Source organism: Triturus cristatus, chromosome 6, assembly GCF_964204655.1.
Source record: "Triturus cristatus chromosome 6, aTriCri1.1, whole genome shotgun sequence".
Classification (NCBI taxonomy): Eukaryota; Metazoa; Chordata; class Amphibia; order Caudata; family Salamandridae; genus Triturus; species Triturus cristatus.
Window position 1 is genome coordinate 1,919,100,488 of NC_140589.1, and position 144,179 is coordinate 1,919,244,666.

At 48.5% G+C, this 144,179-nt stretch overlaps 1 protein-coding gene and 1 long non-coding RNA gene across 14 annotated transcripts; one reads left to right on the forward strand and one right to left on the reverse strand.

Moving 5' to 3' along the window:
• Window positions 1-13,396: 13,396 nt before the first annotated feature.
• On the reverse strand, window positions 13,397-72,085 carry LOC146822464 (uncharacterized). Of its 13 annotated transcripts, XM_085613581.1 has the most exons (5): window positions 44,364-44,533; window positions 18,999-19,054; window positions 18,074-18,284; window positions 16,920-16,973; window positions 13,397-16,383 (listed from the first exon to the last, which is right to left on the reverse strand). In XM_085613581.1, the coding sequence occupies exon 5, from the start codon at window positions 15,317-15,319 to the stop codon at window positions 14,126-14,128; it is 1,194 nt and encodes a 397-aa protein (XP_085469707.1). In that variant the 5' UTR covers window positions 15,320-16,383; window positions 16,920-16,973; window positions 18,074-18,284; window positions 18,999-19,054; window positions 44,364-44,533; the 3' UTR covers window positions 13,397-14,125. The 13 variants fall into 13 exon arrangements, with proteins under 13 accessions (XP_085469707.1, XP_085469706.1, XP_085469700.1 ...); XM_085613580.1 differs by lacking the exons at window positions 18,074-18,284; window positions 44,364-44,533 and adding an exon at window positions 72,071-72,085 and having other exon boundaries at window positions 18,999-19,058; XM_085613574.1 differs by lacking the exon at window positions 18,074-18,284 and having other exon boundaries at window positions 44,368-44,538.
• Window positions 66,039-67,135, forward strand: LOC146822465 (uncharacterized). The gene is made up of 4 exons (XR_014962836.1): window positions 66,039-66,081; window positions 66,476-66,536; window positions 66,631-66,713; window positions 66,805-67,135. It is a non-coding gene; the product is annotated as an uncharacterized LOC146822465 (long non-coding RNA).
• Window positions 72,086-144,179: the final 72,094 nt, after the last annotated feature.

Genomic DNA, 144,179 nt, shown 5'->3' on the forward strand with positions numbered 1-144,179 from the left:
ATCAGCCAGGATGACGTCAAGGACAAGACGATTTTGAAGCACAACAATCCGCATAGCAGACTGCTCTTCTGTTAAATTGCCTAAAGCGGAAATAGTTTCATTCACTACTGCTTCAAGGGTTCTAGTTAATCTACGTATCAGCTTACTATTAGTAACAGTACCTATATAGGGAAAGATGCCTTTATTAAAATCTACATACTTGTCCCATGCCGTCTCAGTATAATCGACAATTGGGAGATCTCTCCGCTCTCTGTTGCGTACTAAATGAATATTTCTATAATAATCAGGAGGAGCTAGGAAAACAGGTGGCAAAAGAAATGCAATGTAGCAGGTACCATCCCAATCTAGAGGTAGACGCATATATGCAGTCTGACCACATATAAAGTAGGAGTGGCGAGAAGCTCTAAATGAAGATTTGCCTTGATCACTGAATTCTACTATAGTAGTGCATTTACTATGGCCCATAGGTATGGAACCAACTTTTCTTACACACAATTCACCCTTCGCTGGGAATACTGACATGGTGGGTAAAACTAGTTCAACTTCGGATTCGACATTTAGAATCATGAGATTAGGTGTAAAATTACCTAATCCATATACTTCATTTTCTAGATCAGTTCCTGTTCCTTTGGGGCGACCCTCCTTGTCAGGGTAACAGACTTTGAATAAAACTAGGTTCAGATTTCCCCATACCCAATGGTCTTGATAAACTGCTGTGTCTGAGTCTATGGAATTGATTAAACTAAACCATGCTCCACAGGAGCCATTATGTGTGAACGGATGTGGAAAGAAAGGCAGGACTCCTTCATAATTCTGATAGGGAGGGAGCCGGCCACACACCCAACAATTAGTAGCATTACTAGTCTGATGGGAATGATGTAACATACTAATGAAAGTGTTATTGCGCAGCGCAAGTCTATAGGACAATTCATGCGGGGGTAGGTCACTAAAAGAATGTTCAGCAGTAACATTGTAAACATTTCTGGCAATAGGGTAATATATGTGCAACAATATACTTGCAGTAATTATTAAAAGACTTAAGAAAAACAAAATTAATAATGTCACTATGCAATGACTACGCAGTGATTTACAATACGCCTGTCGTTTCAACATTTTTCGCGATTTTCCATGATTCAGGTCTAAGGGATACATGTCGGAGACAGATTCAACCGCTTCACCTTGGAGAGGACTTAAACAATCAAATCGTCCGACGGTCTAGGCCTGAGTTTTAGTTTATAAAGTTCCTGACTGTTGGCCTCAGCCAAAGGTAGTTTTGAGTCAATGGGTGAAGACACACGAGGTGGGCTATTTACATCTGCAGGAAGTCCATGAAATTTCTTGATATGACTTGAATGAATCCAACCTTTTCTGCCCTCGATCTTCACGGCTGTTCTTGTGGTCAGCAGGACCAACTTGGGTGACTTCCACCTGGGCTCCAGCTGAGTCTTTCGGTCAAAATTCCTCACAAGAACGAGGTCTCCCGGAACTACGTCATGGGGTTTCACCTCAGTGTTGTCGGGAAAGGCTGCAGCTACCTGTGAACGACAAGATTGTAGTGCAGACATCAAGGAAGCCAAGTAATCTGTCAGCATATTACAGTCAATATCAGTTATTTTGCGTGGTATAGGCGTCCCCCACATATTTGGTGGTCTGCCGAAGATCACCTCATACGGGGATAGCCCTGTTCGGGAGTGTGCTACCATTCTCATGTAAAAGAGTGCAACTGGTAACGCTACTACCCAGTCGACACCTTTCTCTCTGCATATTTTGGACAATCTGATTTTCAGTATCTGATTATGTCTTTCTACGAGACCTGCTGCCTCGGGGTGTCGGACACAGTGGAATTTCCACTGATATCCTAACAGAAGTGAAACATGTTTCATTAATTCGGATGAGAACGGCTGGCCGTTATCTGAGTGAACAACACGTGGTAAACCGTATCGTGGGAAGAATTCTCGAACCAACTGTTTGGCAGTAGTCGGGGCAGTGTAATCTGAAACCGGGTATGCCTCCGTCCAACGGGAAAGAGCACAAACAACTACGAGAACATATTTGAATCCTCGACATCGTTCCATCTGGATATAATCCATCTGGAGTACTTCAAAAGGGTGATTAGGAGGATGAAATCCACCTTGTTCTACGGGAACGCTTTTTCCTGGGTTGAACTGGCAACAGATCATACAGGTACGAACTTTTTGTTTGGCTGCTGCTCGCAAATGTTTATTGAACCAAATGTGTTGAATGCTGTCTAGCATAGCTTTTTCTCCTAGATGTGCTGGACTATGTATAGTGTTTACTATAACTTGGACCATTGAATCAGGAAGGAACCACACAGACTTTTCCTTCATCATCCATCCTTGGTCCGTTTGGATCCCTCCTAATTCAGTCCATTTCTTTATTTCGTCTGGTGTAGCATGTGTCTGTATGTCAATTACGTCAAGAGTAGGATCTTTAACTGTCATACAATGTGTCGGCATCGGGACTATTGTCTTTGTCATGTCGGAGGTTTGAGTTTGAGCAGTCTGTTTAGCTGTTCTGTCGGCTAGATCATTGCCTTGAGAAATGATATCTGTAACCTTCGTATGAGCCTTACATTTCATAATTGATATTGCAGTGGGTAGATGTATTGCATCTAATAAGGCATGAATGAGGGGTCCGTGCTGAATGTGGGCACCGTGGGAAGTTAAATAACCTCTCTCTCGCCACAGCACGCCGAAGTCATGTACAACTCCGAATGCATAACGTGAATCAGTGTATATGTTGACTTTTTTATTTGTGGCTTGAATGCAGGCTTGTGTCAGAGCGATAAGCTCTGCGGCTTGAGCTGACAAGGTATTTATGCGATCAGTTTCAATTATTTCAGTGTCTGTTGTGACTGCGTAAGCAGCCACTAACTCTCCTGTATTTGTTCTCATACATGAACCATCTACATACAATGTCAGGTCTGGGTCTGACAATGGAACATCGGTTAAGTCTTGTCTAGGTTTCGTCGTTATTGTAATAACTTCAATACAGTCATGGGCTAGTGGGTCTGTTCCGATTACAGGTAAAAGTGTGGCAGGATTCAATGTGTTACAACGTCTGATTTCTATATGTGGCTGAAACAATGTTAGTTCGTACCCAGTGAGTCGCGCAATAGTCAAGTGTTGTGTTTGTGTTCTATTTACAAGAACCTCTACTGCATGTGGTACTTGAACTGTCAATGGATGTCCTAACACTATGGCGTCGCTCTGTCTTATTGCTAAAGCTGTCGCTGCTACTGATTTTAGGCATGCAGGCAAAGCCTGAGCTACGGGATCTAATGTACTAGAAAAATAAGCACATGGTTTGTGTGCTCCTGCTTGTTCCTGTGTGAGTACTGACAAGGCAGTACCTTCGCGTTCTGTAACAAAGAGTGTAAACTGTTTTCTGTAACATGGCGTTGCTAAAACAGGTGCTTGACATAAAGCTTTCTTTAGGCTTTCAAAAGCTTGTGTATGTTCCTGAGTCCAAGGGAGAACAGTCGATGTGGCTGCCTCCTGTGTTGTCAACTGAATGAGTGGTTTTGCTAAAAATGCATACTGAGGGATCCACTGCCTACAATATGAAGTGAGGCCTATGAAAGCCCGTACCTCCTTTTGTGTCTTGGGTATTGGCATGTTATCTATTAACTGAATGCGGTCGGGTGTAAGCTGCCTTCCCTCCTTGGACAGCGAGTGTCCAAGATAAATAACTCGCTGGACACAGAATTGCAGCTTAGAAGGGGACACCTTGTGCCCTTTTTCGGCTAGAAATTGTAAAACTGTCAGTGATGCTTTCTCACATTCGGGTTCGCTTCTCGCGGTGATCAGTAGATCATCGACATATTGAAGCAGAGCAGTGTTAACTGGCATGTGGATACTGTCGAGTTCTCGTTTCAGTGCTTGGCTATAGATGCTGGGGCTTTCTGTAAATCCTTGAGGTGCGCGTGAGAATTTAAAGCTACGCCCATTTAAACTAAATCCGAACAAATATTGGCTTTCCGGATCTATTGGGACGCTGAAAAAGGCATTCTTGAGATCAATTACAGTAAAGATTGTTGCTTCGGAATCAATAGCTGTCAGTAATGGCGAGATATCTGGGACCACAGGAAATTGCGGCACAATGCATTTGTTTAATTCGCGCAGATCAATAACCAATCGATATACTGGCGGGGCCTTTGGATCTGTTCGTTTAAGAATCGGAATTATCGGTGAATTACATACATTGGAGTCTGTTTCCACAACCACTCCTTGGGCAATGAGCTCGTCAATGATTTGTAGTAAAGCCACTAGAGCATCTGGTGGTAACTTGTATTGTCGCATTCGTGGTAGTACCACTCCTGCCTTTAGTGTAACTCGATATGGTGTAATATTCATGCAACCAACATCAGTAGGGCCTTGTGCCCATAGATGTACAGGTAAAGTCTGCAGTCGGGGATCCATGTCTCTAGACACATAGTGACCTTTAAAATCACGTAAAAACAATCTTACTCCTTCCGGAGAACAACATATTATAGCTCCTAGAGCTTTCAGTGTTTTTATTCCTAACAAGTTTTCTGGACATGATTTAGTAAGCAATAAATCTGTAGTTCGGGTCAAGGGTCCTATCGTAAGTGGAAGAGGCTGTGATACTTCATTAACAATAGGTTTTCCTGAAAAACCAAGGGAAATATTCTGTGAGCCTGAGAGGGGTGCCCCTGGAACTTCACTACGTTTTATGGTTGTTCGACTTGCCCCTGTATCGAGTAAAAATTTTCTGTCTTGGCCTAATAGTTCACTATGTACATAAGGTCCTTCTTGGTCTACAGGAATCTCGATAAGGGGTAAGTCAACTTCCCTCTCTAGGCTAGTTCATGCGTATCGTTGATAATCAGGATAGTCGTACTGTGCGGTCTGGTACAGTTGTCGTGTCGTGGTTTGTGTGGCAGCAGCAGGCAGCGCTGGTGCAGCTGGCACAAACTGTATAGACTGTTGTGAAGCTGGCATGGACTGTGCATGCTGCGGAGCTCCTTGTTCATTCTGATCCTGTCTAGGTGGCCGTGGTCTTTCTTTTGTATTACCTATGGCGATATTATGTTTCAAAACTGGACAATCGTGTACATAATGACCTGGCTTTTTACAATAGTTGCATGTCCCTTTTACAGGTCCTGTTGAATCACTCGAATGTGTCGTACCCTTTTTATGTCCTTCAGCTGGAACTGTCTGGGAAACTAGCATTTTCATTTTCGTGTCTTTCATGCATCTGTGTTCATGTTCTTGTTCCTCTCTAATTCTATTGTGATGGTACTGTAACATTTGTAACATTTGTGATGGAGTGTTACCTTGCCAGGTACTCTCGAATTTTAATACTCTATTCTTTACTTGGGGCAGGGCATTTTCTACTAATTTTGTTACAAACAGATGCAGGTATGATTCGCTACTTGCTTTTATGCCACTATTTATACCAAAACATTTTTCAAAACGGGCATAGTAATCACTAGTGTCTTCATCTTGCTTCTGCTTACAGGCTGAAATTGTACCCCAATCTTCCTTTTTCGTAGTTAATAAACGTGGCAGTACCTGTACTAATAAACCTGGTAGCGCTTTAGTTTTATCCCCAAGTCCTGCTCCTGCAGTACGGGCCTTTTCTTCCGCTTCTAATACTGACCATTCTATCTTTTGGTCTCCTACCTCCCACTCTTTTTCCCTGAGTTTCTCATAAATGCCAGCAGGCATCAATACCTTTAATATTGTCATAATGTCGGGATAGGTATACTCTCCCATGAGTAACATGTCTTTAATTTCTCGGTGAAAACCCGCTGGATCTTTGTCATGACTGGGTACCACTTTCTTCATTTCTAACAATTCTATTTTCGATATGGGCGTATATACAAATACGCGTTTAAACTCATTGTCCTCGCCTTTTATTGGGTGCACTTCTCGTAAGGGATTCTGTCTATCCATGTAATACGTGGTTCTTTCCTTGATGGGCAATGAGACACGTTCTGAACATACAAAAAGAATATACTGCTTTCTTGATTCTAGAATTTCTTTAATTAATTTAGTACCTGAACCTCTCCATCTATTCATGAGCAATTCAGTCAATATGTCAGGTAAGGGACCAGGGTCCGAATGCTGACTCTGATATAGTTTAAGGAGTTGTTGAATCATATAAATCCCAGCTAACCGCTGTTCATCTGGGGTGAGATTCAAAAATGTGCGTGCTACTGTATCATCACTATATTTTCCGGGACTGTCCACCCAATGGACAGCTGACCTAGCTAAATCTTGTTCATCCATAGAATCGAGAAAATGATAACCCCTTCGTTCTCGGAGTAATTTGTCGCCGGCTTGGAACGAATGCTCGTTAGACCTTATATTAATTATAGGTATTTGGAAATTCCTGTTATTATCTGGACATATCGGACGTGTCGGGTCAATAAGACATCTATTACTATTACAAGATCTTCCTCTACCTACATAGGCTATGGTGTCTGACTGTCCTGCGGGCAGTCCTGACCCTTCCTCCTCGCTTTGTTCGAACTGGTCTACCGCTAATCTTTCTTCGTGTAGGCGTTCTATTTCTTTACGGATCTTTCGGCACATGGCTATTATACAATTTTGCTTATCATGTCTACCTTCTGATATATTCTGGCTCCATCTGGTAAGAATTTGCATTGCTTCCGGGTCTACCCCCGGTCGGTCTTGATTTCTGATCACACAATTTATGAGGAAACGTAACAGTTCCCCCTGTATCTCCACTTTCTGGTATTCCATAGCTCTGTTAATACATTCTGAATCTCGCCCTGTTTGGACAAAATGATATATTTTATCTAGATGCGCAGTCATTCCTGGTAACTTCCCTAAATACACTGCGGCTCGTCTGATACGCAATGATGCCAGGGTCATTTCGTCCTCTTTGCCGGGCACAGGGTCATATCTACAATCTACCAGAAGTTCCTTAAGCGTACGGGCATTTATGAGTTTGGGGGTACGTGAATGTGCTGACTCTTGAAAGGTAAGTTTATTTATTCTGGGTGGCGTAGAAAAAATATTGGGAGCACCTCCCGTAGCCCCATCTGGGGTGTCGGGTGTGAAAGGATTCGTTGAACGCGACACAGCAACTATAGGTGTGGACACAGCTATAGAAGTAGCTGTAGGAACAGATGCAGAAACAGATGTGCTTGCCGGAACTTGTGACACGATCTGTTGCTGTAGGGATACGGGTACTGGATCTTGGCGTTGAACCCCCCTGGTATGCGGTCTATGTGGGGCGGAATTAGCATATTCGGGGGCTGCGTCATCTAAATACGAGGAAAGAAAAACATCTTCTGCGGTTCTAGGATGCCCCTTAGGATGTACCTTTATTGGGAATAATGGGGGTGGCAAGTCTTTCGGTATTTCTGGAGTAGCCTTAGGTAATCCTTCGGCCAGAAGGGGATACATACCATTCATAAGGGCATTTCTTTGTCTGTCTACTTGTTCTGATTTCACTCGGATACCTTCTTCAATTAATAAATTTTCTCGAACTTTATTTGAACTCTCTTTATTCTTTTCTTCCTGTCGGAGTGCTTTTTCTGTACGTCTATGAGATTCTTTACGCCATAACTCAACGGCGTCTTTCTGTGACTGTCTGACTTTCCTTTTCCATAACTCTTCCTCTACTTTCATGATGCACTCTGCATCCCAGGTTCCCGCTGTGGGCCACCTCTGACTTTCTGGTAATTCCTTGGTGTAGTCTACCCATAAATCAAGAAATAATATAGCGTCTAAGCCATGTTTATGATACATGAAGTACCCTGGAGTGTCCCTAGGAGGAATAGGAACAGCTTCTTCGAGTACCCCTTTTCTTGTAGTGATCTGTCTTAGTTTCGAAAAGAGCGGCATATTGAGAACTGATCTGATACTTGATTTTGAACAAACTTAATACAGTAAACACGATAATGAACAGTCATTCACACCACAATATGCAGAACGTACTTAAAACATTTAACATTTAACATTTACCTGAGCAATCAATAATGATGACGGTCTAAGGAAAACTTAAACACAAAAACATAATACTCGACTTTAACTGATTTATTCTGAATTTATATACTTGATATACTAGATATACTGCTAAACAGTACAGATACACTGCTGAAACAGTGCAGACCGGATTTGTGTACCCAAACCCGTCTTGACCGGCACAACCTATGTGCACGTCAGAAATGCCTCCCCAGTAATGGTACTCACCGGGTAGCTTCGAAAACGGAAGGCCTCGGAAACTGAACTGAACTTGAACCGGACTGGACTCGACTCGACTCGTCGGAAACTGGACTCGACTTCGGACTTCGGGAACTGGTGGGCCTCTGTATACCTCGGATCTTGCTCTCTCAGCTAGGCTCTGGTCGGGATACTTCGCACTTCTCACCGCCTCGTCTGGGTGTTGATCGCAGCCTCAGTCGCCCCCGCTTGACCGGAGGGAGATACAGGAAATCCTGCTGGTACGCGTTATTGTCCGTCCAGCTGTGGCAGGAGACCGGGCCTGCAACTCACCGCCGGCGCGTGAGATGAGAAAGTGTCCCTGTTCGGGCGCCATTCATGTGGTAAATAATTTAATTACCGGGACTTAATTTGATACAGAAACATAATAAAATAGCTCAGTAAATAAGAGGCAGAATCCGTGGTATTAGAGGTTCGGAATGGGCTTTATTCCAATGGTCGATTATAATCGGTTGCTCCAAGTTCCATCACCACGGAGGTTCAGGAAGTGAAGTACATACATTATTGACAAGAAATGACTTTTATAGAACATACATTACAATGAAGCGAATGCGGTAGGCGTAACAATTGATAAGGAAAATGACGATTCACATGCGTAACCGAAAATGGGCGTAATAAGGAGTAAAAAGGAACATAATTGGTTATGATGTCATATATAGGTGGATCTATAAGATAATACTTGGCATAGATGCGCGCGCAGCAGCATGACGTGTGATTGACGTGCAACTAGGGGGTGAAGGGGACTTGACATTTAGCTCTACATGTGGAGACAAAAAGTCTGGGGGGTCAAGTCAACCTAATCCCAAATCATATCTAACATCCTATGTTTAAAGAACTATGTTATCCACAAAAGAAGGACTCTCGGACAGAATCTATTCTATACTGCCTGTGCGTGCGTGTACAAGCGTCTAAGTGTCTATATGAGATGCAAGGGGCAGAAACCTTCCATGGTAACAGGGCTATGAATTACTTGCATAAAGACAGAGAAGCCGAGCCTTTGCTCGGTAGCTGGAAGAATGTTTACTTAAACTACTAGACAGGAATGCATCGGCTGAGGAGCGAAGCAGATAACTCGAAGGTGAAATACAGTTCTTGGCAGAGAATAGGCTGATGTCAGGCTTCGTGAGCCGCGCAGAGAATGAGACAAAGTTCATGGTCACAGATGCAGGCTCAGACTGGAGTTTTTCAGAGGCAGAAGGCAAAAAGAGTTTGATGACAGAATCAGGGCCTACTTGCCTGGACTGTAAAATGGCATAAGTGAACCATATAAAGCCGGTGGCCTTTCATACTTAGGAATGAAATATCCGACCTATTCATGGCGGATCTGACAGAGGACATGTTGACGGTGGACGCACATGTGTTTGCGTCTTCATAACTGGAACTGGAGGGAACATACATGTACTTGTGATTCATACATGAAACCGTTGGGGTCCAAGATAGGGGACATAACTGATCAGAAAAATCCATATTTCCACATTATGGTGAGCACTAGATTTGAAAATTTCAAAATATTTATTTTAATTAAATACGTTAAAATGCATGTTCCATTTCTGATGATCCTTGAGAGTATAACTCATTAATAAAAAAATCATTTAGATCACCACTGTGTCCCTCAACCCATTAGGAGGCTGTTAGCACCGGGACACTCTTGGGAGTAGCCACACGCTTTATAAATACCAGATAACATAACATAACATTAGTAACCCATAGAGCACAAGTCCCACACTTACAGGAATTCTCAGTGGGTTGTGCAGGGCTGCATTTACCCGGACTTCCCTACTCAGTGATGGTGTGCTTAACTAAGTCCTTCAACCTGTGGGTTAGGAATCTAAACCCTGTAGACATGGCCACTAGGCCCCACAATTTGCAACAAGCCCTTTACTCCTGGATGGTTTGAGGGTCATATTATGCATAACTTGTGATCCCCCCACTCCCATAAGGTTGCAAATACCCTTGTTTCACAGTTTTCTTCTGTACGGGAAAAGGATCAGACTAGACACAAATTGTGCCCCCCCCCATGGGGGCAATCTCCCTGCTCTGCCCATTATTTCAGTATTGGGTGATGATCAGACTACACACAGCTTGTGAGCCCTGCACTCCAAGGTTGATTTCTCTTCTTCTGCCCTTACTTCCTATTCGGCGTGAGGATAAGACTACACACATAATTTTTCCCTTTTAGTGACTATACTATTTATTTTTCCCTGTTCTCCTGGATGGGGTGAGGATCAGACTAGATACAACATGTACTCCCACTTAAGGTGGCAATACCCATGTTGTGCCATTTACTCCTATATGAGCTGAGGGTCAGACTGGAAACAACGTGTGCCCCTCATAAGCTGGCAAAACAGCTGTTGTGACATTTACTCCTATACAGGATGAGGCTCAGACTAGACACACCATGTGCTGCCCAATAGTGGACGGGCTTCAGAATGGAACTATCATCCCAGAAGTCACCCTGGCTTTCAGTGACAAACAGTTGGAGACAGGCTCCGGGCGTGGTGCAGAGAAGTGGCCTTCAGCCTCGCCCTGTTATCATACCCGGGCAAAACTGTGATAGAGAATAGCTAAACACACAGAGAAGGTATGCTGTGCGGTCCATCTTAAGAAACTCCATATACAGGCTTTCTAGTTACTGCTTCTGCTAAGTTTGAGCATAGAGCTTGGAAATAGATTTGCTGCAAATTAACATAAATGGAAAACTAACAAAGAACTACATAACTACAGCATTGTGACTTGGAGGCCTATTATTTCTCAATATAGCCCTTGTTTGTGATTGTGTTACAGTACCCACATTATCATCCGCATTGGAACCGATGGGAGCCTGGAATGTCTGGTCAAAGAAGCTCATGTACATACAAAGGGGCGTGACAGCCTGTTCACAAAGCGCAACACAACTTGTTTATGTAAAATGCTTGTACACAGCACAGGGAAAGTGATTCAGATAACAGTGCGAGTGTTGTATGACAGGAGTGGGCAGAGTTAGTTGTTGAGACCTGAATGTCTGCAAGGTAGCATCTTTAGCTCTTTCAACCGTTTGAGAGAGGGTGGGAGTCTCAAAATCTGGGGGCAAACCTACCAACAGCTCCCCGCATGGTTTTTACTTTTTGCATGTATATTTTGTGCAGATTCCACCTAAGATAGTAATCTTTTCAGCTAGGTGGTCTGCTTCCAGGAATCAGCCTGCTTTGTTTTTCTCATACTCCAGTCAGCAAAGGAAAATGGGTCTTCCAATAAAATGTCCTTAGCTCACGTTTGGTAATGTGGCTTGAGCAGTAAGGCCACGATCGAAGGTAGAGCAAAACAGTGGAAGTCACGAATTTCATTACAGTGTAGTAAAAAGAGACCAAGATTCAAATCAAGTTTAGATAAACAAGACTGTTTGATAATGAGCAAAACTAAAGGCAGGTCTGTGATTTAAGGATTGGAAAAAACAGATGATCCACTGAATCAGTTCTGAATCCGTATACAAAATAGTAGCTGTCCTCGATAGCCATGCTCGAGGGGACACTAGTAAGTCTAGTCTCCAGGGATGATTAACACTGGAATCTGATGCAATGTTTTGGGCTGAATCACTCTCAGAAGGTGATGAGCTGCACAGAAGTGGTTTGGATTGCGAAATGCCCACAAAGTAGAGTTGGGCCAGCAAGTCGAAACTGAATCTAAGGCCATCAAAATGTGTGAAACTTCAGGCAGTTCCAATATATGGAGATGGTTGAAGGTTGATGATGCGAGCCAAAGCACAGAACATGGTGTGAGAACAAGCAGCGTACTGGAGCTCACGCTGACGATTTGAACATGAAGCTCACAGTCAAGGTGTATCACAGCAGCTTCAAAGATCAATCAGTGATTAGAACCCATATCTTAGTTATCCAAGTGGAAAGGTAGAATACCAATACAGGCCGATCAAGGTGCAGGAATCTCAGGTTTTGGGCTCTCTGTGCTTACATTGTATTCGTACAAGAGGCTAAAATTCGTTTATCGTTTAAAATGCGCACAAAGGATAAGAGTACCGCAGAATATGTTAACAGCAACGTTTCTTTAGCGCCTACATGATGGTAAACACAAGAAAATCAAGTAAAAGAAGGAGAAAGGAAAATAGGGTTAAGGACATGGATGAAATGAATGAACCTAACAATCAATCAATCAAGTTATTTGTTAAGTGCAGCTACTCACCCGGAAGAGTCTCAAGGCGCTGGGGGCAGGGCTGGGGTGGGGGACGGGGGCGTGGCTCCTTAGCAGTCGCGGAGTATCATCGAGGGCCAGGAGGTTCAGAGGTTTACTATGGCCCATCAGGGTACGTGGAGTGCCGGACGATTATGGTGATTCGTGGAAGAGCCAGGTCTTGAGCTCCTTCAGGAACTTGGAAAGAAATGGCGTCTGGCGGAGGTGGAGAGAGAGGGTGTTCCATGTCTTGGCTGCAAGGAAGGAGAAGGAACGACCTCCCGTTCTGGTCTTCTTGATGCATGGTACCGTGGCAAGGGAAAGCTGGGCTGAGCGGAGGATCTTTGGGGTGTGTGGAACAAGAGGCGGTGGTTGATGTAGGTGGGGCCGGTGTTGTGGAGGGCTTTATGGGCATGGGTGAGAAGCTTGAAGGGGATTCTCTTCTCGACGGGGAGCCAGTGTAGTACCCGCAGGTGTTGGGTGATGTGGCAGTGGCACTGTACTATCAAATAGATGTGACAGGAGTCCCTCAATAATGTATTAAGTACAGAAATATGACTTCAAGTTATATGTTGCCGCTCCTCAGTCAAACAAAGGCCTGGGACAAGCGCTCTGGTGTTCTAGCAGGATCTTCCAATTTTCTCCAATAGCAGTCCAAGTACCTGCATCCACTTCAGATTTACCACTCCTGTCAAGTTGAATACCTTGGCGGCTATTTGCAACAGTAACTTACACCCATGAGTAATTTACACATACAAGATTACTTATACACTTTTGAGTAACTGTGCTGCTTTTGGCTATTCACCATTTACAGGTGTAAAGTTATTCAAAAGTTTAGATTTGTATAACTCCACTCTTTGAAACGAGGTACAGCCAAATTTACGAATGTAAGTTACTACCACCAAAAAGGAGCAGTAATAAGTCCAGCAACACACATGGCCAACCAATCATACTGCAACATCCTCTCATAAAATATAATGGAGGGAAGGAAATAATATCATAGTAATTTATTTCACAGTTTTAAAGATACAGATAAATTCAATAGAATATTAAAACAGTATATATGTTTACAATAATTATTTTATGGTAAAATATGTTAATAACCTATAATATATATGTTAATAACCAAATAATTGCAACTAATTTGTTTCAATTTCAATTAATTCTGTACTTAACGTTTTGTAAGTTTGAGTTCATGTACATAGTACATATATGCAAATATTTTCCTTTTTTTTAATCATATTTTTATTTATTTTTCATTTAGGATAGTTAGTTGATCTCCACGACCACTCCAGTTGCCAGTGACAGTCCTACTTCCAACACGGACCTGGAAAGCAGCAGATTTTCACCATTATTGATAGCCTCATGGAATGTGGCAGGCTTGACAAGAAAATGACTTAAAATATTAAACAAATAATTATTAAGTAATTAGACTAATTAAAGCATGTCCATCTCTCAGTGGGCGCTTTTCTCAGTAGACAGTTAGTAAGGCCATCAATGGATGGACGTCTTTGAGGCTGCTTCATGGGAAGGTTTTGCGATGCTGAAACCTCCTCCCCAGGGTTGACAGTGAGCTCCTTTTATTCTCCCACGTTGTTACACCCATGTAGAGACGTTACATTTACAACTGAAGTTTCTGTCACATTGAGAACAAAGAAAGAATTGTTTTTTTGCATGGAGAGCACTGATAAGCTCTTTCCCCAGTGTGAGCTCTCTCGTGCTTAATGAGGTTTCATTTCTGACTGAAGTTTCTGTTCGCATTCAGAGCGCTGATATGGTTTATGTCCAGTATGGATGCTTTCATGTTTAATTAAACTGGATCTGACACTGAATCTTTTATGGCATTCATTGCATTGATGAGGTTTTTCCCCTGTGTGAGTTCTCTCATGATAAGTGAGACTTTTTTTAAGATAATAGCAGTTCTGGCATTCAGAACACTGATACGGTTTGAGCCCAGTATGCTTTTTCTCATGTCGATTGAAACTGCTTTTGTCACTGAAACCTTTTTGGCATTCAGAGCACTGATAAGGTTTATTCCCAGTGTGGGTTCTTTCATGCAGAGTAAGGTTAGCTTTCTGCCTGAAGCTTTTCCAGCATTCAGAGCACCGGTGCGGTTTATTCCCAGTGTGGGTTCTTTCATGCAGAGTAAGGGTAGATTTCTGACTGAAGTTTTTACAGCATTCAGAGCACTGATAAGGTTTCTGCCCAGTGTGAGTTCTCTCATGTTGAATGAGATGGTATTTTTCACTAAAGCTTTTCTGGCATTCAGAACACTGATAAGGTTTTTGACAAGTGTGGATTTTCGTGTGTCGAGTGAGACCGCCCCAACTCCTGAAGCTTTTCTGACACTCAGAGCACTGATATGGTTTTTGTCCAGTGTGGATTCTATTGTGTCGAGTGAGACTGCCCTCAAAACTGAAGCTTTTTTGGCACTCGGAGCACTGATATGGTTTTTCACCAGTGTGGATTCTCACATGTCGAATGAGAGAGGATTTGTGACTGAAACCTTTCTGGCATTCAGGGCACTGATGAGGGTGTTGTCCAGTGTGAGTTCCCTCATGTTGAATGAGGCGGTATTTCTGACTGAAGCTTTTCCAGCATTCAGAGCACTGATAAGGTTTTTGACCAGTATGAGTTCTCTCATGTTGAATGAGTTGGTCTTTCCGAATAAAGCTTTTTTGGCACTCAGAGCACTGATATGGTTTTTCTCCAGTGTGGATTTTCACGTGCTTTATGAGAGAAGATTTGTTACTGAGACCTTTCTGGCACTCAGGGCACTGATAAGGTTTTTGTCCAGTGTGAGTTCTCTCGTATTTAGGGAGGTGGGATTGATAACTAAATCTGTTCTCACATTCATTGCTCTTATTTGAAATGTATGCATCTCCATCTTGTGTTTGTTCCTGGATACATGCCATCTTAGGACTAAATCGGATTCCAGAGTCTGTACTTGTTGATATTACACTCAGCGTTAACTTCTAAAATAAACTGAAGAAGCTCTTCTTAACATTTTTATTGAACTAATTATAGCTTTTATCTGGAGATCAATTTCCTACTTTTAAAGGCAGCCTAGCTAACTTGTCTTATAAACTTTGACTGTGGAGCCCCCTTTAATTATTAAGATGTATATCATTGATTTATTTTCTCCAAATTATACCCGGGGGATTTTGTGACTCCAGTTTCTCACATTTGATTTTGGATTTTTTTTAAACCCTGATAAGGTCTTTGGGGTTTAGTGTTTGCCTGTTAAGTATATTTGTTCACAGAAATAATGACAGGTGAATAGGCATTACAGGGTGGTTTATGCATTATCAATAGCAAAGCACTTTGAAACCACTCAGATCAACCCAACAGACAGAGTTGGGGGGGAATCTTTTTATATGGGAAATGATAATACAGTGTCTTTGCGGTAATGACATCTGAGATAGAGCATTTCTTTTAAACAATGTTTTCTCTCCTCTGAATCACAGGCGATGGAGACAAAAGCTTTCTCTTTTAAACAGAGGTCATTAGTCTTTCTGATAATTCTGTCACATCACATGTACTCATCTGTTAGGAAGGAGTTTGGGTCTCCAAGGCATTTCTCATAAAACCATCAGACAGAATTTACAACAGTGTTTATTCTCAAGTGCACTGCGTGGGCATCAATTGTTGCCAATGTTCTTTGTTCTACCAATCTTGAAATGTTTGCATTAAGTGAAAATGTTCTGACAATTAGTAGATGCAGACTTTCAATTTGCACTTGCGTTTCATTTATATTTCAGAGGCTACTCAATATCAGTAATGGACTCTTGGTAAACATCCTTTACAGATTTTGACAACTTTCACATTAGGCAGGTTCTTCCGCTCCAAGTTCCTCAACATTCATGCCACTTAGAATGTGTTTCTCCCCTAGAGCTCCAGAATGTTTTAACTTTCCTTGAAATAATTGTTTCTGTTGCGTAAATTAAAATCTTCTTTTTTCTGTTGATGTGTCAGTGACCTGTAGAAATAGAGTTAGAGATTGTAAATGAACATGAATAAAAAATACTTATGACCTTATACTTTGCTGAAAGAAACATTTACAGAAACAAGAGAGGTGATCGTTTTGAGTTGAATTTCTGATAGTGGTAAAACAGCTCTTGGACACTCTGTAGATCGGGAGCTTGGGACTACTGGGACTTGAGATCGCAAGAGTAAAAGAAGTGAATATTTAAAAAGGAAACACAAGTTACACATATATTATGACTCAGATTCTCAGCAGCAAACGCCATTAATTTACACTTTTTGTGTCAATGGCTGGCATCAAAGTGAGATATTTGTAATAATTTTGATCAATTATCAGATGCGATTTACTCCCCTCCCCACTTAGAGTGTTCATCTATTCCTTTTTCCAGTGATTTAGAGAGGGACATTTTATTGAATAAAGGAATTGGCCTGCTTGTAATCACTGCTTTAAATGCCACTGTAGGGTTAGGCCGTGTCCAGGTAGCTCAGTGGAATTCACCATTTCAAATTGTGGGAAAGATAAGGACTTACTTGAGGGAAAGAAACTCATCACACTCCTTCAACAGGACCCGAGCACTGCTACACCTGAAAAAGGAGAAGAAAGCATCACAACAGCAAAGGAAACCAAACAGGGACAAGAAAAGACAAACACAAAACAACACAGGATAGAGAAAAAAAAAGACTATCTTCAACTTTCACCACAGGGACCCAGCACGACCCCTGAATGGCAAACAAGACAGATAAGGGCAGATTGAGAGGACGTGACGAATAGGGATGGTGGAAGTCAGATCCAGAGAGCAAGGACACAGACGGAGCAGTCCGAGGGAGAAGACAAATGAGGAAACAGTCAAGGAACTGCTGGGCAACTCGGGCGGCAAGTCCTCAAGGACCAGTGCGTCCCAACCTAGGTAGAGACCGGACCTGCACTAGGCCGCACCACATTCACATACCCAGTGAAATGTGTCTCCAACTGGTGGATGCCAGGGTACCCAGCTGGTCGGACACATTAGTGGGAATGCAAAAATAGAATGGGGGGGTTAGCAGCAACATTGGGAGGCTGGACACAACTACAACACCCTGCATGGCGAGGTGCATTGCCAGAGAACACTTAGTATTCGTAAAAGCCCTAAAGTAAGAGGAAGAAAGAAGAAAGCTCTGCACAATTTTTAGGTCTCGGCCTGGCGAAAGCAGCGCATGCACAGGCCTTTTGGAATCAATAGGATTCCAGCATGCACGCGGGGAGACAAATGAGACAAAAGATGTGCAAGCGGGGATTGGATGCTTTACTGGCGGCGTGATACACTGGGGACTTTTTTTTTTGCTGCCAGTAAAGGCAGTCCCCGCGTGCACATCTTCTGTCCGTCCCATGACGGGCCGCGCTAGTTATGAAATGGCTAGTGTCCAAATGCAAACATCACGGATATAAGTTGTCCACCATTGAACGCCACGCAAAATTTCATATTTCACATTTTTAACTCCTTTATCTTGAAAGTAATGAATCGTGGCTTTAATGATGAGTGCCGATTTTCAACGAAGCGGGTCTGTTGTAAAGAAAAACTTGCATTATTTGTCATTTTCGTGGGTAAAAAGTTCTCTATCTTAAAAAATTTTCGCGTGGTAATTTTAGGAAATATACAGCAGATGACAGTGTTGGTCAATACATAATCCATTAAACCTATTATTACTTTGAGATAAAATCTCTGCAGTGTTTCTCGCATGAACTTTCCGTTCTGTTTTCAAATCAGTTTTGCATTTAATTAATCTTTATAACCTCGTGTTGGTAAAAAAAACATAGCTCATAGCTGAAATAGATGGCATGGATGTTGCTGGCAGCGAGGGTGACACTTCATTTCTGCGTTAGTGGAATGGGGGTCCTTTTGCATTATAAAGAAGAAACTAGAAAGAAACAGGCAAACCATTATTTTGTGAATGTTTAAGTACCACAATGCAAAATAACACTTTAAAAACAAGTATGATGTAGCCTCTAAGATTTGTGAACATGTTAGGTTTACCAAGGGCTTTGAAGCCTTGTCTGGTTGCTTGAGTGCTATATGTTTGCACTGTGAGGCCTGCCATTGGCATAACATTCTCTATACGGTATGTATAACATAAGATAATGTCTCAAATCAACTAATGCAATAAATATAATTGCTGATATAAACACAGAAAGAACATGTAGAGGCCATTACACCTTCTAACAAGCATTTGCAATGCAATAGGTTTCGCATTTACGCGAGTTTGAGCTATTGACAGTGCAAATAACAATGCCTTTTATTTATTTTTCGTTTTTAAAACATAAATAAAAGGCATTTTCATTTAAAATACCAATACCTTAAACTCGCGTAACTGCAAGACTTATTGCATTGCAAACGCTTGTTTAAACTGGAGTTGATTAGCTTGACCCTGGCAAAAACTAGCTTTTGTAAGAAAACACGCTCAAAGCAGCTAGCAAGCAATCAAAGAAGAGGAATAAATAAAAGTCACGTATTGTTTTATTTTATTTAAGAAGCTGAAGAGATACAAAAAAAAACAGACACAGAGAGAGAGTCAGAGCGAGAGACTAGAGAGGTAATAAGAGAAAAGGAAATAGAGGGTAATGGAAAACCTTACCAAACAGTTATTTTGTTTGTTCCCCCGGGGATGGCAGCCGCACCACCTGGTCCATCCTACCTTGAAAGCAAATAAAGAGACGCTTCAACCAAGAGCTTATTTGCATCAAACCCGAATCCCACTTCTTCCCATCTTCCTAACAACCATCATTAACTTACAAAGCAAAAAGAACTTTATTCTCTGGTAACTATTGTAAAGCACCTTTGGTCTATGAATAAATAGATTTTTTTAAACCTTTTTATTGTACTCGTATATACGATGAAACCCACAACATACATCTTCCTGTAAATCAAAACCTTGCGCTACAATGAACACACTATGAACCCTTGTTGAACAAGGTCCGAACGAACACACAGCGCACCCACAGGCTGAACAAGGTCTATGTGAACATACAGCGCACCCACAGGCTAAACAAGGTCCGAACGAACACACAGCGCACCCACAGGCTCAACAAGGTCTGTGTGAACATACAGCGCACCCACAGGCTGAACACGGTCTGAATGAACACACAGCTCACTCACAGGCAGAACAAGGTCTGTTTGAACATACAGTGCACCCACAGGCTGAACAAGGTCTGAAAGAACAGCCTGAGCACCTTCAGGATGAACCATGTCTGAGTGAACCAACAGTGGAGGCACAGGCTGAACAAGGTCTGAGTGAACATACAGCACACCCACGGGCTAAAAAAGGTCTGGGTGCGCATACAGCGCACCTACAAGATGAACAAGGTCTGAGTTAACACACAGCACAGCTGCAGCTTAGATAGCAGACCCTAAAAGCCCAGCCCACTTCTTCATAGCCCCATCTTTCCATTTAGGGCCTATGAAACATGCAAATGAACACAATCTGGTTGACAAACAGCATGTTAAAGTCCTCGTACATAATTCAGTCAAACCTCCATAAAGCAATCAACCACTCTTAGAGCTACACATACCATGCTCTCTGAACAGCAGCGATTCAAGTTCAAGCTGATGCAGCGTGAAACGAAGGCTGAGAAATGGCAGCAACGAGGCATCAATGGAAATCCAATCTCAGTTCTTAAGGTGAATTAGGAGTGGAAGGGAGGCAACCACCCCAAAGGAAACTGAAGACAGTTTGAGGAGCCAGGGGACACGTCATCAACAACATGTCAGTCAAATGGCTGGTTAGTGAAGTTGGAGTCAGCAAGTCAGATGAAGGACATTCAAATGGCAGGACCCGAAAGCACTGCACTGCGATGGGAACTTTGCGGTCCATTAGCAAGTGAAAAGGACGCAGATTAGATGACGATGTGCAATTAGTGACCAATGCCCCGGAAGGGCAAGGAGTGAAGCAATGCCTTGTACGATGGGTGGTGATCACCCATTCCATGGCCAGAAACAGTGAATGGAGGGCAGCACGGCTTCCCAGCACAGGGCCGGGCAGGTACATGAGCGGAAAGGGAAGATGAACAAGTGCACACTAGTCACGCCAATATGGATGAATGCATATGCCATTATTACAGCACAAACCCAGCCAGAAGGCAACGGAGCACTGTGCATGGTCAAAGACCAGCATAAAGGGAATGAGTAATAGGAGGGGTAACTGGTTTCTGGACGGTTAATGCACTTGTGATATAGGGTTCTTTAAAGAGCTGCATCTTGACCTCTTTCACAAATATGAGCAGCTTTGAAGGATACAGGGATGTTGTTCAAATGTGTATTTCTCACCTCTCATCCTTTGGAGCCCCTGATGAAGAGGCAAAGATGAACCTGTCAAAACCAATGGAGATTAAATTCTCATTTGAAGGAGTGAAGTTTGTTTGGAGGGTGGTGTCATTGATGTGGCAACTGCGTGCTGGGGTTCCCCTCCTAAAAGGGGATGAGAGCCTGATGGGGTAGATTAGAGCACTGTAGGGCAGTTATGTGGGATTGGAGATCAGTGGGCTCCTGGCATTCTGACAGGTGAGGTCAGCGAGTGCATTGCTTCTGTGCAGCGGCAGCATCGATGGGATTACACCCCATGGAGTGACTAACAGGAAGTGTTCAGTGATCCTCCAGCAGGGAAGGGCCTATTCTGTCTGTAAGTTCTCTTGACAGGTGAGCATGTAATAGCTGGCAGGATCCATGGAACTGTGTGGAGGAGGTGATGGGGGTTGAGGGGGAGGGGTGCATGGTTGAGGGGGTAGGAGCAAACACTGGTTTCATATGGACTGAAGGATGTACAAAAAGAGCAACATTTCAAGGAAGTATTACAGTACAGTAATTTATGCAGAGTCAGTTCTTTTGCTTTTTTCGGCAAGGTATCTGGTATTAGGTACCAAGTAGTGTCAAAGAGTTTATAATTTTCCCTACGAAAGGGGACATCTGAAATGGGTTCTACACCTTACATGAACCCAACACGAAACCACCTTCGCACACAGACCAACATCCTGGGGGTGGGCGGAGGGGGAAGACATGTGAGGTGAGGAGGAAGGGCTCCAGCCATAAAACACAACACAAATATACAAGGAAGAGCTGGTAGGTATTCTGGCCACTGGCATTCGGTGCCCAGTAATGTGTACCAGTCTACTTTAGTTAGTAGTGTCATGGACTGGTTCTGGGGACAGTAGTCGCCTACAACAAGCACCTACCGCTCCACGGCTAAAAGAAAAGGTCTCAATCTACTTCTGACCTTTTTCACCACACATAAATATTGGTGGGGAGGCGCTTAAAATAAGCTGAATAAAGCTAGCAAATGCTGTAAAAAAAGTCAGAAAACCCCTAACACGGTGGGCAATTCACTGGTGTGTGCAGACACCACCACTAGACATTACATCTAATCCTGGCTTTACCACTTTACCGAAATATGCTGGAAATAAACACCAAATGTTAAGTCTCTGCAGGGCCTCCATACAGGTCATTATCCTGGGATTGTGGTTCCTCGGCCTCTCCATCACATTCTCTGCCACCCCACGTGTGGTTTACTGCACTAGGAAACTACAACCAGGAGACTGTTTAACCCTGGCCTACCAATGTGTCTAATAGTGCGCTTGGGGAATCGCTGATTACATTTATGGCTCTACTCCGATTTATGTCCAAGATCGTGGGTATTTACAATCATCCAAGGGTTGTAAGTAAAACTGTGCTTCTAAAAATGGGCTTAGACTGTGGTGACGGGCAGCTGTGTTCCAGGTGCAGTTGGGTGAGTGGTGAATACATCTTATTCTTCACCTACTGATGACACCACATAGACATGGTCTCTGAGGAGGGTGGGTACACAGTGTCCAATCTCATGGGCTATTCCATGGAATGTATCATGGTCAAGTAATAACTTTTGGAACAAGTAGTTCTGTGTTCCTTGAATGGGTAACTTACCAAACTGTTTAGTACAGGGCAAATCCTACCTTTTCTGTGCCTCTGTCCCCAGATCGGACAATGTGTGCACCTCGATAGAGGCTGGATGGAAGAAATAAACAGCAAAGGCACATTTCCATCATATGCCCTCAGCATGGATTTAATTCACTCATTCAGGGCTGTTTCACTGCAGGTCTCCGCACTCCATATTAGCATCTCTAAAGGCAACGGTATCCTTGAGGCTGCACTGTGCGGGATCCCTCATGCCTGGCAGCTCCCGCCTCCCAGCGCCAAACAAGCAGGACTTTTGTAGCTGAGATGTGTGCACCCTGCCAGGCTGTTGCAGTTGTACTGGCATCGGAGAGCTGCACTAGACGAGTGTAGGCAATGGGTCAGCCCACCCAAAGGCGGGGCAAACCTGAAGGTTCCTGGAGACAAAGAGTAATTCTTTTTGAGACTACTGTAAGGGTGTTACCAGTACTTCTGGAATTAATTCTTTTAATGTAGACCTATAAAACAGGTTTACACTAGGTACAGTGATTGTTATTACTAGTACTAACAAGCATTGAAAATGCAATAGGTTTTGCCTTTGATTAAGTTAAAGCCATTTGCTTTGCTAAAGGTATTGTATAGCAAAGCAAATGGCTTTAAAGAAAGGCAAAACCTATTGCATTTTCAATGCTTGTTTCAAACTGTGGCCCGGTGAGAAATGTGGCTATTGGCCAAAACAAAACACATCTGAGGATGCCCTGCGAACAACATATTAACCATCACATTTGATCCACGTGTCTTGCTGTATCAAGCACCTTTATTGTCATATCAGCAATAACAGATGGCTCTATGTTATATCATCAACAGTGCAGACCTTGCGCGTATGGGTATGCTCGGAAATGCTCTTAATATCCAAGTCATTAGAACGCCCTCCCCTTCTCTTTCTCCCAAGCACCGCACTCAAAACACAAAGGACTATGGACAGGTTATATGGCTATGACTGCAAATTTCTCCCTGCTTAAGTGTCGATTCCGATCCTGTAAAACCCAGGTACGAATCGTCAGACGGTGCGTTTTCTCTGTCCGACTCGTACCCGGGCAATACACCTTACAAACCAGCAAGAACGATTCGTCCGGAAATACCATTTCCGTACGAATCGTACGAAAGCCGTGCGGTGAAAAAATAACATACAATTCCGATCCTGAACAGCGCGTACGCGACGTCCGCACGGAGTCAGGCAGCATTTTACGGACCAGCAAGTACGATTCGTACCCACAGCAGTCGGCACGGCTATATTTTTACGAGTGCCAAAAAGTGCCAGAAAAGCCAAGTACGCCGCGATGCAGGAGGAAATGGGGGCCTCCTACGCCACGTACAGGCCATCACCCACATCGTACATGTCATCATGTATGGTGAGTATCCCACAATTGCAAATGTACGCACCGTACTCCCACCCACCCCCCGTATGTACGCACCGTACCCCCACCCACCCCCCGTATGTATGCACCATACCCCAGGCGGACCCAAATACTTGTGTATGTACGGTGCGTCCCCCATGTGACCCCCCCACCCGCGTATGTATGGTGCGTCCCCCATGCGACCCCCCCACCCGCGAATGTATGGTGCGTACCACATGCGACCCCCCCACCCGCGTATGTACGGTGCGTACCCCATGCGAACCCCCACCCGCGTATGTACGCACCGTACATACGTGGGTGGGGGGGTCGCATGGGGTACACACCGTACATACGCGGGTGGGGGGGTCGCATGGGGTACGCACCGTACATACGCGAGGATTGGGGTCCGTCTGGGGTACAGTGCGTACATACGGGGTGTGGGTGGGGGTACAGTGCGTACATACGGGGGTGGGTGGGGGTACGGTGCGTACATACGCGGGTGGGGTGGGGGCTGGGGGGGCCGTCAGACTCGTACCCCAGGCACAGGTGTACTCGGGGTAGGGCTCGTACAGAGTTCGCTCCGTACGGAGCCTTTTCCATACGCTAGTGTGTTCGGACGCATGGTCTGGATCGTACTTGCACGCTCGGACTTCAGTTTTACGATTTGCATGTAAAACTGTCCGGGGACGTCTCAGAGACTTTTCCAGAGGCGATTCGTATGGAAAAATGTCCGGTGACGTCTCGGCCACTTTTCCCGAGACGATTCGCATGTACTTTTTCCCGTACGAATCGTACTTCATGGGTCGGACGTGACTTGTACGATTCGTACTTAAAAAAATACGGATACGAGTCGTACGGGAAATGAAGTTCCAGGATCGGAATCGACACCTTAACGTGTACAAAAAGGCGGGATTTACCTAAACTGCACGGGGGCACCGCTGTGGCAGACCCACGTCTAGAGAAAGGTGGGCTGTGCAATGGGGTTCCCGGACACCGATGCCTCTCTCGCATAGAAGGGCAGCCCAAGTCCCAATCAATGTTCACGCACAAACCTTCCTCGGGTAGGCGCCTAGACACCTGATAGGCGCTGTAAAACTTCCCATCTAGCAGCCTCGGGAACTTACCATCAGGTCGAAACTCAAACTCAAGGAACTCGTGACCAAACTTTCCCTTATGGCCCACGTAATATCGCAGGTAGAAGTCGCTCCCCATAGCCAACACTCTCAGATTAGCAAGTGAAGCAGCCCCGCCGGCAAAGCACGCACGGGCAGCAAAGGGCGCAGTATACTGACGTCAGAGCGTCTATCATCAACACATAAAGAAGGCCAACAAGCCTTAGAAAAATGTTTGAAAATTAGCAAACGGACAGAGTGACCACGATAGGATAGAAAAAAATTCTTGACACATTTTTTTCGTGAAATCAGTAAATGTGTTTTTTAAAACAGTAACGTGACCGCATCATGGTGTAATATGCGCATGCATCTAAACATTTAAATTTATGAGGCTAAATGAGTATGCAAACACTCGTCAGCCATGTTGGGAGTAGGTGAACAAACTTGAAGAAGTGAGATTTTGTAATATGGTGTTGACGTGTTTTTTCTACGACGGATTTCCAACATGGCTACTGGTGGAACCCTGCGGTCTAGTTTTCAAGACGTCCCGTACTTGCAGCCACCAATGCCTTGTCAAATCTCAAGGTAGCAGCTGGTAGGCTGCACTATACATGGCTTAAACATCGCTGACCTTGCTGGTTTCTGTCAGTCATAACGACTTGTTCCCAGGGGAGAACCTCTGTTAACGACAGGGCTTCACGTCCGTCACGCGTACAACCTAGGAACGTCGGAGTATTTTCCAGGGACTTCAACAACAACTCTCTTTTAGAGCATCCCAGTTGGACTGGCACGCATGACTGGTTTCTTATCTTTATGGGGCCATGTGTTTGGCCCCATAAAGATAAAAAAACCTTTTACGCCAGCAGTAAGTCGGGGCAGCCAGTCCAACTGGGACGGCTCTAAAAGAGAAAATGTGTACGTCACGAGACGCTCTTTTCCAATGGCTGGCCACCGTTTAGCATAAACGGTGACGCCAGCCAATGGAAAGGAGGGGCGGGGCTTAAAGCCCACTAGCGAAATCTAACCGAAAACATTAAATCTCGCCAGCGAGACTGCGCATGTCTGCGCAGCCTACGCTAGCAGAGACCTAAAAATTTAACATTTGATAGCACAGTAAACATTTACACACTCGAACTTTTTGTAAAGTTTGCGACAGCTGATCTTATTCTCTGAACAGCCATCCTATGTTATGTTATGTTAATGGGGTCTTGACTGATTTTAAGATGTTTTACCCTAATCTAAATTATGGTAAAATAAAGTTTTGTATCGAAAGGTTTTATTTTTATGGCTAACTTTTAGCTGAATTAAGTTTTTTGTTCCTGGGTTCGTGATAAAATGCAGTGACTCAGCCTTAAAGGGACATCTCGGCCTGTGACTGGCAAATAGGTCAAAAGTCAGCTGATCTTAAAGCCATAGATAAGGGCCAAGATTGGAGAAAGCCTGGCCACCATATGATGTTGGGATACACAGAGGACATGAAAGAAGTTGATTTTTAGATCTTAGATTTCTGTCAGGGTGGTGGAGAACGAGTCTGTCCAGTAGGTATTTTGGGCCTATGCCTGACAAAGATTTGTAGGTAAGGCAGAGCAATTTGAACAAATCTCTCTTTTTTAATGGGGAACCAATGAAGGGCTCCGAGTGTGGGGGTTGATGGTGTCCGTGGAGGTAATTTGTTGACCAATTCGGGCAGCAGTGTTTTGAACCACCTGTATTTTTGATAAAAGGGATTCATTTGATGCTAGAATTAGGGCATTGCCATAATCCAGGCGACTGATGATTAACGACTAATGATTAATGCCTCGGTGAGAGTCCAGGAGCCTAAAGGAAGCCACCTAAAGATTCTCCTAAGAGGGTGCAATATGCCAAAGCAAGTGCCGCAGGTGGAGGCAATCTGGTCTTTCATAGATAGCTTATCATCTAAGAGTATACCCAGGTTCCTGTCTGTTCCACTGGGCGATGGGGCAGAGCCAAGCTGAGACGTGCACGAGTTGTTCGTTCAGTGAAACTCAGCTCTGCCAAACGGGAGAATTTCTGCATTGTCCCCATTTAATTGGAGACATTAGACGGATATCCTTATGGCGATTTTCCTCATGCAGGCGACAAATTGCTGTTTGACGTTCTTATTGTCCTGCCCAAACAAGATGACCAGCTGGGTGTCGTATGCATCAGAAAGTATTTCCAACCTGACTTGACTAACTGGGTCAGGAGGGTTGCATAAATGTTAAAAAGCATAGGGCTCAAAGAGGATCCCTCGGGGACCCCCTCGTCCAGGAGATTGGTTTTGGAATGCTAAGTGCCCATGAAAATGTTTGGACCCTATCTTTGAGGAAATCTTTGAACCATTCGAGGGCAGTGCCCTATATACCTATCTGGTAGATATGTTGAATCAAGAAGGAGTTTGAGATGGTTTGAAATGCCACCATCATGTCAAGCAGGACCAGCATGGTGGGATTTCCGGTGCCCACAATAACCTGATTGTATCTACTACTGTTAGTAGGGCAGTTTCGGTGCTGTGGGAAGGTCCGAAACTCGACTAGGAGGCATCCAGCAAACAACGATTCTCCATGTAGGAGGAGAGCTGTGTGTCGAAGAAGGACTCCAGAACTTTGCCCAACACAGGGAGAGAGATATGGGTCATTAGATAGCTGGATCCATGGGATCTCGATTGGATTTTTGGGAATAGGTGTGACGTGCTGCTTTCCATAATCATGGAAGGGTGGCCAGGGTCAGAGACTGGTTACACAGTGATGTAATAGCAGGCGCAAGAAGAGTAGATAAGGTGGGAGTTTAATGAGGAGGACAGAGATAGGAAGGGGAGCCGGATTTGACTTTAGCTAAGAGTCGAGCATCTGAGATTGGGAGATAGGCTCGAACCTTTTAAATACCACTGAATTAATATTTAGTGTAGCATATTTTATACTGTTATAATTCTTTGATTAAACTATTGGCTTCCTTATACAAAGGGCTGTCTCACACAGAAGGGAACATCATAGCAGTGTAAATATACAAGTCACTATTCCCTAGTGCACCAACCAGGATTCAAATTAGCAACCCTCCAGTTTGGCACAAAGACATCAGAAATGATAACATTGACCAACTGACCATTTCACACAGAATAGTTTAACTTGCATTTACTCTTCATTTCAGCTGTTTATATTATATTAAAATTCCTCCCACTCGGACCTCATTGACACGACCCTCATCCTCGTCCGCTCAAAGTTCCGCGGCAGTATATTATGAATTTACAAACTAAGGCTAAAATAAATAAATGTAAATATCAGAGGCCAATTATTTTAGCTTAAGGCAAAAACATAGACTGGTTGGGTCCTGTTTGTTCACCCTATCCCCCACCTTGGCTAAGGCCCCTGTGCCTTGAGAGACGGAGCTGTAAGCGAATATGGTATCCTGATTATATTTTGGCCTCGGCACACACAAGATCTTGCGTGCACACTACATGTGTAGGCCCAAAATTGACAAGGAGGCCCAGAGCCTGGCTCTGGATACAGAAGTGTGGCGGGATGGAGTCACGACTTCCTTTCAGAAAGGCTACGTGGCCTTTTCAGCAGAAGATTGCTAAGTGGTCTTTATTGAGCTCTCCCGTGGTTAATGGTGGGGAATCCGGAGTGTCTGCAGAGACAAACGCTAGTGAAAGAGAAGTTTCTGGGAAGAGCTAGATTTGTTGTTTTCCTTTGGGTGGCCCGTCTAGGATTATTGTTTTTTTCCTGCAGTTATTTATATCACCATCCCCATGAGGTTCTAATCAGACACGAGCAGCCTCAGCTCTGGGGATGAACACATTGTATTATTGTAAGAGGCTTTTAATCAGCTTCCAAAAGGTTATCTTTTCTTTCTAGAACAAGCATTTGCAATGCAATAGGTCTCGCATTTATAAGAGTTTGAGCTATTGGCATTGTAAAATTACAATGCCTTTTATTTATGTTTTGGTTTTAAAACAAATAAAAGGCATTGTCATTTACAATGTCAGTAGTATAAACTCGCATAAAAGCAGTGTGTGGAGTGCAGCAGTGTGCGGCGTGCAGCAGTGTGCGGCGTGCAGCAGTGTGCGGCGTGCAGCAGTGTGCGGCGTGCAGCAGTGTGTGGCGTGCAGCAGTGTGTGGCGTGCAGCAGTGTGTGGCGTGCAGCAGTGTTTCGTGTAGCATTGTGCGGCGTGCAGCAGCGTGTGGTGTGCAGCAGTGTGTTGTGTGCAGCAGTGTGCGGCGTGCAGCAGTGTGCGGCGTGCAGCAGTGTGTGGCGTGCAGCAGTGTGCGGCGTGCAGCAGTGTGTGGCGTGCAGCAGTGGGTGGCGTGCAGCAGTGGGTGGCGTGCAGCGGCATGCAGCAGTGTGTGGCATGCAGCAGTGTGTGGCGTGCAGCAGTGTGTGGCGTGTAGCAGTGTGCGGCGTGCAGCAGTGTGCGGCGTGCAGCAGTGTGCGGCATGCAGCAGTGTGAGGCGTGCAGCATTGTAAGGCGTGCAGCAGCGTGTGGCGTGCAGCAGTGTGTGGCGTGCAGCAGTGTGAGGTGTGCAGCAGTGTGAGGCGTGCAGCAGTTTCGTGCAGCAGTGTGCGGCGTGCAGCAGTGTGCGGCATGCAGCAGTGTGTAATGCAGCAGTGTGCGCAGCAGTGTGTGGCGTGCGGTAGTGTGCGGTGTGCAGCAGTGTGTGGCGTGCAGCAGTGTGTGGGGTGCAGCAGTGTGTGGCGTGGTTTGTAAACAACAAGAAAAGCGGACATCAAAGGAAGGGTGGGAGGGAATGAGCATATGGGGTGTGAGTTATAACGAAAGTTAATTGTTGTAAGAGGGGATGCAGGAAGTGAGGCCGAGTGCGCGCTGGCGAAAGCAGTCTGCAGCTTTCAAGTCCGATGACAGATGCCAGCTTCGCGCTTGAATGCCTCACATGCACTGGCCATAAATCGCATTCCTAAGGTCTTGTGCCCCTTACTAAAGCTCTCTGAATGCGTGAGGCGGCGCACGCGCAGGAAGTAACTGGTGGCAAATGGAATGCACGTGGTTGTGCACGTGACCGCCACCCGATCCGCCTGGGAAGCCTTTGGGAGCCTTTTCTGAAGCCCCTACATAAGTCTCGCTGAGCGATCGCTTGCGCGATAGCCAGGCGAGACCTAAAAAGGCATCAATTCTGCCTCTAGAATCCTATGAATCTTGCCTTCAGCCCATCACTCATGCATCACGTCACGCAGACATCAAGAAAGCAGTCTATACCCCGACTCCAGGTCTATTACACATTACTCATCCTTACTCGCGACATGACCCCATGTTGTGGACCTGCCCTGATGGAACCGCACGCTCTTCTCCGAGAAGATAATCTCCACTCATGAGTTGTGCCCAGGCCTCATTGCACTGTTTTTTCAGATGCTTAGATCGCTAGTTTGGAACAATCTCCACACTCAGATAAGAGCTACCCAGTGATATGCCAAATTAAAGTTAGCACTGAAAGGTCTCTCAACTGAACTCTGAAGTTCTGTCACCTGACCTTCCCAACTCTCTAGCCACCTCCGGCGTGGCCACAGTGGCTATAAACTGTAAACCCGTCCTTTTATAAAGATGTGTTTTCTTCTTAGTTTTAGTATTTAAAGGTGTCACCCCAGTATGCTATGCAGGTCTCACCCCAGTATGCCATGCCTAACCTGGAGATGCCCGGCCTAAGGGTCCATTGCTAGTTTAAAGAAAGGGCAACAGATGGCATTTCAGCCCAGTGTCCTGGTGATCTGAATGGTGTCTGAGTTGAGCCCATTTACCCAAACTCCGGCCGTAGACTGGCTATACTGCAGCGTCGTAAATGATCTCAAACTCTCTGACATACCAAGGGCACCAAAGTCTCTCGACCAAGAAAGGCTATTTTAGAGAGCCATCAGCCGCCTTCATGTCTGGGTTTACCTGATGCAACACTGCAAACACTGTCCGTAGGTTAATAGCTGTGGATCTACGCAGGATCAATCCCGACTGTACTAGGGGGGACTATTCTCTCTAGTGGCAGGGAGAGCCGAGTCGCATCACCTCAGGCAGGGATTTATTATCACAGTTAAGCAGTGACTGACGGCTATAAGAGGTACACTCAGGCGGGTCTTCCCAAGCTTGGGGAGCACTGATCTGATTGCTTCACATGTAGACGGTAACAACACACTGCCATTCAATGCCCCGGCATAAACCTCCAGAAGATGTGGGGTCGGTATATGTTTTAAAACTCTACATCAAACATTCAGATCCCAGTCCCTTTCCTCCTGCGATGACTTATGATGTGATGTGATATGAGAGCCAATTTACGTAGCGGTGCGCAGCTTCTCCAGGAAAGAAGTGTCCTGGCGCTTGTATGACAACATAAGTAGCAAATTTACACCCTCTGGACACAAATGCGGAGGCCTGGATGTTATTTAAAAACAGAAGGTTTTGAGCTGTTTCCTGAAAGAACTCAAGTTTTCTTGGGCGCACAAGTCAGTTGGGAGGGCATTCCGGGTCTCTGCCGTCACTACAGGCAGAGAGCAGCCACCTATTCTGGTATTCCTGAACTTAGGGAATGCATGGCGGGATCTCCCGGCTCGGGCCACATAATACCAGGCAAAAAGCATATAAAGATGCAGGCCCCAATTGTAGAGAGTCTATGACATAAAGTGCTTCAAATTGACATCATTTCAGGACAGGAAGCCAGTCCAATTTAACCAGTTTGTTGGAGATCAATGTTGATTTCTTTAAGCTCAGGACCAGCCTAGCTGCTGTATTTTGCAGCGGCTGCAACCTACATAGGAGATATTTAGATATGCCTACGTATAAAGAGATGCAGGAATCCATTCTCAATAGGATCAGGGCCAGAGCCAGGTCCTCTAGATGAAGCAGGGATGAATGGAAGTCTTCTTCCAATAACTTTCAGCAGTCGGAAGCCTGAAGAGCAAGTGGGTTTAATCTTCTCTTTAAAGGGCAGATGAGAGTCCATCCAAACTCTCAGGTTGCTCACCAGGTGGAATGGGGTTGGTGGAGCTCCCAACGTCAGTGGGCAGCACTCTTGTGCCCCTGAGACTCCAGTCCCAAATACCACTATTTCAGTTTTTTCACTGTTGAGCACCAGAGTTTGAGCTCGTCCAATCTGCGACTTCCTGGGGGTAGCACCTGAAGTTACTGGCTATCTAACCTGTATTTCCTTCTAATCTAATGATTTGTGTATCATCGAGCAGAGATGATATTGAAAGACTCAATCAGGTTGGACAAGTGGGCCATGTAAAGACTGAAAAGATAGTGGCTCAAAACCCGCCCTGGAGAGGGGGCTCCTGTAGTGATCGTCTTGAAGTTAGCTAATGCCACCGCTTGGGAAAGATTTTCAAAAAGGATAAGAATCAAGCAAGCACTTCCCCCCCAATCTCTGTAGTGAAGTGGAGTGGGAGATGGTGACAGATCTCATAAAATCAGAGGCCCCACCTCCACCGCCCCACATATAATGTCTCTAATATCCTGCTGGGCTTTAGCCGGCCCTGTCTCTGTAGCGAGACCATCTTGGAGCCCTGGTTGGTCTTTGTGCAGAAGTTAGACTCAAGGGATTTGGTTAGATGCTTGTTCACTGTGGTCTCAGTTAGTTTGGTGAACATCAGGAGCAGAGAGACAGGCCCATCCTTAGAGTTAGAACAAGAGTTAGAGCAGGGAAACCAACTCTCTAGACAACCGTCAAGCAAAAGAGGTACAGCACAGAAGGCGCGTTGATGGACAACACACAAGAATCGCTTCCAGCGCATTAATGAACAAAGATAATAGTTGAAGTGCTTCCTGCGCATTACAAAATAAAGCTCAGAAAAGTGCTCCCAAAGTCAGCAGTACAAGTATCAGAACAGGTGCGAGTACTTACGGGTGCAGGCGCGTAGCTGCCAAGGTATGTGTGACATTTTCATAATTTGAGTGCAATTATGAGTGACATTTCAACGACTATGAGTGACACTTTGTCATGAAGAAAATCAAGCAGTGAAGACGAAGGAAACATAAGTAACAGAAATTGCACCCACTTGAGCAACGAGAAATGCTAAGAAGATCTTAAAACTGCCGCTCGGCACCGGAAATGAAAGAGCACTAACAAACACGACAGATAGCGAGCCCTGCCCCAAACAGGCCACTTGCTACTATTAGGAAGTCTCATCTTCTACGCTCGCAACAACAATAGAGTTTTTTTTTTAAACGTTAACTAAAAGCACAGAAAGACACTGCTAAGAACAGGGCAGCGCTGCAGCCAGCCAGCCAGCACTTGACTGTACGGGGCTCCTTTAACAACACACAACATTCTGAATGACGTAATATTCCACATGTTAAACAAAATAGAAAATAAAAGATAATGTTTAATTTTCTTCTAGTTCTTCTATGCAGAATGGTGGATGTGATGAAAACAATATTCAGCAAAGAAAAAGGTCAAGGGTTCATACTGTAAAAAATCTATTTCCTACTGATTATTTAAATTGCACTTGTCTTTCATTTTAAGGTGTGCGCGCTGTTATTTTATATAGAGTTTAAAATGAACTCTGCCTGCACCTTATACTTTGACACTGCACACACCAATGCTGAGCAGACATTACGGCAAGGGCGGGCTGAGCCAGGGGCCAGGGCACAGCTGTAACAATCTTCAAGCTGGGGCCAGACTGGGAGATCACAGGGATGCAGACTGAGGAAGGTCTTCTCTTAGGCTTGGACGACAGCGTTCAGATACATTGGTTTCACTTTTGAAAAAAACATCTTGTGCCAACTCCCCAGCCCAGGAGCACGGCCACCTACAGGCCCCAAGACCACAAAGCATCGGTTGCTCCGAGCCACGTTCTCTGGGCGTGGCACTGACAGCCACGTCAGCACACCGCAGAACATGCCACAGCCTTAGATTACAAATATGCCTGATGATGAATTACCCCCTGCAAAGGGCGATATTAAAGGGCATCAAATGTGTCTTCTAAATGAGAATTGGGTTGTCACTAGTGCAAACGATTTTCGATGCAGGTGCCTTGCCGCTGCCCCAGCCCCACAGTCAGTGCGGCACCAGCTGCAGCTTGAGTACACTCAGCCCATCATGGTCAGACTGTCACAGTGGACCTACAGGCACTGAGGCCTCATGTTTAGCTGCTGCAACTTTACTTTGCTCATTAAAACAGATGTACTAAAAATAATTGGAGAAGGATTGAAAATGTGCTAGTGACACGGACACTTACTAGTACTTTGAAGCAAGCAATGCTATCTGTGGAAAGGGCCAGCTCGCCTCAACGACGTGCCCCACATAGGCTCCTGGCAGCGTCCGCAGTGCATGACTCGATCACTCGCTCCGTCTGCGTCATTCACATGGCTCTGTTAGTCTGTAGTGCAGCAGCAGTCCGGCCGCGGTCCGGGTCTGGTCGCGGCAGGTCCTCACATCATTAGGCCACACGGCCCGCAACGCGGGGTGCGAAGCAGCTAACGTCACTGTCTCTCGTCCGCTCACACCACGTGCGGTCCATTCATTGGTTAAACTCATCACTGAGTCAAGTTGTGACGTCAGTGAATGCTGCGGCAGGTGAGAATGTTACTACATTGTTTTTGCATTGAACTGCCTAAGAAGACACGAGCTGAGTCAACCCCCAAGCCTGCTTGCAAGCAGCACGGAGCCAGCCAGATTTCGATCAGTGGTGATAAAAGCTCTCCGGCTTCACAGCTGATGAGGCGCTAGGTGATATTATACGTGCCTTTGCATTTCAGTGCGGTGATGTGGATCACCACACTGACATGCGTTAATCTAACGCCTGATGCGCGGTACTTGGCAGGACCGCAGGTGAAGGGGATTTGCAGTTACGCTCACTTAACGTGTTTGGTAGATTGAGATGTGGCAGCATGCGGGTTGAGCACCACAGCCGAGAGGTATCCTTCAATACAGAGCGTCTGCTCTGAAGTTACAAGACAAGGAGCTTTTCCTTTCCTCCCAAACATGAAACAAGGCTTCCTGGTGCCGCCATCTGAACGGAGACGAAGCAGCGTCGGGTTCACTAACTCGGGTCTAAATACCAAAAGACTCAGAAGTCCAACCCGACCTTCTGTGTGCTGGCGTTCATCAGGAAGAAGCAAAGACTAGACCGCTCGCTGTACAGTGAGCGGACATGCTTCCTTCCAGCAAATGGCCGAAAAGAGACAAACGGCCATATTAGTAGCTCCCACACATAATCAAACCATTCACCCTTTCGCTACAAACCAGAGGATGCTAAACAGGGCGATATTGGTTTTGAGACCCAAAACCATGACAGGAACTATGGGACTTTTCACTCTCCATTGCAGAGCCAGGCAGGACCAGGCTGCACAGCCTGCTATCCCTTCGGCAACATGGAAGAGACGGCAGTACAGCGAGGTGCATGTATGCAGATATCTCATCCACTCCCTTGAAAGGCCTGGTATGGACCAGGATGCATAGCTTGTTCTTTCCTTCTTGCATGGCCTCGTATGGACAACAATGTGAGTCAGGGCCTGGTGTGGTCCAGCATTTGAGATGGGGCCTAGACATGCCTCACCTCCTACCCTCAGAGGAAAGGTTTCCTCCTCAGCACAGGACAGGCCTTATATCCTATGCACCCCCATGGACAGGCCTCACCACTTCTGCACCCCCCTAGACAGGCCTCACCGCCGCTGCACTCTCCCTGCATAGGCCTCACCTCCTCTGCGCCCCCCCCTGCACAGGTCTCACCTTCTCTGCACCCCCCTGCACAGGCCTCACCACCTCTGCACTCTCCCTGCAGAGGCCTCACCTCCTCTGCGCCCCCCCCTGCACAGGTCTCACCTTCTCTGCACCCCCCTGCACAGGCCTCACCACCTCTGCACTCTCCCTGTATAGGCCTCACCTCCTCTGCGCCCCCCCCTGCACAGGTCTCACTTTCTCTGCACCCCCTTGCACATGCCTCACCACCTCTGCACTCTCCCTGCATAGGCCTCACCTCCTCTGCGCCCCCCCCCCTGCACAGGTCTCACCTTCTCTGCACCCCCTGCACAGGCCTCACCACCTCTGCACTCTCCCTGTATAGGCCTCACCTCCTCTGCGCCCCCCCCCCCTGCACAGGTCTCACCTTCTCTGCACCCCCCTGCACAGGCCTCATCTCCTCTGCAACCCCCCCTGCACAGGCCTCATCTCCTCTGCAACCCCCCCTGCACAGGCCTCACCTCCTCTGTACCCCTGGGCAGGCCTCACCTCCTCTGCACCCCCTGGATAGGCCTCACCTCCTCTGCACTCCCTGGAGAGGCCTCACCTCCTCTGCACTCCCTGGAGAGGCCTCACCTCCTCTGCACCCCTCTGGGCAGGTCTCACCTTCAATGCACCCCACCAAATCAGGCCTCAACTCCTCTGCACCGACTGGACAAGCCTCACCTCTTCTGTTCCCCCTGGACAGTCATCGCTTCCTCTGCACCCCTAGGACAGGACAGGCCTCACCTCTTCTGCACACCCTGGATAGGGCTCACCTCTTTTGCATCCCCTGTGGTCAGGACAGGCCTAAACTCCTCTGTACCCCTTGGACTGGCTTACCCTCCTATGCAACAAACTGGAGAGGCCCCACTTCCTCTGCACACCCTGGACAGACCTTACCGCTTCAGCACTGCTCTAGACAGCCTCACCTCCTCTGCACCCACTGGACAGGCCTCACTTCCTCTGCACACCCCGTGGACAGACTTCACCTTCCCTGCACTCCCCTGGGCAGGCCTCAACTCCTCTGCTTTCCCCCGGACAGGCTTTACCTCCTCTGCACCCCCAGAACAGGCTTCACTTCCTCTGCAACCCTCAGCACTGAACAGGCTTCACCTCCTCTGCACCCCATGGACAGGCTTCACCTCCTCTGCACACCCCAGTACAGAACAGGCCTCACCTCCTCTGTACTCCTCTGGACAAGCCTCACTTCCTCTGCATCACTCTGAGGATGCCTCACTTCCTCTTCACCCCCTGGACAGGCTTCATGCCTCCTCAGCATTCTCTGGACAGGCCTCACCTCCTCTGCCCCCCCTGGACAGGTCTTACCTCCGCTGCACCGCATGGACAGGCCTCACCTCCTCTTCACCACCCTGCACAGACCTAATTTCCTCTGCGATACACAGGCCTCACCTCCACTGCACCCCTTAGACAAGCCTCGCATCTTCTGCTCCCACTGGACAGGCCTCACATCCTCTGCATTCCCTGGACAGGCCTCACCTCCTATGCACCCTCTGGACAGGCCTCCCCTCCTCTGCACACTCTGGACAGGCCACACCTCATCTGCACCCCCTCGACAGGCCTCACCTCCGCTGCACCGCATGGACAGGTCTCAACTCCGCTGCACCGCATTAACAGGCCTCACTTCTTCTGCACCCCCCTGCGCAGGCCTCACCTCCTCTGCACCCCCACTGCGCAGGCCTCATTTCTTCTGCGATGCACAGGCCTCACCTCGTCCGCACCCCCCTGGACAGGTCTCACCTTCAATGCACCCCACCAAAACAGGCCTCACCTCCTATGCACCCCCTGGACAGGCCTCCCCTTCTCAGCACACCCTGGACAGGCCTCACCTCCTTTGCACCCCTTCTGGTCAGGACAGGTCTCACCTTCAATGCACCCCACCAAAACATGCCTCACCTCCTCTGCACCCCGCCCGTACAGGCTTCACCTCCTCTGCACCACTATGAACAGGCCTCACTTCATCTGCACACCCTGGACAGGCCTCACCTCCTTGGCACCCCCTCTGGTCAGGACAGACCTCAACTCCTCTGCACCCCTGGACAGGCTTAACGTCCTATATACCTATACACACACCCTAGACAGGCCTCACTTCCTCTGCACCCCCCCACACCAGACCCAGACTGGCCTTGCCTCCTTTGCACATTTTGGACAGGCCTTACCTCGTCTGCACTGCTCTAGACAGCCTCACCTCCTCTGCATCCCTTGGACAGGCCTCACCTCCTCTCCAACCCGCCTGGACAGACTTAACATCCTATACACCCTCATGGACAGGCCTCAAATCCTCTGCACCCCCCCCCCCCTCAACAGCACGTGACAGGCCTCACCTTCTCTGTACAGCCCTGGACAGGCCTCACCTCCTCTGCACTGCTCTAGGCAGACTCAGCTCCTCTGCACCCACTGGACAGGCCTCACCTCCTCTCTAACACCCCTGGACAGGCCTCACCTCCTCTGAACCCCCCTGGACAGGCTTTACATTCTCTGCACTCCCCTGGGCAGACCTCACTACCTCAGCTTTCCCCTGGATCGGCCTTACCTCCTCTGCACCCAAAAAACAGGCTTCACCTCCTCTGTACCCCTCAGCACTGAACAGGCTTCACCTCCTCTGCACCCCATGGCCAAGCCTCACCTCCTCTGCACCTCATGGCCAGGCCTCACCTCCTCTGTACTCCTCTGGACAAGCCTCACCTCCTCTACACCACTATGAGGATGTCTCACTTCCTCTTCACCCCCTGGACAGGCTGCATGCCTCCTCTGCACCCCCTGGACAGGCCTCACCTCCTCTGCACCCCTTGGACAGGCCTCACCTCCACTGCACCGCATGGACATGCCTCACCTCCGCTGCACTGCATGGACTGGCTTCATGCCTCCTCTGCACCCCCTGGACAGGCCTCACCTTCTCTGCACACCCCCTACAAGCCTCACCTTCTCTGCACTGCATATGGACAGGCCTCACTCCCTCTGCCCCTCCCTTGACAGGCCTCACCTCCTCTGCACCCCCGGGACAGGCCTCACCTCCTCTGTACCCCACCTGGACAGGCCTCACCTCCTCTGTACCCCCTGGAAAGGCCCCACCTCCTCTGCACCCCACCTGGGCAGGCATCACCTCCTCTCCACCCCCTGGACAGGCCTTACCTCCTCTGCAACCCCTCTGTAAAGGCCTCGCCTCCTCTGTTGCACTTTGGACAGGCCTTGCGTCCTCTGCACCCCTCTGGAAAGGCCTTACCTCCTCTGCACAGCCCTGGACAGACCTCACCTAATCTGCACCCCCAGCACAGGACAGACATCGACTCCTCTACACTGCCATGGACAGGCCTCCCCTCATCTGCATCCCCAGGCACAGGGCAGGCCTCACCTCCTATGGACCACCCTGGACAGGCCTCAACTCCCCGCACCCTCCAGAATTTGCCTCACCTCCTCTGCAACCCCCAGAACAGAACAGGCTTCACCTCCTCTGTACTCCCCTGGACAAGCCTCCCTTCCTCTCCATCACTCGGAGGATGCCTCACTTCCTCTTCACCACCTGGACAGGCTTCATGCCTCCTCAGCAACGTATGGACAGGCCTCAACTCCTCTGCACCCCCTGGACAGGCCTCACCTCCTCTCCTCCCCCTGCACAGACTTCACTTCCTCTGCGATGCACAGGCCTCACCTCCACTGCACCCCCTAGACAAGCCTCGCATCTTCTGCTCCCACTGGACAGGCCTCACTTCCTCTGCAACCCCCGGACAGGCCTCACTTCTTCTGCGATGCACAGGTCTCACCTCCTCTGCACTCTCTGGACAAGCCTCACCTCCTCTGCACACTCTGGACAGGCCTCACCTCCTCTGCACCCCCTCGACAGGCCTCACCTCCGCCGCACCGCATGGACAGGCCTCAACTCCGCTGCACACTCTGGACAGGTCTCACCAACTCTGCTCCCCCTCGACAGGCCTCACCTCCGCCGCACCGCATGGACAGGCCTAAACTCTGCTGCACCGCATGGACAGGCCTCACTTCTTCTGCAGCCCCCTGCACAGACCTCACCTCCTCTGCACCCCCACTGCACAGGCCTCATTTCTTCTGTGATGCACAGGTCTCACCTCCTCTGCACCCCCCTGGACAGGTCTCACCTTCAATGCACCCCACCGAAACAGGCCTCACCTCCTCTAGACCCCACGGACAGGCTTCACCTCCTCGGCACAACTATGGACAGGCCTCACCTCCTTTGCACCACCTATGGTCAGGACAGGCCTCAACTCCTCTGCACCCCTGGAGAGGCGTAACCTCCCCCTAGACAGGCCTCACTTCCTCAGCACCCCCCCTCCCAGAAGCCCCAGACAGGCCATGCCTCCTCTGCACATTCTGGACAGGCCTTACCTCGTCTGCGCTGCTCTAGACAGCCTCACCTCCTCTGCATCCCTTGGACAGGCCTCACCTCCTCTCCAACCCGCCTGGACAGACTTAACATCCTATACACCCTCATGGACAGGCCTCAAATCCTCTGCACCCCCCCCCCCTCAACAGCACGTGACAGGCCTCACCTCCTCTGTACAGCCCTGGACAGGCCTCACCTCCTCTGCACTGCTCTAGACAGACTCACCTCCTCTGCATCTCTTGGACAGGCCTCATCTCCTCTCCACCCCGCCTGGATAGGCTTAACCTCATATACACCCCCATGGACAGGCCTCACATCCTCTGCACCCCCCACCCCCCAGCACATGACAGGCCGCAGCTTCTCTGTACCCCACCTGGTCAGGCATCACCTCCTCTGTACCCCCTGGACAGGCCCCACCTTCAATGCACCCCACCAAAACAGGTCTCGCCTCCTCTGCACCCCCTGGACAGGCCACACCTCCTATACACCCCCATGGACAGGCCTCACCTCCTCTGCACCCTCCAGCACGTGACAGGCCTCACCTCCTCTGTACAGCCCTGGACAGGCCTCACCTCCTCTGAACTGCTCTAGGCAGATCCAGCTCCTCTGCACCCACTGGACAGGCCTCACCTCCTCTCTAACCCCCCTGGACAGGCCTCACCTCCTCTGAACCGCCCTGGACAGGCTTTACATTCTCTGCACTCCCCTGGGCAGGCCTCACTACCTCAGCTTTCCCCCAGACAGGTCTTACCTCCTCTGCACCCCCCAAAACAGGCTTCACCTCCTCTGCACCCCATGTACAGGCCTCACCTCCTATGCACTCTCCTGAGCAGGCCTCACCACCTCAGCTTTCCCCCAGACAGGTCTTACCTCCTCTGCACCCCCCAAAACAGGCTTCACCTCCTCTGCACCCCATGGACAGGCCTCACCTCCTCTGCACCCCCCCAGGACAGAACAGGCTTCACCTCCTCTGTACTCCTCTGGGCAAGCCTCACCTCCTCTGCACCACTCTGAGGATGTCTCACTTCCTCTTCACCCCCTGGACAAGCTGCATGCCTCCTCTGCACCCCCTGGACAGGCCTCACCTCCTCTGCACCCCCTGGACAACTGTCACCTCTGCTGCACCCAAAAGAACAGGCTTCACCTCCTCTGTACCCCTCAGCACTGAACAGGCTTCACCTCCTCTGCACCCCATGGACAGGCCTCATCTCCGCTGCACTGCATGGACTGGCTTCATGTCTCCGCTGCACCCCCTGGACAGGCCTCACCTCTCTTGCACCCACCTGGACAGGCCTCACCTCTCTTGCACCTCCCTGGACAGGCCTCACCTCATCTGCATCCCCTGGACAGGCCTTACCTCCTCTGCACCCCCCCTGGACAGGCTTTACCTCTCTTGCACCCCCTGGACAGGTCTCACCTCTCTTGCACCCCCCCTAGACAGGCCTCACCTCCCTTGCACCCCCCTGGACAGGCCTCACCTCTCTTGCACCCCCCTGGACAGGCCTTACCTCTCTTGCACCCCCCCTGGACAGGCCTCACCTCCGTTGCACCCACCTGGACAGGCCTCACCTCCTCGGCACCCCCCTGGACAGGCCTCACCTCCCTTGCACCCCCCTGGACAGGCATCACCTCTCTTGCACCCCCCCCCTGGACAGGCCTCAACTCCGCTGCACCGCTTGGACAGGCCTTGCCTCCTCTGCACCCCCTGGACAGGCCTCCCCTCTTCTGCACCCCCCTGGACAGGCCTCACCTCCCTTGCACCCCCCTGGACAGGCATCACCTCTCTTGCACCCCCCCTGGACAGGCCTCAACTCCGCTGCACCGCTTGGACAGGCCTTGCCTCCTCTGCACCCCCTGGACAGGCCTCCCCTCTTCTGCACACACCTGGACAGGCCTCACCTCTCTTGCACCCCCCTGGAAAAGGCCTCACCTCTCTTGCACTCCCCTGGACAGGCCTCACCTCCGCTGCACCGCATGGACAGGCCTCACCTCCTCTGCACCCACCTGGAGAGGCCTCACCTCTCTTGCACCCCTCTGGACAGGCCTCACCTCCCTCGCACCCCCATGGCCAGGTCTCACCTTCTCTGCACCCACCGGACAGGTCTCACCTCTCTTGCACCCCTCTGGACAGGCCTCACCTCCCTTGCACCCCCCCTGGACAGGCCTCACCTCCCTTGCACCACCTATGGTCAGGACAGGCCTCAACTCCTCTGCACCCCTGGAGAGGCGTAACCTCCCCCTAGACAGGCCTCACTTCCTCAGCACCCCCCCTCCCAGAAGCCCCAGACAGGCCATGCCTCCTCTGCACATTCTGGACAGGCCTTACCTCGTCTGCGCTGCTCTAGACAGCCTCACCTCCTCTGCATCCCTTGGACAGGCCTCACCTCCTCTCCAACCCGCCTGGACAGACTTAACATCCTATACACCCTCATGGACAGGCCTCAAATCCTCTGCACCCCCCCCCCTCAACAGCACGTGACAGGCCTCACCTCCTCTGTACAGCCCTGGACAGGCCTCACCTCCTCTGCACTGCTCTAGACAGACTCACCTCCTCTGCATCTCTTGGACAGGCCTCATCTCCTCTCCACCCCGCCTGGATAGGCTTAACCTCATATACACCCCCATGGACAGGCCTCACATCCTCTGCACCCCCCACCCCCCAGCACATGACAGGCCGCAGCTTCTCTGTACCCCACCTGGTCAGGCATCACCTCCTCTGTACCCCCTGGACAGGCCCCACCTTCAATGCACCCCACCAAAACAGGTCTCGCCTCCTCTGCACCCCCTGGACAGGCCACACCTCCTATACACCCCCATGGACAGGCCTCACCTCCTCTGCACCCTCCAGCACGTGACAGGCCTCACCTCCTCTGTACAGCCCTGGACAGGCCTCACCTCCTCTGAACTGCTCTAGGCAGATCCAGCTCCTCTGCACCCACTGGACAGGCCTCACCTCCTCTCTAACCCCCCTGGACAGGCCTCACCTCCTCTGAACCGCCCTGGACAGGCTTTACATTCTCTGCACTCCCCTGGGCAGGCCTCACTACCTCAGCTTTCCCCCAGACAGGTCTTACCTCCTCTGCACCCCCCAAAACAGGCTTCACCTCCTCTGCACCCCATGTACAGGCCTCACCTCCTATGCACTCTCCTGAGCAGGCCTCACCACCTCAGCTTTCCCCCAGACAGGTCTTACCTCCTCTGCACCCCCCAAAACAGGCTTCACCTCCTCTGCACCCCATGGACAGGCCTCACCTCCTCTGCACCCCCCCAAGGACAGAACAGGCTTCACCTCCTCTGTACTCCTCTGGGCAAGCCTCACCTCCTCTGCACCACTCTGAGGATGTCTCACTTCCTCTTCACCCCCTGGACAAGCTGCATGCCTCCTCTGCACCCCCTGGACAGGCCTCACCTCCTCTGCACCCCCTGGACAACCGTCACCTCTGCTGCACCCAAAAGAACAGGCTTCACCTCCTCTGTACCCCTCAGCACTGAACAGGCTTCACCTCCTCTGCACCCCATGGACAGGCCTCATCTCCGCTGCACTGCATGGACTGGCTTCATGTCTCCGCTGCACCCCTGGACAGGCCTCACCTCTCTTGCACCCACCTGGACAGGCCTCACCTCTCTTGCACCTCCCTGGACAGGCCTCACCTCATCTGCATCCCCTGGACAGGCCTTACCTCCTCTGCACCCCCCCTGGACAGGCTTTACCTCTCTTGCACCCCCTGGACAGGTCTTACCTCTCTTGCACCCCCCCTAGACAGGCCTCACCTCCCTTGCACCCCCCTGGACAGGCCTCACCTCTCTTGCACCCCCCTGGACAGGCCTTACCTCTCTTGCACCCCCCCTGGACAGGCCTCACCTCCGTTGCACCCACCTGGACAGGCCTCACCTCCTCGGCACCCCCCTGGACAGGCCTCACCTCCCTTGCACCCCCCTGGACAGGCATCACCTCTCTTGCACCCCCCCCCCTGGACAGGCCTCAACTCCGCTGCACCGCTTGGACAGGCCTTGCCTCCTCTGCACCCCCTGGACAGGCCTCCCCTCTTCTGCACCCCCCTGGACAGGCCTCACCTCCCTTGCACCCCCCTGGACAGGCATCACCTCTCTTGCACCCCCCCTGGACAGGCCTCAACTCTGCTGCACCGCTTGGACAGGCCTTGCCTCCTCTGCACCCCCTGGACAGGCCTCCCCTCTTCTGCACACACCTGGACAGGCCTCACCTCTCTTGCACCCCCCTGGAAAAGGCCTCACCTCTCTTGCACTCCCCTGGACAGGCCTCACCTCCGCTGCACCGCATGGACAGGCCTCACCTCCTCTGCACCCACCTGGAGAGGCCTCACCTCTCTTGCACCCCTCTGGACAGGCCTCACCTCCCTCGCACCCCCATGGCCAGGTCTCACCTTCTCTGCACCCACCGGACAGGTCTCACCTCTCTTGCACCCCTCTGGACAGGCCTCACCTCCCTTGCACCCCCCCTGGACAGGCCTCACCTCCCTTGCACCCCCCCCCCCCCTTGGTCAGGTCTCACCTCCCTTGCACCCACCTGGACAGGCCTCACCTCCTCTGCACCCCCTGGACAGGCCTCTCCAGCGTGCTGCAGTGACGTCTCACCGGAGCTCTCGGTGAAGGAGTTTCATGGACAGAGGCGCCCTGAGTTCATCACACTCCATCCAGCGCTTCTGACTCCGCACTGAGCCTCGGGGCGCTACGCACATGCCTGGAAGAGAGACACTGCTCCCCTGGACCTGCGCCGGATGCAGGACAGTGGCTCGGACCCTAGAGCGCTTTAATACCACACAACAGATACTAGGCGCTACACACGAGAGACGTCTCTTCTCCTTGTACATAATTTATGGTAATACACGAGGCGCCTTGACCCCCCCCCTCTCCCCCGTACCCCCCCCCCCCCCCCTGCCTCGTTTACACTTTGTAAAGATCCTCAAATACCTTCCCTGGTGAACACGTGTCCCACCTTATGGGGGCCCCTCTTCTGCTCCTTGTGGGAGGGGGTTGGGGGGGGGTTGTAGCAAGCAGGGCCGGACTGGCCTTTGATCCCAGCTCCAGGAGGGTGACTGCAGCAGGGGTGGGAGGGGGAGAGAGGGGTGGACGGATGGACCTCTTACTAATGGCAGCCATGTCAGGAGTTCAAGAGCGCCAGAGATGAACTTTCGGTCACTAAAGAGGGAAATGTCTGTGAGGTTCGGGAACTGTCAAATGTATATAACACTGGTTAACAATGGCGGCCATGGTCTTGGAAAGGATACCTATAGCTCGGAAGTGGCTGGGAGAAAAACAGCTGTTAGGGAGCGGTGTAACTCGTTGTGTAATATTTCGAGCCTTCAGATGGGGTTTCTGCAGGTCTGTAAGCAACGGAACTGGCTCCGACAAACCTAAGAACCAACGTTGAACCTCAGGCAAACCCCCATGGGGATTGGACTAGTGGTGGCAGCGGGGCAGAATATGTTGATAATTGTAAAGCTTTCCTGTATTGCGATCCGTATCATCTATAATACGATGATTCATATGTCACTTGAACTGTATGGTATGTAATGTAATGTATGTAATGAATTATGCTGGACGATATGAACCTCCTGGTGTGAATACATTCCCTGGCTGAATGAATTATTTTTAAACCACATAGTGGCATTTGCATCCCATGCACTTCTTATGTCAAAGGCCCAAATATCGCAAGGTTTCAACCCTATCCAGGCCCACCCCTCCATATAACATTGGGGTTTGGCAATGTTTCCCACCAAAGACACCCCTACTTCAGACCTGGACCAGAGAGTGTCTTGTGGCATATGGGCCCTGTTCCAGTCTAATTTAAGCCACACCAAGATACCCCTCCATTGACTATGCGGAATATTCATCAAGGTTCTTGGAGTCCCCAGTTTAGTGCCCCCATGAATGTCACTGGGCATTGCCCTAACAGGAAGCAGACAGTTCACTTTAAGACAGTTGAGCGGGCATTGGGGAGGAAAGGTTGTTACCAGAGGATGTCCCAGTTTGGTCTGGAGCTGGTTTGTGGGAAGGTGGCAGCTGGCTTCCATTCTCCTCACTTCTGCTTCTTTTATCAGAGTGTTTGCACACTTTTAGCCTTTGCACTTAGCGATGTGGTAAGTTGATGGCTTGCAGGTTGGGCCGGATTACCATTTTTCAGTATAGGGGGGGGGGGTCAACCACTTTCCAAGATTCAGGAAGAATATTCGCCTACAAAGAGGCCACACGGTCAGCCCAATAAGCAGAGCCTGCATCATGAACAGGTGGTTGCTCTGCTCCTAGTCTACCACCCAGTAGCTAACCATACATTTATTATCCAATTGAGTTGTAAAAGCTTTCATATCTTGTCATGTTATCATTCAAGAGTAAACTCCACCTTTGAGTTACTTACCAAGAGCTGAGACGCGCTGAACGCACTCCTCGTTTGTAGCCTTATGTCCATAGGGTTCCCTTGGTCACTAGTTCAGTCCGGTTAGACCAAGTGTCTTAAGATCCCTGTTTGGATCTGAAAACATAAACTAATAATCAGTGTTATACACCCTATATAAATCCCAGGAATTCACCATTGATTGAGAGAGACATTTCTCCCGGAGCGCAGATCCAGATGGCGTGGCACCAGTTTTCACCTAACTGAAGAAGAAGCGTGCACCGAGACTCCGCCAAGACTAAGGCTGCAATGAATCGCACCAGAGCAATGTTTGTTCCTGAACAAACACCATGGGGCACATTACTGTAGGAAGTTGGAATCTGACTGCATGGTTGCCCCCACTTTTTTCCCTGGTGTTTTGATGGTTTTTGAATTAGTTTGTCTGGGATCCTGCTATCCAGGGTCCCAGCCGAGCTGCTTCCTCTTTAAATTGATTGCATGTACTTTAGGTACACTCCAGATTGGTTACTGGGTTACCCTTGTGAGTCCCTAGTATATGGTACCTTAGGTACCAAGGGCATAGGTACCCCAGAGGCCTACCAGGGGCTGAAGCATGTATTATGCCACCCCAAAGTTGCTCCAAAGTTCTCCAAACTTCTAAAACGACTTCCTGAAGTTCCTCAGAGGGTCCTAAAGTGTCCAAAACTTACTCCAGTGGTCTGGAAGCTCCAAGATTTTCCTTGAAAGTTTGGAACTTCAGTTCCCACAATCCTCTTAGACAAAACCCTTACAAATCCTCTTGTACCACTCCAGGCTGGGGATTCTTGGTGGTGATGGTCCAAGTGATCTCTGTTAACCTGTAGCTTACAGGGAGTCCATCCTTTAGTCCTTTTGAAGTAAGTTAGGGCCACAGGGCTTTAGTTCCAGATTGTGCAGCAGGCGCAGTTTTAGGTGTGCAGGGCCTGGTTGGTGCAAATCAAACTTCTCAGCATGGCCGTATACTTATTCAGTGTTCTCTGGCGTCACACAGGAGGGCACTCCAATCCAGTGAGGAGCAGGGAAGCACCCCAGAGCATGACCATTTCCTCTAAAGTGTGGCACAGTAGTCTCCCAGAAAGCCCTGTTTGTACAAAATTCTAAATGGCTGAAGTCTCAGCAGAGAGGCAAGAGCTGGCTAAACCAACCTCCAGGACGGCTCATCTTAATGGTGTCCCTCCCCCTGGCCTCTGTGCATTTCTTTCTTAAGCCCGCCACCTGGGTGGGTTCAATCCGTAGGTGTCTCCTCCTTCTTTTGAAGATCATGGTTTATGAACCCCTCCCCCTTGCCCTGTCATTCTCGTGCAGCAGAACCCTCTCCTCCCAGAATGGCTCTTTCCCCCCAGGGGCTACTTATCACCTCATCAGAGCAGCCTGGCTGACCCACTTAACTCTGGCCAATCAAGACAGATCTCTGGAAGGCTGAATTTTGGCTTACAACTTCTTGTCGGTACATCTCAGGATAAATTCAACAATAGCACATTGTGGGATCTATCAATACCATTCCACTAAGTCCTTGAATTATATTTTTGGTGTTTTCTGGTGGGAGTTAATTAATGACCTCCTGCCGTGTTAACCTCTGTGGCAGGGGATGAGCACTGGGGAAAGTGAACTGGGCAATTTATCCAGCACCAGGGCTTATAAAACATATTTTATAGGGACCCTGCCTAGATCTGCTGGACCCCCCACCCCTGGAACACCTGGAGGAGACTTTGGGGGTTCTTAAAATGTAACAATGTCGCATGTCCTCACTCCACAGTACTCTTAGCACAAAAGTCAATTTTGGCAAGCACTTTACTACAACGAGGGGAGTGAATTGTACCATTTCACTTTCCCCAGGGCATATACAACCAATTTTATAAGGGTTCTCCTTATAAGTACATGGCCCCCACCCTTGGGACACCTAGGGGTGACCCAGGGGGTACCTAATATGCCAAAATATTGTAGTTTATTACTTTGTTAGTGCCCCGAACACCAAAGTCGAGTTGGGGCACAATTACCTTTTTTAAAGTGATCCTGCAACCCAGGGCTGCTTTCAAACTGACCCCAGGCCTCAGCAGTGCACACTTGCAAGTGCTGAAAGGCTGCTGGCCTCTAAACTGCCCGGCCCTATTACATACTAGGGACTTAAAAGTAGTTTTAATCCTCCTGCCCTATTATGTACCAAGGCCTTATAAGGAAGGTCATACCAATCATTGGGGTACCCTTACCCATAGTGTACCCTAGTGTAGGTAGGTACATGTAGGAAAGTAGGATATGCTTCACATGGGTACCCCCACTTTTTGCTGGTGTTTCACTGTTTTTCGACCTTAGTCTGGCTGTGGCCCTGCTAATCAGGACCACAGCCTAGCTGCTTCCTCTCTGAAATGGTTTCCATGTACATTAGGTACATCTCTAATTGGATTCTGGAGTGCCTTATAAGCCCCTAGTATATGGTATACTATGTACCTAGGGCATAGGTACCTCAGAGGCCTACCAGGGGCTGAAGCATGTATTATGCCACCCCTGGGAAGCACTCCAAAATGACGACCACAGGTCTGCTACTGTAGCCTGGGTAAGGTGGTGCTTGCACACCTTACTGAGGTATAGGCTACCTATATCACTATCATCGCACACACATATAAAACCTATAAGCCACTCCTATGGCAGGCCTTAACAATCCTTAAGGCAGAGTGCTTGGTTTTTATGTGAGAGGGTGCCCCTGCATGAGCAGAGCCCCTCTGCAGCATTCGGAGTACCTCCTCTGATGCTGTACGTGGTGCAGCCTGACCATATACTCGGTAAATGCTAACTTTGGACTGGCTGCATGGAAACATGTTGTGTTTGGTGTCAAACACTTTGGAATACTACCCCCCGCCAGTTCTGGCAGCGGGGGTAGCATTCCACCCTTCTAGAGGGAGAGACATGTTCACACTGGTCTACCCGGTAAAGACTTTCTACAGCCCTGGCATCACAAAATGGATGCCACAGACACGGGTCTGGCCTCCTGCTGCTGACCGAAACTCCAGCAGGGGAGGCCTCGACAATAGGTTTCCTGTCCCAGACAGGCTGATGTGTATTGGGGCTGGGCGAGAGCACTTTCTGATGCTTTGAAGTCCTGCACTGGGGGCACACTTGGTGTCCCTGTACATAGTCCAGTTCAAATCGGTTGCAGGGGCTACCTACCCTTGCTCTGGTGCAAAACTGGACAATGGAAATGGGTGTAACCACCCCTATTTCCAGACCCACCCATAGGTGGGTCCTTAGAGTATGTCCAACCCCCAAACTTTGTATAAGTATGGTAACCCGGTCCTTGAGACTTTGGATTACCCTGGACAAAACTCTGCAACATATATCCTGGACCTTCGACTTTCTATTTCAACTAGAAGACTGAAGAAATCTCCTTTGGGGTCAAGGAGTGACTCCCCTGCTTGGCAGGCACCAAAGAAGCAACTGTCCGGTCTGCATCGCTGAGGCTCCCGCCGGACACCGAAGTCTTTGCATCACCAGAGGTGGATTTCCAGACTTCTCCGAGACTACCCTGAGTCCACAGCAAAGCTGAGGCCCGTGGCTATCGCGGGTGACGTGGAACCATGACCCCTGGACATGCTGATCCATCATATTCCTGGTCTCCCTCGAAGTTGTGCTTTGGGCTCCGAGTAGCCCCAGCCTTGAGCACCTTCTGCACTGAAGATCTCTGGCCTCCACTCCAAGAGTGATCCGTGGGCCAGTTTCCAGTGTGACCGCTTGAGGCTCCTTCGCGATCACTAGCCCGTTGGCTAGTGGGTCCCCACGAAGGCGTCTCCTCTTCTGATTGGGCTTTCCTGGTTGCTCCAGACGTGCCCCAACTTACCCTCACTGGGTGAGTCCCCCAGACCTTGCTGGTCTGCACCGACGTCCGTTCTCTGTTTCCAAGTGACTTGTCGTTGCCAAGGCTTGTTGGGTCCAAACTGGTTGCTAACACCGCAGCACTCGACAAACTTCATGGAACACCTCGAATCCAGCTCCTGATCATCGTCGACGCCTCCTGGACCTCGTGGCTGAAGAGTCAAGACACCGGTCAACTCACCTGAAGTACCCGACATCCGTGTGCATTGGACTATCGCGCCCCTGGTCACTGGTAAGTGACCCAGACTCTGTCCCCTCTGCTTTCAGGTTCTTTCCATCCTCAAACCAGGCTTGGATCTCTTCAGACACTTCTCTTCATGGCAGCAGCACCTCCTGGGCAGCTTCCATTGAAAACGACGCCGCGACTCGACACCATTCGACACCTATGCACCCGGCTTCCCGGGTGAGGTAACTCGAGTACTCCGGTGCTCCTGTGGGTGTTGGCGCTAGACACCTCTAAGTCCAAAGGGGTTTGCTTGCAGTCGTCCTCTAAGTGTCCTTAAACTCTTAATTTCCAAACGCGACTTTCCCCATAGACGATAACGGCGATTCGCGGCTGTGTTCTCACACTGCACGCGTCCCCCGTGGGTCCCCTGTGTCACTGCCTTGGGTGGTTCCTTGTGGTCTAAGCACTTCTACAGGCTCTAGGCCTTGTGTCTAGTTCAGTCGTGGTTCTTATACCACTTTATTGGTATATGGTTTGGTACGCCCCTAGGGCCCAAACGTGTATTTGTGGTTTTACTGTTGATAACAGACTTGAAACTTATGTACTTCGACCTCTAGCCTCATAAAGAGACTAGTGGGGTGTGTTTAGAAATAAATACATATATTTTATATATATATACCTGGTGTGGTACTCTTTCATTTGGTCATTCAAGAGATTATAAACTGGTAAAACAAGCTGCTTTACATTCCTTCGAGACTTAGCCTGAAGGCTGCACTCCATAGCTACCACTAGGATAGCTTTCAATAAAGGTTGTCTTTAACCTATCACCATAAGGGGTTGCTTGGACTGATACAAGGTGCCCACTATAACTAGTGGACAGCATATATCAGGCCAACTTCTCACATTGGTGTGCAGAGTGTGGGATTCCAGCTTGCTATTGTTTTACCGGATAATCTCAATTGAATTGATCAACTGAAAACCACTAAAGGTACCTTAGGTTCATATAATATCAAGTTTAGTATACAGTAAGTTCTACTGAACTTAGAGTTGTGTGTTAAGGGATAGCACACCCTTTCTACAACTCAAGAGAGTTTAGTAGGCCACACTAGTGTAGGTAGTGCAATACACCACACCACACTAGTAATGTCTAACCAGCCAGGAACCAGTGGGTCCCTACCAGGAACCAGTGAGCTCCTTCCCTATAAATATGAGGATCACTCCTTTGCTCAGCTTAGGGCCTTAAATTCCATTAGGAAGCTGAAGACAGGCAAAAGCCCAACCACCCAGCATCTCATAAATATACTCAAGCTGGAGGATCTCTCAGGGCCTAGTGGGCCTGAAGGGGTAGGCAGAGTGGGTGGGGCAGCAGTTGAGGGTGGACCTAGGGGTGGAAACTCCACTGACCCTACCTCTAATGCTGACCAGACTGGTGACAATGACCAGACTCTGGAGAACCCAGCTCCCCTGGATGAGGATGACAACAATGCTCCCCTCTTTGTCCCTCCAGGAAGAGTTGAAAACAGGGTTAGAAGGAATAGATCTCTCTCAAGGGAGTCTGTCCAGTCTATCTCATATGTAGGGACCTCTGTCTCTTCCCTCAGAGGGAATGGAAACCTCCCAGGAGAGGAGAGAAAGACTGCTGAAGTATGAGCAAGACAAGTTCAACCTCAGAAAGCAGCAGATGGCCCTAGATAGGGAGGCCCTAGAGCTCTACAGAGCTAGTAAAAAAGAGGGACTAGAGTCCCTTGGTGGCAGCAATTTCCCTAGAGATAGGGAGAGGTCTTATGACCATAGAAACCTAAGTAATATTGTCCCTTCCTACCAGAGTGGGGATGGCATCCACAAATGGATAACTGCCTTGGAGAGGGCCTTTAAAGTACAGAAGGTCCCTCAAGGTCAGTGGGCAGCAATCTTATGGCTCTCCTTTACAGACAAAGGTAGAGACAAGCTCCTCACTATAACTAGTGGACAGCATATATCAGGCCAACTTCTCCCAGTATATTCTAAGTGTGCTTTCACCATAACACTGTCACTGGGCCTGGTTAGAGGCCACAGTCAGAGGCAGTTACCAAGAGTGCCAGTCAGCAAAAAAAGAGGGTTCCCAGGGCACAAAGATGACTTTGCAACAGTTTGAGCACAGAGCTTGGAAATAGATCTAGGGTGGTGGGATGATAGAACTTGCTAACCATAATAGAAATGTTCCTGTTGTTTTCCCTGACCATATCATGCCCTACTACATTTATTTCTGCATTCTGTGTGGTTGAGTGAGTTATTCAGTTACAAAAGAGAAACTTTGCTAGCATCACTCGACTACACTTTCTCACCCACACTAATGGGCATACTGATCTGTCTAGCCGATGAGTTATATGTTAGAAACCCCCCTCTGCTGTGCATTAAAAGGTTATTTCCAATCACCTCTGCGTTCCATGACCTCAACAAGGAGCTCTATCTTCAGCCTCGTTCTATATGGTCACAGAACTCCATAGTGACTTGCAATACAATAAGAATGTATGGCAGAGGGTACTTTATGGTTTATATAGCATATACGTAGCACAAAATCAGCCTGGGTGGTAATAGGGTGATTTACATAACGAGGAGTGATAGGAACTTGGTTGTTCCTGCTTACAGAGTGCCACCATGTTCTTTACATACAGAGGAGAACCAGGATTGGCTCTTCCCATTTGTAAAGGGCACTGCCCCCCAGCTTAGTTACAAAGAGAGGGTTGACGTGAGGCTGCTGTTCATTATGCACCGGTCAAACCACTGCTGGGCATGCCGAGGGTTGGGGGCAGGGTTAGGCTGTTGGAGCTTGCATCTTGGCACGAGGCAGGGAACTACAGACTGGGATACCTGTATACAGATACTGCACTATGGCCATTTGTGGATCTGGCGGATGAAGAAGGGGTCCCACCTGGACTTTTTAAAAATCATGCTTCTTGGACAACCACATTGGGGTGCCATTGTGGTAACATCTCAAAGGAACCTCAGACACACTTAATTATGCAATATATACATGTAATGGGCATGGGCGGCACCTTATGAAATGGCTTGTGGAATCGATTTGTGAACACTCTGTAACCGATCTGGGGCCCTACGGAACTGGTGGACTTGACCTATCAATACACACATAAAGAATGGACCATGATGCTGGAAAGCCCAAAACAGATCCCCAGGGTGGCATCGCAGATGAAGGAACGGCTGCTGTGCCAGTTGAGACGTCCAGCAGAGGAAATAGAGATGGGGGACAGCAAAACAGGCTTGTCTGCTCCGGAGCCTGGGACAGTAAAATGCCGGCCAAGGTCGACGGGTGCTGGGCCACGGGCCCTGGGCGTTGCTGATGTTGGGAGACTGGGGGCTGCACAGGTTGAGAGAGGCTGCTGGACTGTATTGTTTGGGGCCCGTGGCCTGGGCGTCCCACTGCGTCTTGAATTAAGAAGGCTGAGAACCTGGACGGCCCGCCACCAGTGTCGCAGATGAGGATCGGAGGCCTGAGACCTACAGAGGAGGCGCGAGGGCACAAAGACGGCTGAACCAAATAACAGCTGAGGCGCTGTCCTCCTTTTCCCCACTAGCAGTGGGAGCCTACGCCCTGTGCAGGCCCGGAACGACTCTGAGGCCAGCTGCCTGCAGCCTGTGACTTCTACGCTTCACCCGAGTCCGGACCGGGAGCGCTTGAGGTCTGGGCTGGATGCGGACTACGTTGCCAGAGGGCATGGGCCTGAAGCTAGGGCGCTACCCCAGACCCCTGAACAAGGGAGATAGAAGGACTGGCCGGCTTGATTGGCCTCTACGAGGCTGTCTGTGGCTGTGAGCTGGGGTGGAGCGGCATGCCCTGGAGGACCGGACGTCGGCCTGTGGGGTGGCGGCTCACCCTACTGAAGCTATTTGAAGCGGGAGGCCTTAGCCAGACGAGGACCTGAGGGCTGCGGTTGTCGTCTGAGGCCTGAGGGCAACATGGCGGCAGCAACTGCTAGAAGGTGAGACGTGCCCCCGCAGCTGGTGGCGAGGAACTGCGCCCTGTCTGGGCCTGAAATAATTGCGGGGATAGCTGCTTATAGCCCGAGCTCTTTACAACCTTCTTGGACCGGAGTGAGTGCACTGGGGCCCAAACGTGATGCCAACTACATAGCTTGTGTGGTGCGGAGGGAGTGGACCTGAGACTGGAGCGCACCTCCAGACCGGAGGAGACGGGACTATCCGTTCCTACTGGTCCCTGCAGCAAAGCCTGAGGTGGTGCACTGAGGCGTGTCGGAGCGCCCTGGAGGGCGGCCTGTGGGACATTGGCCCACCTTACCCTAGCTGATTGCAGCATAAGCCTTGTGCTGCTTTGAAATATCAAGCCCAGACGGGAGGTCGTGGCTGAAGAGGTACCCTGAGTGGCTTGGGGGTGCACAACCTTGAGACCTGTAAGCTGGAGACATGGGACCCCGCATCTCCGCAATCTACTGGATTTCTGCGGAAGGAGGCGAGAACTGTAGACCCCCCATGGAACTGTAGACCCACCGCGACCACTGAGATCCATGAGATGAGAACTATCGGTCCTAGTGAGTTGTAAAGCTCTCTGGATGTAGACAACTGAGGGAAGGTTTAGGAAAGTAGGATCTGCTTCTTATGGTTACACCCACTTTTTTATTCATGTGATACTGTTTTTGACTAGTCTGACTGGGATCCTGCTAATCCGAACCCCAGTCTATCTGCTTTCTTCGTAAACTGTTATGTCATGTACTTAGGTACACTCCAGATTGGATACTGGGGTACCCTTGTCAGTCCCTAGTATATTATACCCATCTAGCAAGGGCAAGGTACCCCAGAGGCCTCCCATGGGGTGAAGCATGTATTATGCCACTCATTTGAGGCCGTGTAAAATGGGACTACAGGCCTGCCATTGCAGCCTGTGTAAGATGGTGCATGCACCACTTACTTTAGATATAGGTTTACTATATCTAAGGGTCACTACACTTAAACCTATAAGTCACTTCATAGCAGACCTTGACAATCCTGAAGGCAGGGTGCTTGGTTCTAAGTGAGAGGATGCCACTGCATGAGCAGGACACCACTGCAGCCTACGGAGTCTATTCTCCCGGGTTGTTAGTGCTGCAGCCATTTACGACATATAGAGTGGCATTATGCAGTGACCGCATGATGACCAATTCTATAACGGCTGAAAGTAACCCTATCGTGTTTGGTATCAAAAACTGTCCTCAGAAACGAGCTTTGTGAGGTCCCTGGTGTTCCCAGTACCAGCCTTCTAGTCCCGGGAAGCCCAAAATGGTTGCTGCCAACCAGAGACACATTTCTGCCCTCCTATGGACCCCGAAGGTTCCTGCACACAGGAAGTGGGTTTTCAAGTCCCTCGATGGTCCGTGCTCCCCTCTCACCAAGTTTGAGGTCAGAATCCCTTGTGAGGGCTGCAGTACCCACACCCCTGTGTACCTCGTTCATTTGCAAGTACAAATGCTTGTTGGCGTTTCCTGAACAAGTGCACTTGGCTCCAAGTAGCCCCAACCCCTAGCACCATTTCCGACAAAGAATCTGGCCTCCTCTCACCGAGTGCTCCACGGGCTGTTGTTTTGTGAAACTTCTCGAGGTCCCCTTGCGACTCCTGTGCCTTTGGCCTGTGAGTCAATTTTGTTTTCCTGGGCTTCCCTGGTCGCTCCAGGCCTGCCCTGTCTCCCCTGTGTTTGGTGAGTCTCCTGCACCTTGCTGGTCCAAGCCGTAACCTTCTTCGACCTTCTGCGTGGGTTGCCGTTGCCAAGGCTTGTTGGTGCTCCAGCCAGACACCACCCCTCAGTACTCAACATCCTTCATTGGACAGTTTGCATCGGTCTCCTGGTCATCCTCGAGGTCTTCTGGTCTCGGTGGCTGCAGAGTCAAGATCCCCCTCAACGCACCTGAAGCCTTTGTCTACCGAGCCCATGGTCACTCCTGAGTGACCCAGACTCTGTCCCTCTCCTTTCAGCTACTCTTCAACAAGAATCCACCTTTGGATTCCGATGGACACTTGTCTTCCTTCCAGCAGCGACTCTTCTTCAAAGTCCTCCATTGAGTTTGACGGCGGTTTCCGACGTCACTTCAGACCTATGCACCCGGGTTCCCTGGGGTAGGTAACTCTGGTACTACGGTATCCACGGGTGGGGTGACTCTCCAAGCTCCTAAGTTCCACGGGTCTGAGAAGGCCGCCTCTGTAGAATCCCTACCCCACCTTCCTTTTCATCCCGCAGATCAAAGATGATGGAACAATGATACATGAAGACAGGGAGAGAAAGGGTTAACATCTTTCACTGCCTCTTGCGTGAAGGGAGGAAGTCCGCCGAGCGATGACAGCAGAAAATGGGACAACGGAGAGGCGGGACTAATGCAGTATGAGGAGAATGCAGAAGAGGAGGCGCATCGTCAAGTACGGGAGGAGCAAGGAGAATCGTCCCAGAGCAAGGAAGAGAGCAGCATGGAGAAAGAGTTTGCAGCGGAAGAATATTATCACAGGAAGAAGACCTCGGACGCTGACCCCAACGTCGACCAGGACACGGGAGAATGAGCGGAGACCTGGACGGAGGAGTGGTGAACGCCCCCGGAGGACACCTGCGAGCCGCCGCAACTCAGGAGAGTTTCGGTTTTCGCGGTATGTGAAGCGGGAGGGGGAAGGGAGTAAAGGGTGGGTAGTGGGGAGTGTAACACGGCACCGGGCATTGTAAACTTCATACACGTGTGTGTTTCTGCACTGCTTATGCCCACACCCTGCACACAGGCCCTTCCTTTGAGGACATCCTTCTGGATTGATATCCTCCCCCACAAGTTACAACGATAGTCTCCTGACATAAAGGAGACAGGGAGCAGGCGTTTTTCTTAAACCATCACTGGTAGCTTGTTATTGCGTCTGTAAGAACTCACCAACTTGAAAATATCACCTAATAGAAATTGTCCCTTGTCCTACACGATGGGTGTGCCCCACTAAAGATGTTGAAGGGTTCTTTGCTGTAGGAGAGTAGGATCTGCACTTATGTTGCCCCCACTTTTTTTCTGATGTATACACTGGTTTCTGGCTATAGTCTGGCTGGGTCCCTGCTAATCAGGGCCCCAGTCTCTCTATTCTCTCTTAACAACTTGGTGTGCATATTAGATGCACTAGTGATTGGATTCTGTGGTACCTTATGAGCCCTGAGTATATGGTACCTTAGGTACCTAGGGCATTGGTACTTCACAGGCCTACCAGTGGCTGCAGCATGTATTATGCCACCCCTGGGAAGAATTCTCAATCTGACACCACAGGCCTGCTACTGCAGCCTGTGTGAGGTAGTGTTAGCACTCCTCACTGAGGCATAGGTTCCTATATCTCACCATACACACACATATAAACCTATCAGCCACCCCTATTGCAGGCCCTATCAATCCTGAGGGCAGGGTGCTTGGTTTACTATGTGAGGGGGTGCTTCCGCATGAGTAGGACCCCTCTGCAGCTGGCAGATTCTATTCTCTCTGGCTGACTGTGGATGCGGTTAAACCATATACTCTTAAGTGCATTATAACCTCGCGGTAAATGCTAACTTTGGAATGACTGCATCAAAACATGTCGTGTTTGGTGTCAAACAACTTGGAATCATACCCCCACACCAGTAACTGGTGTGGGAGTATGATCCAACTCTTCTAGAGGGGATGACATGTACCCACTGTACTTAAACGGTAGAAATCTGAAAGAGCCTTGGCATTACAAAATGGATGCCACCAGCACAGACACTGGGCTGCCCTCCTGCTGCTGACTGAAACTCGCAGTGGAGGAGGCCCAACGAAAGGCATCCTGTCACAGGGAGGTGTCACCACCTCCCAGACAGGATTTAGTGTATTGGAGCTGGGTGGGTGCACACTTAGAGTGCTTTGAAGTCCTGCACTGGGGGAGCAGTAGGCTCCTCTGTGCATATGCCAGCTCAAACCAGTTCTGGGGCTACCTGCCCCTGCTCTGGCGTGCAACTGGACAAAGGGAAGTGGGTGTAACCAACCCCTACCCCGACCCTCCTAGAGGAGTGGTCATAGAGCTAGTCCCTCCCCTATCTTCACTATAAGATACCAAGCCTTGCCATTGCAAAGCAGATTACCCTGGACGACGCTCTACAAAGAAGAATCCTGGCCCTTCGACGTTCCACTACCTTTGGAAGACAGAAGAATCTCCCTTGGAGTCAAGGAGTGACTCCCTTGCTTGGCAGGCACCAAAAACCTTAAACAACGGTTGCAAACTTTCCCGCTCCCGCCGGAGTTCGAAGTCCCTGCTGCCCCAGAAGTGGATTTCCTGACTTCTCGAAGGCCATTGTGAGTCCCCAGTGAAGCTGTGGTGAGTGGACCCCACGAGTGACGAGGAACAGCAATACCCGGGAACTGTGCACTATTGTCGAGTGCAAACCCTAAACAATGGTCTACGAACTTGTGCATTGGACCATCTATGGCCCAAGCCTCCAGCAGGTGTTGCACCAAAAATCAGCGGCCTACCCCGTCCCGATTGATCGTGGGCTCCTGTGAAGCATTTCCTGAGGCGGCGTCTTTGCGGTCACTTGCCCATTGGCTAGTGGGTCCCAAGAGACTTTCTCATCAACTAAAAGGGCTCTCCTGGTTGCTCCAGGCCTACCCTCACTCACCCTTGCTGGGTGAGTCCATCAGACCTTGCTGGTCTGCACCATCGACTTTCTTCAGTCTACACAAGACTTGCAGCCAAGGCTTGTTGGCTCCAATCCGTTTGCCGACACTTTCATCAGCTGCAGACGTTGTGGGACACTCCGAATCCAGCTGCTGGTCATCGTCGATCCCTCCTGGACCTCGTGAGCGAGGAGTCAAAACAACATCGATGGCCTGAATCGACGCAACATCTGTGGTCATCCATCTTGCTGGCCACCGGTCACTGGCAAGTGACCTTGGACACTGTCCCTTCAATTTTCAGGTCTTCTACATCTTCAATCCACCTTCGGATTCCACCGGACACTTCTTCAGTCGTCGCAAGCAGCAAGTCTTCTTTGGTCTCCATTGAAAACAGCGACTCGACCCGACACCAAAAGACACCTATGCACCCGGCTTCCCTGGGTGAAGTAACTCGTGCACTCCAGTGCTCAAGTGTGTGTTGGCCCTCGAAGTACTTACCTTGTAAGTGGCTTGCTTGTAGACTTCTTCGAAGTACCCTAGAACTTTAAAAATCAAACCGTGACTTGCTCCATTGTAATCAATTGGGAACCCGTGGCTGTGTTCACACACTGCACGCGTCTCCCGTGGGCCTGTTACTTACCTGCTAATACTGCAGTAGTGAAGCCGCAGCGATTCCCCAGGCCCTAGGCCTTGTCATTTTGCAAGTCGACATCCTTAACCCATTTTTAGGTCTCGCCTGACCCAGCGCATGCGCTGGTCTGGCGAGACATTTTGTGAAGGCTCCAAAAAGTGCTACCAGGCCAGCCTAGAGCTACAGTGCATGTGCGCGGGCGTGCGTGTAGCGTTCTACCGCGATTACTTTCACTTTCGCGGCCGCTTTGATGTTTGATCGCGATTGCGATCACTTTCGCGGCCGCAGGGCCGCTTTGATGTTCTCCGTGAGGCTTCAATAGATTGCAGCAGTTAAAACAAGCATTGGCATAGCCAATAGGTCTCGCTTTTGGGACCTTATAAGTGTTTAGTTATGCAACTGTTGCATGGCTAAACACTTATAAGGTCCCAAAGGCGAGACCTATTGGCTATGCCATTGCTTGTTTTAGTATATGGTCTGGTACGCCCCTAGGGCCCCAACCATATTTGTGCTTAATTTATTGTGAAAAGTTGCCATTTGAATGTGTACCTGGCTTCTAATCTCATAAAGAGATTAGTAGAGTGTGTCTAGTAATAAATAGATAGATATTTGATATATATACCTGTATGGTGTCCTTTGAATTGGTAAATCAAGAGATTATAAGGTAAAACAAGCTGCTTTACATTGCTCTGAGACTTAGCCTGAAGGCTGCTCTCCACAGCTACCACTAGGATAGCTTTCTTTAAAAGGTTGTCTTAAACCTATCTACCAAGAGTCGAATTGTACTGGTGCAAGGTGGCCACTATAACTAGTGACCAGCATATGCCAGGCCAACTTCTCACATTTGCCAATAAAATAGCGGCAACAGACGAACTTACCTCCATTTCTTTCCTTCTTTCTAGAGCCTCCTGGGGTGCCCTACCAGAGAAAAGAGCACCGAACCACACAGAAGGAAGATCACAACTATATCAGAGGGACTGAAGAACACTGCTACCGCTCCTCGAAACAACTCATTGCTTGACTTGGTTACCTTCAATAAAATGAAGCAAAATTGATCACCGAATTCAGTCTCCTTGTTTTTCCTTTCGCCCATCCCTCTCACAACGGGGTTTCTTCAAAGTCCACTGGGAAGGGTCCTTAAACTTTAAAACTTCAACCGCGACTCTCTCATTGAATTGTATGGAGCATGCGGCCGTGGTCCCACACTGCACCCGTCCGCCGTAGGGTCCCTACTTACTCACCTTGGGTGGTTCCTTGGGGTCCCAGCGATTTTACATTCTCTAGACACTGTTTGACACTATTTTTGTATATAGTTTGGTCTCCCCCTGGAGCCCACTGAGTATTAGTGCTATTTACTATAGTTTCTGTGTTGCAGTATTGTGTGCTTTGTGAGTATCTTCATGCAGATGATACTGTGTCGTACTTAAAGAGTGTTATATCAATAAATACATATTTTTATAACTACTGTGTGGTTCTCCTTTCATTTAACCAATACTATAAGGTTGCATTCTGGTAAAACAAGCTGTTAACATTCCTTCAAGACTAAGCCTGAAGACTGCTCTCCACAGCCACCACTTCGATAGCTTTTAAAGGTTATCTTTGACCTCTTAAATCACCATAAGGGTTGTTTGGACTGGTACAGGGTGCCCACTTTAATTAGTGGACAGCATATACCAGGACAACTTCTCACAGAAGGGAACTATTGCGGTGCTCCTTGGTGCGCTAGAGATCTGATGCATGCAGGCACTTGCTCGGCCCTATGCGTGACTGGTGGTGCCCGGCTTTGGTCTAGGCCACGACTTCCAAGGCCCTTGAAATTGAGGAACCTCAGTGAGAAGAGTCTAATCCTGCCCAAGTTGCTCCACTGAGCCTATTAGGGAATACCCTGCGAGGAGGAGTGGACTGGTTCGCGGGAGGCGCCGCTGCATTTCTTCGCATGCATCTTGGGAGTCCATGATATGTCTGCCTCATTTGGACTTACCCCCCTTTGGTGGCCGGGCGCCACGCTAAACGACATCACTGACACCCAGAGTGTGGGACATGGGGAAACCTAAGGTGAAAGAGGCCGGGGTCCCCGCAGACAAAGGTGAAGGTGCAGCAGATGCGCCACAGACCTCGGGAACTCGGCCACCGCAGGTTGACCCGGTGCATCTGAAGCTAGCTAAGATTTTGGAGCAATTGCGGACACTAAGGCCACCTTGCACCAGGACATTAGCACGGTGTCTGCAGGGCTGGGCCTACTGCGTGCTCAACATCATAAGCTCGCGGAGAGAGTGAAACAACCTGAGGTCCTAATCACAAAAATACATCCAGAGGAGCAGAAACAGTCCAGCCAGGTGAGCAAACTTACTGAGCGAGTAGGTCTGCTGGAACGCAGAGACGAGGGTCGCAACAGGAGCAATAACGTGAGAATAGTGGGCTCACCAAAAGGAACAGAAAGCGGAGACATGATCACCTTCCTGGAACCATGCCTTCGAACAGTTCCACCTGAGGCATTCTCTGCATTTTTTACGCTGGAGCGGGTGCACAGGGTCCCCGCCCACCCGCCGGACCCGGGGCATCCACCTTACTCAGGAGTAGCGAAGCTACTTCATTAAAAAGACAGAGTTATCCTTCTACAGAAGGCATGTATAGATGGCCTGGTTACAGTAGACAACTCCTGAGTTTCAATTTTCCCGGATTATACCGTGGAGGTACAGAGACGTCGAGCCTCATTCCTCATTGGAAGTAAAAAGGGCACTTATAGGCGAAGGCCTACAATACTCCTTGATGTTCCCAGCAAGCTCTGTATAGTACTAGATGGGAAAACCCACCTTTGTGAACACCCGGAAGCAGCCTGGGAATGGATTGAATCCTATAAAGCTGGCAAAGACATTGGAGTGGTCGACGCTTGGCGCTCCCGAGCCACAAAGACTCCAGGAAGGAGAGCCCGAACACGATCGAGACGGAAACCACCAAAAAGACCGAGCCCCTCTCAGACTGTGAAGGAGAGAGCCGCGGCTCTGCAGGTGGTGGCTGCCCATTTGCAACCAACTGATTTGGCTTCCGAACCCAGATCTAGATCCACCAAAGGGACTGATGGCTTTGTCTCTGACAGCTTACAAGCAAACAGTACCATATTGCCAGGAGTCACTCCTTGATCAGCCTATGATCTCTAGTTGCACAGAGCCTTCCCGATGAAGGTCCGAAAGGAGAGAGACCATGCAACGTCTTTATTTGACAAGGGTAGAATTGCTGGCACATTGAATACATGGGCCGGCGCTGGCTCAATTGGACACAGAAAGTCATAAAGCAAGTAGTGGTCGCACCATGATAGCCTGCCCCACTGGAAAGCTCCACCTATTCATGGCAGGAAGCCTCCGGGAATATGAACGATTTGCCTGTAGTTTGGGCGGCTGGCCGTTGCCAGGCTGCCCTGGGGAGTTTTGGTTTGTGGGAATTGTTAGTTTTCACACCCATGTTTTGGGGCGTTATTATGTGCAAGTGGGGCCATGGCCTATTATTTCTGAGATTGGGGGGTGGGGGACAGTTTAGGCAGTTTGGATTTGTGTGATGCCCTCAGGAAAGCTCACATTAAAAGTATTAACGTGGAACATTAGGGGAATGGGCCCAGCCACTAAGCGCCACAAACATACATAGGTATCTAGGCAGAAGGGGGGTGCAGATTGCACTCCTCCAGGAAACACACCTCACTGAAGAGGAAGGGGAGAGACTGTGCAGATGCTGAAGAGGGCAGATATTTGCGACCTCGTTTTCCGCATACACGGAACTGGTTTGGATCAGGGCTGGTGTCCCCGTTGTACCCTTGAAGGCCTGAATAGATAAAGATAATAATGGATAAAGAGAGTAGATATGTGTTGATCAGGGGCAGAATCTATGGACAAGAACTAACGTTAGGTAGTATATATGCCCCTAATCAAGATCAGCTGCAGTTCCTCCAGACGATTTCAGGCTCGCTGCCTGCAGTACTAACCCCATGCATATTACTGGGGGGGATTTTAACTGTGTTGCTGATACGACTCTCGATCGCTCTCACCCCCCATTGCCGAGTGCACATACACATAGAACGGCAGCGGAGTTCCAGGAATGGAAGGGCCACTGGGGACTGGAGGACATCTGGAGAGCGCAGCATATAAGGGATCGAGATTATTCTTATTATTCGTCTTCGCACCAACTACATACCAGGCTGGACTTATCCTTGGGTACGCCAGCCCTGAGCCGCCTAGCAATGCACACAGAATATCTGGGGCGTACGTTCTCTGATCACAGCCGCCTCTTGCTGGCTCTCTAACCGGAGGGTCACCATCCACCGGTACTAAAGTGGCAGCTGAATATGCGGGTCCTTGAAGACATCTGTTTCAGAGAGACCATAGGCATGGCCATAGACTCCTACTTTGACACTAATGCACACACAGCCTCCAGTGCCCTGTTACCAGTGTAGAGGAGTAGCCATGGGAGCTGGGTTCACGCTGAGCCTAGCGAATCTGTATATGGATCATTTTGAAGACAAGAATATCTACTCTGACCAGAATCCTTACATTGATAACATCACAGCTTGGAAGAGATATATTGATGATATCCTTATGTTATGGACTGGTTCAGATGATCAACTGATGGCATTCGTTGCGTGGCTGAACTCCCGCAACATGAATATCCAATTTACCATGGCACGCAATGATAAATCCATTCCTTTTTTGGATCTCACATGAGAAGCAGAAGATGGAAGAATACTGATGAGCCTATATAAAAAACCTACGGATCGAAACACCTTGCTTCAATACAATTCCCATCACCCGAGAAACCTCAGGGATAATCTACCGTATGGACAATTTTTAAGATTGCGTCGCAACTGTTCAAGAAGAAAAGATTACTTCAAAGAAACAGATACACTCATTGGCAAATTAAGAGAAAGAGGATACCCTAAAGGACTTCTCAATAGGTCTAGAAAAAGGGCCTGGTACAGACCGAGAGAAACCTTGTTCGAAGTACAACCTAAGGATCAAACAATGGAGAAACTCATATGTGTAACAACGTTCAATACCAGAAGCAATGAAATAAAAAATGTCATCAAGAAATATTGGAATCTGGTAGGATCTGACATTGGTTTCACTGAAGCACCCCTGTTTGCCTTCAGACGTGCAAAAAACATTAAGGACTTTGTAGTGTCTTCTTATCTAGAACCTTCACCAATACCAGACACAAGATCACAGCTAAACTTACCTCCAATCATAGGACACCACAAATGTAGTCGCTGTAAGTTTTGCCAGTACACCATGATTGGAACCAGTTTTAGACATCGTGGAAAGACTTATTCTCTTAATCACTTCACCAATTGTAATAGTCAAAACGTGATCTACGCCATCAGATGTCCCTGTCAAATGATCTATGTAGGTCAGACTACCCAGAAAGTCAAGAATAGGATCCAGCAACACCAGAGCAGACTCAAATGTAAAACGCTAGGGGCACCATTAGTCGAACATTATACAAATGCAGGACACACTCACGAACACATGGAGTGGTGGGTCCTGGAGAAAATCACATTACACAGGAGGGGTGGTAGTGTTGCCACTTCTCTTAATTACAAAGAGTGTCGTTGGATCCATACTCTTAAGGCCACCAACTTTGGCCTGAATGAGCATGAAGAGACATATCTACAAATGAGTAAACTGTAATACGACTTAATGCTGTACATTCTAATCCTGTATCGGTTTTCTCTGCTATGTGGTGCAGTATATTACATACAATAATGCTTCAAATCACAGTTAGCTTCATTCCTCCATGTGGTTTAATTATGCATATGCACACACGCTATTATTTGGCATATTTAATTATTGCAATATGGCGACATTACACCAGTTTAATTTGTCCTGCGATAGAAATATCTTGTAACAATTGACACTGGCAACACTATGTCACTATTCTGTATAATATGTGGTTGTATTATGATGTATTTATCTATATGAGAATCTATTTATACATGAGGTATCTGATACCACTCTGATTAATATGTATTGTTTAACACTCTCCAAGTCGGTACTATCGTTACTGTAGAAACCCATATGCGTGTTACGTATATTAGAGAAACTCAGTGTTGACGTATATGCATAATTGTCCATCTTTGCGTTTGAAATGTTTTCAATTGATTTGTGAAATTGTTTACCATTGATTTGTTGAATGTATACCTGACACCTGCTGTACATATACATCTATATGCCTGAAATTGAACCCGTCAGCTTTCTACGATACTATCGCGTTGGTTCCTACCCACACTTTGATTTATTCCCCAGCATACACATGAGAGTAATCAGGCCGATTTATTATCATCAGCATTATTATTATCTCCTCTTAGGAATCTCTCTTAGTGTTTCGAACACCTAGACGATGTCTCAGGGCTTCACTTCAATAATATCCTGGAGTAGTCCATTCCAGATTTTAGAGATCACCCGCTCAGTCAGCTTTCCGCACGTACACGGTTTCGGTGACTACGTCATATAGTCAGTTTCTCCCCGCCCTCGCTGTCAGTAGTGGCCGAGATTTTGACGGATAAAGACGTCCAGACTAAGGATACCATGTAAGTTTCTGCATTAGCGCCAATGGCCGTATTAATCTATGTATTTGAGCGGCAGAACTTAGTTTCTTTTCTTTCTGTAAAAAGGCTCTGCTTAAATTGCCAATATCGTTTTGTGTAATATGATCAGCCGTCAAGATTTAAAACGGCCTAATACTGGCCTCAATTCTAGTTTGCTCAACTTTCTATATATAATTATCCCCGTGTCACTCGGAACCATGCACTGTAGACGGGAGATCAGTCCTTCACGTAATACTCTATAATTAATTTGTCTTTTACGTGTATCTTTCGCTACTTTGTGAGCAGTAATACATGATACCTACGCCTTGTGTCAATTAACTTCAATCGATTTAAACACCCCCTGGCGACCCTAATCATGGTGCCTTTTTGTTCACAGTATGTGGCGATCGTTATGACGGCACCACTCATCTACATTAAATGAAATTACCGTCGTTCAGGTATGTGCCTCTTTTTCAAATTAGTTATATCTCACTCACTTTGATAGGGAGTCCGTGTGATCATTTCTACACCTTTATTCTTTAATTGTTACAGAATTCATGACCAAATTAGATGTCGGCTGACTATTAATGTGACACCAGGAATTCATATCCAATAGAACAAATCCTTTTTCCCAGGTGAGCAACTTTGCCGCGCAAGGAAATTTTAATTGTTTCCTTGTTATCTGACATACACATTGCCCTGACATAAAATTCTTTGCGCTTACAGGCCACCAACCATTCTTCTGTCCTGATGAAGACCCACCTTTGATGCACACTAATTGGCACCACCGTATAGGGTCGAAACGTCGACGTTACTTGTCCAATGTTTCCATGCAATTCCACAAACAGAATTAGGAAATTACATCCTGCTGTGGTCTATGCGCTTGAAGTTGGATCGGTCTGTGTATCTTTATGTATTGTTTATTGTACATATTTGTGATATGTGAATTTGTGGTTGGTCAAATTGCACGGTGAATCACTAATTGTTTTACTTTGTACATGTTCCCTGGTTGGTTTATCCTGTAAACCCTTCGGTGTTTCTATATGAATTTTGATACACTCCGTCCAGTAAAACAAATTCATTTCTGTAACTCTGGCTTTGTGTGTGTGCTTTGTTGTCCTCCATTGAATGTGCCCTTACGCATTGATTATTTGTATTAAGTACATACCCAAATAAGTTTGTATGCTTCCCGACAGAACCACTGTTCTTTGCTTTCACTATAATGCCCAGGTTCTGAGGGTTACTGGGTTACCCCATTATCTTTAATTATTAACTGTTAGAGTGGGAGGCATTCTAGGTGGTTCTGAGGGGTTAAATGTATGGGGGAATCATTGGGGGCCCAGAAAGAACTTCTCAGAGAATTGGAAACCCTAGAAGGTGATTTACATAGAATTGACAACGAACAGGGATCTAGGCCAGATGCAACGGATGTTCTCAAGCAAACACGTATGTCATATCACCAGGCTCTTGACCGTCTGCGATGTCATGATTTTAAGAGCTATCTTACTAAAGTGCAGGAGGTAGAAGGGAAGCCGGGTAGACTGCTGGCATGGCTGATTAAACTAGAGACGCGGGAATCCCCAATAACCTTATTACGCCTGTTGAGGGTGACCCAATATATGGCCCTGAGGCTATCAATGCCTCATTTCGTAATTACTATCCGCCCCTCCGATATCCATTGATGCACTATGGGAATTTCTGGGAGTGTTGCACCCCCTACTCCTAGACGAACAAACATTTGACCTTCTGGGAGGGAGTGTTAAAATCCCTGAAATCCAGGCTGCGATTAAATGCATGGCTATGGAGAAAAGGCCCAAAGACCTGATGGTCTGCCGGCTGAATTTTACTTAACCTATATAGCAAAGCTCTCTTCCGCAATTGGAGAAGCCCTACGCAGAATCTCTGAAATTTGGATGCCTGCCAGAGACCACAAGAGATGCGATGGTCATCCCCCTCCCTAAGAAGCGTAAGCAGGAGGCAAAATTTACAGATTACCGGCCACTTTCCATGTTAAATATGGATTTTAAGCTCCTTAGTAAGATTTTAGCGCTTTGCCTACTGCCTTACATGTCGACCCTGGTGCATGTTGACCAGAATGGATTCATCCCAGCCCGGAACACCTCGTATAACTTGCGGAGGATGTACTCGGTGCTATACCACGCAGAGGCCCGCATTATGCAACATGCAGCCCTCTTGTCAATAGACCTTGAGAAGGCCTTTGAAACTGTGAGATGGGATTACCTGCTTGAAACCATGACACACATGGACCTCCGTGACAGATAGGTAATATGGGTGAGGTTGCTATATGAACGCCCCACGGCTAGGGTACGGACTGAGAAAACAGTGTCTCCACAATAGGAGGTTTTTCGAGGCACACAACAGGGCTGTCCATTGTCACCCCTGCTAATTGCTTTGTTAATGGAACCATTGGCAGCCTTATTCCGTCAGGGCGGTGAGGGATTGGGTATCACGCTGGGGGGCATACTCACATTATTTCATTATGGGCTGACGATCTTCTGATTTATCTCAATGATTCAATGATGGGCATTTAGACTGCTTTGCGACTGAAGCAGTTTGAGGGGTTGTCGGTTCTCAAGGTAAACCGCAGCAAAACTAACCTCTTTCCGGTCTTGGCCAAAGGGATCCCCCAGTTGGACAGGACGGTGGGTATTAGCTGGGCCCCCACAACTTTTCCTTACCTGGGGATTCAGGTCTTCCACTCGTTGCAGGAACTTCGTGAAAGCAACTTGGGTACGGATCCCTGAGATCAAATGTCTCATTCTGGTGCCCTCTGCAGTTGCCTATTATGGCCCGGGTCTCTCTTGCTAAAATGGTCATGCTGCCGTACCTGCTGTATTTTTGTACTCAGTCCATTCTACATAAGCACTCTCCCCGGCAGCTCCGCCAGCGGATCCTCGCCTTTCAGCCCCAGCAGCAGAGTTCGAGCCTCGCGCCCGACTCTGCCACAGGCTCTGCGAGACGTGGTATTTTGCGTTCCTGACACCAGCACTTGTTAGTGATTTTGTGTTCTTGTGTGTGTGACTGTTTTACTTTACAGGTCTCTGCCTCATTGTTTGATTTAGCGCCCTAGTGCCTTACCGCCTCCCCGGTGATCCTCTCCTCAGCCCCACCCCCGCCAGACTCCCACCCGCCTCCTCCGCGATCCCGCCCCCCTCCCCTTCATAACCACGACCGCTGCCGGGGAGCGAGGTGTGCTGTCCTGACCTCAGTCCAGGAAGCACTCTCCCCGCAGCTCCGCCAGCGGATCCTCGCCTTTCAGCCCCAGCAGCAGAGTTCGAGCCTCATGCCCGACTCTGGCACAGGCTCTGAGAGGCGTGGTATTTTGCGCTCCTGACACCAGCGCTTGTTAGTGATTTTGTGCGTGTGACTGTTTTACTTTACAGGTCTCTGCCTCATTATTTGATTTAGCGGCGTAGCGCCTTACCGCCTCCCCGGTGATCCTCCCCTCAGCCCCGTCCCCACCAGACTCCCACCTGCCTTCTCCGCGATCCTGCCCCCTCCCCTTCATAACAGCAACCGCTGCGGGGGAGCGCGGTGTGCTGTCCTGACCTCAGTCCAGGAAGCACTCTCCGCAGCAGCTCCACCAGCGGATCCTCGCCCCAGCCCCATGTCGACCACTGCGCGGTCGTGCCGCTGGCACGCCAAAGGCGCGCCTAAGGAATCCCATCTGCGCCCGTTCGCGCCTGTACCACGCCCAGCGTCAGGAACCCTGGCTCTATGGGCCCCCTCCTCTACACAGTCGCCAGCCTCCGCGCACTCAAACCCAGCCGCCTCGAGTACTGCGTACGAGCAGTGCCCTACAACACTCAAGGAACTTTCTCCTGTGCTCACTGCCAATGCACCTTCTCCATGGACACCATTGCCTCAGCTACCAAAGCACCACCTGCTGTGATACCCGCCAACACCATCAAGTGCATCCTTCTCAACGTGCGATCCCTTCACCGGCACGCCATTGAGATTTGGGACCTACTCGACACTCTCGCCCCTGACGTCGCCTTTTTTACCAAGACCTGGACCAACGCAAGCTCCGGTCCTGACATCGCCACGGCTATACCAGATGGCTACAAACTAAGGAGGTTAGATCGCCCCAACAGCCCGGGTGGTGGCCTCGCCATCCCTCCAACTCTCCACGCCCAGCACTAACATCACTCTTCCCAACTTAGAACACCTCCACTTTCAGATCCACACCAACCCCAGGACTACGCTACGAGGCTCGCTCATCTACAGACCACCAGGACCTCGCGCCCAAGCCACGACTGCCATCACAGAACTCGCCGCATGCCACGCCATCGCCTCCACGGACTACATTCTGCTCGGAGACCTAAACTTCCACCTCGGCAACCACCAGGACCCCGACTCAAACGCGCTACTTGAGAATCTCTCCAACCTGGGACTCAATCAACTGGTAAACTCACCCACCCACATTGCAGGGCACACTCTGGACCCCATCTTCACTGTAGGGTCAAACATCCTTGTCACCCACACCTCCCAGCACTCCTGGACAGACCACCACTGCATTCATTTCACTTTCACTTCCAGCACCACACCCAAGCAAGCCCCACTCCCACCTCGACGAAACTGGAGTAGGATCACTGAGGACCTTCTCAACTCCACCCTCCTCCACGACCCCCCTTTAGCCACCACCGACACCGACGAAGCTGCACTTGAACTCCAACGATGGATCACCAGCTGCGCCGATAAACTAGCCCCTCTGCGGCAGCCCACCACCAAACGTCTGCCAAAAGCAGCCTGGTTCACCACAGAACTCCTAGAGGCCAGAAGACCTCGGAAGCCCACACCTACCATAGGCGCGCCATGAAGAATTACCACCATCCGGGGAAATTCCCCCCACGACGTGAGACCCAGCAGGGCAGCAAAACTTCCTCCCGGTAAGGCTTTATATTCATTCAGCGGCATAGGGGGAGGGTGATGCACACAGGGTTCATCGCAGTCTCTCACTGTACTGCTAATCTTTTGTCTTTACAGTCTCTGTGGCGGCCGGCCGGGGGGGGAAGCTGCCTCCACAGAATCTCTGGTGCCCCTCTTTCACTCGCAGCGTGTCTCGCCGCTGTACGCCTTACGCCACACCCCTCCAGTGGTGGCTGGCAGATGCAGGGCTCATTGTGTGGGTGCAGGGGGGAGGTCTCTCCCACTCTTCTTTGCACGGTGTAGGCACCCCCTCACCGCTCGTCCCATGTCCCCTGGCTCACCTTACACCCGCCAAGTTTTCAGGCTGTTCACATGCGGGGTGGGCTCCCGCTCCACGGTCTCTTTCGGCTCTGCTGCAGTCCTTCTCTCCCTGGAGGCCTCACTAGTCTCTGCTGTTGCACTGGTGTGTCTCCAGTCAGCTACGGGCCACTTCCACTCATTTCGCGGGGCTTTGTGATAACCTGGCATTTGTCGCCATCCCGGGCTCATCTTGGCCCTATCGCTGGTCAGGCTCTTCATGCGCGGGGTGGGCTCCCGCTGCCTCAACTTCACCGTGGGGCTCTTCACACGCCCCGCGGGCGCTTTGGTAATTTAACCACCTGCGGCAGGGGCCGCCGTCTACAAGGGCGATGCACATTCCCCCTTCAACCACGGAATCACGGCGGCTTCACACGCGGGATAAACCAATTCGTCGCCAATGTTGTGTTGTGGGCCCTAGGCCCACATGCTTCTAAAAGGACTGACACGGACACAGTGTCTATCGTTATTCAACTGGCCACGAGCACGTGCACTCGGGCCCTTCTATTAGCCGGGTCACGTCACTCGTGACACCGGTGGTGAATGGGTGTGTGGTGTGTGTGCCCACTCCCGTAGGGGAGTGGCTACTAAACCAGGGCCTGTCGAGACACTAGAACGTGTCTCGCAGGACACAACAGTTCCCAGACAGAAGAAACCAGCTCAGCCCGGACCCTGGCAGTGATTTCCTTCAGGATCATTCAGTCAATTTCTACAAACACAGCAGAAGGTGCTGACAATCTCCTACCTGAGCAGAAACTTGCGCAAACATTTCCAGGTTCTTCCCTCCTCCTGGGGCAGATTTGGGGGTCTGAAGGCAGGGGTAGTCTGTGAGAGTCTGAAGATGAAGATAACTGCACAGACAGACCGGGGATCCTTCCTTCTCTCCACCGGGCTGGAAACACAGGGAGAGGATGGAAGTGAAATCAGCATACACTGCTGGTGCTGTCTCTGCCGCTGCTGACCCGGAAAAGGAAATCCTTCTCCCTTGCAATAAAATGTGCTCAGTAGATTTCATCAGCAGGAGAGGAGCGCCCTCTAGTGGCCTCTGACAGAACCGCCGCCTCCAGGATGCGCCAAGGACAATGGCTGTTAGATGTCACAGACTACTTTATTTTATTTATTTATTTATTTGACAAGTTTTATAAAGCGCTGGCTAGACCCGGCAGTATCAGAGCGCTTTACATGGAAGTTGAGATATATATTCAATGAAAGACAAAAACCTCACCTCCAGTTGTCACCTGTCTGTAAACACTAGATACACGTCAGCCCTTTGCAACAGTGTTTGGAAGTTCCTCATATTGTTCTAGAGCAGCAACGAAGGAAAGGAAATCCCCCAAAATGCTAAATGTTGCATAAAGTAACTTTTGAAGTAAATTGTGTGGAGTCTGAAAACGCACACTTCTTTTTGACCCCAACCAAGCGTGAGACACAAACTGAGTGTAGAACATGTAACTGATGTAATAAGTTCAACTGTTTTATTTCTCGACTTCCATGTAAAGCGCTCTGATACCTCAGGGTCTAGCCAGCGCTATATAAAACTCGTCAAATAAATAAATAAATAAAACAGTTGAACTTACAGACTCGTCACCACACTAACTCAGTCATACATACATTCATTGGTCGGGCCCATAACACCAACACTCATACATCTCACTCGAATCTGTGCACAAGAGAAAAGGAAGTGCTGGACATGTGGGGGTACCTTGTTACCTATCGGGAGTGATTTCTTTTTACATTATATACATTATATACATCAGTACCTATAGACTCCTAACTTTAACATCAAGGCACTCGACCACTTGGTCGATGGACCAATTAGTTGGACTGGTTGATGGTGATTTAGAACCAGCTAAAACACATTTAAAGTTTCGGAACCTTTAATTTAACTTTCAATACTTTATTAAAGAATCACAAACTCATTTCTTATTAATCAATGTTTAGTTTATCTAATTAATTCACTCTGTTAGCATATTCAGGATTACAGATTAAATCAGATTTCTATTAAGTAATCTCCAACCTTTGATCTTGAACATAAATTGACAGAACATTTATATTTACCTACATTTGAATATTGGCGACCATTTCCAGATGAACCTGTCAACTCACAGCATAAATCAAATACCTTCAGATGGAATCTCCCTCAGCACGACGCAGTCCCCACAATTTAGACAAGGACCAGGGGATCGCGCCAACGAACCAGCAAATCGATCATACACACCAACAGCCACCAACGTGATAATGATACGGACCTTTTTCTCTCTTCTAAATTCCCCCCTTATATACCTTTTTTTCTCCTTACTTTTAAGACAATGTGCAACAGTTTAGGAGTAGAAGTGTTCTGATTGGCTAAATCCTCTGAATTTGGAAGACTTTTCAATATTCCCAGGTTTCCCTGTATCCCATGAGACTGGGCATGACATATCCCCAATTGTATTCTTTTTGTAGTATCACAGGCGAAAGTTCCGAAGTAACAACGTGTAAACCTTCTTGTACAGGTCGCTATTGTCCTCTCAGTCATTCACACTAGTTGGGTCTTGGCAGTCCTCCACGTTCCTATCCTTGACAAGGAACATTTCGTCTCTCTTCGGAGGTCGCCTGGAGATCTTCAGAGCCATCCGAGTCTGCGCAGTAGGCATCGCGCTCACATGATGGTGGCCACTTCCGAACTCCATTTTAAGTACTGTGGCCTAGTAGGCCCGAATGTCAACTTTAAGCAAAACAAACATAACAATAATTAATATATAGAAATTAAGATTCTAATGTTAAACCCACGCTAATCCCAATACACTGGAAGCACAATCCATTACAAAAGCAACATAAATCATGCAATTCTCTATTTCAACACATCCTATGGTTAGTTTGCGTACCATAGTTAATCATTTAATTGTTAGCCATGCAATTAGCATTTTAGTCCCACGTGTATTTCGTGTTTATTAAGGTGTAAATAGTTGATTAGAATTTCCACTCCAAACTAAATAGAGAAGGTATACCAAATTTAGCTTTACCTGCTCCATCAGTATCATGAAAATGAGAGAGCGGTGCTGGGTCTCAAGGCTCGAAAGGGAATTTCCAGAGACAAACAATGGTAATTTGTTCATATTTTACAAAGGCCGGGACATGATACTTCAATAGGACTTTGTATAAAATTGTTTATATTAATTTTTAAACGGGCTTTGCTCTCTTTGTTGACTTTAACTATCAGTCATGGATGATTGAGGCAGCTTTAGAGCACATTTTAAAGTGCTTTCTGCTTATATTTGCTATTTTAAGTATCCACTGAAAAGAGGGAAAGAAAGAGATGCTTTAGGTGATTTTTCTACTTTTTGTACTGACCGAGACATTAAAATACTGATCATGCTGGTAAACACTGGCCAGATGGTAACCCTAGCTCCTATCACAAGACACTCCTCGCCCACACACCAGCGACGAGTGAGTGCAGCAACCCTTTGTAGCGTTGTCATAAAGTTGTTTTTGGTGCCTTGACAATGACATCCATTCTACCTGGAAGGATTGGTGGAGGAATCCTCTGGAGGCTTTGTAGTTATGTTTTTATGTATGATTACTGTAGGAGAGTAGGATCTGCTTCACATGGGTAACCCCACTTTTTGCTGGTGTTTCACTGTTTTTCGACTTTAGTCTGGCTGTGCCCTGCTAATCAGGACCACAGCCTAGCTGCTTCCTCTCTAAAATGGTTTCCATGTAAATTAGGTACATTTCTAATTGGATTCTAAAGTGCCTTATAAGCCCCTAGTATATGGTATACTATGTATCTAGGGCATAGGTACCTCAGAGGCCTACCAGGGGTGAACCATGTATTATGCCACCCCTGGGAAGCACTCCAAAATGGCACTACAGGTCTGCTACTGCAGCCTGGGTAAGGGTGTGCTTGCACCCCTTACTGTGGTATAGGCTACCTATATCACTACCTTATACCGACACATATAAACCTATAAGCCACTCCTATGGCAGGTCTTGACAATCCTGAAGGCAGAGTGCTTGGTTTTATGTGAGAGGGTGCCCAAGCATGAGCTGAGCCCCTCTGTAGCTTTCGGAAATACTTCCTTATGGCTGTTCTGTGATACGTGAACTGCTGGTGTACTGTCACCAGTATACTGAGTGCACAGCTAAAAAGTCTGAAGAGAACTAGTATTTCAAATTTACAATATAATGATGAAAAAAGACAACATCAGCATTGTATGAACAAAACACATGTCTGTGAGACAATAGTCCAAAAGTTTGAATCAAAACAATTTTTTATAATTCAATCATAACGAACAGAAGGATTACACATGGCATCAATGTAGGAATAACATTGAAAATTAGAGTACATTCGTGTGTGTAAACTTAAAAAGTAACACCGAAGTTAGGCGTCAATTCATAAAGGAGTGCCCAATGCATTTCGGGATGAAAAAACATCCCTTCTTCAGGGGCCGCTGTGAAGAAAAGAAAATTCATTGTGACAAACAACGATCTTAAGGCATCTTTATAAAATGAGAAAACTGGTACAAGATGCATCTTGGGTGGGGAAACGGAGGTTAAATGCATGCGTGAAAAGCACAAACTCACAAGCTGATGGAAAATGCAACGGTGGTCCCATGAATGAAAGAGTGACAACAATGACTGAAAGGGAGTGTTGCGTGAAAATCCGCGTGAGAATGCCAAACGTGAGATGACAATGATAGTGCATGCGAGATTACGTGCAAACACAGAAGAATGAGTCACATAAAACTAGAAAAACTGCAAATGAAAAGACGAAGGAAACAATTCCTTAAAGCTGAAGGCGGCAGTAACAGTCAGATAAGTCAGAGGCTTCAAAAATGAAACTCTAAAACACAGAAAACGTACAATTGACAACCAGAGGGGGGTGGAGAAAGACTGCGGAAGGTAAGTAGAGAGTGTCGAAGAAAACTTACTGGATGGAATCTCCAGAGGTTACTGTTCAGGTAGTTGTATGACAACTGTGAACCAGCGTGGCAAGAAATGCCACTGCACTGAGAAAATAAAGGGAGAGTAAGCAAAGAAATAGGAGATAAATGAAATGAAAAGAGCGTGTCACCAAAGTCTGCATGCTGAGAAGAAATAAAAAATACCTGGACAGAAGGAACGCGCAAAATTCAAACGTAGAAAAGGGAGCTGGAACAAAGGTGAAAAAAGAAGAACAACAGGGTTGCCAGCGTGTTTGGAAAAGATAATCAGACGAAATAACTAAAGAGACAGAAGTAAACTTACCGACGAGCCATTGTGAAGCAAAGAGTAACCGTAACCAATGCAAGCCAGAGCGAAGAAAAGCAACCACGAACGTGTGAGCTGGTGAATAAAACGTAAAGCACAGAATCACGTGAGTGCCCAGAGTGAGCAGAGAAAATGAAAGAGGACTGCGCAAAAGGGAAGCACCATCTTACAAATGCAACTGAAGAGAACTCTGTGCTCAGAATGTTGTGAAAAACTAGAATGCAAACGGCAACTGACAACAAAAGACAAAAGACAAAACAGAAAGGTGGAGAAATACAGCCATACCATATACTCTTAAGTGCATTATAACCTCGCGGTAAATGCCAACTTTGGAATGGCTGCATCAAAACATGTTGTGTTTGGTGTCAAACACTTTGAAATACTACCCCCCACCAGTTCTGGTGGCGGGGGTAGCATTCCACCCTTCTAGGGGGAGAGACATGTTCACACTGACTAAACCCGGTTAAATCCTTTCAAAGCCCTGGCATCACAAAATGGATGTCACTGCCACAGACACGGGTCTCGCCTCCTGCTGCTGACCGAAACTCCAGCAGGGGAGACCTGGACAATAGTTTTCCTGTCACGGGGAGGTGTAACCACCTCCCCAGACAGGCAGATGTCTATTGGGACAGGGTGGGTGTATTCACAGCATGCTTTGGAGACACTGCCTGGGGCACACAAGGTGTCCCTGTGCATAGCCCGGTTCAAACTGGTTGCAGGGGCACTCAGCCCCTGCTCTGGCGCGAAACTGGACAAAGGGGAAGGGGTGTAACCACCCCCACCCCAGGCCCACCCATAGGTGGCGCCTTAGAGTTAGTCCATCCCTTACACTTAGTATAAGTATAGGAATCCAGTCCCTAGTACTTTAGATTACCCTGGACGAACCTCTGAAATATATCCTGGACATTCGACTTTCTATCTCGACTAGAAGACAGAAGAAATCTCCCTTTGGGTCAAGGAGTGACTCCCCTGCTTGGCAGGCACCAAAGAAGCAACTGACCGGCCGGCATTGCTGAAGCTCCCGTCGGACGCCAAAGTCTCTGCGTCACCAGAGGTGGATTTGCAGACTTCCCCGAGGCTACCCTGAGTCCACAGCAAAGCTAAGGCCCGTGGCTATCATGTGTAACGTGGCACTATGACCCCTGGACACCGTGAACTTTTGCAGCAACAACACCTTCCTGGTCATCCTCGAAGTTGTGCTTTGGGCTCCGAGTAGCCCCAGCCTTGGGCATCTCCTGCACCGAAGATTGTTGGCCTCCACTCCACAAGTGACCCGTGGGCCAGCTCCAAGTGTGACCACTCGAGGCTCCTTCGTGATCACTGGCCCATTGGCTAGCAGGTCTCCACGAAGGCAACTCCACTTTTAACTGTGCTTTTCTGGTTGCTCCAGACTTTTGCTTACTTACCCTTGCTGGGTGAGTCCATCAGACCTTTCTGGTCTGCACCGCAGTCCTTTCTCTGATTTCCTGAGATTTGGCGTTGCCAAGGTTTGTTGGGTTCTTCCTGGTCCCCGACACCGCAACACTCGACAGACTTCGTGTGATAGCTCAAATCCAGCTCGTGGACTTCGTCGACGACTCCTGGACTTCCTGGCTAAAGAGTCAAGGCACTCAACAACTCACATGAAGCACCCGACATCCATGGGCATTGGCCCATCCTGCCCTAGGTCACTGGCAAGTGACCCAGACTCTGTCCCCACTACTTTCAGGTTCCTTACATCCCAGATCCAGGCTTGGATCTCTCTGGACACTTCTCCTCCTCTCGGCAGCAGCAGTTCTTTGCAGGCTTCCATTGGAATCGACGACACGACCCGACACCAAAAGGCACCTATGCACCCGGCTTCCCTGAGTGAGGTAAGTCAAGTACTCCGGTACTCTCGAGGGTTCTAGCCATAAAACTGTCTTAGTCCAAAAGGCTTTGGTCCTAGTTCGATTTGAAGTGTCCCTTATCTTTAAAATTCCAACCGCGACATTCGCCGTAGAAAGTAATAGGAACCCGTGGATGTTTTTCCACACTGCATAGGCTCCCGTGGGTCCCCGACGTCCCTACCTTGGGTGGTTCCTTGGGGTCCCAGCGATTCTAGAGGTGATAGGCACCTTGCCTATCTCAGTCGTGGTTCTTATTCCACTTTCTTAGTATATGGTTTGGTACGCCCCTAGTGCCCAAACGTGTATTTGTGCTTTTACTGATGCTTAAACACTTGTAACTGAAGTACTTCGAACTCCAGTCTCATAAAGAGACTAGAGGGGTGTGATTTATCTTAAATACATATATTTTGACTATATACCTGCTGTGGTTGTCTTTTCATTTGATCATTCAAGAGGTTATAGACTGGTAAAACAAGCTGCTTTACATTCCTTCAAGACTTAGCCTGAAGGCTGCTCTCCATAGCTACCACTAGGATAGCTTTCACATAAGGTTGTCTTTAACCTATCACCATAAGGGGTTGTTTGGACTGATACAAGGTGCCCACTAGAACCAGTGGACAGCATATATCAGGCCACCTTCTCACAATTACTTTATTGGGGTGCCCCACTTTACACAAAAAAATGACAGTTCTTCTGTTAGTCTGTTTATGTGGAAAATAAAGAAATTTAGAGCAAGTTCTTAGTGTTACTGTGGCCGCAAGTTCTTAGTGTCTTCTTTCTCCGTCTCCTCCAATGTAACCTATCACAGACTTCCTGCTGACAGAAGTCATGCTATCGAGACTCAACCCCTCCAGCGCCTCCGGTTCAATGCTTCTGCTGAGGGTGATCACGCAATCCAGGCTCAACCCTTCTGATTCACCACCTTCAAAAGCTTGATGCAAATACCCACAACGAAGCCCAGCTAAGCAGTCACTCCATCGATACTGGGCAATGCCTCTCCCTGTTGAAAACAGCAACACAATCAAGACTGCACCCGTTTCTAGTGCCACCTGCCCCAGGCCCTAGTCCGGTCCTAATACAGACTTCAGGTGTACAGAAACAAACATCCAGGACACTTCTAAACTCACCTGCTTCAGAATCCCTGCAAAGAGCAGTCAAGATATTGAGACTGGAAGTCTTCTAATGCCACCATGACCAGGCTCCCAGTGAGAACGGGTCATGCTGTTGAGACTGGACCCCTCTAATGCCATCAATCCCAGGGTTTCTCGGAAGAGTGTCCACGCCATCAAAAGTGGAGCCTTCTGATGCCACCAATTCCAGGGTTTCTGGAGAAAGCTGCCACGCCATCAAGACCGGAACCCTTCTAATGACACCAGTCCTAGGCTTCCAAGTGAGAACGATCACGCTGTCGAGGCTGGACCCCTCTAATGCCAGCAATTCCGAGGTTTCTGGAGAGCGCGGCCACACCATCAAGACTGGAGCCCTCTTATTTTGAACAAGTATTTGAAAATTGGACTCCATCAGCCATCTGCCCGCTACAATACTCCCCGAAACATGTAAACTGATTTTGTTTGCTTTGTGCTCAGCCTGGACACCCTCCTGCCCCCTCCAACTACGGACCACACTCTCTCTTCAGGAGTTCAAAAGGAGACTCAAGACCTGGCTATTCAACTGAGGCCACCCGAGCAGCTTGGATCTCAGCACCTGGATACCCTCGTGGGTGATTAGCTGTGGTTTACAAATCCTGCTCGATGATGATGACACAGTGTGTGGGGTCAATGACTTACATTAATGATCCCTCCCATTTCTGAAGAGAACCTTTGTCCTAGACCAGGTTATCACAGTGTGTGAGTAATTTTCATAAATTTTCCCTCAATCATCTGACGAGAAGCTTTGTCCTAGGTCTGGTTATGACACAGTGTGTGGGGCACTGACTTCCATTAATGATCACTCACTTTTCAGGAGAGAAGCTCTGTCGTAGCCCTGGTTATCATACAGCTGCAGCTCTGTGACTTCTATTCATTACCCCTCACTCTTCTGGAGAGAAGCCTGGTCCTAAGCTTGGTTAACACACAGTGGTGAGTCAGTGGCTTCCATTAATGATCCCTCACTCTTCTGGAGAGAAGCCTGGTCCTAAGCTTGGTTAAAACCCAGTGGTGAGTCAGTGGCTTCCATTAATGATCCCTCATTCTGCTGGAGGGATGCCTGGTCCCAAGCTTGGTTAACACACAGTGGTGAGTCAGTGGCTTTCATTAATGATCCCTCACTCTTCTGGAGAGAAGCCTGGTCCTAAGCTTGGTTAACACACAGTGGTGAGTCAGTGGCTTCCATTAATGATCCCTCACTCTTCTGGAGAGAAGCCTGGTCCCAAGCTTGGTTAACACCCAGTGGTGAGTCAGTGGCTTCCATTAATGATCCCTCACTCTTCTGGAGAGAAGCCTGGTCCTAAGCTTGGTTAACACACAGTGGTGAGTCAGTGGCTTCCATTAATGATCCCTCACTCTTCTGGAGAGAAGCCTGGTCCTAAGCTTGGTTAACACACAGTGGTGAGTCAGTGGCTTCCATTAATGATCCCTCACTCTTCTGGAGAGAAGCCTGGTCCTAAGCTTGGTTAACACACAGTGGTGAGTCAGTGGCTTCCATTCATGATCCCTCACTCTTCTGGAGAGAAGCCTGGTCCTAAGCTTGGTTAACACACAGTGGTGAGTCAGTGGCTTCCATTAATGATCCCTCACTCTTCTGGAGAGAAGCCTGGTCCTAAGCTTGGTTAACACACAGTGGTGAGTCAGTGGCTTCCATTAATGATCCCTCACTCTTCTGGAGAGAAGCCTGGTCCTAAGCTTGGTTAACACACAGTGGTGAGTCAGTGGCTTCCATTAATAATCCCTCACTCTTCTGGAGAGAAGCCTGGTCCTAAGCTTGGTTAACACACAGTGGTGAGTCAGTGGCTTCCATTAATGATCCCTCACTCTTCTGGAGAGAAGCCTGGTCCTATGCTTGGTTAACACACTGTGGTGAGTCAGTGGCTTCCATTAACCCGTTCGACGCGCATGACAGAACGGTTTCGTCATGCACGTCGGTTGCGCTGTGCGCATGACGGAACCGTTCCGTCATGGCCCCGCCCGCGCACGGAACCTTCAGCGTGGCGCGGAAATCCGCGCCGCGCTGAAGGGGTTAATGATCCCTCACTCTTCTGGAGAGAAGCCTGGTCCTAAGCTTGGTTAACACACAGTGGTGAGTCAGTGGCTTCCATTAATGATCCCTCACTCTTCTGGAGAGAAGCCTGGTCCTAAGCTTGGTTAGCACCCAGTGGTGAGTCAGTGGCTTCCATTAATGATCCCTCACTCTTCTGGAGAGAAGTCTGGTCCTAAGCTTGGTTAACACACAGTGGTGAGTCAGTGGCTTCCATTAATGATACCTCACCCTTCTGGAGAGAAGCCTGGTCCTAAGCTTGGTTAACACCCAGTGGTCAGTCAGTGGCTTCCATTAATGACTCCTCACTCTTCTGGAGAGAAGCCTGGTCCTAAGCTTGGTTATCACACAGTGGTGAGTCAGTGACTTCCATTAATGATCCCTCACTCTTCTGGAGAGAAGCCTGGTCCTAAGCTTGGTTAACACCCAGTGGTGAGTCAGTGGCTTCCATTAATGATCCCTCACTCTTCTGGAGAGAAGTCTGGTCCTAAGCTTGGTTAACACACAGTGGTGAGTCAGTGGCTTCCATTAATGATCCCTCACTCTTCTGGAGAGAAGCCTGGTCCTAAGCTTGGTTAACACACAGTTGTGAGTCAGTGGCTTCCATTAATGATCCCTCACTCTTCTGGAGAGAAGCCTGGTCCTAAGCTTGGTTAACATACAGTGGTGAGTCAGTGGCTCCCATTCATGATCCCTCACTCTTCTGGAGAGAAGCCTTGTCGTATGTCTGACTCTCATACAGCTGCAGCTCTGGGACTTCCATTCATTATCCCTCACTCTTCTGGAGAGAAGCCTGGTCCTAAGCATGGTTAACACACGGTGGTGAGTCAGTGGCTTCCATTAATGATCCCTCACTCTTCTGGAGAGAAGCTCTGTCGTAGCCTTGGTTATCATACAGCTGCAGCTCTGTGACTTCTATTCCTGATCCCTCACTCTTCTGGAGAGAAGCCTGGTCCTAAGCTTGGTTAACACACAGTGGTGAGTCAGTGGTGTAGGAAGGTGAATATCTGACTATGGTTACCCCCCAACTTTTTGCCTAGTGTCTAGCTGGTTTTTCGACTTAGTTGGCCTGAGATCCTGCCATTCAGGGTCTCATGCTGTCTGCTCTCTCTTTAAAATGGACTCCATGTACCCTAGGTACATTCCCAATTGGTAAGGATCACCTTATTGGACCCTGTACAGTGTACCCTAGGTACCCAGGGCATAGGTGTACCCTAGGCCTCCCAGGGGCTGCAGCATGTATTATGCCACCCCTGGTCTGGCCTTTCAATCAGACACAACTGGCTGATCTCTCAGCTGGGGCAAGGTCGTGTAATCACCCCTTGCTTAGGTGTAGTATTCCTATACCTACCTTATATATAGACACATGTGTACCTATCAGCCACTCCTATGGCAGGCCTTAACAATCCTGGAGGCAGAGTGCTTGGTAACATGTGAGATGGTGCTCTAGCATGAGCTGAGCCTGTCTGCAGCTTTCGGAACCATGTCCTTATAGCTGTTCTATGATATAGCCTACCATATACTCTTAAAGTACCTTATAATCTTAAACGGTTATGGTAACTATGGTTTGGCTTTATCAAAACATGTCGTGTAAGGTGTCTAACACTTTGGAATAATACCCCCATACCATTTCTGGTGATGAGGATATTATTCCTCCCTTCTAGAGGGAGAGACATGTTAAAATCCTACTTTGCTGTTTAACTCTGACCAAAGCCTCAGCATCACAAAATGGATCCTTCTGCCACAGACACGAGTCTGACCTCCTGTAGCTGGGAGCCTTCCCAGCCAGGGAGGCCTGGACAATAGGTTTCCTGCTTGGGGATGTGCTAGCACCTCCCCAGACAGACTTTAGTGTATTGGGGCAGGGAGGGCTGAAAGGAATGAGACATGCCTGGGGCACACAAGGTGCTCCATGCATAGTCCAGTTCAAACCGGCTGCAGAGACTGACCAGCGCCGAGACTTCCAGACACCTTTGAACCAGATCCACATCTACAGCAAAGCTGAGACCCGTGGAGGCGACGAGGGACGTGGAACCGGCACCTTGGGAAAAGTGGCTAGTAACTGACAGCAAAAGCCTTCATGGGACAGCTCGCCTCCTGGTCCTGGTTGTCCTCGATGCCTCCTGGTACCCGTGGCTGCTGCGACAAGCTTCACCTCTTCACCAGCATCTTCACGACATCGCCTGGTTCCTTCCTGGTTCCTTCCCGGCTCCTGGCTGGTGACCTAGACTCTGTCCCTTCTGCTTGCAGGTATCCTTCCTTCTTGATTCCATCCTTGGGATCCACCGGACACTCTTCACTGACTGCCTGTCAGCAACTTTCCTTCAGGCATCCATAGGAGTCCACGACGAAACCCGACGCAAGTTCACACCTATGCACCCGCAGCCCGTGGGCTAGGTAACTTGGGTACTCTGGTGCTCACAAGGGTATTGACTATCCTAGGGTCTAGTTTCTAAGTCTCGAACTCCTAGCTACTTCAGAAGTGTCCTTAAACTCTTCATTTCTAACTGTTACTATTTCTATCGACTTTTACGCATTACGCATGAGTGTTTCCACTCTGCACCTGAATCCTGTGGGCCTCCCACTTCCTAACCTTTGGTAGTATAGTGTAGCCCCAGCGATTCCCTAGGCCTAGGCCTATCCTGTGTTCGTGATAGTAGTTCTTATACCACTTACTTAATATATGGTTTGCGTGGCCCCTAGGGCCTAACTGTATTACTTACCTGTGTGACTTAATGTATGCTTAAATAAGACTGTGTTGTACTTACCTCTAATCTCATAAAGAGTGCTGAGGGTTTGACTAGAATAAATACATTCTATTTTTATATATATCTGTTGTGGTGTCCTTTCATTTGGTATTCAAGGGATTACAAATGGTATCACAGCTGGCTGACACATGCCATTCAGAGTTTAGCCTAAGACTGCTCTTGTCCATGCTACCACTAGGATAGCTGGTCTATAAGGTTGACTTTACAACCAATGACCATAAGGGTTGTTTGGACTGATACAGGGTGTACACTAGAATTAGTGACATCATATATCAGGCCAACTTCTCACATTGGTGAGCAGCGGGTGGGATCTGAGCTTGCTGTTGTAATACCATTGTAATCTTGAGATACTAAATTGAAAGATCACACAGATATTGTTAAGGTACATATAACATAGATTATAAATACTTAAGTCCTACTAGACTTAGTTGTTGTAGGTTGAAGGGCCTAGCACACCCTGACTACAACTACTAGAGAGGTTTAGTAGATACAACTAGTGTAGGTAGGTGCACACACCACACCCTCACTAGATCATGTCTCTGAGAGGAGATCAAGATGATACTCTCTCAGGGGAGGGACTTCCTAGAAAGATACCCTCCAGATATGATACCCTAACGTTTCAGGAGATGAGACAATTGTGTACCTCCAGAAAGTTAAAACAGGATTCACACCCTACCCTCATTTATCCAGTGGAGCTCCTAGAAGAATATGGTATTCAGAAAGCCTCCCAAGATGGTACCCTAGGTACCAATGAGGGTCTGCCCGCTACAGGAGATTCCCCTCACCATACTGATGCAGATGAGTCAGAGGAGACTTCAGAAGATGAGGTAGACAGCCAGATTAAAGTTAGGAGACTTAGCCAGGCTAACTTAAGCCTACATGGGAGTCTGAATGGGCCCCCCCATTCAGACCCTCAAGTAGACTTAACCAGAGAAGCAGGAGAGGAAGATCCCCTTCAAGGGAATCTATCCACTCCCATGTCTCTAATAGCTCCAATGCCTCTTCTCATAGGGAAATGACTTTCCCCCAGAGAATAGAGCATCAGGCCAGAATGAGGGAAGCCAATCTGAGGATTGAAAGGGAAGAACTTGCCCTTGCCAAAGAGAAGCTTGCTCTGGCCAGAGAGCAAAAGTTAAGTGGGTTAGATCCCACTGGTGGCAGCAACATTCCTAGAGATAGGGATAGGTCTTATGACCATAGAAACCTAAGCAAGATAGTCCCCCCATATCAGAATGGGGATGACATCCACAAGTGGATGACTGCTTTGGAGAGGGCCTGCAAAGTACAGCAGGTACCCGAGAGTCAGTGGGCAGCTATCTTGTGGCTCTCCTTTTCTGACAAAGGTAGAGACAAGCTCCTCACAGTTAGTGATGAGGATGCTAACAATTACAAAGTCCTGAAGAGTGCTCTGATAGATGGGTTTGGCTTAACCACTGAGCAATATAGGTTGTTCAGAGACACCCAGAAGACACAGACACAGAACTGGTCTGATTTTGTGGATTGTGCCACTAAGGCTTTGGAGGGTTGGCTAACTGGCAGCAAGGTGCAGGACTATACAGGATTGTACAACTTGATTATGAGGGAGCAGATCCTTAGTAATTGTCAAAACCAGCTTCTCCATCAACACCTGGTAGACTCAGATTTGACCTCTCCCCAAGAATTGGGAAAGAGGGCAGATAAATGGGTCAGGACCAGGATTAGGCCTAAACATCAGGGTGGTGACCAAAAGAAAGATACCACCAAGCCTCAAGAGAAGGGTGGGGATAAAACAAAAGAGAAATCTTCCTCAGGGCCCCAAATCTCCACACAGGGTGGTGGATCCCAAGCTCCCTCCTCTACCACAGTTAAAAAGCCTTACTGCCATGAATGTAAAATTCCTGGGCATTGGAAAACAGACAGCAGTTGCACAAAGGCTAAAAACAAAACTGTTCTTCCAATTACTCCTGTAACACCACCTATTACTGTCAGCAGTAATCCCACAGGTGGTGGGAGTGCCCCCAAAAATTTGGTTGGGTTTTCTTGGGGAACACAGGTGCACCCTGGCTTAGCCAAGTCCCCTACAGCAGCTACCCTTGTCTGTGATGGTGGCATGGAGTTTGCCAACTTCACTGCCTGTCCCAACACTTTGGGTAGGTACAGACAGGAGCCCTACATCAATGGTAGAAAAGCTGAGGCCTACAGAGACACTGGAGCTAGCATCACTATGGTGACTCACAGACTAGTTCCCTCTGAGCAGCTTTTGCCTGGTTTTTCATTCCAGGTAACTAACATTGATGGCAAACAAAACAGTCATCCCATGGCAGAGGTATGTCTCAGCTGGGGAGGTGTCACTGGCCCTAAGAGGGTGGCAGTGTCCCCAACCTTGCCTGTAGACTGCTTACTGGGGAATGACTTAGAACTCTCAGCTTGGGCTGGAGTTGAACAAGAGACCCATTCTAAAATGGGAGACCTTTCACAAGAGGGTAGTGGGGTTGTGCCAGCCACAACCCCTGTCCAAGTAGATTTCCTCCCTGAAAAGGTTGGAAGGGCAGTGGTAGCCACAGCCCAGGCAAAGACAGACTTCCCTGTAGAGATTGGCAGAGCTGTGGCAGTCAAAGCTCAAACCCAAACTGAGTGCCTCCCTGAAAAGGTTGACAGGGCTGGAATGGTCTCAGCCCATACTCAGACTGACATAGGTGTAGTGAAGCCTGAAACTATGGATCACTCCACACAAACCGAGAGTAGTGGGGAGGAAGAAAAGTCTCCCTCTCCCCAGACATTAGGAAAAGGTCAGCTTCCTCAGGGATCTGACCTCACCCCTTGTGATGGAACTGCCCCAGAGGTAGCCAGGCCTGGCCTGGCAGAGCCTCTGATGTCAGTGTACCCTTCCAAGGTGGGGCCCAGTCTGGTGCAGGTAGCCTGCCTCTCTCTACCCTGCCTCAGTCAGCCCAGGGCTGCAGAGGTCAGGGAGGCCAGTGGACCCCAAGAGGGCCCCTGTCCACAAGAACCCCCCCATCAAAAGAATGAGGATTGCCTGGCTAGTAGCCCTAGCCAGGTGATGGTTAAAAACATTCCTGAGGGATCTCCTTTACAGGTAGTTAGGGACCTCCCCCAGAGGGATTCTGTTGGGCACAGGCAACCATGGGACCTTAGGGCCCCAAACCTGACCTGTCCCTCCAGTAAGCCCACAAAAGGGACCCAGCCTCCAGCTTTAGGTAGCAAGAGGCTGACCCTGAGAGCACAGTGCAACTCAGTTAAAGAAAGAAAGGCATCCATGGTGGAGGATGATTGGAGGAAGCTGAGGCCTCACTTTGAGGACACTCACTTCAGTACTCTATCTCAACACCAGCCTTTTACTTTGCAAAGACACACCAAAGGTAGAGATTCCCTATGGTGGAGACCCTATGATACCTTTAGGGTGAGGGATTGCTTAGTGGACCATGAGACAGGGGGTAACCATGCCAGTGCTGGTTCTTCCTTATATGGCCACTTAGGCAATATAGGCTTACCTGGTCAAGGACAGCCTTATCTCCTTTCGTTTGGGGGGGGTTGTGTAGGAAGGTGAATATCTGACTATGGTTACCCCCCAACTTGTTGCCTAGTGTCTAGCTGGTTTTTCGACTTAGTTGGCCTGAGATCCTGCCATTCAGGGTCTCAGGCTGTCTGCTCTCTCTTTAAAATGGACTCCATGTACCCTAGGTACATACCCAATTGGTAAGGATCACCTTATTGGACCCTGTACGGTGTAACCTAGGTACCCAGGGCATAGTGTACTAGGTGTACCCTAGGCCTACCAGGGGCTGCAGCATGTATTATGCCACCCCTGGCCTGGCCTTCCAATCAGACACAACTGGCTGATCTCTCAGCTGGGGCAAGGTCGTGTAATCACCCCTTGCTTAGGTGTAGTATTCCTATACCTACCTTATATATAGACACATGTGTACCTATCAGCCACTCCTATGGCAGGCCTTAACAATCCTGGAGGCAGAGTGCTTGGTAACATGTGAGATGGTGCTCTAGCATGAGCTGAGCCTGTCTGCAGCTTTCGGAACCATGTCCTTATAGCTGTTCTATGATATAGCCTACCATATACTCTTAAAGTACCTTATAATCTTAAACGGTTATGGTAACTATGGTTTGGCTTTATCAAAACATGTCGTGTAAGGTATCTATCTGTCGGATGTCAATGGCATATGCAAGTGATGAGCCACTAACCTCTGAGGATCGTCAGCGGGAACAATGATGTGCAGAGTATCCTCCCTCGTCCCCAAAGCACAGTGGCGCATAGGGTATGTACAACTCCTAGGCGACCCTGCACCCCGGGGAAAGGGGAAGTGGATAAAACAAGAAAAAAAAAGGCTGCCAGATGTTCTCCTTCTCCTGTTCTCCCTCTATGGCCCTGGGGGGAACGTGTAGATGTCGGGGGAGCAGGAAGATACTGTATGCACACAGGAGAGAGAATAAGGGATTAATACAAGTAATAGTGCGTACCCTCGCCTAACTATTCTACCTCGGCAGTTACTCACCAAGAACCATGGCGAGCTGCTCTGAGAACAGTGTAGTCCACACGGGAAATGTTCAGGAAGACTACACTGAATCCGGACACAGAATCCTGATACGCGATGCAAGTCCCAACAAACAAAACAGCGCAACCGCGCTCAGCTCCAACAGTACAGTACAACCTAAATACCTGAATGATCCGATGATTTGCACGGCGTGGGAAGACACCCACTGAGACCAACGTACGTGGCTCAAAGAGCTACGGCAGTCCTGCGGGGAATACCATCCGCTCTGCCTAACTCCGGACCACTGCTGCGGTCCCCACTGCAGATAGTGAAGAATCAATGAGGCAAAAAATGGCAGCGGCATCTGTTATGAAACTATAAAACAAAGAAGTTTAGAGCAGCGGGAAAGCAGGTTGACCCATCCGCTACGAGGCTGCTTACAGGAACGGCGAAGGCTACTCCACGGTAGGGAAATTCAGCATGGAACGGGAACGGCTGAAAACTGGCTTCCAGGCAGTTTGCAAAGCCCCGCGCTAAACCAGGGGCGGGGCTTTGTAGCTTCGAAATGCGAGCTTCCCCTTCCGGTAATTCCGCGGTGGGGCTTCTGGGAGTTGTAGTGTTCTATGACCTGAGGGATCAGAACTCGTTCTATGTTGTCCATAATGCCTCTTCCTGGCGCTCCACCTAAGGGAACGCAGGTAGGGCCGCCTTCCCCATGTCGAGAGTCCAGTGAGCGCTACAGAACCCCCTCTCAATAACCGCCGTCTCGGTGGTTGACCCGGTTTCCCGGGATTTTCCGCATGAAACCTGTTCAACAAGAGAGGGCAATGTAGATTATCCACTGGTTCCCAGGTTCGATCCTCTACTCCAAACCCTTTCCAATCTACCAGGTACTGCACTTTTCCCCTGACCATGCGAGAGTCTAGAAGTTTGTGTACTTCGTATTCTTTCTCACCATCTATGTTGATGGGAACGGGTTTAGGGGGTAATCGTGTAGTAATCGGACAAGGCAGAAGTAGGGACACGTGAAAGACAGGATGGATGTGCCATGACGCTGGAAGAGATAGGCGCATCGCTACAGGATTGATTACTTTCTCTACGGTGTAGGGACCAATGTATTTGGGAGCTAGTTTACCCACCCCTTTAAGATGGAGGTTCTTTGTGGCCAACCAAACCTTATCCCCTACTGCATATGAAGGTGCGGGTGCCCTTTTTGTGTCTGCATGTCGTTTTTGAGCGGTTTGGGCCAAGATCAATTGGTGTTTGGCGTCGATGAGCACCGCTCGTAGGTGAGCGTGATGTTCTTGTATGCTGGGGTGATTGGATCTGACAGGCCAGTCAAAGGGGAGCATGTTGGGGTGTGAACCATACATACAGAAAAAAGGGGAGCAACCCAGGGTGGAGTGTTCTGCATTGTTGTAGGCGAATCCAGCCATCCAGATAAGGGAAAACCAATCAGAAGTGTTTTGGAGTGTGAAGCATCTAAGGTATTGTTCTAGAGTTTGATTAAGCCGCTCCGTCTGACCTCACCCCTTGTGATGGAACTGCCCCAGAGGTAGCCAGGCCTGGCCTGGCAGAGCCTCTGATGTCAGTGTACCCTTCCAAGGTGGGGCCCAGTCTGGTGCAGGTAGCCTGCCTCTCTCTACCCTGCCTCAGTCAGCCCAGGGCTGCAGAGGTCAGGGAGGCCAGTGGACCCCAAGAGGGCCCCTGTCCACAAGAACCCCCCCATCAAAAGAATGAGGATTGCCTGGCTAGTAGCCCTAGCCAGGTGATGGTTAAAAACATTCCTGAGGGATCTCCTTTACAGGTAGTTAGGGACCTCCCCCAGAGGGATTCTGTTGGGCACAGGCAACCATGGGACCTTAGGGCCCCAAACCTGACCTGTCCCTCCAGTAAGCCCACAAAAGGGACCCAGCCTCCAGCTTTAGGTAGCAAGAGGCTGACCCTGAGAGCACAGTGCAACTCAGTTAAAGAAAGAAAGGCATCCATGGTGGAGGATGATTGGAGGAAGCTGAGGCCTCACTTTGAGGACACTCACTTCAGTACTCCATCTCAACACCAGCCTTTTACTTTGCAAAGACACACCAAAGGTAGAGATTCCCTATGGTGGAGACCCTATGATACCTTTAGGGTGAGGGATTGCTTAGTGGACCATGAGACAGGGGGTAACCATGCCAGTGCTGGTTCTTCCTTATATGGCCACTTAGGCAATATAGGCTTACCTGGTCAAGGACAGCCTTATCTCCTTTCGTTTGGGGGGGGGGTTGTGCAGGAAGGTGAATATCTGACTATGGTTACCCCCCAACTTGTTGCCTAGTGTCTAGCTGGTTTTTCGACTTAGTTGGCCTGAGATCCTGCCATTCAGGGTCTCAGGCTGTCTGCTCTCTCTTTAAAATGGACTCCATGTACCCTAGGTACATACCCAATTGGTAAGGATCACCTTATTGGACCCTGTACGGTGTAACCTAGGTACCCAGGGCATAGGTGTACCCTAGGCCTACCAGGGGCTGCAGCATGTATTATGCCACCCCTGGCCTGGCCTTCCAATCAGACACAACTGGCTGATCTCTCAGCTGGGGCAAGGTCGTGTAATCACCCCTTGCTTAGGTGTAGTATTCCTATACCTACCTTATATATAGACACATGTGTACCTATCAGCCACTCCTATGGCAGGCCTTAACAATCCTGGAGGCAGAGTGCTTGGTAACATGTGAGATGGTGCTCTAGCATGAGCTGAGCCTGTCTGCAGCTTTCGGAACCATGTCCTTATAGCTGTTCTATGATATAGCCTACCATATACTCTTAAAGTACCTTATAATCTTAAACGGTTATGGTAACTATGGTTTGGCTTTATCAAAACATGTCGTGTAAGGTGTCTATCTGTCGGATGTCAATGGCATATGCAAGTGATGAGCCACTAACCTCTGAGGATCGTCAGCGGGAACAATGATGTGCAGAGTATCCTCCCTCTGTGGAAATATGGATTTTTCTGATCAGTTATGTCCCCTATCTTGGACCCCAACGGTTTCATGTATAAATCACAAGTACATGTATGTTCCCTCCAGTTCCAGTTATGAAGACGCAAACACATGTGCGTCCACCGTCAACATGTCCTCTTTCAGATCCACCATGAATGGGCCGGATATTCCATTCCTAAGTATGAAAGGCCACCGGCTTTATATGGTTCACTTATGCCATTTTACAGTCCAGGCAAGTAGGCCCTGATTTCTGCCATCAAGCTTTTCCTGCCTTCTGCCTCTGAAAGCTCCAGTCCGAGCTCGCATCTGTATCCATGAACTTTGTCCTACTCTCTGCGCGACTAACGGTGCCTGACATCAGCCTGTTGCCTGCCAAAAACTGTATTTCACCTTCGAAATTATCTGCTCCGCTCCCTATCCAATGCATTCCTGTCTAGTAGTTTAAGTAAACATTCTTCCAGCTACCGAGCAAAAGGCCCGGCTTCTCTGTCTTTATGCAAGTAATTCATAGCCCTGTTACTATGGAAGATTTCTGCCCCCGCATCTAGTGTAGACACCTAGACGCTTGTACACGCACTAACAGTCAGTATAGTCCGTATAGAATAAGATTCTACTCTAAGAGACTTCTCTTTTTGGATAACACAGTTCTTTAAACATAGGATGTTAGATATGATTTGGGATTAGGTTGACTTGACCCTCCAGACTTCTGTCGCCACATGTAGAGCTAAATGTCAAGTCCCCTTCACCCCCTAGTTGCACGTCAATCACATGTCATGCCGCTGCACGCGCATTTCTGCCAAGTATTTCTGCTGACATTGCGAAATTCTTTCATGGAACCACCCTATTATGACATCATACCTGATGACGTTCTTTAGTTACACCCAGTTACACCCACTTTTGCTACGCATGTATGTTTTATCTTTACTATCAATTGTTACGCCTCCTGCATTTGCTTCACTGTAATGCCTATTGTATAAAAATGATTACTTGTCAATAAAGTAGCGTCTTCACTTCCTGAACCTTCGTGGTGATGGAATATGGAGCTCCTCAATTTAAATTGATTTTGGAATAAAGCCCGTTCCGAACCTCTAATACCACGGATTCTGCCTCTTATTTTACTGAGCTATTATTATAGATTTTCCGCATCAAATTAAGTTCCGGTAATTAAATTATTTACCACATAAATGGCGCCCGAACAGGGACACTTTCTCATCTCACGCGCCGGCGGTGCGTTGCAGGCCCGGTCTCCTGTCACAGCTGGCCGGACAACAACGCGTACCCACAGGATTTCCTGTATCTCCCTCCTGCCGAGCGGGGGTAACTGAGGCTGCGATCAACACCCAGACGAGGCGGTGAGAAGTGCGAAGTATCTCGACTAGAGCCTAGCTGAGAGAGCAAGATCCGAGGTATACAGAGGCCCACCAGTTTCCGAAGTTCCGAAGTTCTGAGTCGAGTCCAGTCCGGTTCAAGTTCAGTTCAGTTCCGAGGCCTTCCGTTCCGAGCTACCCGGTGAGTACCATTATCGGGGAGGCGTTCTGACGTGCACATAGTTTGTGCCGGTCAAGACGGGTTTGGGTAAACAAATCCGGTCTGCACTGTTTCAGCAGTGTATCTGTACTGTTTAGCAGTATATCAAGTATGTCTAGTATATAATTCAGATTTACCTAGTTAGTATCGAGTATTATGTTTAGTGACTAGTTTCCTAAATGACCATCATTGTTTATTCATTAAATGTTAAATGTTAAAATGTTTTAAATACGTTCTGTATATTGTGGTGTGAATGACTGTTCATTATTGTGTTTTATGGTATTAAACGTGTTCAAAATTAGGTACCAGATCAGTTCTCAATATGCCGCTCTTTTCGAAATTAAGACAGATCAAAACTAGAAAAGGGGTACTCGAAGAAGCTGTTCCCATTCCTCCTAGGGACACTCCAGGGTACTTCATGTATCATAAACATGGCCTAGACGCCATACTATTTCTTGATCTATGGGTAGACTACACCAAGGAATTACCAGAAAGTCAGAGGTGGCCCGTAGCGGGGACCTGGGATGCAGATTGCATTATGAAAGTAGAAGAAGAATTATGGAAAAAGAAAGCTAGACAGTCACAGAAAGATGCCATTGAATTATGGCGCAAAGAATCATATAGACGCACAGAGAAAGCGCTCAGACAGGAAGAGAAAAGTAAGGAGAATTCAAATAAAGTTCGAGAAAGTGTATTAATTGAAGAAGGTATTCGAGTAAAGTCAGAACAAACAGACAGACAAAGAAATGCCCTTGTGAATGGTATGTATCCTCTTCTGGCCGAAGGGTTACCTAAGGCTACTCCGGAGATACCAAAAGACTTGCCACCCCCATTGTTTCCGATAAAAGTACATCCCAAAGGGCATCCCAGATCCGCAGAAGATGTTTTTCTTTCCTCTTATTTAGACGACGCAGCTCCCGAGTATGCAAATGCTGCGCCACATAGACCGTCTGCCGAGGGGGTTCAACGCCAAGACCCTCCTCCGTCTGTACCTCTGCAACAGCAAACCTCGACACAAGTTCCGGCAAGCACATCTGTTTCTACATCTGCATCCACACCTATGGTTGCTATATCACGTTCAACGAATCCTTTCACATCCAGCACCCCAGGTGGTGCTACCGGAGGTACATCAAGCATTTTCTCTACGCCACCCAGAACAAATAAACTTTCCTTTCAAGAATTAGCCCACCAACGTACACCCAAACTAGTAACTCCCAACACGCTCAAGGAACTTCTAATAGACTGTAGATATGACCCTGTGCCCGGAAAAGGGGACGAAATGATGCTGGCATCATTACGTATCCGACGAGCTGCAATATACTTAGGGAAGCTACCAGGAATGACTGCACATTTAGAAAATATATATCATTTTGTTCAGTCAGGGCGAGACCCTGAGAGTATTACCAGAGCCATGGAGTACCAAAAGGAGGAAATACAGGGGGAACTGTTACGTTTCCTCATAAACTGTGTGATCAGAAATCAAGACCAACCAGGGGTAAATCCGGAAGAAATGCAAATTCTTACCACATGGGGTAAGAATATATCAGAGGGGAGACACGATAAACGATCATGTATAGTAGCTATGAGCCGAAAGATCCGCAAAGAAATAGAACGAATACACGAAGAAAGATTAGCAGTAGACGAACCTGAACAAACTGAGGACGAGGAAGAATTATAACTGCCCACAGGACAGTTAGAAACCATGGCCTATGTAGGTAGAGGAAGATCTTGCAATAATGCTAGATGCTTTACTGATCCGATATGTCCGATACGTCCAGATAATGACAGAAAATTCCAAACTCCTATAATAAATATAAGGTCCCCCGAACATTCATTCCAAGCCGCTGACAAATTACTCCGAGAACGAAGGGGTTATCATATACTCGATTCTATGGACGAACAAGAATTAGCCAGGTCAGCCGTACACTGGGTTGATAGTCCTGGAAAATATGGTGATGATACACTAGCACATACGTTTTTGAACCTCGCCCCAGATGAACAGCGTTTAGCTGGTATCTATATGATTCAACAACTCCTTATATTATATAAAAGCCAACACTCCGATCCTGGCCCCTTACCTGATATATTGACTGAATTACTCACGAATAAATGGAGAGGTTCCGGTACTAAGTTAATTAGAGAAATACTAGAATCTAGAAGGCAGTACATTCTTTTTGTATGTCCTGAACATGTCTCACTGCCCATCAAGGAAAGAACGACGTATTACATGGATAGACAAAATCCCTTACGCGAAGTACACCCGATAAAGGGTGATGACAATGAGTTTAAACGTGTGTTTGTATACACACCCATATCCAAAATAGAACTATTAGAAATGAAGAAAGTGGTACCCAGTCATGACAAAGACCCAGCGGGTTTCCACCGTGAAATTAAAGATATGTTACTCATGGGAGAATATACCTACCCCGACATTATGACAATATTGAAGGTATTAATGCCTGCGGGCATTTACGAAAAACTCAAGGAAAAGGATTGGGAGGTGGGAGACCAGAAGATAGATTGGACAGGATTAGAGAACGAAGAAAAAGCTCGAGTTCCAGGTTCAGGGCTCGGGGACAAGACCAAAGCACTACCAGGTCTACTAGTACAGGTACTGCCACGTTTATTAACTACGAAAAAGGAAGACTGGGGTGCAATCTCAGCCTGTAAACAGAAATCAGATGAAGACACTAGTGATTTCTATTCCCGATTTGAGAAATGTTTTGGTATAAATAGTGGAATAAAAGCAAGTAGCGAGTCGTATCCACATCTGTTTGTGACAAAATTGGTTGAAAATGCCTTGCCCCAAGTTAAGAATAGAGTATTGAAGTTCGAGAGTACCTGGCAAGGTAACACTCCGTCACAAATGTTACAAATGCTACAGTACCATCACAATAGAATTAGAGAAGAACAAGAACATGAACATAGACGCATGAAAGACACGAAAATGAAAATGCTAGTTTCCCAGACAGTTCCAGCTGATGGTCATAAGAAGGGTATAACACAGTCCAGTGTTTCAACAGGTCCTGTAAAAGGGACATGTAACTATTGTAAACAGCCAGGTCATTATGTACACGATTGTCCAGTCTTAAAACATAATATCGCCATAGGTAATACAAAAGAAAGACCAAGACCACTTAGACAGGATCAGAATCAACAAGGAACCCCGCAGCATGCACAGTCCATGCCAGCTCCGCAACAGTCTATGCCAGCTCCACCACCGCAGCCTATTGCTGCCACACAAACAACGACCCGACAGATGTATCAGACCGCACAGTATGACTATCCTGATTATCAACGATACTCATGAAACAGCCTAGAGAGGGAAGTTGGCTTACCCCTTATTGAGGTCCCTGTAGATCAAGAAGGACCTTATGTACGCAGTGAACTGTTAGGTCAAGATAGAAAATTCTTACTTGATACAGGGGCAAGCCGAACAACAATAAAACGTAGTGAAGTTCCAGGGGCACCCCTCTCAGGCTCACAGAATATTTCCCTTGGCTTTTCAGGAAAACCTATCATTAACGAAGTAACACAGCCTCTTCCACTTACGATCGGTCCCTTGACACGAACTACAGATTTATTACTTACTAAATCATGTCCAGAAAACCTGTTAGGCATAAAAACTTTGAAAGCTCTAGGAGCTATAATATGTTGTTCTCCGGAAGGAGTAAGATTGTTTTTACGTGATTTCAAAGGGCACTACGTGTCCCGAGACATGGATCACCGACTGCAGACTTTACCGACACATTTATGGGCACAAGGCCCTACAGATGTTGGTTGCATGAACATTACACCATATCGAGTCACACTAAAGGCAGGAGTGGTACTTCCACGAATGCGACAATACAAGTTACCCCCAGATGCTGTAGTGGCTTTACTACAAATCATTGACGAGCTTATTACCCAAGGAGTGGTTGTGGAAACTGACTCCAATGTATGTAATTCACCGATAATTCCGATTCTTAAACGAACCGATCCAACAGCCCCGCCAGTATATCGATTGGTTATTGATCTGCGCGAATTAAATAAATGCATAGTACCACAATACCCCGTAGTCCCAGACATTTCTTCATTACTGACAGCCATTGATTCCGAAGCAACATTCTTTACTGTAATTGATCTCAAGAATGCCTTCTTCAGCGTCCCAATAGATCCGGAAAGCCAATACTTGTTCGGATTTAGTTTAAATGGACGTAGCTTTAAATTCACACGCGCACCTCAAGGATTTACCGAAAGCCCCAGTGTAAGGATCGCGGATGTTCTGCAGGAGCGTCTGGAGTCGTGAAGATGAGTCCACAGCCGTCCCCCGTGTTTTCCCCGACTCTATCAAACTCTAGAGTGCGGAGAACCCACTGGGGAAAACAGGGAAACAAAACAAGGATAGATGGGGGGATCCAGTAGGTCTTGATAGGTGATGTCGTCAGGAGGAACAACAGGAGCGTAAGAGATCTCCACAAGGCAAAACAAGTAGGTCTCCCAGCTGTAATACAAAGGTGGTTAGTGGTATACCTCTGTATCTCCCTCCCTGTGTCCCTTACTTCTGTATGTCCCCAACACCTACCGGTATATCGTCGGATGCCAAATATAAATCTGTATGAACCAGCAGGTGTGTTCTAAGTAGTAGTTCCTTAGGGTGCAGCTGCAGGGAGTAAGTATACCAAGATTATACTCCTGGGAAGATAGAGTATTCCTTTAATACCTGAGTAAAGTGGGGAAGATCAAGTACCTGGCTTAATATTTAGACGAGCAGGAAACCTAACCCCCCTGCTCAATGGTCCTCGCAATATAGCACCACCGGAATCCTGATAGCTGCTCAGGATGATGAAGGGGATGGATATAATGGTGATGGGAGAAAAGGATACAGGGGGCGTGACAACCGGACAAAGGAAAAGACTCCAACGGAACCAAACTTGGAGTACCTTAACAGCAGGCCAAACTATATTCAATAATATTCAAGTATAACACATGGATCAGCGTGGCGATAGACAGAAGACACCACGCCAGGCAGCGCTAGGAATGGAGAAAAGCGCTCCGTCAAAGTCAGACTACCTCTCAGCACAAAGAGACGCGAGACAGGAAACCCCTGGACCTCCAAACACCCAGCAGACCTTACTTGGATGACGATGCCACAACCAGGAGAAAACCCTCGCGAATATCCTGAAGAGAGAGGACACCTTCCACTCTCCGTAACAACAGGATCCAAACGCTACAACCACCGGCGCCGAGGAACGTCCCCGACTCGAGACAGGAAACCGGAACTAACACCACAGGAAGTCAGGCAACAGCACTTGTGACGGAAATGGGGCTCAATGCAAGAACGCGAAGCGACTTGTACACGCTCTTTGCCCCTTATATACTTGCCGCCTGTAAGGACTGAATCGCGAGGCATGACAGTACTCTCCCCTCACAACGCCCCTCCCCAGGCTTAGGTTTGTGAGGGTATCGCTGATGAAACACTCGCACCAACCGGGGAGCATGCACTTCCCTCGCAGACACCCAAGAACGCTCCTCCACCCCATAACCTTTCCAATGTAGCAGATATTGAAGCGTTTTACCCACGAAGCGGGAGTCTACAATGGTGTCCACCTCGTATTCTTCAGTGTCTTGTATGGTAACTGGCGAGGGTTTCTTAGGGAGTCGTGTACCAGGTGCAACAGGCTTAAGTAACGAAATATGAAATACTGGGTGAATCTTAAGAGCTGCAGGCAGTTCGATCTTCACCGCCACTGGATTGATCAGTCTCACCACAGTATAAGGACCAATGTATTTGGGCATGAACTTGCGAGGACCACTGAGTCTAATGTGTTTAGTGGAAAGCCACACCTTGTCCCCAGGGGCGTACATGGGTTCCAACCTCCGGTGTAAATCTGCCCCCTCTTTATATCGCACCTTCGCCAGATCAAGGTTGACTATCGTCTGTTTATGGACATCGTGTAATCTCTGCACTAGGTCATTGGCTGCAGGAGTTGGGCTGCTAACAGGGATCCCTAGAGGCAACAGCTTGGGGTGAAAACCGTGCGAACAAAAGAAAGGGGTATGGAGGGTGGAGGAATGTGGACTGTTGTTATATGACAATTCTGCCATCCACACCCACTCATCCCACTCCTTGGCTGAGTGCAGAGCTTGGTTACGTACATATTGTTCAAAGCACTGGTTGACTCTCTCTGTTTGCCCGTCAGATTGGGGATGATGACTGGAGGAGAGCCTAACGTCAATCTGCAGCAAGGCACAGAGGCATTTCCAAAATCGGGACACAAACTGGGCCCCCCTATCAGAAATCAGGACCGAGGGAAGGCCATGTAGCCGTACAACCTGTTGTAAAAAGATGGAAGCTAATGCCGCTGCTGTAGGTAACCCCGTTAAAGGAATGAAATGTGCTGTCTTCGTAAAGTGGTCTACCACCACCAGCAAGGTGTTATTCAAGCGCTTGGTGGCAGGTAGTTCCACTATGAAGTCAAGTGATACTGTGTACCATGGGCCGGGAGGTGTAGCAAGAGGGAGCAGAAGACCCACTGGGTTTTGATGGGAACTTTTGGTTTGCGCACAGACATGGCATGACCTCACGTACTGCTCTACGTCCTGCAACATAGTGGGCCACCAAAACCGCTCACGTATGATCTGGATGGTCTTCTTAATACCAGGGTGACCTGACAAGGGGTGCGAGTGATACCAGTCCAGGACCTGTGTTTGCAAAGCAGAAGTGGGCAACACCACTCCCCCTCGGACACACACCAACCCATCTGTGCTGACCCACTCCTCCGCCCCCACAAAGTCAGGCATGGCCATCGAAAGTTGACTCTGCCGAATTTGAGCCCCGAAGTCTTCCTCCCCAAACACTCCCCCCACAATGCGCTCTACCGGGATGACAGGGGGCGCGACCTCAGGCACATCGGGAAGTTGGAACCCTAACCGGGACAGGGCATCGGCCTTGCCATTCTTCCTCCCAGGGCGGAACCTAATAGTGAAGTCATATTCACAGAAGAACTGGGTCCATCTAAGTTGCCTCATGGACAGAGCCTTGGTGGATTTAAGGTACTGGAGATTGCGATGGTCGGTGTAGACCACCACAGGGAAACGAGCACCTAAGAGGTATTGCCGCCACTCCTCAAAGGCCCTCTTGATCGCCAGGAGTTCTTTGTCCCCCACCGCATAGTTGAATTCTGCGGGAGAGAACTTGTGAGAGAAATACGCAATGGGATGGCACACCCCGGTATCAGGATCGACTTGACTCAGAACCCCTCCCACTGCCACTTGAGAAGCGTCCACCTCAACCACATAAGGCAAGGCTGGATCCGGATGGCTCAAAACCGGGGCACGCGTAAAGGCCTCCTTCAAACTCCGAAATGATGCTTCAGCCGCAGTCGACCAAACGTACGGGACCCCCTTCCGCAAGAGGAGCGTGAGTGGGGTTGCCAATTCTGAGTAGCCTTGAATAAAACGCCGATAAAAATTGGCGAAACCTAAGAATTTTTGCAGGTCCTTCACAGAAGTAGGCGATGGCCAGGCGAGAACCGCCTTGACCTTAACAGGATCCATCCGAAGTCCGAGTGGGGAAACAAGAAAGCCCAAAAAAGGTACCTCCTGAGTATGGAAAGAACATTTTTCCAGTTTGCAGTACAAATCATGAGCACGTAAGCGTTCCAACACACATCGAACATGACCCACATGTTCAGTCATGGAGGAAGAGAATATCAGTAGATCATCGATGTAGGCGATGACATAGAGGTCCAGCATATCCCACAAGACCTCGTTAATGAAAAACTGAAACGCCGCTGGAGCGTTGCAAAGCCCAAAGGGCATTACTAAGTACTCAAACAATCCGTACTTAGTACAGAAAGCAGTTTTCCATTCATCTCCCTCCTTGACACGCACTAGATGGTAGGCGCCTCGCAAATCCAATTTGGTGAAATAGTTGGCATTGCGTACTCTGTCAAGGAGGGAGGAAATCAAGGGCAAGGGATACCTGTTTTTAATGGTCACCTCATTCAATCGTCGATAATCGATGCAACATCGAAGACCCCCCTCACGCTTAGGAATAAAAAACAGCGATGAGGAGGCAGGGGATCTGGAAGGTCTAATAAACCCCTTCTCCAGCATGGTGTCCAAGTATTCTCGGAGGTAAGTATTCTCCTTCTCGGTTAGGGCATACACTCTGCTGCAAGGGATTCGAGCCCCGGTCTCTAAATCAATGCGGCAGTCGTATACCCTATGCGGGGGAAGGACGTCTGCCTCTTTTGGATCGAATACAGTGCTCAAATCATTGTAACACTCTGGCAGCTCGGTTCTGGTGTCAGTCTGATCCACCATAGAGGCTGCAAGAGCTACCGGGGCCCCAGTATCAAGAGGTTTGACAGGGCGAAACTGAAGTGTGGCTGCCTTCCAGTCAATGATTGGGTTGTGTGTTCGCAACCAAGGGATTCCTAAAAGTACTGGTATTTGAGGTGAGCGAATCAAATCGAATTCAATACTCTCATGGTGGTTCGGGTCTATATGCATATGGAGGGTGCATGTTTTGTGCGTGACGGGGCCTGAAACGAGAGAACGGCCATCAATAGTGATGACCGCATTGGGCACTTTCTTTTTGACACATGGTATAACGTTGTCAATTGCCCACTTCTCGTCCATAAAGTTACCAGAGGCCCCAGAATCTATCATGATGGCCACATGCAAACCCAGGTGTTCTACGGAAAGGTATGCTGACACATAGAGGTGAGTGACTGATCTAGATTCAGGGTCAGAGGAGGAGACTGTAAGGTCAGAAACGCCCAGGAGTCCTGTCTCCATGTTTCCTAGGCTCTCTAGTTTCCCGAAGACTTTGGAGGTAAAGGTTTTACAGGGCATGACCGTAGGAAATGACCGGCCTTCCCGCAATAGAGACACAGTCTGTTGGTGCGACGCCTCTGTCGTTCTTCAGGAGTTAAGGGCCCTCTCACTATTCCTATTTGCATAGGTTCACTATCCTCAGGGACTTTGACCGCCTCAACTCCTTTTACTTTGGTGAGAACAAATCGCTGATCTCCTTTCCCCTTTTCCTGCTTCCTTTCCTGGATACGATGTTCAATTTTCACCACCAGGTCTATTAACTCAGGACAGGCAGTAGGAAGGTCCACTATCTGCGAAAGGGCGTCTTTTAAATCGTCACGTAGTCCTCTGTAAAACAGTGTGCCACGCTTTTCTTCGGGCCAATTAGATTCAACTACTAGTCTCTGAAATGTAGTGATGTAGGCAACTAGGTCTTGATTGCCCTGTCGCAGAGCCAATAGTTCAGAGTCTGCAGAGTGGGTATATGTGTGTCTATCAAAAAGCTTGCGAAACTCCCTCTTAAACTCGGTGTAATCATACAATAAAGGGTCATCTCGGTCCACTAGAGGTATAGCCCAGTCCGCGGCCGCCCCACTAAGGTAGGAAACCATAAATGCAACCCGGGCCTGATCTGTGGGGAAGCAGGTGGCCTTACAAGAAAAATGCAGCTGGCAGTGGCTAAGAAAGGCAGCACACCGCGAAGTATCCCCTGAAAACCTTTCTGGAGGGGCTAACGGGATGGAGGTAGGGGTGGTAACCTGTATCACTGAGTTGGGTGGATCAACTCTCCCTCCCACAGCCCCTATCTCCTGTCGATGCTGGAGGGTATCTATTCTGGCAGATAATGCCTGGGTTTCCGCTTGCAGATTGCCGAGCATGCCGGCGACGTCTGCCAGTGTAACCACACCTAGCTCCATGGCGCTCGGGCAGAATATTCTATAAGGGCTTCGCGTTCTGTAAGGATCGCGGATGTTCTGCAGGAGCGTCTGGAGTCGTGAAGATGAGTCCACAGCCGTCCCCCGTGTTTTCCCCGACTCTATCAAACTCTAGAGTGCGGAGAACCCACTGGGGAAAACAGGGAAACAAAACAAGGATAGATGGGGGGATCCAGTAGGTCTTGATAGGTGATGTCGTCAGGAGGAACAACAGGAGCGTAAGAGATCTCCACAAGGCAAAACAAGTAGGTCTCCCAGCTGTAATACAAAGGTGGTTAGTGGTATACCTCTGTATCTCCCTCCCTGTGTCCCTTACTTCTGTATGTCCCCAACACCTACCGGTATATCGTCGGATGCCAAATATAAATCTGTATGAACCAGCAGGTGTGTTCTAAGTAGTAGTTCCTTAGGGTGCAGCTGCAGGGAGTAAGTATACCAAGATTATACTCCTGGGAAGATAGAGTATTCCTTTAATACCTGAGTAAAGTGGGGAAGATCAAGTACCTGGCTTAATATTTAGACGAGCAGGAAACCTAACCCCCCTGCTCAATGGTCCTCGCAATATAGCACCACCGGAATCCTGATAGCTGCTCAGGATGATGAAGGGGATGGATATAATGGTGATGGGAGAAAAGGATACAGGGGGCGTGACAATCGGACAAAGGAAAAGACTCCAACGGAACCAAACTTGGAGTACCTTAACAGCAGGCCAAACTATATTCAATAATATTCAAGTATAACACATGGATCAGCGTGGCGATAGACAGAAGACACCACGCCAGGCAGCGCTAGGAATGGAGAAAAGCGCTCCGTCAAAGTCAGACTACCTCTCAGCACAAAGAGACGCGAGACAGGAAACCCCTGGACCTCCAAACACCCAGCAGACCTTACTTGGATGACGATGCCACAACCAGGAGAAAACCCTCGCGAATATCCTGAAGAGAGAGGACACCTTCCACTCTCCGTAACAACAGGATCCAAACGCTACAACCACCGGCGCCGAGGAACGTCCCCGACTCGAGACAGGAAACCGGAACTAACACCACAGGAAGTCAGGCAACAGCACTTGTGACGGAAATGGGGCTCAATGCAAGAACGCGAAGCGACTTGTACACGCTCTTTGCCCCTTATATACTTGCCGCCTGTAGGGACTGAATCGCGAGGCATGACACCCAGCATCTATAGCCAAGCACTGAAACGAGAACTCGACAGTATCCACATGCCAGTCAACACTGCCCTGCTTCAATATGTCGATGATCTGCTGATCACCGCTAGAAGCGAACGTGAATGTGAAAAAGCCTCACTGACGGTTTTACAATTTTTGGCCGAAAAGGGGCACAAGGTGTCCCCTTCTAAGCTGCAATTCTGTGTCCAGCGAGTTGTTTACCTTGGTCACTCGCTGTCCAAGGAGGGAAGGCAGCTTACACCAGATCGCATCCAGCTAATTGCTAATATGCCAATACCCAAGACACAAAAGGAGGTGCGGGCTTTCATAGGCCTCACTTCATATTGTAGGCAGTGGATCCCTCAGTATGCATTTCTAGCAAAACCACTCATTCAATTGACAACACAGGAGGCAGCCACATCGACTGTTCTCCCTTGGACTCAGGAACATACACAAGCTTTTGAAAGCCTAAAGAAAGCCTTATGCCAAGCACCTGTTTTAGCAACACCATGTTACAATAAACAGTTTACACTCTTCGTTACAGAACGCGAAGGTACTGCCTTGTCAGTACTCACACAGGAACAAGCAGGATCACACAAACCATGTGCTTATTTTTCTAGTACATTAGATCCCGTAGCTCAGGCTTTGCCTGCGTGCCTGAAATCAGTGGCAGCAACAGCTTTAGCAATCAGACAAAGCGATGCCATAGTATTAGGACATCCATTGACAGTACAAGTACCACATGCAGTAGAGGTTCTCTTGAACCGCACACAAACACAACACTTGACTATAGCACGACTCACTGGTTACGAATTAACATTGTTTCAGCCACATATAGAAATCAGACGTTGTAGTACATTGAATCCTGCCACACTGTTACCTGTAAATGGAACAGACCCACTAGCACATGATTGTATTGAAGTTATCACTATCACGACGAAACCCAGACAAGATTTGACAGACGTCCCATTGTCAGACCCAGACCTGACGTTGTATGTAGATGGTTCATGTATGAGAACAGGTACAGGAGAGCTAGTGGCCGCTTACGCAGTCACAACAGACACTGAAATCGTTGAAACAAATTGCATAAATACCTTGTCAGCCCAAGCCGCAGAGCTCATCGCTCTGACACAAGCCTGTATTCAAGCCACAAATAAAAAAGTCAACATATACACTGATTCACGTTATGCATTCGGAGTTGTACATGACTTCGGCGTGCTGTGGCGAGAGAGAGGTTATTTAACTTCTCACAGTGCCCACATTCAGCACGGACCCCTCATTCATGCCTTATTAGATGCAATACATCTACCCACTGCAATATCAATTATGAAATGTAAAGCTCATACGAAAGTTACTGATATCATTTCTCAAGGCAATGATCTAGCTGACAGAACAGCTAAACAGACTGCTCAAACTCAAACATCCGACATGACAAAGACAATAGTCCCGACACCAACATATTGCATGATGGTTAAGGATCCCGCTCTTGACGTAATTGACATACAGACACATGCTACACCAGACGAAATAAAGAAATGGACTGAATTAGGAGGGATCCAAACGGATCAAGGATGGATGACGAAGGAAAAATCTGTGTGGTTCCTTCCTGATTCAATGGTCCAAGTCGTTATTAACACTGTACATAGTCCAGCGCATCTAGGAGAAAAAGCTATGCTAGACAGCATTCAACACATTTGGTTCAACAAACATTTACGAGCAGCAGCTAAACAAAAAGTTCGTACCTGTATGATCTGTTGTCAGTTTAACCCAGGAAAAAGCATTCCCGTAGAGCAGGGTGGATTTCAGCCTCCTGATCACCCTTTTGAAGTCCTCCAGATGGATTATATCCAGATGGAACGATGTCGAGGATTCAAATATGTTCTCGTAGTTGTCTGTGCTCTTTCCCGTTGGACAGAGGCATACCCGGTTTCAGATTACACTGCCCCGACTACTGCCAAACAGTTAGTTCGAGAATTCTTCCCACGGTACGGTTTACCACGTGCTGTCTACTCAGATAACGGCCAGCCGTTCTCATCCGAACTAATGAAACACGTTTCACTTTTGTTAGGCTATCAGTGGAAATTTCACTGTGTCCGACACCCCGAGGCAGCAGGTCTCGTGGAACGACATAACCAGACCCTGAAAATTAGATTGTCCAAAATTTGTAGAGAGAAAGGTGTCGACTGGGTAGTAGCCTTACCCGTTGCACTCTTTTACATGAGAATGGTAGCACACTCTCGAACAGGGCTATCCCCGTATGAGGTGATCTTTGGCAGACCACCAAATATGTGGGGGACGCCTATACCACGCAAAATAACTGATATTGACTGTAATATGCTGACAGATTACTTGGCTTCCTTGATGTCTGCACTACAATCTTGTCGTTCACAGGTAGCTGCAGCCTTTCCCGACAACACCGAGGTGAAACCCCATGACGTAATTCCAGGGGATTTAGTTTTAGTGAGGAACTTTGACCGGAAGTCTCAGCTGGATCCTAGGTGGAAATCGCCTCAACTCGTATTGCTAACGACGAGGACAGCCGTGAAGATCGAAGGTCGAAAAGGCTGGATACATTCAAGTCATATCAAGAAATTTCATGGACTACCGTCAGACGTAAACGACACACCTTGCGTGTCTTCACCGATTGACTCAAAACTTCCTTTGGTTGAACTGAATAACCATGAACAATATAAACTAAAACTTCGGTCTAACAAGTCAGGCAATTTGATTGTTTAAGTCCTCTCCAAGGTGAATCGGTCGAATTTGTCTCTGACATGTATCCCTTAGACCTGTATAGAGAAAGAAACAGAAGGATAAAGTTGAAACGACATGCGTACTGTAAATCACTGCGTAGTCATTGCACAGTGACGTTATTAATTTTGTTTTTCTTAAGTCTTTTAATAATTACTGCAAGTATATTGTTGCACACATATTATCCCATTTCTAGACATGTTTATAATGTTACCGCTGAACATTCTTTTAGTGAATTACCTCCGCATGAATTGTCCTATAGATTTGCGCTGCGCAATAACACGTTTATTAGTATGTTACATCATTCCCATCAGGTTAGCAATGCTACAAATTGTTGGATATGTGGTCGACTCCCTCCCTATCAGAACTATAAAGGAATTCTACCTCTCTTTCCATACCCGTTCACACACAATGGCTCCTGTGGAGCATGGTTTAGTTTGATTAATTCCCTAGATTCGAATTCCGCAGTTTATCAAGACAACTGGGTGTGGGGAAACCTGAACTTAGTTTTGCTTAAAGTCTGTCACCCTAACAAGGAGGGACTTCCCAAAGGAACAGGAACTGATCTAGAAAATGAAGTGTATGGATTAGGTAACTTTACGCTTAATCTCATGATCCTAAATGTCGAATCCGAAGCTACACCAATTTTGCCCGCCATGTCAGTATTTCCAGTAAAAGGTGAATTGTGTGTAAGAAAGAATGGTTCCATACATATGGGCCATAGTAGATGCACCACTGTGATAGAATTTAGTGATCAAGGCAAGTCTACATTTAGAGCTTCCCGCCATTCCTACTTCATATGTGGTCAGACGGCATATATACGTTTGCCTCTAGATTGGGATGGTACCTGCTACATCGGATTCCTTTTGCCACCTGTTTTCCTAGCTCCTCCTGATTATCACAGAAATACTCATTTAGTACACAATAGAGAAAGGAGAGATCTCCCAATAGTCGATTACACTGAGACCGCATGGGAAAAATACACAGATTTCAATAAAGGTCTCTTTCCCTATATAGGTACAGTTACCAATAGTAAGCTGATACGTAGATTAACCAGAACCCTTGAAGCAGTAGTGAACGAAACTATTTCCGCCTTAGGCAATTTAACAGAAGAGCAGTCTGCTATGCGGATTGTTGTGCTTCAAAATCGTCTTGTCCTTGACGTCATCTTGGCCGATAGGGGCGGAGCTTGTAGGGTCATCGGATCAAGCTGTTGCATTTTCATACCAGAAAATTCGCCATCTGTATATAAAGCCATAATTAGCCTTCATAAGATTGTAAGCCAGATACACCAGAATCCAGGCACTTGGACTTGGTCCGGTTGGTTTTGGAGTGTATTATCTACCTTTGGATGGAAGGTCCTATCCTTCCTAGGTATTGGCTTCCTCATATTATTCAGTTGCTGTCTATGTCTACAATGTGGACCAGCGATCTGTGGTCTGTGTGCCACATCGTGTATTCCACCACCAAGATTTCATTCATCCCAGAAGAAAAAAGAAGAACAAATGATGCTATATGAACAGATCGATGGATTGATGAAGATTGATATCTCTTAACGGGCAAGTAGGGGACAAGGAGGGAATGTGGAAATATGGATTTTTCTGATCAGTTATGTCCCCTATCTTGGACCCCAACGGTTTCATGTATAAATCACAAGTACATGTATGTTCCCTCCAGTTCCAGTTATGAAGACGCAAACACATGTGCGTCCACCGTCAACATGTCCTCTTTCAGATCCACCATGAATGGGCCGGATATTCCATTCCTAAGTATGAAAGGCCACCGGCTTTATATGGTTCACTTATGCCATTTTACAGTCCAGGCAAGTAGGCCCTGATTTCTGCCATCAAGCTTTTCCTGCCTTCTGCCTCTGAAAGCTCCAGTCCGAGCTCGCATCTGTATCCATGAACTTTGTCCTACTCTCTGCGCGACTAACGGTGCCTGACATCAGCCTGTTGCCTGCCAAAAACTGTATTTCACCTTCGAAATTATCTGCTCCGCTCCCTATCCAATGCATTCCTGTCTAGTAGTTTAAGTAAACATTCTTCCAGCTACCGAGCAAAAGGCCCGGCTTCTCTGTCTTTATGCAAGTAATTCATAGCCCTGTTACTATGGAAGATTTCTGCCCCCGCATCTAGTGTAGACACCTAGACGCTTGTACACGCACTAACAGTCAGTATAGTCCGTATAGAATAAGATTCTACTCTAAGAGACTTCTCTTTTTGGATAACACAGTTCTTTAAACATAGGATGTTAGATATGATTTGGGATTAGGTTGACTTGACCCTCCAGACTTCTGTCGCCACATGTAGAGCTAAATGTCAAGTCCCCTTCACCCCCTAGTTGCACGTCAATCACATGTCATGCCGCTGCACGCGCATTTCTGCCAAGTATTTCTGCTGACATTGCGAAATTCTTTCATGGAACCACCCTATTATGACATCATACCTGATGACGTTCTTTAGTTACACCCAGTTACACCCACTTTTGCTACGCATGTATGTTTTATCTTTACTATCAATTGTTACGCCTCCTGCATTTGCTTCACTGTAATGCCTATTGTATAAAAACGATTACTTGTCAATAAAGTAGCGTCTTCACTTCCTGAACCTTCGTGGTGATGGAATATGGAGCTCCTCAATTTAAATTGATTTTGGAATAAAGCCCGTTCCGAACCTCTAATACCACGGATTCTGCCTCTTATTTTACTGAGCTATTATTATAGATTTTCCGCATCAAATTAAGTTCCGGTAATTAAATTATTTACCACACCTCGTCCCCAAAGCACAGTGGCGCATAGGGTATGTACAACTCCTAGGCGACCCTGCACCCCGGGGAAAGGGGAAGTGGATAAAACAAGAAAAAAAAAGGCTGCCAGATGTTCTCCTTCTCCTGTTCTCCCTCTATGGCCCTGGGGGGAACGTGTAGATGTCGGGGGAGCAGGAAGATACTGTATGCACACAGGAGAGAGAATAAGGGATTAATACAAGTAATAGTGCGTACCCTCGCCTAACTATTCTACCTCGGCAGTTACTCACCAAGAACCATGGCGAGCTGCTCTGAGAACAGTGTAGTCCACACGGGAAATGTTCAGGAAGACTACACTGAATCCGGACACAGAATCCTGATACGCGATGCAAGTCCCAACAAACAAAACAGCGCAACCGCGCTCAGCTCCAACAGTACAGTACAACCTAAATACCTGAATGATCCGATGATTTGCACGGCGTGGGAAGACACCCACTGAGACCAAGGTACGTGGCTCATAGAGCTACGGCAGTCCTGCGGGGAATACCATCCGCTCTGCCTAACTCCGGACCACTGCTGCGGTCCCCACTGCAGATAGTGAAGAATCAATGAGGCAAAAAATGGCAGCGGCATCCGTTATGAAACTATAAAACAAAGAAGTTTAGAGCAGCGGGAAAGCGGGTTGACCCATCCGCTACGAGGCTGCTTACAGGAACGGCGAAGGCTACTCCACGGTAGGGAAATTCAGCATGGAACGGGAACGGCTGAAAACTGGCTTCCAGGCAGTTTGCAAAGCCCCGCGCTAAACCAGGGGCGGGGCTTTGTAGCTTCGAAATGCGAGCTTCCCCTTCCGGTAATTCCGCGGTGGGGCTTCTGGGAGTTGTAGTGTTCTATGACCTGAGGGATCAGAACTCGTTCTATGTTGTCCATAATGCCTCTTCCTGGCGTTCCACCTAAGGGAACGCAGGTAGGGCCGCCTTCCCCATGTCGAGAGTCCAGTGAGCGCTACAGAACCCCCTCTCAATAACCGCCGTCTCGGTGGTTGACCCGGTTTCCCGGGATTTTCCGCATGAAACCTGTTCAACAAGAGAGGGCAATGTAGATTATCCACTGGTTCCCAGGTTCGATCCTCTACTCCAAACCCTTTCCAATCTACCAGGTACTGCACTTTTCCCCTGACCATGCGAGAGTCTAGAAGTTTGTGTACTTCGTATTCTTTCTCACCATCTATGTTGATGGGAACGGGTTTAGGGGGTAATCGTGTAGTAATCGGACAAGGCAGAAGTAGGGACACGTGAAAGACAGGATGGATGTGCCATGACGCTGGAAGAGATAGGCGCATCGCTACAGGATTGATTACTTTCTCTACGGTGTAGGGACCAATGTATTTGGGAGCTAGTTTACCCACCCCTTTAAGATGGAGGTTCTTTGTGGCCAACCAAACCTTATCCCCTACTGCATATGAAGGTGCGGGTGCCCTTTTTGTGTCTGCATGTCGTTTTTGAGCGGTTTGGGCCAAGATCAATTGGTGTTTGGCGTCGATGAGCACCGCTCGTAGGTGAGCGTGATGTTCTTGTATGCTGGGGTGATTGGATCTGACAGGCCAGTCAAAGGGGAGCATGTTGGGGTGTGAACCATACATACAGAAAAAAGGGGAGCAACCCAGGGTGGAGTGTTCTGCATTGTTGTAGGCGAATTCAGCCATCCAGATAAGGGAAAACCAATCAGAAGTGTTTTGGAGTGTGAAGCATCTAAGGTATTGTTCTAGAGTTTGATTAAGCCGCTCCGTCTTACCGTCAGTTTGAGGGTGTGAGACCGGCCTCACGGCGTTGCCCTCTCCATCATCCAGCCAACCGCAACCACCCTCAAGACACGACATCTCCGACTCCGGACGCCCCAGCCACCCCCGCTCCGCGGGCCGGCCAGAGGTCTGACAGACTCACCACCCCACCACGCATGCCCAACCGAGGGAGCGGGAACCCTCGAGCCAGACCCAGAGGCGCCAGCCCAGTCACACCTCGGGTCGCCTTCCCCGGGAGGACTCGATCGGCCACCAGGCCCCTGGGGAGCAGGCGCCTCCCCTGCCGAGCGTCTGGGGTCCCTCCCAGACCCACCTGAAAAGACTAAAGGAGTGAGCGGCAGGAAATCCCGCCGAACCCCCTCCGTCACCCCAGTCCCCCCTCTGCGAGGACTCCGGACTTCAAAGAGCAAGCGGAGTATAACAAGGGGTGCCGGAGGAACGAAAGCAGAGAAGACCTGGAACCATCCGAGCCTGCAGACGCTGTCGCGGCTCCTGAATGCTGAAATCACCTGGGCCTGCTGAGTGACTCGCGGCCTCTTGCTATTGAACCATCTGAGCCCTGCGGACGAGGTTGCGGCTCCCGAACACTGAACCACCTAGGCCTGCTGAGTGACTCGCGGCCCCCAGCTATTGAACCATCTGAGCCCTGCTGACGGAATCGCGGCTCCCGAACTCCGACCACCTGTGCCTGCTGAGAGACTTGCGGCGCTCCCCTTGAGGACGACTCGGTAAGAGATCGCCCAGAGACACGACACCCTCCAGCTCGAGGATTGTGAGCTTTCCGCAGGGTATTTCGCAGAGACACTATCTTGAAAGACTGTCCCGCTACCCCCATTCCCCACGACCGATTTGTGGTACGGTGTGCCACTACTGTACTGCTTGCATTTTGGATCATAAAGATCCCTTGAACCCATCGATAAAAGAATCTATCGTCTTACAAAGAATACGTGTGGTGTCACTCTGTTCGTAGTGTACCTCAGGGTGTGCGCGCCTGGTTCGGCCTACTTGGGAGAGGTGGGTCAAAGGGGTGGGCAAGACGGGTATCGAACCCCCCTCCGGCGAACGCCTTTCCAACATTTGGTGGCAGACGACGGGATCCAAGCCGACACCGAAAGAGAGCGTGCAGTGAACGACTGACGCACTACCAAACAGAGATGGAAGGAGAAACCTCCCTGGGTGCCGCAGGTACCGAAATGAGCTCACCGTTCCGAGAGGATCAATTGGACTATTACACGCATAGAGAATTAAAACAGTTCTGCAAAGACCTTGGCATCGCTACCACCGGACTAAGCACAAAGGAAGACTTCCAGAAAGTACTGAAAGCCTGGGTCGAGACGGGGACGCCCCCGACCCAAACGGAAGGAGACTCTGCCCATGAACCCCCAAGCATCCCGGCGAGAAACAACGGGCCAGAGGGGAACCTGTCCCCCGAGGAACTAGCGGACCGAGAAAGAAGCCGCAACCACGAACTTGAGCTGGCGAAACTAAAGATCGAGGGAGAAATAAAACTGGCAGAAAAGAAGTTGGCCGTCGAGCAGTTACGGCTACAGGGGGAACTTGAAGAGAAGAGACTCCAAAGGGAGCACGACGAAAAGAAACTCCAGCTCGAACATGAACGCGGCCTGAAGGAGATTGAGTGGCGGGCCAGGAACGACAAGTCGCCGCCACCCGGAAATCCACCGGCCGCTCCCACCGGGGAAACCAAAGTTCACATCCCCAAGGATGTGGTAAAGGAGTATTACAAGAACGATGATATCCAGCAGTGGTTTAAGGCCTACGAAGTCGCCATGACCTCTCACCGAGTCCCGCAGAAGGATTGGGGGGCTGGCCTATGGGGCCGGTTCTTAAGCGAAGGAAGAGACACTCTGCTAGATCTGCCCTCCACGGTCATGAACTCCTACAGCCACATGAAGGAAGCCCTCGTGGGCCGGTACGGGCTCACCCCCGAAATGTACCGACAACGGTTCCGAGATTGCAAGAAGATACCGGGCACCACGTGGGTAGAATACGTGAACTTTTACAGCCGAGCCTTGGATGGGTGGATCAAGGGCAGCAAGGTCTCCACCTTCGAAGAACTGTTCGACCTGATTGCCCGGGAACATTTAGCGGCCAATTGCTTTATAGAACTGCGCCAGCATCTCCTGGACAGTAAACTCACCGACCCTCGGAAGCTGGCCGCTGAGGCTGATCGTTGGGTGAACACCCGGGCCACCCGGGGCCCCGTGGGGGACTACGGCCGCCACAGTCAAGGCCCCCCCCGCCAGAGGGGCGGAGGGAACCACGGCCGACCGAGAGACTTCTCCGGGGGGTCCTCAACCAGCCCCCCCAGCAGCCCACCAGCGGCGGGTTCGGCACAGTCCCCAGCAAGCGCCGGAGCCCCAGGACGACCAGGTCCACGAGCTAGGATCACCTGCTTCCGCTGCCAACAGCCCGGACACTACGCCAATGACCCACAGTGTCCCCAGTATCAGCGAACCACAACGACCAGCCCCACGGCCCGGCAGATGGCCTCCGTGGCTCTGGGGGAAGAGATGGATGACTCTGAGGAATGGGAACCGGCGGCCATGGCCCTGGTCTCCCTTGGTGATCGAGAAATGGTCCCCGGGACACCCTTGCCCGCCAACACAGAAAAATACCGACAGCAGGTGACCATCAACGTCCGCCGAGTCGAGGGCCTTCGCGACACCGGGGCGAGTGTCACCGCGGTCCACCGCAGCCTAATTTCAGAAGACCAGATCCTAACCGGGGCCCTCTGTCCAGTTGTATCCTCCGACAACTCTGAGAGCCTCTGCCAGATGGCGCTGGTGCCCTTCGAGTGGGGGGGGGGGTCTCCGGAGAATTGAAGGTAGCGGTCCGGACCTCGCAGCCCGTAGACTGCCTCCTGGGAAACGACCTGGAGAGTTCCCCGTGGGGGCAAGTAGAACGAAGAGCCCACCTGGAGATGATGGGCCTACCAGAATGGGTCTGCGCCACCACGCGCTCCATGACCGCACGATTGCCTCTCCCCAAGGGCGGTGAAGCCCTCTTACCGAACACTATCCCCGAGAGCCGGGACCCCCTACCAGAAGCAGACAACCCTCCGTCCGAGGGAGAGAGAGACACTAACCCGGGGGAGGGACCGGAACCTTCAGCCCCAGAGGCCCTGACGGAGCTCGAAGAAATGCCCGAGATGGCCCAGTGGCGCTGTGAGGGGGGGCCCTCCCGCGAAGAGTTCTGCCAGGAACAGGCCACCTGCCCCTCCCTCGAGGGACTTAGACAACAAGCCGAAGCCCAGGCCGCCGGTGACCGAACCGGAACCCATTGGATCTATTGGGACAATGGCCTCCTATACAGCGAGCAGAAGTCCGCCGAGCTAGGCGCAGCCCGGGTACTGGTGGTACCCCTGCGCTTCCGGAGCCTCCTCCTGGGCCTGGCCCACGATGTACCCTTGGCAGGACACTTAGGCCAAGACAAGACATATCAGCGATTGGTTACCCACTTTTATTGGCCCAAGATGCGAGCAAATGTAGAAGTACACTGCAAATCCTGCCTCACGTGCCAGGGCAGTGGGAAGAGTGGCGGAAAACGCAAAGCTCCCTTACAACCGTTCCCCGTTGTGAGTACCCCGTTCGAGCGGGTCGGCATCGACATCGTGGGACCCCTGGATCCGAAGACCGCCCAGGGCCACAGATTCATCCTTGTCCTGGTGGACCATGCCACCCGCTACCCCGAGGCCATCCCCCTCCGCACCGTGACGGCTCCCGTGGTGGGCCGGGCACTCATGGGGATTTTCTCCCGTGTCGGATTTCCCCGCGAGGTTGTGAGTGATCGCGGCACTAACTTTATATCCCGCTACATGAAGTCCCTGTGGCAGCAGTGCGGAGTCACGTATAAGTTCACGACCCCCTACCACCCCCAGGGCAACGGCCTAGAGGAACGCTTCAACCGAACCCTGAAAGGAATGATCCTGGGCCTCGAAGAGCCCCTGCGCCGGAAATGGGACGTCCTCCTCCCTTGCCTCCTGTTCGCATACCGAGAAGTCCCCCAAAAGTCTCTGGGGTTCAGCCCCTTCGAACTGCTGTACGGGCATCCCGTCCGAGGGCCCCTGAGCCTGGTCAAAGAGGGCTGGGAGACAAGCCCCCGGGGGACACCCCCTGATGTGTTCCGCTACATCCTGGCGCTCCGCATCCAGACGAGGAAGTTCAGAGAACTCGCAGAGGCTAACCTCGAGGCCAGCCAAGAGGAAATAAAGCGCTGGTATGACCAGAACGCAACCCTGGTCAAGTTCCAGCCGGGCCAGCAGGTTTGGGTCATGGCTCCGGTGAAACCCTGCGCCCTACAAGACAAATGGACTGGTCCCTTCAAGGTGGTCGAGCGGAAGAGCCAGGTCACGTATCTGGTCGACGTACAGTCTCCACGGAACCCCCTCCGGGTCCTCCACGTGAACCGTCTTAAGCCCCACTTTGTGAGAACGGAATTGAGTTTGCTACTGGCCACCGATGATGGGGCGGAAGAAGACACCGAACCCCTGCCCGACCTCCTGTGCGCTAAAGAAATGGATGGTTCCGTGGAGGGAGTGAACCTGTCGACCACCCTCACTCCCCAGCAGTCCGACGACTGCCGCCAGCTGCTCAGACAATTCGCAGACCTCTTCTCCCTCATTCCAAGGGTCACTGACTGGTGTGTCCACGACGTGGACACCGGCGACAGCCCGCCTGTGAGACACCGAGCCTACCGGGTGCCTGACCGGGTCCGCACCTGCATCAAGACTGAGGTACAGAAGATGCTCAACCTGGGAGTAATCGAACCCTCCGACAGCCCCTGGGCCAGCCCGGTGGTTCTGGTCCCGAAGGCGGCTTCCCCAGGGGCCGCCCCCGAACTAAGATTTTGTGTGGACTATCGGGGGCTCAATGCGGTCACCCGAGCAGACGCTCACCCTATTCCCTGAGCCGACGAGCTCATCGACCGCCTGGGGGCCGCCCGGTTCCTCAGCACTTTCGACCTGACCTGCGGATACTGGCAGATTGCTCTCACGGAGGGAGCGAAAGAGCGCTCTGCCTTCTCCACGCCAGATGGCCACTACCGCTTCAGGGTCATGCCGTTTGGGATGAAAAACGCCCCAGCCACGTTCCAGCGGTTGGTGAACAAGGTCCTGGCCGGACTCGAGGAGTTCAGCGCGGCGTACCTTGACGACATCGCCGTATTCAGCTCTCAATGGCACGAGCATCTCCAGCACCTCCGACAAGTACTAATGGCCCTGCGCCAAGCAGGCCTAACAGTGAAAGCCAGCAAATGCCAGCTCGGGCAAGGCTCCGTAGTCTACCTGGGGCATCAGGTGGGCAGCGGCCAGGTCGCCCCTCTCCAGCCGAAGATCGACGCCATCAAGTCCTGGGAGCCCCCCACCACGCAGACAGAGGTTCGGGCCTTCCTGGGCCTTACGGGGTACTACCGGAGGTTCCTTAAAAATTATGGTAGTATCGCGGGGCCCCTCACAGAGTTGACCTCCAAAAAGCTCCCAAAGAAGGTGCAGTGGACCACCCCGTGCCAGCAGGCGTTCGACGCCTTGAAAACCGCCATGTGCACCGCCCCCATACTCAAGGCTCCCGATTACTCCCAAGAGTTTGTGGTCCAGACCGACGCATCCGAACACGGCATCGGGGCGTGCTCTCGCAGTTCGACGACAAGGGCATTGATCAGCCCGTAGCCTTCATCAGCCGAAGGCTGCTGCCGCGAGAGCAGCGTTGGAGTACTATAGAACGAGAGACCATTGCCGTAGTCTGGGCCCTTAAGAAACTACGGCCCTACTTGTTCGGAACCCATTTTCGAGTGCAGACGGACCACCGGCCCTTGCGGTGGCTAATGCAGATGAGGGGGGAAAACCCCAAGCTACTACGATGGTCCATCTCTCTCCAAGGGATGGATTTCACGGTTGAACATCGCCCCGGGGCGGATCATGCCAACGCCGACGGCCTGTCCCGGTTCTTCCGCTTCGGCGAGGAGAACACCCCAGTGGATGGGTAGTTCTCCACGCCTTTCAGCTGGGGGGGACGCGTGTGAGACCGGCCTCACGGCGTTGCCCTCTCCATCATCCAGCCAACCGCAACCACCCTCAAGACACGACATCTCCGACTCCGGACGCCCCAGCCACCCCCGCTCCGCGGGCCGGCCAGAGGCCTGACAGACTCACCACCCCACCACGCATGCCCAACCGAGGGAGCGGGAACCCTCGAGCCAGACCCAGAGGCGCCAGCCCAGTCACACCTCGGGTCGCCTTCCCCGGGAGGACTCGATCGGCCACCAGGCCCCTGGGGAGCAGGCGCCTCCCCTGCCGAGCGTCTGGGGTCCCTCCCAGACCCACCTGAAAAGACTAAAGGAGTGAGCGGCAGGAAATCCCGCCGAACCCCCTCCGTCACCCCAGTCCCCCCTCTGCGAGGACTCCGGACTTCAAAGAGCAAGCGGAGTATAACAAGGGGTGCCGGAGGAACGAAAGCAGAGAAGACCTGGAACCATCCGAGCCTGCAGACGCTGTCGCGGCTCCTGAATGCTGAAATCACCTGGGCCTGCTGAGTGACTCGCGGCCTCTTGCTATTGAACCATCTGAGCCCTGCGGACGAGGTTGCGGCTCCCGAACACTGAACCACCTAGGCCTGCTGAGTGACTCGCGGCCCCCAGCTATTGAACCATCTGAGCCCTGCTGACGGAATCGCGGCTCCCGAACTCCGACCACCTGTGCCTGCTGAGAGACTCGCGGCGCTCCCCTTGAGGACGACTCGGTAAGAGATCGCCCAGAGACACGACACCCTCCAGCCCGAGGATTGTGAGCTTTCCGCAGGGTATTTCGCAGAGACACTATCTTGAAAGACTGTCCCGCTACCCCCATTCCCCACGACCGATTTGTGGTACGGTGTGCCACTACTGTACTGCTTGCATTTTGGATCATAAAGATCCCTTGAACCCATCGATAAAAGAATCTATCGTCTTACAAAGAATACGTGTGGTGTCACTCTGTTCGTAGTGTACCTCAGGGTGTGCGCGCCTGGTTCGGCCTACTTGGGAGAGGTGGGTCAAAGGGGTGGGCAAGACGGGTATCGAACCCCCCTCCGGCGAACGCCTTTCCAACAGAGGGTGATAACTGGAAGATAAACGGGCTTCTATGTTTAATGTGCTACACAGCTCTTTCCAAAACCGTGAAGTGAATTGTGTTCCTCTGTCTGGGATAAGTGCTCTGGGTATTCCATGGGCCCTGATGACATGTTGCAAGAACAAAAAAGCAAGTTCGTGGGAAGTGGGAAGATGTGTGAGTGGAATGAAATGTCCCATCTTTGTTAAATGATCGACTATCACTAAGATTGTGGTATACCCCTTGCACGGTGGCATTTCAACTATGAAGTCCATTGATACTGTATGCCATGGAGAAGGGGGAATCGGAATGGGTTGTAGCAAGCCAGCAGGTTTGGTGTGTTTGGCTTTTCCTTGAACACAGATGGCACAATTCTTGACATAGTCCATGGTATCTTTCCTCATCGTGGGCCACCAAAAATGTCTTTCCATCAAGGCGATGGTTTTGGTTTCCTCCAAATGACCTCCTAGCGACGAATCATGAGCCCAGGCCAGTACTTGTTGTTGCAGAGATGTGATGGGTACATACAAAGCGTGATCGTGGTACGCTAAATCTCCGGTCGTGCTCCGCTGGTCTGGATTGATTTGAACCCATGAAGGGACATCCAGGGTTTTTAGAGCACTTTTTATCTCGTCGAGGAACTCCTGTGAAAGACTGGTTACCAACACTTGTGCAGGGAAGGCAGAGACAGGAATAATGGCTGGTGGTTCCTTCAGGTCTTCCTCCGGTGGATCTCCAGATTCGTTCCTCCGGGATAGGGCATCTGCCTTCCCATTTTGTGGTCCAGGTCTGTACTTAATGACGAAATCGTAGTCAGAAAAGAATAACGACCATCGTAACTGGCGTGGAGTTAAAGCTTTTGTGGTCTTGAGAAAAAGGAGATTGCGGTGATCAGTGTAAATTTCTACTGTGTGAAGTGCTCCCAAGAGATAATGACGCCATTCCTCACATGCCCGTTTAATGGCCAGCAATTCTTTCTCTGTGATGGAGTAGTTTATCTCACAAGGTGTGAGTTTCTTTGAAAAGAAAGCAATCGGATGTAGTTGACATGTTGTAGGATGTCGCTGGGATAGAACTCCCCCTAATGCGTACTGGGAAGCGTCGGTTTCTACTACAAAGGGTACCCCCGGATCAGGGTGACGTAAGATGGGGGCCTGGGTGAACCGTTCTTTTAGCGTTTCGAACGCATGGTCGGCTTCCTTGGACCACACAAACGGGGTGTTTTTCTTCAGCAGACCAGAAATAGGTTGTATGACTTTTGAAAAGTCTTTTATGAACCGCCTATAGTAATTGGCGAATCCCAAAAATCTCTGAACAGCTTTGACGTTCCCCGGAGCCTTCCATTCCGTGATGGCTGTCACTTTGTTGTTGTCCATTTGAAAACCCTCGGCATTGATGATATAACCCAGGAAGGCAACTTCCTCGACGTGGAACAGGCATTTTTCCAACTTGGCGAACAAAGAGTGTTGTTGTAATCGCTTCAATACCTTCTTCACATGGATTATGTGCTCCTGACGGTTAGCAGAGTAAATGAGAATATCGTCAATATAGACAATGCAAATGGTGTCCAATAAGCCTCTGAGCACTTCATCCATGAAAAATTGAAACGCTGCAGGGGCGTTACATAAACCAAAAGGCATTACTTGGTATTCGTATAATCCAAATTTTGTCCTGAACGCTGTTTTCCACTCGTCCCCAGCCTTGACTCTTACGAGGTGGTAAGCGCCTCGGAGGTCTAACTTGGTAAAGATACGAGCTCCTCTTAGTTGGTCCAGCAACACCGGAATCAAAGGTAATGGGTACCGGTTTTTAATAGTTACTTTATTTATGGCTCTGTAGTCAATGCAAGTTCTGAGCTCATCGCAGTCCTTCTTAGAAATAAAAAAAAGGGGAGATGAAGCCGGAGAAGATGAGTGGCGGATGAAGCCGGAGGCGAGGTTTTCTTCGAGGTATGCCTTGAGATAACTTGTTTCGGATTCCGTGAGAGCGTATACCCGACTGCACGGTATGTCGGCACCTGGAATGAGATCTATACGGCAATCGTATGGTCTGTGTGGTGGTAACTGGGTAGCCTTCTGTTTGTCAAATACCTCCTGATAATCAGTATACTCCACAGGTAGGGAGGTTGAGCAGCAGAACTTCTTCTCTTCACATCCGGTGGACAGCAACCCAGCTTGGGATGTCATGGCGTTGTCCTGTACCGTGGCACTCCTATAACAATGCTCTTGACAGAACGGAGAAGTCAAAGAAACCGTGCGATCCGTCCATCTGATAACAGGGTCATGCAGGGTTAACCAGGGCATTCCCAGAATGAGGCAAAAATCCGGGGCATCTATCAAATCGAATTGAATGAGTTCATAATGATCCCTGCCCACTCGCACTTCCAAAGGGGTAGTATGAAAACGTACCGGACCCGAAGTCAATGTCTTGCCATCTACCGCTTTAACTACTTCTGGGATGGTTTTACGTTCACACAAAACTCCTAGATGTTGGGCGTATTGTTGATCAATGAAGTTCCCGGTGGCTCCGGAGTCAATCAAGGCAGCGACACATATAGCTTTATCAGTGGACACCCAAACAGTTACGTTCAGATTGATGTGTGCCACGGAGGGCTGAATGGTGTTGGCTAACATAGATGGGATCGGTTGTGATCCATAACCCAAGGAGGCGATCCCGTCCATACTTGGGTTCATTAGTTTTCCGTCTTCTGAAGGGCAGATTTCTGTGGCTTGGCCTCTGTTCCTCGGTCGGGTCCTCTGGCTCGGGCTCTACAGTCCCTGATAAAATGGCCGCTTTTGCCACAATAGAGACAGAGCTGACGTTGGCGCCTCTTCTCCCTCTCTTCTGGTGTAAGGGGGCCCCTGATCCCCCCAATCTGCATTGGCTCTGCTCCGTTTGCCGTCTTTGTCTGTTCTTCCAGAAATGCACGAGCCCTGGGGGCAGAGAAACGGGAGTCCCCCCGGCCTCGATCACCCTTTCTCTCTTGCAGTCGATGATCCAATTGGACGGCTAACTCTATCATTTCTTCACACGTATTGGGGAGTCTTACTACTTGAGAGAGGACGTCTTTCATCTCACTCCGCAGCCCCTGATAGAATAGGGTGGTCCTTTTTTCTTGTGGCCAATCGGTTTCAACAACAAGACAATTGAAGGTGGTAATATAAGTGAGCAAGTCTTGAGACCCTTGTCGAAGGGTAATCAGTTCTTTGTCTAAGGCCATCATGTGCGTCTTCCTATCAAAGAGCTTCCGCATCTCGTTACAAAACTCAGGAAAGTTATGGAGCACCGGGTCATTCCGTTCCATTAATGGGATGGTCCAACTTGCAGCGTTACCCCCCATGTAGGACATCATGAATGACGTTTTTGATGCATCGTCCTGGAAGATAACCGGTTTACACAAGAAATGAAGTCTACAGTGATTGAGAAATATCTCAAATTTTTTCGGATCGCCATAATAACGTTCAGGGGGTGCTAAAGGAATACCAGGGTTCTGCACTATGTGTACGGTGGGTGAAGTGCCCTGGGCAGGGGGTAGTGATGTTGGGTCGGGTAGAAAACTAGCTCCCTGTGAAGGTACCCCAATAGAAGAGGAAGGAGGGGGAAGAGTACTTTCCTTGATATAGGGACATTTACCAAAGGCATATGTTTTCCCTGCTCTAGAAATACCCGCTACCTCTCTTCTTAATGACCCTACCTCGTTTTTCAACTCATGGGTTTCTGCCCGGGAAGTGTGTAATTCCTGTTGGAGGGCGGTAAGGCTGTCCAGCAGGGAGGCAAGAACCACATTGGTATCCATTGTTCAGGCTGACACGTTAACGTGGGCTTTGCAATCTGTCGGATGTCAATGGCATATGCAAGTGATGAGCCACTAACCTCTGAGGATCGTCAGCGGGAACAATGATGTGCAGAGTATCCTCCCTCGTCCCCAAAGCACAGTGGCGCATAGGGTATGTACAACTCCTAGGCGACCCTGCACCCCGGGGAAAGGGGAAGTGGATAAAACAAGAAAAAAAAAGGCTGCCAGATGTTCTCCTTCTCCTGTTCTCCCTCTATGGCCCTGGGGGGGACGTGTAGATGTCGGGGGAGCAGGAAGATACTGTATGCACACAGGAGAGAGAATAAGGGATTAATACAAGTAATAGTGCGTACCCTCGCCTAACTATTCTACCTCGGCAGTTACTCACCAAGAACCATGGCGAGCTGCTCTGAGAACAGTGTAGTCCACACGGGAAATGTTCAGGAAGACTACACTGAATCCGGACACAGAATCCTGATACGCGATGCAAGTCCCAACAAACAAAACAGCGCAACCGCGCTCAGCTCCAACAGTACAGTACAACCTAAATACCTGAATGATCCGATGATTTGCACGGCGTGGGAAGACACCCACTGAGACCAAGGTACGTGGCTCATAGAGCTACGGCAGTCCTGCGGGGAATACCATCCGCTCTGCCTAACTCCGGACCACCGCTGCGGTCCCCACTGCAGATAGTGAAGAATCAATGAGGCAAAAAATGGCAGCGGCATCCGTTATGAAACTATAAAACAAAGAAGTTTAGAGCAGCGGGAAAGCGGGTTGACCCATCCGCTACGAGGCTGCTTACAGGAACGGCGAAGGCTACTCCACGGTAGGGAAATTCAGCATGGAACGGGAACGGCTGAAAACTGGCTTCCAGGCAGTTTGCAAAGCCCCGCGCTAAACCAGGGGCGGGGCTTTGTAGCTTCGAAATGCGAGCTTCCCCTTCCGGTAATTCCGCGGTGGGGCTTCTGGGAGTTGTAGTGTTCTATGACCTGAGGGATCAGAACTCGTTCTATGTTGTCCATAATGCCTCTTCCTGGCGCTCCACCTAAGGGAACGCAGGTAGGGCCGCCTGCCCCATGTCGAGAGTCCAGTGAGCGCTACACTAACACTTTGGAATAATACCCCCATACCATTTCTGGTGCTGAGGATATTATTCCCCCCTTCTAGAGGGAGAGACATGTTAAAATCCTACTTTGCTGTTTAACTCTGACCAAAGCCTCAGCATCACAAAATGGATGCTGCTGCCACAGACACGAGTCTGACCTCCTGCAGCGGGGAGCCCTCCCAGCCAGGGAGGCCTGGACAATAGGTTTCCTGCTTGGGGAGGTGCTAGCACCTCCCCAGACAGACTTTAGTGTATTGGGGCAGGGAGGGCTGAAAGGAATGAGACATGCCTGGGGCACACAAGGTGCTCCATGCATAGTCCAGTTCAAACCGGCGCTGGGGCACTCCAGCCCCAGCTCTGGCACAAAACTGGACAAAGGAAAGGGGGTGTAACCACCCCCCTTCCTGGTCCCACCCATAGGAGGGACCTTGCAGGTAGCCCAGCCCACTAGCCAAGTATATTAGTAGGTAGCTGAGCCCTGCAGGATTAGATTATCCTGAATCTGCAACTTGAACAGAAACTCTGGACCTTCGACATTCGACCTCAGGAAGAAGACTGAAGAATCTCCCTTGTGGCCAAGGAGTGACCACCCTGGGCAACCAGGCACCATCCAGCGACCGCTGCTTGCTTTGCGACTGATCCTACGAGGGACGACTGCAGAGACTGACCAGCGCCGAGACCTCCAGACACCTCTGAACCAGATCCACATCTACAGCAAAGCTGAGACCCGTGGAGGCGACGAGGGACGTGGGACCGGCGACTTGGGAAAAGTGGCTAGTAACTGACTAGCGCAACTTCTGAGGCTTCCTCGAGGCTGTGCTTAGGGAATTGAGAATCCCCCATCCCGTGCACCATCTGCAAAGAAGATCAGCTCCCCACACTTCACGTGTTCTGCGTGGGGCCCTTCTGCACTTGAGTTGTTCGACGTGTTGTCCGGTTGCTGGCCTGTTGACTAGTGACCTCTGTGACGACGAACCTTTGATTTTGCCTTGCTGGTCTGGCTCCTCCCAACTGGCACTCACGCCTCTGTGAAAGAGAAGCACCCCAGACCTTCCTGGTCTGCACCAGAAGCAAGTCCTCCATCCTGCGTGGGTTACGCTTGCCAAGGCTTGTTGGGTCCTAGCTCGACATCGACGCTGCCGACAGCAAGAGCCTTCGTGGGACAGCTCACCTCCTGGTCCTGGTCGTCCTCGACACCTTTTGGTACCCGTGGCTGCTGCGACAAGCTTCACCTCTTCACCTGCATCTTCACGACATCGCCTGGTTCCTTCCTGGTTCCTTCCCGGCTCCTGGCTGGTGACCTAGACTCTGTCCCTTCTGCTTGCAGGTATCCTTCCTTCTTGATTCCATCCTTGGGATCCACCGGACACTCTTCACTGACTGCCTGTCAGCAACTTTCCTTCAGGCATCCATAGGAGTCCACGACGAAACCCGACGCAAGTTCACACCTATGCACCCGCAGCCCGTGGGCTAGGTAACTTGAGTACTCCGGTGCTCACAAGGGTATTGGCTATCCTAGGGTCTAGTTTCTAAGTCTCGAACTCCTAGCTACTTCAGAAGTGTCCTTAAACTCTTCATTTCTAACTGTTACTATTTCTATCGACTTTTACGCATTACGCATGAGTGTTTCCACTCTGCACCTGAATCCTGTGGGCCTCCCACTTCCTAACCTTTGGTAGGGTAGTGTAGCCCCAGCGATTCCCTAGGCCTAGGCCTATCCTGTGTTCGTGACAGTGGTTCTTATACCACTTACTTAATATATGGTTTGCGTGGCCCCTAGGGCCTAACTGTATTCCTTACCTGTGTGACTTAATGTATGCTTAAATAAGACTGTGTTGTACATACCTCTAATCTCATAAAGAGTACTGAGGGTTTGACTAGAATAAATACATTCTATTTTTATATATATCTGTTGTGGTGTCCTTTCATTTGGTATTCAAGGGATTACAAATGGTATCACAGCTGGCTTCACATGCCATACAGAGTTTAGCCTAAGACTGCTCTTGACCATGCTACCACTAGGATAGCTGGTCTATAAGGTTGACTTTACAACCAATCACCATAAGGGTTGTTTGGACTGATACAGGGTGTACACTAGAATTAGTGACATCATATATCAGGCCAACTTCTCACAAGTGGCTTACATTAATGATCCTTCACTCTTTTGCAGAGAAGCCTGGTCCTAAGCTTGGTTATCACACAGTGGTGAGTCAGTGGCTTCCATTAATGACCCCTCACTCTTTTGCAGAGAAGCCTGGTCCTAAGCTTGGTTAACATCCAGTGGTCAGTCAGTGGCTTCCATTAATGATCCCTCACTCTTCAGGAGAGAAGCCTGGTCCTAAGCTTGGTTAACACCCAGTGGTGAGTCAGTGGCTTCCATTAATGATCCCTCACTCTTCAGGAGAGAAGCTCTGTCGTAGTCCTGGTTATCATACAGCTGCAGCTCTGTGACTTCTATTCATTATCCCTCACTCTTCTGGAGAGAAGCCTGGTCCTAAGCTTGGTTAAAACCCAGTGGTGAGTCAGTGGCTTCCATTAATGATCCCTCACTCTTCTGGAGAGAAGCCTGGTCTAAGCTTGGTTAACACACGGTGGTGAGTCAGTGGCTTCCATTAATGATCCCTCACTCTGCTGGAGGGAAGCCTGGTCCTAAGCTTGGTTAACACACAGTGGTGAGTCAGTGGCTTCCATTAATGATCCCTCATTCTGCTGGAGGGATGCCTGGTCCCAAGCTTGGTTAACACACAGTGGTGAGTCAGTGGCTTTCATTAATGATCCCTCACTCTTCTGGAGAGAAGCCTGGTCCTAAGCTTGGTTAACACACAGTGGTGAGTCAGTGGCTTCCATTAATGATCCCTCACTCTTCTGGAGAGAAGCCTGGTCTAAGCTTGGTTAACACACGGTGGTGAGTCAGTGGCTTCCATTAATGATCCCTCACTCTTCTGGAGAGAAGCCTGGTCCTAAGCTTGGTTAACACACAGTGGTGAGTCAGTGGCTTCCATTAATGATCCCTCACTCTTCTGGAGAGAAGCCTGGTCCTAAGCTTGGTTAACACCCAGTGGTGAGTCAGTGGCTTCCATTAATGATCCCTCACTCTTCTGGAGAGAAGCCTGGTCCTAAGCTTGGTTAACACCCAGTGGTGAGTCAGTGGCTTCCATTAATGATCCCTCACTCTTCTGGAGAGAAGCTCTGTCATAGCCTTGGTTATCATACAGCTGCAGCTCTGTGACTTCTATTCATGATCCCTCAATCTTCTGGAGAGAAGCCTGGTCCTAAGCTTGGTTAACACCCAGTGGTGAGTCAGTGGCTTCTATTAATGATCTCTCACTCTTCTGGAGAGAAGCCTGGTCCTAAGCTTGGTTAAAACCCAGTGGTGAGTCAGTGGCTTCCATTAATGATCCCTCACTCTTCTGGAGAGAAGCCTGGTCCTAAGCTTGGTTAACACCCAGTGGTGAGTCAGTGGCTTCCATTAATGATCCCTCACTCTTCTGGAGAGAAGCCTGGTCCTAAGCTTGGTTAACACACAGTGGTGAGTCAGTGGCTTCCATTAATGATCCCTCACTCTTCTGGAGAGAAGCCTGGTCCTAAGCTTGGTTAACACACAGTGGTGAGTCAGTGGCTTCCATTAATGATCCCTCACTCCTCAGGAGAGAAGCCTGGTCCTAAGCTTGGTTAACACACAGTGGTGAGTCAGTGGCTTCCATTAATGATCCCTCACTCTTCTGGAGAGAAGCCTGGTCCTAAGTTTGGTTAAAACCCAGTGGTGAGTCAGTGGCTTCCATTAATGATCCCTCACTCTTCTGGAGAGAAGCCTGGTCCTAAGCTTGGTTAACACCCAGTGGTGAGTCAGTGGCTTCCATTAATGACCCCTCACTCTTCTGGAGAGAAGCCTGGTCCCAAGCTTGGTTAACACACAGTGGTGAGTCAGTGGCTTCCATTAATGATCCCTGACTCTTCTGGAGAGAAGCCTGGTCCTAAGCTTGGTTAAAACCCAGTGGTGAGTCAGTGGCTTCCATTCATGATCCCTCACTCTTCTGGAGAGAAGCCTGGTCCTAAGCTTGGTTAACACCCAGTGGTGAGTCAGTGACTTCCATTAATGACCCCTCACTCTTCTGGAGAGAAGCCTGGTCCCAAGCTTGGTTAACACACAGTGGTGAGTCAGTGGCTTCCATTAATGATCCCTCACTCTTCTGGAGAGAAGCCTGGTCCTAAGCTTGGTTAACACACAGTGGTGAGTCAGTGGCTTCCATTAATGATCCCTCACTCTTCTGGAGAGAAGCCTGGTCCTAAGCTTGGGTAACACACAGTGGTGAGTCAGTGGTTTCCATTAATGATCCCTCACTCTTCTGGAGAGAAGCCTGGTCCTAAGCTTGGTTAACACCCAGTGGTGAGTCAGTGGCTTCCATTAATGACCCCTCACTCTTCTGGAGAGAAGTCTGGTCCTAAGCTTGGTTAACACCCAGTGGTGAGTCAGTGGCTTCCATTAATGAGCCCTCACTCTTCTGGAGAGAAGCCTGGTCCTAAGCTTGGTTAACACACAGTTGTGAGTCAGTGGCTTCCATTAATGATCCCTCACTCTTCTGGAGAGAAGCCTGGTCCTAAGCTTGGTTAACACACAGTTGTGAGTCAGTGGCTTCCATTAATGAGCCCTCACTCTTCTGGAGAGAAGCCTGGTCCTAAGCTTGGTTAACACACAGTTGTGAGTCAGTGGCTTCCATTAATGATCCCTCACTCTTCTGGAGAGAAGCCTGGTCCTAAGCTTGGTTAACACACAGTTGTGAGTCAGTGGCTTCCATTAATGATCCCTCACTCTTCTGGAGAGAAGCCTGGTCCTAAGCTTGGTTAACACACAGTGGTGAGTCGGTGGCTTCCATTAATGATCCCTCACTCTTCTGGAGAGAAGCCTGGTCCTAAGCTTGGTTAACACGCAGTGGTGAGTCAGTGGCTTCCATTAATGATCCCCCACTCTTCTGGAGAGAAGCCTGGTCCTAAGCTTGGTTAACACACGGTGGTGAGTCAGTGGCTTGCATTAATGATCCCTCACTCTTCTGGAGAGAAGCCTGGTCCTAAGCTTGGCTAACACACAGTTGTGAGTCAGTGGCTTCCATTAATGATCCCTCACTCTCCTGGAGAGAAGCCTGGTCCTAAGCTTGGTTAACACACAGTGGTGAGTCGGTGGCTTCCATTAATGATCCCTCACTCTTCTGGAGAGAAGCCTGGTCCTAAGCTTGGTTAACACCCAGTGGTGAGTCGGTGGCTTCCATTAATGATCCCTCACTCTTCTGGAGAGAAGCCTGGTCCTATGCTTGGTTAACACACAGTGGTGAGTCAGTGGCTTCCATTAATGATCCCTCACTCTTCAGGAGAGAAGCCTGGTCCTAAGCTTGGTTAACACACAGTGGTGAGTCGGTGGCTTCCATTAATGATCCCTCACTCCTCAGGAGAGAAGCCTTGTCGTATGTCTGGCTGTCATACAACTGCAGCTCAGTGGCTTCCATTAATGATCCCTCTCTCACATTTGCTTAGCCTCTAATGCTAATACAAATCAGATAGCCCTAGATATAAAATGTCCAGTTCTTTTGAGATACAGTAACAGTAAGGTTTATATGTTTTGTTATGTATCAGTTTGTGTGTGTGGAAGACTAGTCTGTTTGCTGTTTCTCACTGTTTGGGTGGTGTTGATGGGGGTCGATGACAAGGAGAACTTGCAGGTCTCAGCCCTTGGACAACATTAACCCAGTGGAATGCATTGGTAGTTACTGCTTTTGTCTAATAAAGACATTTCAGTCATTTGCTGAACAGCTTTATATGTGATGCTGGGCTTTGGGAATGCCCTGTGTTTTGTGGTTCTAGCCACACACAAGTCATTTTCAGATGATTCAGAACGCTGCCGTCAATCATATTTGTGGTCTGATGATGTCTGAACAACATCTTAATTGTTAACTCTGTGTTCACAAGGCAGCGTATACTTTTTAAGTCTATGCATTCACCTCCCGAAATGGTTTTCCCTTTTTCTTGCATAGACAAGCCCGAGTATTATTTGTGTGTCCCTTCTACCCTGAACCCAGGTTTATTCTTGCAGCGCTAAGGTTCCAGAAACTTTTGAGTCTAGCTCCTAAGAACAGGAATTATCACAGCTCATCTCAGAAAAAACAGGACTTATGTTTACCCATATTTAGACGATTGGGTGTTAAAAGCAAACTGGCCTAAAAACACAGCCCACAATTTTCAGATCACAGTAAATCTTCTGCACAAACTAGTCCCAAATATCAACCTGGACTAGTTGGTTCCAAAATCAGTACAAAGTTGATACAATGCGAACCATTACATCGCAAGTCATTACAACGACATGCTGAAGGAGGCAAAGGGTGTTGGATTTACAATCCAACACCTTCCCTGCTATTGCACAAACTGGAGTAAGAATAGTAAATTATACTATTACTAAATCTAGCGCACCCCCTACAGCAAGTCTTTGTAATGAATTGCGATGTAATGGATCGTGTTGTAATAACACGGTCGTTGCAACGACTGCGTTGTAATGGAATGCGTTGTAGCGCATTTGTTTTAAAGAGATATATTCGGTAAAATTGGAACACACCTAATTAGTACATATAAATTACTCATAAGTCCCCAGTAAATGATCCCATATAAAGTCAGGGCCTAGAAATTAAATACTACTTGGGGGCTTCAGCCCTCATTGTGCCACCCACTAAAGTAGCTCTGTAAACCTGTCTCAGGCCTGACACTGCAGCCTGTAGTGCAGGTTTAAACTGCCGTTTCAACCTGCCAAAATAAAGCTTCATAGGGCAGGGAGCATGGTGTTTTAAAAGTAGGACATGTGTAATTATGCTTCCTTGTCGTGCCAGTGAAAGACCCCCACAGTCGTTTCTCACTGTAGCAAGGCCAGCCTTCCCTATATTAATAGTAGGTTACCTTATTACATTTAATAAGTGTTAACTTCCGTTTGAGAATAGTTAGAGAAATCCTTCTTTCTCTCATTTGAATCCTCTTTAATAGTAAAGTTAGATTTAACTGACTATTTTGAAAATGCCACTTTCAGAAGGTTTTTACATTGGATAGGATTTGATCCTGTTCAGACTCACGGGGAGAGGATCAAGTATCAGAAGTAGAAAAGAAACAACGCCTCCACTAGCCACAGAGTGTACTCTGCTGGCCTCAGTGGGACTGAGTCCTGACACCAACTGCTGTCCTCCAGGTCCTGGACCCTTACTTGGAGTCAGGGGGAGTGATTCAAAAAGGGCATCCGCACATATGGTGGAGGCCCTGTACTTGTGGTGGTGAGGCCCACACTTGTGCCAGGACTCGCTCTAATGGCGGGACCTCCGCAATGGTTAACTGCAGTACGGAGGTCCAGCCATGAGTGTGGGGCCCCCGTCACAACTATCGGGCCTCTGCCACGAGTACGGAGGCCCTTTGTGAATCAGGCCCAGAGTGTACTCCTCAATGCTCAGCAGAAGGTTTCACCAAATACACCCAGCTCCTGCTCAGCAGATTTACCGGGCGCAGAGACTTGCATTGCAGCTTGCAGCACTGCACAGCTCCCGATCTTCGGCTTCTCCAGACCAGATGCAGAGCCTCACATAGAAGGACCACACAACTCCACCAGACCCGGCGCAGTCTCACAGCACAGCACCGCACAGCTCAAAAGCGGTGGCTTCACCAGGTCCAACTCAGCACCCCCAGGACAATGCAGCACTGTGCAGAGCCGCACTGTCTTCACGCTAAAGTCACAAGGTAAAACTTCCAGTGGGATGAACCTGGTCCTCGATCTGGCCCGCCCCTCATTGAAGTCACGCTGAACCAGTGGCGGCTCCTCCACTGGGGCGCCGGCCCACAGCTTTCTCGCAGGGCGAGAACCAGAAACATAAAATGGTAAAACTACCATTTTATGTTTCTGCTTCTCGCACTGCGAGAAACCAGAAGTGTCTGGTTAGGGCGGGTGGGTAGGTAGGTGGTCCTGCTCGAGGGCAAGGGGGAGTGAGTGGCTTTCTCACTGTTGTGGGCCCTGACTGTTTGGTCAGCCCTCTGGGGCCAACCAAACCTGATCATGTCCCAGTACAGTCATATTTGAACTCTGTTACATATCAGAGGCATGCCATCTGAGCCACGGGTGGACTGCTCGAACCAGGCTTCCTCGCGAACTGTGAAAAGAGACGGCAATGAAGCTGCGGTTTGTTTTTGCTTTTGTGTGTGGGGGCCACAGGGGCCTTCGCAGTTTCATCCGAGAACGTCTTAGATTCATGGCAACTTTGGGAAAATAAATATACATGTTGCTGTGCTAACTTTCTGCCTTTATTAAAATGCCCGAAGAGTAGATTGAAAGGGAACATTATAAAATGACAATTCAAATGAAAAAAACAATTTTTGACAATGTGATGTTGCGTGAAGAAAGCAAGATTATTAAACGACATCATAAAGTAAAGTCAACTATGGGAGTTGTTGATTGTCTAACCAGAACGTCCTGTTCACTCAGTGCAACAGAAGTCTCAAACTAAAGTGTTCCGAAAAATACCTTTCCACTTTGCGAAAATCCGCTGCTGGTAGAATCAAGTGATTTGTGACTGCGCTGACGTCAGACTCCCTGAAAGTCGCCTGGTGGCCGTGGGCACGCTCGACGACCCGCAGAGGTCAAAGGTGAAGGCAATAATAACCTCTTATCACAGGATGGTGACTTTTCCAGACAGAGGCCAATTACTGAGGCCTCACCTCTAGAACCTCAAACAAGGGGCGCAGAGCCGGCCCAGCAGACTGAACTCACTATGCTATAGTTAACACTTGCCACACATATAGTCGTGCATTCGTTTATTCACTCTTCCTCCCCTCGTTCAGGGCTTCTAGCAATTCATTTGGAATAAATGAATCCCTGTTGCTCTAAACACTTAAAATAAATCAGCTTGCCTGTGGCTTTAAGCGCTATGTACATGCTGTTCCAGGGGGGGTGTTCAAGGTCCTTTGTTTTTGAATCCTCACACTTGTGTTAGTGCCCCAGCCTGAAGCAGGCACCAAAGCCTGTAACTGCTGTGCCCAGGGGCTCATATTTGAGAGAGGATGCAATGTGTATGGCCCTTTCTTTCTTTACAGTTTTATATGGCACAAACTCTTCCTCACACAGCTCCTCTTGATTTCAACCCCTCACACAACTCTCCTTGGCTCTCTCATTCGGAATGTTGTAGTTAAGTCACTGTTGCACTTTTTTTTTTAATGGGGTATCTTGCATGATAACAGAAAATTAATTTAAGTAAATAGTCATCATATTGATGTACAGCACTGCACAGTCAATGAACGTATGATCAAAAGTTAACATGGGCAAATGATAACATCATCATACTCAAAGATTGTCCACTATAGCTCATAAAAAATGGCAATTTCTTAAATAATAAATAATGCAAATGTATTGCTTTATTAACCTTCCTGCTTCCTCAAATTTGCTTGAAAATGCACCATTTGTCCACTCTTTTTTCAAAATTTTCTCGGGAGGAGTACCCCATCAAAAAACTTGTTCAGGGCTCGTTTGCTTCGCTCGCTTGCCGTAGTGCAGTACGGCAGCCTCACCACTTTCAAATGTCACCAGCCGCCACTGCACTGAACTTATGACTGTGTCCAGGTTCGGTGCAATCAGATACTCACAATTGATGCTCTGCGCCTTTTGGTGCTATTTCTTAACTACAACTGTAAAGATTCATAACACTGAGTCTACTGATTTGATTTTTGTTGTCATGGTACCAGTTTATTTATTAAAAAGTCTTCTATTTGTTTTAATTGGTTCATGATTTTTATTCCTCATGTATTGTATTTTCACTTTATTACTGCTAGAGTGCGACATAAATACTTTACACATTGCCCCTAAGTTGAGCCTGACTGCTCAACCAGAGGGTTAACCTTAGGTTTATTTAGTGACTTTTGTGGTTCACCCTGACAAGGACTGTGATTATTATTAGAACAGGGTTCTCATCCCCTTCAACCTGCCAGGTCGCACCTGCACGGTAGACACTGACACGCACACGCAAACAGGACCTACCCGGAAATAGCCGGTCTGGGACTACAATTCCCGGCATGCGCGACCCTGCGGCGCCTCACGTGGTCCTGACGTCAAGCCGAACCCAGATTTAACGAGGCGGAAGAGACAGGACGCTGCCGATAATTCCCATTGTTCCGAGGTTCTCCTGGGATGAGCTGGTTTGTGGACCCCGTGAATGCTGCTGTTCTTTCCTGGCGGATTCTGAGGGAGTAAGGGTGCTTTGCACCACCTGTAGGAACTGCGGTTCCTTCCCTACGACCGCGCTCGATTCTCCTCCGTTGGTGAGACCGGGCATCTTGGCGGTTTATTGCGGAAAAGAGACTTGAGCGTTTTGGGGGTCGAGCGTTGCCCGGTTGGCGAGACCGCTTCCTAGCGCGTTCTCATGCAGGGGACGCCTCTTACCCATTTGAACTCCTTGACTTGGCGCCATGCCTCGGTGTTTGGTCCCTTCCGATGTTAAGAGTGGGATCGGCATGTAGGAAACTTTTGAGCATAGTTTTCTGAACTCAGCAAAACGTCCCTATGCCATGATCAACCGTTCTGAACGTCAAAGAACTTGCATAGTGCTGGGCATCATGCTCAGTGACTGAGTTTGTTTCCCCTGCTTATCCTTATCTAACGTATTCCTCAGTCTATTGTGTAGTGTGAGAGAAACATACCAAAGACTTTGTTAGTTCTTGTTCCAGAGTGGAATCATTATTAAGCTTAATTTCTTTTGGTTATTTAACCACACCTGATCTTGGTCTTAATGTAGGGGGTTGTTTCACGCATCAATGTGTTTTCAAGGGGCAAGGTTCTATGTGAAAGGTTTATCAACCTCGTTGTTTGTTATCTCTTCATTTTAGTTTGTGTGGGAGTTTGCAAATCACCCTCTTCTCTCTCCTGATAAGTGCTCCTTCCTTTTCTTTTACAAGTAGCATTCAACACTCATTGCAGTTGTATTGTGTAGTGGTGTTTTACTTGAATGTGTCTTCTGGTTACTAAAACTGGTGTTCTTCTGTGTCGTCTCTAGGTCTCCCTCCCTGCTGCTCCTTCCCTTTCCTTCCCTCGCTTGACTACCTCACTAGTCCACGCTTATTTATAATCCGGACTTGGGGCAGTCGAGAGGTGGACCCCATTGAGCATCGGCACAACCCTGAGGACTCTGGAAGCTGGAACCTGACACAACCAATAATCCAGTTTCATACGGGCATTTTTATAACCCTACAAATATCTCTGCTTTTCTTCATTCTGACTTAGTCAGGTCTTTTATCATACGCTTTTTATCATCTGGTATTTAAATGTTCCATATATTTGTAATGTAACTATTTTCTGTTATTCCTCTATCACACAATAACTGCAACTTTTTGCTTATGTGTATGTCCACAGATGGGCCAGTTTTATTGTTGATGCGGTTAAATTCTTGCCAAATTTGCTGCCTCTCTATAAATTATTCCTATCTTTGTTCAGTGATGTTTTTGTAGTTTGATAATTGACTAAAGCTCTTCACACAGTCACTGCACTTGGGTGGTTTTTCCCCTGTGTGTGTGCCTTGATGATTCCTTAATGTGGAAAAGTCAATAAAACTACTCCCATATTCACACCCTGGTATGGGGATTTCCCCTGTGTTTGTTTGCTGATGTCTTTGTAGGCCTGATAACTGCCTTCAACTCTTCACACATTCACTAAATTTGAATGTTTTTTCTCCGGTGTGGGTTCACTGTTGGATTTGTAGGTGTGATAACCAGCTAAAGCTCTCCACACATTCATTGCAAGTGAATGGCTTTCCCCCAGAGTGTTTCCGCTGATGTCTTTGTAGATGTAATAACCAACTGCAGTTCATCACACATTCACGGCACCTGAATGGTTTGTTGCACATGTGTTTCCGCTGATGTGTTTTTTAGTGTGATAACCGACTGTGGTTCTTCACACCTTCACTGCAAATGAATGGTTTTTCCCCTGTGTGTGTTTGCTGCTGACATTTTAATTTTGATAACCAACAAAAACTCTTCACACATTCACCGCACCTGAATGGCTTTTACCCCGTGTGTGTTTGCAGACGCCTTTTTAGTATTGATAAATCACTAAAGCTCCTCACACATTCACTGCACCCAAATGGTTTTTCCCCTGTGTGCATTCGCTGATGTACTTGTAGATGTGATAACCGACTTAAGCTCTTCAAACACTCACTGCACCCAAATGGTTTTTCCATTGTGTGTGTTCGATGATGTGCTTGTAGGTGTAATAAGAGACTAAAGCTCTTTACGCATACACTGCACCTGAGCAGTTGTTCCCCTATATGTGTCCACTGATGTCTTTGTAGTGTTGATAATTGAATGAAGCTCTTTACACATTCAGTGCATTTGAATTTGTTTTCCTCTGTGTGCATTTGCTGGTGGTGCTTTAGTTCTGATGACAAACTAAAGCTCTCTCTGCGTGTGTATCATTCTTCTCTCTTGGTTAGTGTCTCTCCGTCAGATATATATTTTTCTACATCCCATGATTGTTTTTCCTGAAGGGCCAACGTGGCTGATGAAGCACTCGTGTTATTCTCACACTCCTGTATGTGTTTGGTATTTTGCACCTTTGATTTAACAATAAACTACAATGGTCACTAAAACCTATCATTCTCATAATATGTGTAAGGCTTATTTTGGGTTGTTCTGTCTTTAGATAGGATAACAGTTTTTCACACTTGCGGGTAAAGGTTGTTACTCCTCCTGGTTGATACAAATTGTGACTGTCGTCTAAATTTTAGATAGCAGAACTAGCTCCTCTTTCCTTTTCCCTTCAGTTGTTTCTTTCTCTGGCTGCTGTGGTTTAGCTAGAAAGAATTTACAATACACCTAGAGCACTGAATGGTGGTCTGTTATCATTTTCATGAAACCACATTATACAGATCACATAATCAAAGATGGAATTAGACACCTGTTTATACAGGAAATGGTTTGGTATTGTTGTTGCCTTCATTTTCTACAGGTAAACTCTAAGTCTTGTGGCATGGAGGTGCACAGCTCCGATCTTACATCCACTGAATTGCTCCTGACCGCTTCTTCTAGGATCTGTCAGTTTATGTTCAGGTTCCTCTGTCACCGAATGCACTGATTTTCGTCACTTTGAGTTTAGTTATTCACCCTATGAGAGGGTTCCTGTTTGTTATCCACTTTCAGCCTGTTTTTGATTTGAATGACCACAGCATGATACCTATTCTTTCCGCCTCTGATTTCAGCACGTACTCTTCTGCTACTTTAACCCCTCTCTACAGAGGAGTTTTCATGATTCACCCTCCTCTTTGGTTTCTTCTCACATAACCGCGAGATGTGTGATCATGAATATATTTATGTGTGCTATCTTTTTCCTTACAGGTTGCTCCTTTCATATTGTTCTGATGATCACCATGACACATTGCTCTTCACAGGGTTGTTACATGGACAAATGTACTAGTGGACTGTCATGATTGGTCAAAAAAATCATAATGCACTCTCACTGAGAGTCTTGTCAAGATTTATTTACTTTATCTGCCCCTAAAGACCAATGTACACACTGAGTGTATATATATATATATATATATTCACTGAAAAAACCATAGGTTTCAGGGGTGTTATAGTTAGCTGGACTTTTCACTTGTACAAAACCATTGAAATTCCCCCGTTATAGTTAGTTCAGCTAACTATAACTCGCGCGCCCGCAATGCACTGCTGATGACGTCACATATTACATCACTCATGACATGGTCAGTGACATCACTCATGACATCACTGATGACATTTCAAATGACATCACTGATGACATCACTGATGACATCATCCAGTGAATGTGTGTTTTTCTGAAAATTAAATATGTTTTATATATGTATATCTCAAGGTCGATGGAAGAATAAATGGGTATATAAGTGTCTAAATGGATGATTTGTTTTTGAAAAATTGATTGTGTAACTGACTGATTAAGTGTATCATAGTGAATACATGGCTTAGTGAGTAATGTTTAAATATGTAAATATCTGTATCAGTCTCTCACTTTGTGTATAAGTGGCTGCATGGGTTGGTGAGTAGCTACGTGGGTGTCTATATAGGTTATTAGTTGGTTTTCTGAGTATCAGTCTGAGTGTCTGCATGGTTTGGGGGGGGTATTACGTAGTGCATCGGTGCATGAATGAGTGACACACTGTTTGTATGTGTTGAAGACAGCATGTGTGCATGACTGTATGGGTGGATGAGTGTGTGTATGGGTGTGTTAGTGAGTGAATGACTATCTCAATAGTGTCTTTATGAGTAACTACATATGTTTTAAACTAGTATATGTGACTATTGGTGTATATAAGTGAGTATATGTGAGAGTGAGAGATTGAAAGAGTTCCTGTATGAATAAGTATGTGTTTCTATAAGTGATTGTTTAAAAGACTAAGTATGTGTAAGTTTCCGTAGAAGTAAGTGTGGTGGTGTGTGTATAACTGTATATACAAGTAAATGTATGTTTGATTCTTTATTAGCATGAGTGACTATGTGTGTGAGTAACCCTATGGATGAGTGGCATTGTGTAACAGGATGTATAGGTGTATGAGTACATATGATGAGTGAGTACATGTATGAGTGACTGTATAGGACTGTTGGTGAATGAGTGGATGTGTATGTGGATCTTAGAATTACTGAAGAGGTTGTTGTAACTGGTATTGGTATGTCCATTGTTTTGAAAATTTTAGTCTCTATTTTTGAATGTGTGTATCAAAGGTTATATTAGGGTGAGAGGAGGTCTGCCACTCTATCACAAGGATGATGTCATCAGTGATGTCATTTGAGATGTCATCAGTGATGTCATGAGTGATGTCACTGACCATGTCATGAGTGATGTAATATGTGACGTCATCAGCAGTGCATTGCGGGCGCGCGAGTTATAGTTAGCTGAACTAACTATAACGGGGGAATTTCAATGGTTTTGTACAAGTGAAAAGTCCAGCTAACTATAACACCCCTGAAACCTATGGTTTTTTCAGTGAATTTCTGAGGTTTTTTAAATTCTAATTCCTAACTATAACGTGCCTGAAACCTATGTTTTTTTCTGTGAATTTCAAAGGTTTTTTAAATGCTAATTTCTAACTATGCCTACAGAGATAGGACATGTGAAGAAAGAAGAAAAAATGCACAGAAAGAAAAAAAAGAAGTGCAGAAAGAAGCAACAGAAGTCCTCAAAGACGAAGAAAAGTGCAGGAAGAAGTATAACGTGCAGAAAGAACAAAAAGAAGAGCAGAAAGAAGCCTTGTTGCAAAATCATCCTGTCCCCTCAACTTTTTCAGACGGATACTGGTGGTAACTGAGTCTGACTAACCAGTCCTAGAGCCAGTGCTATGTTAAAAGACACTTAGAATACAGTGAAAACACCTACATACACTAGGGAACATTATGCGATGGGGTCCCCCTGTGATTAGCATGACCTCCTCTGTAAGCCCCTAGTATATGATAGGGCAGGGGGATTAAAACTACCTCTTAAAACAGGCCACAGGGTGTTTTTGCACACGTTAACTCAGGCCCCGTCCCCTCCCTTCACCACTGTGTAAACACGCCCTGTGTCCGTTTTTATTTGGGAGATTAAGTTCATTTGAATCCTGAGGGTCCCTAGGGTCCAACTAGCCCACTAGGTACCTCCAGTAAGTGCCACAGAGCTGCGTTGCAGAGAGGTGTAAAAAGTGGCACGGCCTGGACCACCTCTCTGCAATGCAGCTCAGTGGCGCTTACTGGAAGCACTTGGTGGGCTAGTTAGCCCCCAGGGGCCCTCAGTATTGAAGGGAAATTATATCCCCAATTTAAAACGTGCCATAGTGCGTGTTTGCACACGTCACCTCAGGCCCCGTCCCCTCCCTTCACCACTGTGTAAACGCGCCCTGTGGCTGTTCTAAGTTGAGAGATTAAGTCCCCTTGAATCCTAAGGGTCCCTAGGGTCAAACTAGACCACTGGGTACCTCCAGTAAGAGCCACAGAGCTGCGTTGCAGAGAGGTGTAAAAAGGGGCTTGGCCTCAGAACACCTGTCTGCAGCGCAGCTCCCTGGCGCATAGTGGAGATGCCTGTTGGGCTAGTTGGCCCTCAGGGACCCTCAGTATTGAAGAGGAATTAATTCCCCAACTTACAACTCGCCAGGGGGCGCGTTTGCAGAGTGCTGCAAGGAGGGGGCGTGGCCTCCGGCACGATGCCAGTCTTTTATTTATTTTAATTTAAGGGGGGCTGTGTGGTTCCCCTTCTTATTCTAATTTATTGGCCCTGATGACCCCATCCCCCAGGGCCTGTCTCCTAAGTATATTTTTTTGACCCCATTCCCCAGGGCCGGCCACTGTTTTTTATTATTTTTAAAAAATATATATTTATAGACACACCTAGGACATGCTGGACAAACCGTACGTACCTATCACCATGACGATTTGCGTGATATTCATTAAAAGGCGACTATGCATAAAATGAATCCACATGGAATGTATTTACACCACTAGTGAAGCTCTGACATGTCTGATGCCCTACCGTGCCTAATCCCGGTAGACACCCTTGTCCTTTATTTATACAAACATGGGTAGCTATTGACGGGCACATTTAATACACATGCACACCAAGCCATTCAAAGGGGATTCGACAAAAATTTGACCAAAACTATGCAAGAAACCCCCCTCACGGTTAATAAAACACACATCCACTGCCGGATGTGTAATACTTTTTATTTTACTCTGGAAAGGGGACGAACATCACTTGAGAGTCACAGCACGCTCCTGGCAGAGCCCAATGCTGTGTTACACCCACCATTGCCTGCTGAGTGCCACACACCTCTGTGTTGTATTCCACTAGCTAGTGCATATGCTATGACACTCTCTAGCCCATGTGCACTGTAACACCACCCCGTGAATATGTCATGCCACACTTGTCTTCGCACGGGTTATATTGCCCCATCTAACGTGCCTTCCTCGATGCCTATGTTATAACGCACAGTGCTATGCCATACATATTACAATCTGGGATCCATATCTTTGTCACAGTGCATATGCAACGTTACACTCCCCAGCACATATTTTATATTACAACTTTAGAGACTAGTTAGGTTACACAACACTGCCCTGTGCATATTACACTCCAAGGCGCATATCGCATAGCACGCGCTAGTGCCTGTGCTATCTCACGCTCTCCAATGAATCTGTCATTGCGCACAATGTATTGCATATTATATTTCACGCCCGGTTCATCTTATATCACACTTTTTGGTGCATAGTTTATACCATACACTATATCTAGTTTTCATTTTCAATCGTGCTCTCAGGACTATGTTCTATATAACACTGTGTTCACCTACCCTTTTCACGGGCATTACATTTTGCGATAGGGGGTGGAGGGTCAGGGGGTGTTTCTGCCAAGTGAGCCCGGAGTCACAGTCACAAACGTCCTCTTCTTCCTGAATAAAAGTGAGATTATGCTGCATACTTGTTCATATTTTAAGTAGTTCGCACAGACACACGTTTTAAAAACAATTAAGTTCCTAATACCCGCCTTCTCTGAACAGTTAGCTTGCTGCCCCATCCCCCTCCTCCCTATCCTCTGTTGTGTGAATCCATGGACTAGCCTCCTCCCTCCTGCCATGCATGGTCTGATGTGCTGCCACTGCCCTCAATTTAGTATGATGTACCAGTCCACTCCTCCTGCCCTCCATTGCCCAATTCTATGCCCCATCATTGACCTCCTGCTTAGCCTCTGTGCTTAGCTTGCTGCCCCTATTCTCCATCCCCCTGCCCTCTGATGTCTTTGTGCATGCCCCTGCTCCATCCTTTTTGCCCACCATGTTCCATGGATCTGCCACTCCTATCTACTCTGAGTGTTCTGTTAAGCTGCCACTCCCCTCCCATCTGCCTAGCATTGTCAGATGACTGTAACCTGTCCCTGCCACCTCCACCCTGCCTGTCCACATGCCATGCCCCTATCCTCTTCCTCCTGTCCTACATGGTCCATTGTACACCCACACCCTTCTGCCCTCCCTGGTCTGTTGTGCTGCAACTGCTCCTCCTGCCTGCCCCGTGCAGTCTGTTGTGAGGCCCCTTCCCCTGAACTTTCTTGTCTGTGCACAGGTCCTGACCCTCCCTTCTATCCTCCATCGTCCTTTGTGCATGCCCCTGCACCCTCCTTCTTGCCCATCATAGCCATTGTGCTGCCACTAACCCTCCCACTTGCCATGCATGGTCTTCTGTGCTGCCATGGCCCCTCCCACCTTCCCTGTGTGGTCTGTGTGTATGCCATCACAGTCTCACTGTTGCTCTTCATGATGTGTCTTGCTTCTAGTGCCCATCCTGCCTGACCTCCATGGCTATCTTGCTGCTCCTGCCCTGCCCCCTTGCCCCCAGCCCTCTGTTTACATGTGCAGACCCCTACTCCCTCCCTCCTGGCTTGTCTGTTCCATTGTAATGCCCCTGATCCGTCCCTCCTGCCCTTTATGGTCTGTTATGCTTCAGCTTTCTCTCCTGTCTGTCCATTATGGTCAGCTAGCTACCATTGCCTCTTGCCCCTCTGTTCTCTGTTGTCCATGTGCATGGTCCTGTCCCCTCCCTCTTACTTTCTATGGATTGTTGTGCTGCACTCCCGTCCCGCATGCCCTGTGTGGTGTATTGTGCTGCTGCAAACCCTGATGCCTGCCCTGCAGGGTCAGTTTGGTGCACCTCTCCATGTCCCTCCTGTCCTCTGTTATCCAAGTCCATGTCCCTACCCTATTTCCTTCCATGATCCAATGTACCATACTTGCGAACATTTTGAACTTGGTAAGAGGGAGATTTTGAAAAAAAACTGGGTTATTGATTTTCCCCTTTGAGTTACATTGAAAAAGAGGAGATTGTAGACAGGAGACAGATCAAATAAAACCCATTCGAGCTTAAAAACATTGGACGTTTCCTGGCTGAATCGGGTCTGTTGGCATGTATGGTTGTACTACCATTGCCTCTTCCTTCTGCCCACAATGGTCTATTACATTGCCACAGCCTCTCTTGCAAGTCCTATATTGTTGGTTTGTTGCCCCTGCTCCCCTTTCCACTGCCCTCCATAGTCTGTTGTGCTGCCACGGCCCTTCCTGCCTGCTCAGTGTGGTTAAATTGTTGCCTTTGCACCCTCCTACCTGCCTTCAATTTTCAGAGTCCGTGCCCCTGGCCTCTGCCTCTCAACAGTATCCTAATGAACAACTAGATTGCTAACATTCTATATTTATTACAAAAGTGTGGAACGCCTGACGTCATCTTGATGTAATCAAAACTGTAATACCTAGAGCATTTCCTTTAGAAATTACATATATGAGAGGGTCTTATTGGCATCAAAATTATGGTTAGTGCTCTAAAAGACTAAAATAAGGACATATTTTCTGAGTTTTCAAATAGCGACAAAGCACTTTTAAAGTATTTGTTATCTTTATGTTTTTTTATCCAGTTGACCACTTGATTAAATGTTGCACTTAGGGAAGAGGTTGTGGTGTTACTTCCAGAACTGCAGACTTTGCAACTGGGGAACCAGGTTGGAGTTTCTGCTTCAGCTCGACATTCTGTGATTCTGGTCAAATCACTTAGTCTCCCCATGTCTACAACCAAAATGAATTTGTTCTTGTGTGATGTAACCAATGCTCATGTAAAGCACTCCAATACCTGACAAGTCTGCACTATATAACACTGCAAAAACACAAAATAATAAGTGTTTTGCACACTTCTGTCATTGGGCTATATTTGGGCTACATCTGGGTGATTTTGGGCTACATTTGGGCTCTTTTGTCTCCGGTGGCCATCTTGGGAGATTTATTTGTTATGAAGTTTCCTAATTTCCTCATGTACTGCAGTCTCCTCAGTAGGAAATGCTTTCAGTTTTTTACTTTGATTCCATCATGAAGGTATTCAGATATGTCACACATTTGCCATAAATTCTGAATGTTAGCACTCTAGTTGCTCATTAGATCACTGTAGTAAAGCTACTGCTCACCAGGGAAAACTGCTGCTGGTATTGAAAGGGCATGTTTCAGTCTGCATGTCAGAATTGTTTAATGAAATAGAAGAGGATTTGAGAAGTCACTCAAAATGTGCCCTAATTTTTCTTTCTGCAGCACTAATCATACTTTTTATGGAAAAATGAACCCCCTCATTTTGTTCCTTTTTAAATTAAATGTTTTAAGAGTTACCACTTTAATCCAAGCAAGATGGCTTCAGGTGTGCCATACGTTTATCATAAGTAGGACTGTTAGCGCTCTAGTTGTTCTTTGGAACACTCTGGGAAGCTGCAGTAGAACACAAAGGAATCAAATGACAGTCTCTGCCCTTGTTGGATGTACATGTTTTACTGAGAATGTCAGACTTCATTCTCACATGACTGAGAAAGATAATGTGAATTTACAGAAAATAAGCTCTCAGTTTAGCTTATAGATCACCTTCCAAACCTCTGTGGGAAAAGCATGAGAAAATATTTTTCTCTCAATCATGATATCCCAGCAGAAGGCTTTTTCACATGGTGAAATCACCTTAGAACATACCACAATTCCTAAAATGAGTATGGTACCATCAACAAATGATTTATAATGTAGCTAAAGTCTTAAAAC

Excerpts from the sequence above, each read along its gene's own strand:
- LOC146822464 (XM_085613580.1), bottom strand. The coding sequence starts at position 15,319 with ATGGCATGTATCCAGGAACAAACACAAGATGGAGATGCATACATTTCA.